This window comes from Nematostella vectensis, chromosome 14, assembly GCF_932526225.1.
Source record: "Nematostella vectensis chromosome 14, jaNemVect1.1, whole genome shotgun sequence".
NCBI classification, from domain to species: Eukaryota; Metazoa; Cnidaria; class Anthozoa; order Actiniaria; family Edwardsiidae; genus Nematostella; species Nematostella vectensis.
Genome location: NC_064047.1, coordinates 1,213,867 through 1,350,396, shown reverse-complemented (window position 1 = coordinate 1,350,396; position 136,530 = coordinate 1,213,867). Strand labels below are relative to the sequence as shown.

At 41.5% G+C, this 136,530-nt stretch overlaps 16 protein-coding genes and 1 long non-coding RNA gene across 22 annotated transcripts; 10 read left to right on the top strand and 7 right to left on the bottom strand.

Moving 5' to 3' along the window:
• Nucleotides 1-621: 621 nt before the first annotated feature.
• Nucleotides 622-11,128, top strand: LOC5512818. The gene is made up of 7 exons (XM_032382268.2): nt 622-746; nt 914-1,152; nt 1,788-1,887; nt 2,620-2,721; nt 2,858-3,036; nt 3,843-4,196; nt 9,825-11,128. Exons 1-7 carry the CDS (start codon nt 657-659, stop codon nt 9,997-9,999), a joined length of 1,239 nt encoding a protein of 412 aa, XP_032238159.2. The 5' UTR covers nt 622-656; the 3' UTR covers nt 10,000-11,128.
• LOC125559868 lies at nt 6,629-9,102 on the bottom strand. The gene is made up of 2 exons (XM_048721964.1): nt 7,691-9,102; nt 6,629-6,665 (listed from the first exon to the last, which is right to left on the bottom strand). Exons 1-2 carry the CDS (start codon nt 8,918-8,920, stop codon nt 6,651-6,653), a joined length of 1,245 nt encoding a protein of 414 aa, XP_048577921.1. The 5' UTR covers nt 8,921-9,102; the 3' UTR covers nt 6,629-6,650.
• Nucleotides 10,701-13,335, bottom strand: LOC125559869. The gene is made up of 2 exons (XR_007306563.1): nt 12,415-13,335; nt 10,701-12,152 (listed from the first exon to the last, which is right to left on the bottom strand). It is a non-coding gene; the product is annotated as an uncharacterized LOC125559869 (long non-coding RNA).
• A 1,726-nt stretch (nt 13,336-15,061) lies between these two features.
• Nucleotides 15,062-21,138, bottom strand: LOC5512798 (coiled-coil domain-containing protein 91). Its single transcript, XM_001633099.3, has 12 exons — nt 20,980-21,138; nt 20,686-20,733; nt 20,057-20,587; nt 19,827-19,928; nt 19,369-19,446; nt 19,115-19,222; nt 18,851-18,943; nt 18,690-18,758; nt 18,256-18,342; nt 17,965-18,033; nt 15,827-15,940; nt 15,062-15,570 (listed from the first exon to the last, which is right to left on the bottom strand). Exons 1-12 carry the CDS (start codon nt 21,025-21,027, stop codon nt 15,397-15,399), a joined length of 1,521 nt encoding a protein of 506 aa, XP_001633149.1. The 5' UTR covers nt 21,028-21,138; the 3' UTR covers nt 15,062-15,396.
• Nucleotides 21,139-21,857: 719 nt separating this feature from the next.
• Nucleotides 21,858-46,065, top strand: LOC5512813 (lysine-specific histone demethylase 1A). Of its 5 annotated transcripts, none has more exons than XM_048721821.1 (19): nt 21,858-22,203; nt 30,682-30,844; nt 31,051-31,184; nt 31,638-31,716; nt 32,763-32,858; nt 33,671-33,777; nt 34,092-34,173; nt 34,581-34,675; nt 35,525-35,548; nt 37,042-37,098; nt 37,776-37,918; nt 38,459-38,549; nt 39,204-39,277; nt 39,356-39,416; nt 39,987-40,060; nt 40,373-40,617; nt 43,406-43,599; nt 44,238-44,480; nt 44,888-46,065. In XM_048721821.1, exons 1-19 carry the CDS (start codon nt 21,937-21,939, stop codon nt 45,218-45,220), a joined length of 2,562 nt encoding a protein of 853 aa, XP_048577778.1. In that variant the 5' UTR covers nt 21,858-21,936; the 3' UTR covers nt 45,221-46,065. The 5 variants fall into 5 exon arrangements, with proteins under 5 accessions (XP_048577778.1, XP_048577779.1, XP_048577781.1 ...); XM_048721824.1 differs by lacking the exon at nt 21,858-22,203 and adding an exon at nt 24,616-24,768; XM_048721823.1 differs by lacking the exon at nt 21,858-22,203 and adding an exon at nt 27,874-28,223.
• Nucleotides 46,066-49,786: 3,721 nt separating this feature from the next.
• LOC5512800 (neuropeptide Y receptor type 2) lies at nt 49,787-59,711 on the top strand. Its single transcript, XM_032382306.2, has 2 exons — nt 49,787-51,568; nt 58,853-59,711. Exons 1-2 carry the CDS (start codon nt 50,828-50,830, stop codon nt 59,318-59,320), a joined length of 1,209 nt encoding a protein of 402 aa, XP_032238197.1. The 5' UTR covers nt 49,787-50,827; the 3' UTR covers nt 59,321-59,711.
• An 8,006-nt stretch (nt 59,712-67,717) lies between these two features.
• LOC5512802 lies at nt 67,718-70,650 on the top strand. The gene is made up of 3 exons (XM_001633067.3): nt 67,718-67,968; nt 68,336-69,233; nt 70,066-70,650. Exons 2-3 carry the CDS (start codon nt 68,369-68,371, stop codon nt 70,389-70,391), a joined length of 1,191 nt encoding a protein of 396 aa, XP_001633117.1. The 5' UTR covers nt 67,718-67,968; nt 68,336-68,368; the 3' UTR covers nt 70,392-70,650.
• A 2,855-nt stretch (nt 70,651-73,505) lies between these two features.
• LOC5512805 (L-cysteine desulfhydrase) lies at nt 73,506-76,500 on the top strand. The gene is made up of 5 exons (XM_001633068.3): nt 73,506-74,065; nt 74,804-75,093; nt 75,199-75,304; nt 75,715-75,753; nt 76,082-76,500. Exons 1-5 carry the CDS (start codon nt 73,519-73,521, stop codon nt 76,471-76,473), a joined length of 1,374 nt encoding a protein of 457 aa, XP_001633118.1. The 5' UTR covers nt 73,506-73,518; the 3' UTR covers nt 76,474-76,500.
• Nucleotides 76,501-76,555: 55 nt separating this feature from the next.
• On the bottom strand, nt 76,556-78,679 carry LOC5512809. Its single transcript, XM_001633100.3, has 2 exons — nt 78,356-78,679; nt 76,556-77,756 (listed from the first exon to the last, which is right to left on the bottom strand). The coding sequence occupies exons 1-2, from the start codon at nt 78,493-78,495 to the stop codon at nt 76,949-76,951; spliced, it is 948 nt and encodes a 315-aa protein (XP_001633150.1). The 5' UTR covers nt 78,496-78,679; the 3' UTR covers nt 76,556-76,948.
• Nucleotides 78,680-78,695: 16 nt separating this feature from the next.
• LOC5512817 (biotin--protein ligase) lies at nt 78,696-84,995 on the top strand. Its single transcript, XM_001633069.3, has 8 exons — nt 78,696-79,521; nt 79,965-80,212; nt 81,289-81,563; nt 81,936-82,012; nt 82,079-82,239; nt 82,944-83,058; nt 83,544-83,757; nt 84,705-84,995. The coding sequence occupies exons 1-8, from the start codon at nt 78,948-78,950 to the stop codon at nt 84,871-84,873; spliced, it is 1,833 nt and encodes a 610-aa protein (XP_001633119.3). The 5' UTR covers nt 78,696-78,947; the 3' UTR covers nt 84,874-84,995.
• Nucleotides 84,996-85,806: 811 nt separating this feature from the next.
• On the bottom strand, nt 85,807-100,909 carry LOC5512803 (protein ripply2). Its single transcript, XM_032382247.2, has 6 exons — nt 100,806-100,909; nt 92,439-92,478; nt 92,261-92,328; nt 91,770-91,839; nt 88,423-88,499; nt 85,807-87,066 (listed from the first exon to the last, which is right to left on the bottom strand). Exons 1-6 carry the CDS (start codon nt 100,823-100,825, stop codon nt 86,877-86,879), a joined length of 465 nt encoding a protein of 154 aa, XP_032238138.2. The 5' UTR covers nt 100,826-100,909; the 3' UTR covers nt 85,807-86,876.
• On the top strand, nt 97,719-104,606 carry LOC5512808 (calcineurin subunit B). The gene is made up of 5 exons (XM_032382246.2): nt 97,719-97,847; nt 100,813-100,876; nt 102,836-103,072; nt 103,689-103,870; nt 104,144-104,606. Exons 1-5 carry the CDS (start codon nt 97,845-97,847, stop codon nt 104,201-104,203), a joined length of 546 nt encoding a protein of 181 aa, XP_032238137.1. The 5' UTR covers nt 97,719-97,844; the 3' UTR covers nt 104,204-104,606.
• A 3,274-nt stretch (nt 104,607-107,880) lies between these two features.
• LOC5512816 (putative ZDHHC-type palmitoyltransferase 8) lies at nt 107,881-109,186 on the bottom strand. The gene has a single exon (XM_001633102.3). It carries the CDS (start codon nt 109,184-109,186, stop codon nt 108,161-108,163), a length of 1,026 nt encoding a protein of 341 aa, XP_001633152.1. The 3' UTR covers nt 107,881-108,160.
• A 69-nt stretch (nt 109,187-109,255) lies between these two features.
• LOC116618496 (probable protein S-acyltransferase 12) lies at nt 109,256-111,292 on the top strand. The gene has a single exon (XM_032382244.2). The coding sequence runs from the start codon at nt 109,501-109,503 to the stop codon at nt 110,446-110,448; it is 948 nt and encodes a 315-aa protein (XP_032238135.1). The 5' UTR covers nt 109,256-109,500; the 3' UTR covers nt 110,449-111,292.
• Nucleotides 111,235-128,128, top strand: LOC5512810 (SWI/SNF-related matrix-associated actin-dependent regulator of chromatin subfamily A containing DEAD/H box 1B). 2 transcript variants are annotated; one of them, XM_032382243.2, is made up of 22 exons: nt 111,235-111,719; nt 112,405-112,716; nt 113,490-113,600; nt 114,238-114,440; nt 114,906-114,944; nt 115,899-116,024; nt 116,508-116,569; nt 117,129-117,219; nt 117,600-117,699; nt 118,019-118,078; nt 118,272-118,347; nt 118,799-118,934; nt 119,366-119,506; nt 119,800-119,892; nt 120,747-120,864; nt 121,251-121,372; nt 121,711-121,806; nt 123,682-123,774; nt 124,104-124,290; nt 125,464-125,610; nt 125,863-125,946; nt 127,619-128,128. In XM_032382243.2, exons 1-22 carry the CDS (start codon nt 111,236-111,238, stop codon nt 127,690-127,692), a joined length of 2,955 nt encoding a protein of 984 aa, XP_032238134.2. In that variant the 5' UTR covers nt 111,235; the 3' UTR covers nt 127,693-128,128. The 2 variants fall into 2 exon arrangements, with proteins under 2 accessions (XP_032238134.2, XP_032238133.2); XM_032382242.2 differs by having other exon boundaries at nt 113,490-113,648.
• A 209-nt stretch (nt 128,129-128,337) lies between these two features.
• Nucleotides 128,338-130,952, bottom strand: LOC116618497. Its single transcript, XM_032382245.2, has 6 exons — nt 130,824-130,952; nt 130,014-130,240; nt 129,521-129,673; nt 129,060-129,165; nt 128,853-128,885; nt 128,338-128,564 (listed from the first exon to the last, which is right to left on the bottom strand). The coding sequence occupies exons 1-6, from the start codon at nt 130,867-130,869 to the stop codon at nt 128,464-128,466; spliced, it is 666 nt and encodes a 221-aa protein (XP_032238136.2). The 5' UTR covers nt 130,870-130,952; the 3' UTR covers nt 128,338-128,463.
• A 2,939-nt stretch (nt 130,953-133,891) lies between these two features.
• Nucleotides 133,892-136,269, top strand: LOC116618514. The gene is made up of 5 exons (XM_032382271.2): nt 133,892-133,988; nt 134,096-134,322; nt 134,398-134,550; nt 134,817-134,922; nt 136,171-136,269. Exons 1-5 carry the CDS (start codon nt 133,943-133,945, stop codon nt 136,176-136,178), a joined length of 540 nt encoding a protein of 179 aa, XP_032238162.1. The 5' UTR covers nt 133,892-133,942; the 3' UTR covers nt 136,179-136,269.
• Nucleotides 136,270-136,530: the final 261 nt, after the last annotated feature.

Below are 136,530 nucleotides of genomic sequence, written 5' to 3'. Positions count from 1 at the left end.
CCTAGATCCGCTCCTGATTCAAACGTTGTGTGTTATTGACAGTTTTAATTTTAGTGACTCAAACGCATCCCCACTGTTTTATTGACAATTTTCCGCCCCCTTTGTTTGTTTTAATTCAATTAATATGGCAAACAGATGTTGAAATAAGCAGATTTTGTTTGATGTTTTGATGATTGCTAAAAAGCCCCCTCGCATTAGATTCTAGAGGGAAGGGAATATTACGGGTATTTTTTTCAAGCAAATAGGAACAATTGCTTTATATAATTGTTCTCTCATGTTTCCTGTTGATGATAAACGGAGATTGAAAACACAGATTATTAGACGCAAAGGATGGTCGCACCTGAAAATGTGGCGCGCGCTTCGCGTCTGACCACCAGCCTCGGTAGACGTTATCTTTGAATCGCTTTTTTTCTTTCTTTTTTCTTTTTTTTTTACACTGGCGATTCGAAGAAGCCGCAACAGATGCACCAAAGATTGCATAAAAATCGTGTAAACCGACCTCTAGTCTGTGGAGAAAGAGGTGGGTCGGAGCGTGGTTTTCGCGGCCGGTTTTTTTGCTAGAGTACCAGGATGCAATGGGTGATTTGCTGCAACTAGTACTTAGTCTCCCTACAACTTGTAAAACGGTCAGGCGTTACTGGTTGTTATGTTTCACAATGGCTGACGCTACGGAGGTTTTTGACGACAATTTGTTTCGGAAAATTGTCGAATCAAAAGGAAAACTTGTCTCCTTTAGAGCTCGAGAGGTAATATTTCTTAGCCAACCAACTAACGTGTTTTTAAAGTGATTTATAACTTACGAGAAGCAAAAGCGTACAACCTTGCGGCTGCATAGCCGCAAAAAACGGTGTTGCTCGTATACTCGGCAAACCAACTTTTGTCGAAACAAACTTCTTTTTGGTTATTCTCTTAGATTGACAACAAGTCCGGTCGGCTTTCTAATCTCTGCAAACATAATGTTTACCCAGTTGGACACTTTCTATATGATGTTACCTACACAACCCCCCATGGGAACGAAAAGACAATGCTTATAGTGCTAAAGGCCAAGGCCGCTGGCAGAGTCACTGTGGATGCTATTAATGGTCTGGCCCAGAAATGTGGGAACCCTGTTTCCACTGTGTTTGAAAAGTACAAAAACCAGCTTGGCTATTGGTAAGTCCTCCTGGAATATGTGGAAAGACTACAGGCAAGCTGTAGAAAAACTAGATGGTTTGCAAAGGCATGGTTTAGACAAGGTATGAATCAACACAAGGTTGAAAAGGTATTTTAAATGTCTCTGTTAAACAAAGTGGTTGCGCTGATGTTTCGAGCGTTAACCCTTCGTCGGAGTGAATTAGCCCTTCGGCGGAGCAAATGGCTAACGCTCAAAAAGTCAGCGCAACCCCCCTTTTTAACAGAGGCATTTAAAATACCTTTTCAACCTTGTGTTGATTCATACCTCCTGGAATATGAACCAAGTACATACCTAGGGGTATGGTCCAAGGCGTGGCAACCCCCCTTGGACCCCCAAAACTGGGTATTTCTTATTAAAGGGTTATTGTCAAATACTTTCTTTTACATGTGATGCATATGACGGTGCACTCCATATATCCTGAGTACGCAGCTGTGAACTTCCACAACCAGTTGGATTGTTTGCTCGTATTAAATACCATTGTAGCAGTTTAAATACTTTGGTGGTGTACATGTTGCCCTTCCCCTAGCCATGTGCCTGACTTGATCTCTTAACTTCATGAGCCATCTCTTCCAAAATACCCAACCAACTGATAAAGAAATGCCTGGGCATTAAGCTTTACAGATATCCGGGAACTAGAAGTCTACAAAATAACGGATCAGAGGTTTACAAGGATAACCCCTGAAGTATACTATATCAACAGCAACCCAGAAAAGGTAATTATTGCCTTTTATTTCTTCATACTGCTCAGAGAAAGATAGAAATAACTAATTACTGTTTAATTAAGGAATGGACCATTTAATTTTTGAGGAGGGGAATGGCTAATTTTTCTTTCTCAATTTTTTCCCCTGACAAGTCACTGCTAAATATTTTTTTCTGTAGGATGTTACAAATTTTTCTGTCAGTCTCTGCTTGCTTGCTCTATTATTTTTTTTTGGGGGGGGGGGGGGTGGGGGGTGGGGAAGAATCAACAACTCCCATGTCAAATGGGTAGAACTTGATTTTTAATATAAGTCATTATAAATTGACTTTGGCACAATAGGGAAACCCTTGACTTTATGATGAAATATTGATTGATTTTGAGCTGATGGGACAGACCATACCCCTTCTGGGTGTATAGCTAGTGGTCGGCCCAGTCCCCTTGACCAAGATAGAGTTGGTATTTTACTATGGATGAGGATGTACACAGGCTCACACTGGGTCACTTGTATGTCAAAGATTATTAAAATTGTAGGACTTTAAGGGGGCGGGGGACTAAGAATGTCAATGCAAGCTAAATAAAATGAAGATTTATAGCATTCAAGTAGTGCTTTTATTTTATTAAAAAAATATTTTTTTAGGGGGAGTGGAGGGGCCCATATTGAGGAGGGGAGGTATATTGAAAAGGGGGTTCTTATTTAAAGAAGTCAATTAGTCTAATTATGGTATTTCTTTGTTTGTTTGTTTAGGAAATGTTTATAATAGCCATGGAGTATTTGGGAACACCCTGTGTTACCCTCATGAACAGAATGGATGATGCTCCTGATGTTTGGACCAAAAAGTACATAGAGGTACTGGATAACAACTACAAAAAAGCGCATTCACTTAGTTTTGGATATCACATGGAAAAGATCATATGTAAGAATCCCCTTTGCTATAGAAATTTTGAATAAAACATCAATGACTTTCCCTCTGCCTTGGTATCAGATTGCACTGCGTGACATTGCTGGGTTCCACAGTATTCATCTGGATGGAGTGGATTCCTTACTGAAGAAGCCTTACATTGAAGCCTTCACAAGGAAGAAGATGGTGGAGCTGACGGACCTGTGGCAAGCCCTTGCCGATAATGCTCGATTGAAGGCCCCTGATGTTGTTACAGAAAAACGGTAAGCCGACAGGAGGAAGTACATTTGTTTCTCCCACCAAATTATACAGATGTGTATACATCTATGTGTATAGCTGATGTGTATAGCGGGAGAGCGAATGGCACATGTAAGCACACCCACTACCCCTTGGCCACCCTACAGAGTGTTTTCTTATTGACGAATTGCCAAATCTTTTACGTACTATGCCCCCCCTTGTGCAACCTTGGCACATAATCTGGATGACATGCATGTTATGAGTTGTATGTACATAAGATGATTTACAACATCAAGGAATATGTAGGTTGAACCCTGGTAACTCAAGCTCAGATAACCTGAAAAACAAGTTTTCTTATGGTACTTATGTTAGAATAATTTCTACGCAGATAACTCAATGTCCTTTCTGAAAGCCAGCATACACTTACAATTTTTTTATGTAATTTTTGTTGCATCTGTCGCAGCAATTTTTCTTGTTGCACGCTGCAACTCCAAATCGCCAAAGTAAAGTGTTGCAACTTCACGATTTTTGTTTGAGTAATCAGTCGCACGGATAATAAAACATTAGATTGCAACAGACTTGATGCATACACCTTTTGAGCTGATGTTCTTCTAAACTTTTTTTTAGCAAGCATACCCATGTGTTCATTGTTTATATCTCAAAAAGACTGCTTATTTGCAAATCTTTGTTGGTCATTGTCTTGCGACCATTTATGTGTACCAAGGCATTTATGTATTTATATGCCTTGGTACACTTATAACTCTGTACAAATGTAGCCCTCTGACACCCCAAAATTTGCTCATTTATAATGATTTAAGTTTCTTCCTCTCAGATACAAAATCTGGAAACACATCATCCACATCATTGACCATATATGGAAAGAACTTGAGTCATCGCCTCGGACATTGATCCATAACGACTTCAACGCACGCAATGCTTGCATTCGACTCTCAATCCAGTCCACTGCTCCACGCCCTGAGTATGTGGAGAGGCCTGATTACGCTTGTGATCATTTGAGTTTATATGACTGGGAGTGCAGTACTGTCCACGTGCCACAATCAGACATAGCAGAGTTCTTGGCTTTTACGTTGGCTGAGGACACAGAGCCTTCTGTTGGAGAGCAGTGGTTGGAGTTTTACCGGGTAGAGCTGCAAAGACATTCTGGGAATGATTTTAATTGTGAGAGGTAATTGTTACAATAATATCGTATCTGCTATGTCACCTAGGCTTACATAATTCTGATAGAGTTCTGGTGGCCATTCATCGTGGAGAAACTTTAGCTATTTTAGAAGTGATGTTGATGATGGTGGTGATGGTGATAATAATGATGGTGGTGGTGGTGGTGGCGGCAGCGGCGACTGCGGTGGTGGTGATGGATATGTTTTTATGGTAATGCTGGTGGTGTGGTGGTGGTGGTGGTGGTTTTGATGATGGAGGTGATGGTTTTGATGGTGATGGTGTTGATGATGGTGGTGTGGTAGTTCTGGTGATGATGATGGTGGTGATATTGGTGATGATGTTAATTACGGTTGTGTGACAGTGGCGATGACGGTTGTGGTGATGGTGGTGATATTGGTGATGGTGTCAATTACAGTTGTGGTGTGGGTGACGACGACAGTTGTGGTGATGGAGGCGATGGTTGTGATGGTGATGATAAAGGTGATGATAGTGGTGGTGATAATAGTGATGGGGTTGGTAGGTGAGGATGGTTATTGTAATGTTTTCGGGACTAAAACATCACGAAGAAATAGACAGCTCGTTGAACACAACAACTGAACTCCATTTATTTCTGAACAACCCCCGACATGCCCACGAGGCATTCCAAATATGGTGTACAACACAGGGAGCCCATCCGAATATATTACATCTCCCCGTTCCTGGAATGAACTAGCTACAAACATGTAACAATGTCAATGACTAGAGAGCTAAATACGTCTAATAGTCTCTTTACAAGTCCAGACGTACTACAGGTTTAGGGGTACGCCTTGGGTAATGCCTCACAGGTGTAGATGCCACGTCAGGTGGTGACTCAGTTGTACATGTAGGAACAACAGTCTCTGAAGATTTAGGTGAGACTTCAGGTAGAGGGGTAACCTCAGGCTCAGGAAGAATGGGTTTAGAGGACACTACTGGAGTAGAGGGCAAAACAAAGCCACTCCCAGTCATAGCTGTAGCTGTAGTTGGTGGGGATGTGTGCTCCGCATCACCAGCTGCTAGAAGGTGATCAACATGTACATGACACATTCGTCCTCCAATACGTATCTGGTATGCTAGGGGACCGATTCTCAAGATCACTGTTCCTTTATCCCACTTGTGTTTTCCTCTGAAGTTACGAACTAAAACAATGTCTCCTGGAAGAAACTCACGAGTTTTTGTTCGGCCACCATCATGCTGTTGCTTTTCCTTCATCTGACGCTCCTCAACATGCTGGGCCAGATTGGGCTGAAGCAATGCCAAACGTGTGCGAGGCTTACGCTTCAAGAACAACTCAGCAGGTGTCTGCCCAGTAACCGTATGAGGCGTGTTCCTGTACGAAAACAGAAAACTTGACAGCCGTTGCTGTAGCGATTTCCCCTGATCAAACTTGCTGGTAAGTAACGCCTGCTTGAGAGTTTGAACATATCTCTCCGCCTCCCCGTTAGAAGCGGGATGATAGCGAGGGACCCGTGTATGCCGTATTCCATTACTTTTCATAAACATGTCCAGCTCACTAGAAATGAACGGTGGACCGTTATCGGAGACCATCTCCTCTGGTAATCCATGTGATGCAAATAGACCAGCCAGCATTTCAATGGTCTTGGGTGCAGTAGTGGAAGATGTAGCAATAATCTCAGGCCACTTTGAGTGTGCATCGACAACAACAAAAAAGTTCACTCCGTCTTTAACAGCATAATCCATGTGCACTCGTTGCCAAACTCTAACAGGCCATTTCCATGGGATCAAAGGTGCTGTGGCAGGCTGCTTACGAACAGACTGGCAGGCCTCACAATGGTGCACCATGTTCTCGATAGCCTGATCGAGCCTTGGCCACCACAGGTAGCTGCGTGCGAGAGACTTCATGCGACACATACCTGGGTGATCTGCGTGAAGATCATGCAGGATTTTCTCCTGAAATGCCTCTGGGATAATGACCCGCAGACCCCAGAGAACACAGTCTTGTTCCACAGACAGTTCCAATCGACGATTGAAATAAGGACGTAATTCCTCCTCCTGTGCCTGCTGTGGCCAGCCACTTTTCACATAATGAAGTACCTTGCTTAACACAGAATCCTTTCTTGTTTCCATAGCAATGTCCCTTGCCGTTACAGGTAGGTCATCCACATAACTGAAATGATAAATTTCAGTTTCCTCTGAAACTCTAGGCTTATCAACAGGAAGTCTGGACAGCCCATCCGCATTGCTGTGATCGACACCTTTACGGTAAACGACATCATATTGGTGGGATGCTAAAATTAAAGCCCACCTCTGAAGACGAGCCGCAGCTAGTGTGGGAATTGCCGACTTTGGCCCTAAGATTGTTAGGAGTGGTTTATGGTCGGTCTCCAGAATAAATCGTCGCCCATATAAAAACTGGTGGAACTTTTTAACTCCGTAAATAATGGACAGGGCTTCCTTCTCTAGCTGGGCATAATTCTTTTCACTACCAGTGAGGGTTCTTGAGGCAAAAGCAATGGGGCGCTCCTCGCCTCCTGGCATAACGTGTGAAATAACGGCTCCAATGCCATAGGGTGATGCATCACAAGCCAATTTAATTGGAAGATTGACGTCATAATGAGTTAGGACTTTCGCTGATTGCAGGAGCTCTTTTGCAGAGGTGAAGGCTTGCTCGCATTCTGGCAGCCATGACCACTCAACCCCGTCCCGCAGGAGGTTGTTTAACGGGTGCAGCAATGTTGACAAGTTCGGGAGAAATTTTCCGTAGTACTGTAACATACCCAGAAAAGATCTCAACTCGGTAACATTAGTTGGCGCAGGAGCATCCACAACAGCCCGAACTTTCTCTGGTGAAGGGTGGACACCCTCGGCATCAATGACATGACCGAGAAAACCGACCCTGTCCTCCAGGAAACTGCATTTCGACAACTTGAGAGAAATTCCGTATTTCTCAAGTCTTTCCAGCACCGCCTCTAATCTTGCTTTGTGTTCCTGGTCATTCCTTCCAGTGATCAAAATATCGTCGATATAGCAAACAACACCATCAATGCCCTTGAGAATGGTGTCAATAGTAGATTGAAATACAGCAGGTGCGCTTGCGACACCAAAAGGCAACCGATTATACTGATAGAGCCCTTTACAGGTGTTGACAGTGAGGAACTTCTTGGACTCCTCACCAAGAGGCAGTTGCTGATATGCATGCTTGAGGTCAAGTTTAGAAAACTTGGTACCACCTGCCAGAGCACTGAGCAAATCTTGAGGGTTAGGCAGAGGGTATTGGTCGACGTCCAAAACTGGATTCACCGTAACTTTGTAGTCTCCACACAAACGAACACCACCATCTGCCTTAGGGACAACCACTAACGGAGCAGCCCACTCACTATGGGACACTTTTGTCACGATCCCCTCCTTTTCCATGCGATCCAACTCTGCTTCAACTGCTGGCTTTAGGGCATACGGCACGGGGCGAGCCTTATGAAACCTAGGCGTGGCCTCAGGTTGCACATTGATTCTCGCTTGAAACTCCTTGATTTTGCCCAGGCCCGTACCGAAAACACCCTTGAACCGTGCAGTCAGTTCATGAACTAAATCAGAAGAAGAAACACTAAAAAGGTGCTCCCAGTTCAGCTTAACAACACTGAGCCAATTACGACCCAGAATAGCTGGTTTGCTCTCAACTTTTGCCACAATCAGAGGCAACTTGGCACTTTGACCCTCGTACTCAACTAGAACTTCGGTTTCACCAATTAAAGGTAACACTGTTCCAGAATAAGTCTTTAATGAGGTACTTGCATTCTTGAGTTTCAAATGTCCAAAATTCTCTTTGAACAACTTTTCAGGGATGACTGTGCGTGCAGCTCCCGTATCAACTTCCATTGGAATTTCCTTTCCGTTAACAGTGATAGTTACTGTCACTGCTTTGCTGCTGGGTTCACGAGTTGAAAAGAACCCCAATGACTCATCTTCTTGGTCATTGTCCACTGAAACTTCAACATACTTGGTTTCCTTGCACTCCTTGGACTGACAGACTCTCTTTAGGTGACCCATTTTGCCACAATTATCACACTTATACTTCTTGTATTTACAGGATTTACCATCATGTTCAGCACTGCCACAACGATGACATGCTGTTTTGGGCTTTCCTCCCTTGTTCTGTGTGAATTTCTTGTGTTTCTGTGGCTTTTTTCCAAGCTGATGAACTTCTTCAACGCAGCCCGATCCGGACGATCCAGAGCCCTTCAATTCCGACGACTTCGATTCCGCCATTTCCATCGACTGAGCGATCTCCAAAGCCTTCGCAAACGTCAAGGTTTTCTCGGTTAAAAGTTTCCGTTGAATCGCTTCCTGGCGTAGACCACATACAAAACGGTCTCTCAAAGCTTCATCTTGGAAAGTTCCGAACTCACAGTGAGTTGAAAGCTTCTTTAGTTGGGCGCCAAAGTCCGCAACTGTTTCGGAGTCGTGACGAAACCGGTTATGAAAATTGAATCGGTCGGCAATAACCAAGGGTTTCGGATGCAAATGGCCACTCAAAATATCCACAAGATCTTTATATGTCTTGGTGTCAGGTTTTTCCGGAGTCAAAAGATTCCTCAACAGTCCGTACGTTTCAGGACCTATTGCAGTGAGCAAGACAGCTACCTCGTTCTCCTTTCGCACGCCATTCGCCTTCATGAAGTTTTCAAGCCGCTCAATGTAAGCTTCAAACGACTCTTTTTGCCGGTCGAACTCTCTTAGTTGACCGATGACACTCATGGTGTTCCACAGATCCGGTCCTCGTCGCCAGATGTAATGTTTTCGGGACTAAAACATCACGAAGAAATAGACAGCTCGTTGAACACAACAACTGAACTCCATTTATTTCTGAACAACCCCCGACATGCCCACGAGGCATTCCAAATATGGTGTACAACACAGGGAGCCCATCCGAATATATTACAGTTATAATGTTTATAATGAGAGTGCCCTGATTATAATGATGATAGTGATAAAATGTTGGTCATATCAATGATGGTAATGGTGATGGCGATGATGATGACAATGAGCTTTGGTGATGGTGATGATTGTGGTTTGATATAATGATTATGATGTCTATGTGATGGCAGTGACAAAAATAATAATGAGGGCTAGCCCTTTGCCTCTTGGAACCACCTAATTCTAGTCCCTTAGCCTCTTGGAACCACCTTATTCTAGTCCCCTTGCCTCTTGGAACCACCTAATTCTAGTCCCCTTGCCTCTTGGAACCACCTAATTCTATTCCCCTTGCCTTTTGGAACCACCTAATTCTAGTCCCCTTGCCTCTTGGAACCACCTAATTCTAGTCCCCTTGCCTCTTGGAACCACCTAATTCTAGTCCCCTTGCCTCTTGGAACCACCTAATTCTAGTCCCCTTGCCTTTTGGAACCACCTTATTCTAGTCCCCTTGCCTCTTGGAACCACCTAATTCTAGTCCCCTTGCCTCTTGGAACCACCTAATTCTAGTCCCCTTGCCTCTTGGAACCACCTAATTCTAGTCCCCTTGCCTCTTGGAACCACCTAATTCTATTCCCCTTGCCTCTTGGAACCACCTAATTCTAGTCCCCTTGCCTCTTGGAACCACCTTATTCTAGTCCCCTTAGCCTCTTGGAACCACCTAATTTTATTCCGCTTGCCCCTTCAGGTTTCTCGCCACCTTTAGGCTTGCATGTTGTGACTTGCTTATCAACAAACTGGCGATCTACATGCTGGTCCCAGAACCATGTAAAAGGTCCTCAATACGCAGGGCCTTAGAGGGCAATCTGACCTACTTGGAGTACTTGTACGATAAAGGGCTATGTCCCTTTGACCTGAAATAATCCACCAAGCAAGTAAGTAGGATGTGGAAATAGAAAGCGAGGACCCCTCAAAATAGGTTAGGCCTTAAAGGGTTACCGGATCACTTAGACGCGAGATAATCAACAAGAAAGTCAGTAAGGTAGTCGTAGAATGTGGACTTTCCACGGTATGGAGCAGCTGGAGTTTGATGTGAAGGAATGTAGACTCGAATTCGATTTATCCCCAAAAAGATTTCCTACAATGAAACGCGAGGTTATCCTATTATGTATAGATAAAGCGTTTTGTGACTCCACAACATTGAAATGTCTTTTTTTGCAAATTCTCGGGGGCGGGCCTACCATAAAAACAGACGGATGGGGGATAATACATTTGGCGTTACAGATAAGGGGGTTAATGGACACTGAAATCTAGCGTTCGCAAATCACACTTAAACGGCCCTTAACTCGAAAATAATCACTTCACAGATGTTCATTTAGTATCTAAGCATCTTTATTGAGATATTTCAACATTAGAAAGTTAAAAAAATATAGTTTAGAAGCGATATTTTGAATACATGAAAAGCCGTTAAAACCTCACCACAGGAAGCCCATCCAGCCGTTCACCCGTACTCGCTCAGAGCCTGGGAGGCCTGGGAGTAAAAGAGTGAACCGACAGTCAGGCGTAGATAGCAGCAAAAATAAGAACGGCCCAGCCCCAACTGAAAACTAGACGATCTTATGGAAAAAAAAAAAAGAATAGAGTTCCTTAGCTTAGATTTACTGTCAGATTTTAAACAGTACGGAAACACTGACAATGGTACGGGATGGAAGTAGAATATAATGTATATACCCTGCAATGTACAGATTTTTAGAAAAATGCGTGACAGTCAGCAAAGTCCCAGGCTTCTCTCCTAAGCTCGGAGATGAGCCGTGAGACAGCTTGGGGGCTGGGACGAACTATTGTCTCCTGTGACGTCACAACTCTTACCATCCACAGGAAACCCAACCACAGGAAACCGGGTAAGAACGCCTTGGACTAGGCTGCGTGACGTCACAGTATATTTTCTCTTTTTAAACCTATAATGTAAAATGCGCTTCTACTTAAAGTAGCTGTCAGTACGATTACAATCTCACTCCAGGATCAAATAAAATGCCCAAAGCTCATCGGAAACAATGTTTTGCTGTACTCGCCTAAACGTGAATACCAGCACACATGTTCCATCGGAGCAGTCCCCTTGCCAGAATACAACGCTCCGCTTTTCGCTTCATCAGTGAAATGACCCTTCCGCAATCTACGGCGGTTATTTTGGCGCCAAGTTACGCCACTTTTTTGCATGGAGTCCTTGTGCTCATGACCATTCACTGCGCTGACGTCACATCCGGTTTCACCGCGCCTCGTTTTCGTTTTCGTTACCCCGACACAAGTCTGTATTGCGCATGTCCCTAATGCCTGGACTGCTGGCATCTTGAATCCGCGCATGCGTCATAGGGTCCACAGTCTTGTGAGAGTCAAGACCATGCCTCGTATCGCCGCTAAGACCATTCCTCGTATCGCCGCTAAGACCATTCCTCGTATCGCCGCTAAGACCATTCCTCGTATAGCCGCTAAGACCATGCCTCGTATCGTCGCTGAGACCATGCCTCGTATCGCCGCTAAGACCATTCCTCGTATCGCCGCTAAAACCATGCCTCGTATCGCCGCTAAGGCCCTCGTATCGCCGCTAAGACCATTCCTCGTATCGCCGCTAAGACCATGCCTCGTATCGCCGCTAAGACCATTCCTCGTATCGCCGCTAAGACCATGTTCGTATCGCCGCTAAGACCATTCCTCGTATCACCGCTAAAACCATGCCTCGTATCGCCGCTGAAACCATGCCTCGTATCGCCGCTAAGACCCTCGTATCGCCGCTAAGACCATGCTTCGTATCGCCGCTAAGACCATGCTTCGTATCGCCGCTAAGACCATGCCTCGTATCGCCGCTAAGACCATGCCTCGTATCACCGCTAAGACCATTCCTCGTATCACCGCTAAAACCATGCCTCGTATCGCCGCTAAGACCCTCGTATCGCCGCTAAGACCATGGCTCGTATCGCCCCTAAGACCGGTGTTTTCTAATGCGTGTTCAAGGTCTTTTTCCTTTCTTATGTCGTCGGTTATCGCTTTGTTATTTGTTCCTATTTCTTGAGTAACGTCCCTATTAGTTTGTGGAGAATGAAGAAATATATATGTGTTGATATAAGGACCTTCCATTTAGCGAGGGAGGGAGGTAGGGATGATAATGATTTTTATCTTGATAATGATATCAACGACAGATGATGATAAGATGATGAAGGTAGTTTTGAAGATGATGGTGATAATAATGTTGAAGATGGTAAACGATGATCCGTGATTGGCCCTAAATTGAAACCGTTATTCGTGGAAAGCCTATAGAAATAATGGTTTTAATTGATACTTACGTCAGCCGCACACTGGCATTTGTTGGAATATATCTGGTGGTGCATGAGGGCGTATTCTAAGAAGGCTACAAACACAAACACGTGAACATGTAGACATCCATAGCGGTAGCGTATGAGGCTTTGGGACCCATACCACCAGAGATGAAGTTACTCATGGCTAATACTGAAACCGAACAAATAAAGTAATCATAAATGCTGATACAAGATCTGTTTGTCTGTTCGTCCATCTGTCTCTGTTTTCGACTGTCCGCCCTTCAGTTTGCATGGACGTCTCTCTGTTCTTCTGTTTATATAACCATCTGACTGCTCTGTTTGTCCGTCTGACCTCCCGTTGGTCCGTCTCTCCGTTTGTCTGTCTTTCCATCCGTCTGACGGACGTCTGTCTGTCCGTCCGTTATTGGTCTGACTGCCCGCCCGTCCGTCCGTTATTGGTCTGTCTATTCGTTATTGGTTCGTCCGTCCGTTATTGTATGTTGGTCTGTCTGTCCGTTATTGGTCTGTCTGTCCATTATTGGTCCGTCCGTCTGTTATTGGTCTGTCTGTCTGTTATTGGTCTGTCTGTCCATTATTGGTCCGTCTGTCTGTTATTGGTCTGTCTGTCCGTTATTGGTCAGTGTGTCCGTTATTGGTCTGTCAGTCCGTTATTGATCTGTCTGTCCGTTATTGGTCTGTCTGTCTGTTATTGGTCTGTCTGTCCGTCCGTCTGTCACGACTCACCTGTAATAACTTCAAGGGCGACTCTCGCCGCTGCGATCCAGAAGGCGAGGCAGCTCAGCGCCCCGCTGGTGGCAGCAGGCGCATACAACTTGAACTCGGCGGACAGAAACGTGAAAGAACCCGCTGATGAGTCATCACCATCATTACGACAACAATAATCTTAAAGAATGTCGCTTACCTACGCGTTTGTTATTGTTTATCATTGAAAATACACATTTTTATTTGCGAGAAATCTTCAAAATAACAGTCTAAGAATGAAGTCTGATATGTTATTGACGATATTTAATTGAAAATATCTTGGTTTCTCGCTTGAATTGGCTTGAATTAGCCGATGGAAATTGGATTCTTTGAGTCACTCGGCATTAAGAGCGAGAGCATAAAATTGCGGTGATTGGCCTTCTTTAATATGTACACTGAGTAGCTACTGCGCCTGGCTTCATGTGTACCACGTGCAAAGAGGTGCTGTTGGTGGCTGGTAGCGCCTGGTATGATTATGATCTGTAAAGAGTGCTAAATGGATAGAAATTGCAGACTTTTCGTGGCTCCTGTCTCTTTATCATCCACTAGACACCTAGGAAGAGGCAGGAGCCTCGAAAAGTCTGTAGTCAGGCGCGTACCCAGGGGGTGTACAGGGGGGTGGGCATGGTGTGCGCACCCCTCCCCCCTGGCCGCCAAAAGGTGGGTCATTTCTTATAAAAAAATCCTCAAATACTCCGTGTTATCCATATGATAGCTATGACTTCGCCCCCCCCCCCCCCCCCCCTCCCTCCAGCCAATCCTGGGTAGTATCATGGGCTTTAGGATATGAAGTCTAATGTCTTGTTTGTGTTGAATAAGCACGTATTCCTACTTTGACTAGATGTATTTGCCTTGGTTGAGATGCTATCTAATAGAAAAAAGATGGATAAGTTGGTCAACTGCTCCTCGGTTCAGCTTACCTCACCACGCCCCACCTCACTGATGTAACACTGATGTGACCTCAACACGCCTCGTCTTAACTAAACCTCACCTTGGACTGTATTCACCTTAACCTCACCTGGACCACGCCTCACCTCACTTTAACCTTATTTCACCACGCCTCGTAACAACTTAACCTCTTCTTGACCTGACCTCACCTCACTTCAACCTTATATAACCACGCCTCGTAACAACTTAACCTCATCTTGGCCACGCCTCACCTCACATTAACTTTATTTTATTCATTCATTCATTCAAAATTAATGTCGAGGTTCCAAACCAGTCACGTAACATAAAATTAAATGAATATTTTGCGAGGTCCCAAACCACGCCATGCATGCAATAAAATTAAAAGAAAATGTGTGGCGAAGTCCCAAACCAGTCGCCCAACGTGAGAATTGCATTGACAAATTTTGTGAGGTCCAAGTCATCACCAAACAAGCAATGAAAACTGCTACGGCAAACAACACATGTACAAAACACTGTAATTTTGAAAATTAACACAACCTTACTTTACTGCCATACAAGACGCCGAAACCAAATAATTTCAACCGAGTAGAGAGCTCTTTCCCGTTCTGACTAATGGTTAGAGTTCCCGTAAGCTGCTATAACATCAGCGAAATCTACGGCTTTTGGACGACACGCAGGGTAATAGAATTTTCATTGTGGTTTCGGACCTAGCCCATAAGGGAAGGAATTGGGATTTGTTCAGTGCTGGCCAATGAAAACGCTCCAAGGATTTTGATTGACGGAATCCAGAAAATGATTAACTGTTGCAAATCGTATATTGAAAACCGCAGTAAATTTGCTCATGTCTCAATATGATCCGCGTGGATTGCGCACTACATTTTTTAGTGTGTACTACGAGGCCGGGGAGGAGACGGGGTGGGGGGACTCTTAGGGGTAATAATTTATGTTGACCACACCCGAAGTGCTATCCCTTAGGGTTTAAATTGATTTTACCGACGATCACTCCTGTCTGCATTTATTTATTGGAGTCCGCCCCCCCTCCACCCCCGGGATGTTGAGACTATGGGTGGAATGTGGATGGATCTTGTAACTTTTTCTAATATAACTGTTTAACTAAAATTGCCTAATGAACTGGTCTCTTATAAAAGTTAAAAAAGCTATTTGATAAGGTTCTTGTTAATACTTGAGGACATTGTTTATATTACCTCTTGCAAAACAATCAATAAAAAACACAAAAATACATCAAAGTACTCCTGTCAAAGTTGATTTATCTGTCGTCTCTTGTTGGTTCCGAAAGTTGTGGCTTCTTATGTTAATTAAAATTTTCTTTTATGACTTTTACATCGCTCTCAAGTTTTTTTGGTTTGTCTCGGTTCCATCAGCTTCCTGAGCTGTATCATTCTTGTGATCGTTGGTCTGTGTAGACTCCATCAGGTTCTTAAGCTGAGCTCGAGTACCTTCAAGAAACAAATCCATGGCGGCAAACTGACGTAGTCTAACTTGTGCATCCATCTGCGCAAGACAGAGAAAACATTATATAGGGGAGTGTTCATTAAATACCCTGAGGTGGGAGTGGTATGGTCGCAGTATGTTTGCGATATGCCGTAATATACTCGCGATATGGTCGCGGTATACTCGCAATATAATCGCGGCATGTTCGCGGTATGCTGTAGTATGGTCGCGAATTGACAGCAGTATGGTCGTTATAAAGACAAAATGGTAGAGGTATGATCCTGACACAATCGCCGTGTTGGTCGGTGAGTCTTACCTCTTGTTTATGATGTAAGTACTCAGTCATCTTGTTTCTCGTGGTGTTGATCGCCTCCTCTACAGCCTCTCTTCCTTGAGCCCGCTCACTGTCAACAACAGTCTGGATGGATTTCTTTAAGAAAAACGGAATCACAAAAATAAATATAACAAATTACAATAGGGCCTGAAATCATATTTTCGCAGATAAAAATACAGTGCGACCTGTTAAACAGAGAACATCAAAAATAATAAGTGAGATATGAAAAAAAGTGAGAGTTAAAGAGATAAGACTGGCGAGTTCCTTGTTATCTATTTGAAAAACTCCCTAGTGCTTGGTCAAAACAATTATTTCATACAGCTGTCCACTGGGTTTCAAGGAGGGGGGGGGGGGTCGGATGCATTGTTTTTTACGGATTTTCTTATATTTTTTATTAATTTTAAGCCAAATATCTGAAAATAGGGGGGTGGGTTGGGCCTGCTTGGTCCACCCATAATTCTACCCCTGATAAAATAGGGGGGTGGGTGGGGCCTGCTTGGTCCACCCATAGTTTTACCCCTGATAAAATGGGGGGTGGGTGGGGGCTGCTTGGTCCACCCATAGTTTTACCCCTGATAAAATAGGGGGGTGGGTGGGGCCTGCTTGGTCCACCCATAGTTTTACCCCTAATAAAATAGGGGGTGGGTGGGGGCTGCTTAGTCCACCCATAGTTTTACCCCAGATAAAATAGGGGGTGGGTGGGGACTGCTTGGTCCACCCATAGTTCTACCCCTGATAAAATAGGGGGTGGGTGGGGGCTGCTTAGTCCACCCATAGTTTTACCCCTGATAAAATAGGGGGTGGGTGGGGACTGCTTGGTCCACCCATAGTTCTACCCCTGATAAAATAGGGGGGTGGGTGGGGCCTGCTTGGTCCACCCATAGTTTTACCCCTGATAAAATAGGGGGTGGGTGGGGCCTGCTTGGTCCACCCATAGTTTTACCCCTAATAAAATAGGGGGTGAGTGGGGGCTGCTTAGTCCACCCATAGTTTTACCCCAGATAAAATAGGGGGTGGGTGGGGACTGCTTGGTCCACCCATAGTTCTACCCCTGATAAAATAGGGGGTGGGTGGGGGCTGCTTAGTCCACCCATAGTTTTACCCCTGATAAAATAGGGGGTGGGTGGGGACTGCTTGGTCCACCCATAGTTCTACCCCTGATAAAATAGGGGGTGGGTGGGGGCTGCTTAGTCCACCCATAGTTTTACCCCTGATAAAATAGGGGGTGGGTGGGGCCTGCTTGGTCCACCCATAGTTTTACCCCTGATAAAATAGGGGGTGGGTGGGGCCTGCTTGGTCCACCCATAGTTCTACCCCTGATAAAATAGGGGGGTGGGTGGGGGCTGCTTGGTCCACCCATAGTTCTACCCCTGATAAAATAGGGGGTGGGTGGGGCCTGCTTGGTCCACCCATAGTTCTACCCCTGATAAAATAGGGGGGTGGGTGGGGGCTGCTTGGTCCACCCATAGTTCTACCCCTGATAAAATAGAGGGGTGGGTGGGGCCTGCTTGGTCCACCCATAATTCTCTCCCTGATAAAATAGGGGGTGGGTGGGGCCTGCTTGGTCCACCCATAGTTCTACCCCTGATAAAATAGGGGGGTGGGTGGGGGCTGCTTGGTCCACCCATAGTTTTACCCCTGATAAAATAGGGGGTGGGTGGGGCCTGCTTGGTCCACCCATAGTTCTACCCCTGATAAAATAGGGGGGTGGGTGGGGGCTGCTTGGTCCACCCATAGTTCTACCCCTGATAAAATAGAGGGGTGGGTGGGGCCTGCTTGGTCCACCCATAATTCTCTCCCTGATAAAATAGGGGGTGGGTGGGGCCTGCTTGGTCCACCCATAGTTTTACCCCTGATAAAATAGGGGGGTGGGTGGGGGCTGCTTGGTCCACCCATAGTTCTACCCCTGATAAAATAGGGGGCGGGTGGGGTCTGCTTGGTGCACCCATAGTTCTACTCCTGATAAAATAGGGGGATAGTTGGGGCCTGCTTGGTGCACCCATAGTTCTACCCCTGATAAAATAGGGGGGTGGGTGGGGACTGCTTGGTCCACCCATAGTTCTACCCCTGTTAAAATAGGGGGGTGGGAGGGGCCTGCTTGGCCACTGATACTTACTCACCTTATTTTTTTCCCGCTCTTCCTGCAATGCATTCTGAATCCTTTCTTGTAACATTCTTTCTGTCGATTCCTGCATTCGGTAACAATATATAATCTGTAACATGTTTAGGGGAGGCACATCTTCCTCTTAGGCAAGGCACTTATTAGGAAGAGGTACTTCTTTGAGGGAAGTGCTTGTTCAAGCAATTGCAGTAGTTAAAAAATGGGTACCACAACCCCCCCTTTCCCTGTATTGTATTCCCCCTATTGAAAAAATATTATGCAAAGAATTGCCTGTTTGAACAATACAAACCATCAAGTCTTTCATGGCTTCAGCATGTTTTGCTCTTTCTTCCACTAACGTCTTCTCTAAGTTTCTTTTACCATCTGCTAGACTTTCCTGCAAACACAGACAAATGGTTTTCATGATGCCTTTTTAACATTTTGAGTTTCTGTACCCTGAACAAAAGCAAAAGAAATGTACTGTTCTTTAATCTAGGATTTTGGGTTATATGTAGCCTGCGTAGCGGCTCAAGAGAAGGGATGGGGGACCCCCAGTCCCCCTCAGCCACTTGCTTTTTCATCTCTCACCCGCTCTCCCCCCGTCCCTCTCCCTTGAGCCACTACCCAGGCTAGGTTATATGTGCCATATAAAACTATATTCTATTATTCTAGATTTTAATTCCTAGATGATAATTTCTATTATTTCTAGATTACTGTAGTTCTAAAAAAATATTGAAAGCTTACCTGTACAGCTTTTTCAATGGCCTGTTTGCTTCTCTCTTTCTCCCCTGCTAAAGCGTCTTTTAAATTGTTCTACAAAAGGGAAAATCAATATCAATTTTAGATACTGGATACATAAGCAGAAACAATCCTTTCTATGGGAAGAAAGAATAAAATATTAGGACCTCATGCTTTGCAGCCTCAGCTTCCAAAGTCATTCTCATGGACTCGGCACTCTTCACTCTTTCCTCTTCGACCACCTTGACTGTATTTTCTTCCTGAATGGAGAAATAACAAAAAGGTTAGAAAACAACCTTCAGAGAGGCTGGGTGGAACCTGGGATGGGTCAACCATATTACAAGACTCTACACTATTGTTGAATAAATGACCTCTCCTAATGATGACACTGTTATTTGTACCTAATTATATCAACATATTAGGGTAAGCACCTGATTCTTGAGTGTATCCCTCAGTTTTTCCCTCTCACTCTCCAGCAAATCTTTTATCTCCAACTGACACTCTTTCTGCTGCTGTAGAACAGCCTGCCTTGATAACTCCTGAGAAATAGGTAGCAAATGACCAAGTGTTTCCATTAAAAAACATTTTTATTTTTTTGTTAGTTGGTATAACGCTTATTTTTTGTACTGGGTTTTACATTCTGTCAGGTGTGTTTAAAAACTATAAAAAAAATTTGAAAGCCAACCTTGTATTCTTCAACAATGATTGCCAATGCATCATGACCCGCTTGCCTTAAGTCCTGCAATTGCTTGGCATGCTCATCCTAACATAAAAAATAAATAAAAAAAGAAGGCAATGACCATTTTCTTTTCTGCTTATTTTGATTTCCATACAGGCATAGCTTGTCTTTATTCCTTTACTAAAGAATAGCAGACATCAATATTTTCAAACAAATAGGAATAAAGACCATTAATTTTCAAGGTTTCTTTTAGGTAAGTAACTAAGAGGAGCACTTCCATTACTTGACTTTACAGAATCTCCATTTCTTGAAAAATCTCTTGTTTACTTTTTTGCACACCTTAATGGTTTCCAACCAAGCAATCTTACTGAAATGCGTTGACCAATCAGAGGGTACAAAACGTGTTCTGTTACAAAGGTCTCAGAATACTCAAAATAACAGTAAATAATTAGACATCCACCCACCTGCATCTGAGAATACTTCATTTCCTGGAATTCCAACTGTTCCTGCAATGACTTGGACTCTTCTTCAAGAGCACTGCTCTTATTGTCAAGCAACTCAATTTCCTAAGTATAAAAGAAGGTAAATTTAAACTTTTTAAAAAACCTTTTAGTGAAATTCCTTTATATCTTTGAAAAAAACACTTGAAAAAGTGAAGTGCATAAAATTTATTAGGTATAGAGAAGGGTCTTACTTTGCTCATTCTTAACCTCTCTTTATCGGCTAAAGACAACTTCTCCTGTAAAGCACTAATATCTTTTTCTAAGGACTTTCTCGATTCCTCTTCTTGTTTATGCTCCTTTAAAAGTTCATTGTCTGGGGAAATCTGTACAGCCATCAATTCCAATACATCACTTGAAATAGCTTTTGATGATGGCTCTGCCATAAGCCTAGGCTCAGCAACAGTACTGAACTTTTCCTCAAGACAAACAGTAGGAAACTGTGAGCTCTGATTGGCTACCATTGCTGAACTCTGATTGGATGATCCAGTTTCTAAAGCAATCGGATTGGCCAGAATAGCCTGACTGGTATTTTGGTTGGTCAAGGACCCTTGATTTCCCCAGTCTTGAGTGCTGGACACGATGGGTGGGGCCACAGGCTGTGTCGCAGGTGAAACCCATGGTATCATTTCCCTTGGGGGGGCAGGGCTAGTGGCAGGGAAAGCAGCCCATGAGATTAGTCCAGATGTTGTACTAGCTTGGGGATTGGTAGCTGGAACTGCAGACTGAAAAGGTAAAGAATAAATAAATACAAAAAATCACTGAACTATGCACAATCTTAACGTGCACTTGTATGCAACCTGAATACTTGTTTGTTACTTACTTCAAATCCACCAAAGTCAGCCCAATCATCTGTATCTCCCATTCTGGTCTACAAAGAATTGAATTTGATGATCGATGATCATTTATGATTTGCTACACAAGAGCACAGCCTTTTTTTCATCAAAATTGTTATTAAACGCAACAAAATAAAACTGTAGAAATCGCTTGTGCTTTACTCTATTTTCAAACATGAAAGCCATGAAACTTTGAAACATATCCAGCGTTTTACACAAAACAAAAGCAGACCGAATCAGAATTCATACACACAACATCAGATTGCACAGAAAATACTGACTTGGTTTTTCGTAGGTGTTTGAAATGCAGCCCAGTTTCCATCAGTCATAATCACATTTTAAGTCAAAATAATTTTTAACAAAACAAATAAAACTTCTGAAAAAGTTTCACCTCGTCGCAATTTTGGTTCGATTTGGAATCCCATGTGGCAGTGCGGCCTTTTAAAAAAACAACTTCCACAGGGTACCCGTCTATATTGAAAGAATCGTGTTTGGTGAACAGGAGGAACATACGGACCCGAAACAATTCCCAAAGGTCCCCCAATCAACTATCCGCAACGATCCCCATATTTTTTCAATGTTTAACCGTATGCACAGGTTAGTTCTATAGTTCCATATTCACATTTGCGATCTACATAGAAAAATCTCTCGGATATAGCCAAAATATTCTTGTGGATATGTGTAACAATGCCAGCGCGTTTTCCTCTTTACAGGAATTTTCTAAGAAAATTAAGTATGTATGTATGGAATGACAGAAGCTTAAAAACAAAAACAATACAAAAAAAAGAGACCTAAGGCGTTAACCGAGGATCGAACTCTGACTGACTAAATCCAATTAAAAACAAAAAAAGAATATATAGCGCATTGAGCGGTTGGTGCGTTTAAAACAATTCTTATGATGCATTGACAAAACAAAGTATTTTGCATTATAATGATGCATTCACTTACACACCAACGTAGAACAATTCGATTTCGAAAATAGTAGCACAAAAGAAGCTTATTCCCAGGAGAACGCCCACAATACCTCGTTAGTTTACCTTTATGTTAAAAAACGGCGAAACCATTCTTCATCAAACAAGTACGCAAATAACAGTATGGGTGCGCATATAAAAGGTTCTATCTAACGGAAAGAACTTAGGTAACGAAGCACTCACTTACTTGCTGGATTATCGAGAGAATTAGCTTTGTCAATTTGTCACTTACTGGGAAGAAGAGAAATAGTGAGGACTCTGGACACGATGGAGCTAAACGCGTTGACTGAATTTGGTGCGCAGGAGTCAAGAGTCTTCACAAATGTCGAAACTTTGACACCAGGGCAAAAATTATTCCAGTGTACTGTGTGCGGGAAAGTTTTTAACCGAAAATACACCATGCAACGGCACATGAGATCTCATTCCGACAATCCTGCGAGACACAAGTGCACTGAATGCGATAAGACCTACATGCATCACTATCATCTAAAGCGACACTTCTTGAGTGTACATTCACGGCGCAAACGAGGAGAGGTAATGAAAGTATCAACAGTGACATGGAAAACCTCCATATTATAGACAATTTCGGGACCACCACATGTGAAACATTACATTAGACTGGCAGAACCTCCATTAACCGGACAACCTCCGCACCAAACGAGCTAGGCCGTCCGTTATACAGAGGAACCTCGATTTTACGAACCCCTATATAACGGACATTCGCGGGACCATCACTCAATCATACAGTGCAACCTCCATATAACGGACACCTTCAGGACCACTACATAACAAACATACAGTAGAACCTCCATATAACGGACACCCTCGGGACCACCACATAACAGACATACAGTAGAACCTCCATATAACGGACACCCTCGGGACCACTACATAACAAACATACAGTAGAACCTCCATATAACGGACACCCTCGGGACCACCACATAACAGACATACAGTAGAACCTCCAAATAACGGACACCCTCGGGACCACCACATAACAAACATACAGTACATAATCTCCATATAACGGACACCCTCGGGACCACCACATAACAAACATACAGTAGAACCTTCATATAACGGACACCCTCGGGACCACTACATAACAAACATACAGTGGAACCCACATATAACGGACATTCGCGGGACCACCACATAACAAACATACAGTAGAACCTCCATATAACGGACACCCTCGGGACCACCACATAACAAACATACAGTAGAACCTCCATATAACGGACACCCTCAGGACCACTACATAACAAACATACAGTAGAACCTCCATATAACGGACACCCTCGGGACCACTACATAACAAACATACAGTAGAACCTCCATATAACGGACAACCTCGGCACCACTACATAACAAACACACAGTAGAACCTCCATATAACGGACACCCTCGGGACCACCACATAACAAACATACAGTACATAATCTCCATATAACGGACACCCTCGGGACCACCACATAACAAACATACAGTACATAATCTCCATATAACGGACACCCTCGGGACCACCACATAACAAACATACAGTACATAATCTCCATATAACGGACACCCTCGGGACCACCACATAACAAACATACAGTACATAATCTCCATATAACGGACACCCTCGGGACCACCACATAACAAACATACAGTACATAATCTCCATATAACGGACACCCTCGGGACCACTACATAACAACCATACAGTAGAACCTTCATTTAACGGACACCCTCGGGACCACCACAAAACAGACATACAGTAGAACCTCCATATAACGGACACCCTCGGGACCACCACATAACAGACATACAGTAGAACCTCCATATAACGGACACCCTCGGGACCACCACATAACAGACATACAGTAGAACCTCCATATAACGGAAACCCTCGGGACCACCACATAACAGACATACAGTAGAACCTCCATATAACGGAAACCCTCGGGACCACCACATAACAAACATACAGTAGAACCTCCATATAACGGACACCCTCGGGACCACCACATAACAAACATACAATAGAACCTCCATATAACGGACACCCTCGGGACCACCACATAACAAACATACAGTAGAACCCCCATATAACGGACACCCTCGGGACCACCACATAACAAACATACAGTAGAACCTTTATATAACGGACACCCTCGGAAATAAACGAGAGTCTGTTATATGTACCCTACAAGTGCTTGATTGATGAGCTTTTACCTTGAACTTTGGAAAGTGAACTTTGTATAGGGTGCTATCACGTTTGCTTAGTTGGTGCCATTGGCATAGACCAAGCATAAATAATAAGAGAGGTTGGGAACTATGATTTCTTTTTTGTTATATACGAAATTCCTCAAGCGAGGGAGGTAATTTAGGAATTATAGGAGTATGTGAGTCCCGTTTATTATTTTGAAGGTAAGGTGAGTCTATAGGCAAAAGTATAGAAGACGAAGAGGCGAGAAGTATTCAGATATTTGGGGAGGGGATTTAGTCCAAATGACCATTAGGGGGCATTTTATTCAAACGTCCCACAAAAAAGGGGCATTCACTAACCTGGGTATTTAGGAGGGTAAAAAATGAAAATCATAATTTCACAACAATACTAGCCTGTGTGCATCCGGTTTAAAAATTCTTATTTTGCATGTATGTACGATAAGAATTTCGAAACCGGATGCACACAGGCTATACAAGACCTTAAAATGCTGCATTGTTTGTTGTCATTGTAAGAGGTGGCGATGGGTCTGTGTTACTGTTTTTAAAAGACAACAACACAGTGAATTTATATTTGAGCTGACTTGAGAGTTCCGCTTTGTTTTTTAATGAAACAGCTACCCGCTGTGAAACAGGTAAAACCAGCCGTCACGTGACAGTCACATGACATGCAAATTTCCAGCACTTTCAGACTGCCTGTGCTTAATGCATAATTAGCCGGTAAAAACCTGTTTCCGTTTAAAACAGACACAGTGCTTGAGAAAAATTGAAATTTTTTAAGACAAATTTAAAATGCCAAGAAACAAGTCGAAAACGCGAGGGAAGGTAGCGATTAAGCCAGCAACGATCAGACGGGGAGAAAGACGAACTCGTGATCTCGCAAAGGTATAGTTTATGACGTGATCCTTTCGCTTTTACGAACCATGAAAAAGTTGAGAATTTAACATAGATGATAATAACTGCATTAGAGATAGAGGAGATAAGCCGAAAAATGTTACAAAATACACGTTTCGCAATAATTGAGTCCCAAACATTTAAGTTTATGAATTTTGTTAGGACTGTTAGGAATTGGTTTGATTGGTGCTTGAATAGTTCCTCCTCTGGCGTTAAAGCTATTTTGGCGAATTCTGTCAATATTTCTTCGTTTCAAAAGTCTTGATTTTTGTTACAATCAGCCCAGGTTTGTATGCCATTCTCAGTCAAAACAAATGCTAGACCAACGATTAAATCCTTACTTTCCCTCCTGACTTGAATCGTTAATGATGTCTATAAGAATATAACCATGGGTGTTCGGAGAAAAAGCGTTTATCAAATGAACTTCTAAGAAATGGCTTGTCAGGTGAAACCGATTCCTAAACTTAAAATTGCAGACAAAGCGTCGTAAGAACTTGAATAATTGCCATGCCAAGGTCACGATGAAAAGCCCATGCTATAATCATTCATAAAAAGCTCGGTCAACAGGTGGCGAAAGCGAAATACAATCCCTGTCACATGCTAATAACCATGATGCTTTGCTCAGGGTGGTAAAGGGTGTCTTGTGAAACGAGATTTGGACATTTTTCACTGCCGAGAAACGTGAAATCTTCAATGTCGACGTCCGTGAAACGTTATCCAACTCTCCCCGTGAAGCGAGATTTAGCACTTTTGAGTCTCCGTGAACCGAGATTTTGCTTATTCCCGTTATTCTAGTCCAGTTTTGGTAAATCTCTTGACGCCGTTTATTCCAGCCCGCGATGAGTGAAAAAAGTCATACTTCGGTCCGTGAAAACGTGACCCCTACCCCCCTTTACCGCCCTGTTTGCTCCAAGGACTGAAGCGGTAGTGCGAAGGAAACCAACATATTGTCGCCGCTGTTTGTATTACTGAATGTTTGTGGGTTCTCCGAAGTAATATTCGCAGAGATTTTGTCTTATTTTTGGGTGTCGGCAGACACCCAAATGTTGGTTTTGTTTGTTCGCCGTTCCCAATTCCTCGCGTGAACTAAACTTTCTAAGTCCCATTTAAAAGTTAGTGGTTTGTGAAGCCGCAAGAGAATAGCGAAACTTTTTTTACAATCTATTCCTTTCAATCTCAATTCTAGCTTCTTAAAGCAGAGTTTCCACAAAGACCTCTCGACTTTAGAAATGAGCACCCTGCGCCAAATTTTTTTAATGATTGAGATTATAATTAGGTCAACAATAGCGGAGTAACTCAGAACTGTTAAAATGGCTCGCAAAAATCACAAAAGTGCAAAAGTGCTTAACGAATGAGTGCCGACGAGAAGTGCTTCGACTAATGAATGCCGGAATGCCGACTAGAAGGCGAGAGCATGCTCGGAGACCCTTCTTTGCGAGTGCTCTAAAAGGTCTCAAAAGACGCATTTTATGGATGCATTTGGATAGAAAAAGTTTCTAGATGGATCTAGTGACCTATAACCAGAGCTTAAGATGTCGATTTTTGAAATAAATTGATTTCTGGTAATAGAATTACTACTCTGGCCCCACCCTGCATTTTTCCCTGGACACGTCCCTGAGGCGAAACGAGAAATCGTCAGTTCCTTCAGCATGAAACCTGGGTATCTAAAGTGTGAAAATAAGCAGCTGTGAGCAGCGCAAAAGTGTTTGAAGTTCTCGCAAGGCTCTTCGAAATGTGTTCAAACAATTTATCTTCCGATTCGGGGAGCATGCCAAACGAGACCCGAGAGAAGCGTTATGGGTGCTGGCAACGGGGCTTTATTCCCTAATGCATGCTCACCTCTGCTCATCGGGGCTCTGAGCTTTCATAAAGATCGAGCTCTCTTCTTTATTCGGTGGCAAAATAGGATATCGCAGATGTTTAAAAACTATTCATTGTACGCTAGCTACCACAAATTCAAATCCTTACTAGTGTTTACGACCCATAAATCCGCCTTCAAAGTGGAATCCTATGCAATCTTTAGTGACTTAAAACTTGGATGAATTTTAACTCGACTTTTGCTTTCCTTGAAATGTTCTACATTACTTTCAAACCGATAACCCCAACTTTCTTAGATTGAATCTAGGCAGACCGGTTTAATTCATTCGTATCTTTTTTGAATGTTTTTTTGCCCTATATGGCTTCATGACTTCCGAACACATTTGATATTTTCCTAAGTACTATCGGAATATTAATATGATCCTTTATAGAGCTGTGATTCATGATTACTCTACTATGTACCTAGGGGAGTAACGAGTCATAAGAGATCAGCGATCAATAATATTTTGGTGGGATCGAAATCATTTTCAAAATATTGGGATCAAGACGATTGTGACAATGACAATGATGGAACCGCGTAGAGCCCAAAAGAGCTCAGGTACCGGAGACTAGAGCACACTCGGGTAAAACATGGACTCATTGTGACCAGCGGCGGAGGGCTCGATCTTATCGCGTCGTTCTGCCCTTTGATGTTGCGATAACCACAAAAAAGTGAAAGCGGTACGGTTTTCTCCTTATTCTGTTGGTTATTCTATTGCTATGCTTTTCCACTCATAAAACAACAGTAATTGCTTATGTCAGCGGTCGACCTGAGTTACCGCTTAATAGTAACGCTATCCAATAAAAACATTACCAGTTGGTTTATGCTAATGTTCAAGGAAATAACATTTGAGCGATAAATGATTGAAATTTGTATAAGCCCTCCCTTTGAAATAACTACAGGGGTAACAGTGTTCTCATAAAATCCGAAAATTGTAATTGAATGTGATGTTTAGTGAACGCGAATTGATCAACCATGACCGAATAACTCGCAAAAAAAATAGCATAATGCAACAGATCAAACGCAACGATTGCACGAAGACACAAGACAGGAGCACCATTAGTCTCTATTTTTTACTAAAATGAACACATATCTCAACATTTGTAGGAAGGCAACAACCGTAGTCATAGCAACATGACGTCAGTGACTCATGACCATAGCCCTACCAATCTGCGCGTGCGTGCGTGTTGGGATATGATTGGTTTTCATAGGTCACGTGTGTTGATTGGCAGTTTCTTTACCACCTGGATTATTGTCACATTTCTCCTCGCAGCCTTCACGCTCAGTTTTGCTCATATTTATTTTCAAACTTTTGAAAACCGACTCTAGCGAATTTAGAGTTGGTTACGTCAGTGGATAAATCTGAGGACATATAATGTCGATTCCACCATATCAAACTCCAATTCTACCCAAACCAGTTGGGAATTTTAACGTGCCTCAAACCTCAGGCCAAAATTCAGAAAACCAACTGTACTTAGCTGATCCAAAACATGGGAGTCACCCATCACACAAAAGGCTGATTGACCAGAAATATCTTAATGAAGATGCGGCCGGACAGAGACGGACTAGTCAACGCAAGAGGGCCAAAGTATGCTTTCTCCTTTCTTATTTGCATACCAATAATTATGCAATAACATTCTGTTTTATCCATAGCAGTGATTGTTATAAGGTATCTACTGTTGTCAAGTCTACACCAACGAATGATCGCGACCAGGAATTTGGGTTTTAATCTAACAGACAGCAAAGTGCAAATTTTTTTCAGCCGCATTTTTATGACCTCCGGGTAATTATTCTCTTTCAGCTGTCAAGAGTTCTGACTGGTTAGCTGCATCGAGTCACATGTCTTGGTTCTAATTCCATCCAAATGATTACATTCTAACAAATTTTCTATATCCTAGGGTTAAACATGAGTAAAATCCGATGGTTTAATTACCGGCGCGGATTCCATTTTTTCGATCGAGCGAAATGTATACATGGTCTCTTGGTCATCTATATTTATTCTAACAAAAGCTCATTGTTTTATCTACGCGTGCTGTTAGAATCTCACCATTTTCGTTATAAAATTCGGAAAATATTAACCATCAGAGCTTTATCAGTGATTCTATAAGTAACTTTGATCTATTGGGTGATTTTGAAGGGATTCTGCAGGTTTATATTTTTGTCAAATTTTCATCGCTTCACGTGTTTACATTTCACGGCACCGAGGCTTCAGACCACGACTCGAGCAAGGGGGGACACTGAAGGCTACCGTAACCTCGGATTCGGACAAGACTTCGTCATAAAACTGTCAAGATAACCTTGTTTGGCCATTGAGGATCTTTTAGGGCGATAGTTATCAAGTGAAAGAGTTTTTTTCAAGTCGAAAGGGATCGGATTTGGTTTCAATATGGAGGTAATAACAGTTGAATGATCTCAATGAACAAACATGGCGTCCATTTCTTGTCTCCTGGGATCCATCAAAAACTCGTGCAAATCTTGCTTTTGTTTAAAAACACCAATACAAAACACAACTAGGATAACATTTTGTGGTTTTTGGTGTATATCTAGCGGCCTATTTTGCCCAGAATTCGTGAAAATTTTGTGACAAGCGCGACGTCTTTGTGCCATCGCGATCTCGCTCGACAATTTATCGAACATGCAATTTTCTATTTGCGACAGGATTTCTCCTGGATAGAGTTATGAGGTATATCCAAACTCAATGGCTGTTGTTTTACCTTCGGAAGACTTTTTAAATTGTATTTTATTTATTTTTACGGAATTTTCCTACAGTTCTTGCTATATTTCAGAACACAAGCTCCCTATGATCAGAATGACAATTTTCTTCGTGGTTTTCCTTTCTAAATTTGTGAATAAATCCTCAAATAGATATCCATAGCTAACCGAATGATTTCTGTCCTGTTCTGCGTTTTAAATGCGAATATATATTGATTTTAAGCTCAAACATTTATTCAAATTGAAAACGCGAATTGAAAATAATGGCCTTTGCACTGAAATGGTTTCTCTTGTTTATTTACAACTCGTTCAGTCATCCCTCTAACAATAATATCCTTACGTTTTGTGAAAGGTCATTCACTAAATTAACTTTGCCGGGCATTTTTTGGGTTTTGCAATGGACTTGTACTATTTTAGTTGTGTTTTTTTGTAATATATGTGCAAACCACGTGTGTCAAGGCAAACCACCTGCTCAATGTCTCATTTAGATCAGAGTAAAACCTTTATGCATCTTTCGTTACATGACAACAGTCGAGCTCAAACCAACTCCACAAGGCACACTTTTTAAGTACCATGTTGATTGAATTTCTCTGCAAAATATTAGTAACAAGTTTTGCTCTTAGCAACTTTATAAAGTTGTTTCTCTTCACTTATACTAATAAGGAAGTAAATATTTTTCTAATAAAATTATTTCAATAACTCATAGTATCAGTGATATTTTATGATGCTCAGATTCTGTTTGAAATTGAATTATTTTAAGAAAAGTTAAATAAATCTGTCACTTGTGTGCATGGGTACAAAGGGGTTGAATGTGCTATTGAATAAGGCTTGGTGAGACACAAGACTCTTGCTGTCTAATAGGCTTGGCAGGAACCAGACTGCTAATCAGTGAGGTAGTCTACTCTAGTTGCATTGAAATTATGGGTGCTTTGTCCACTTCTCTGTAATTTGCACCTAGTTACACAGGCTGATTAGACATGAACACACACTATAGAACGGTCTTGCTTTAGGCAAGCTGTCATTCATCATTTGACTTGATTCTGTGCAGAATTTCCTTTTGCAATCCAAATAAGCATGCATTGTGTTAGATTTCTCAATGATAATTTTTGTTCTTGTTTTTGTAGAAAATTGACTTCAAACACTTTCCTAGTAGTTCTTTAACATTCCCTTGTACTTTAAAGTTGTCACAGTTTGTCTTCTTCTGGCAGTTTCAGAGGATCCCACTTAATGAAGTCTAGCTGTGAATGACAACAACTTGCACGAGAGCTTCCGAAAAAGGGGGTTGAAGCCAACCCTTTTATAGCCAGTAAAAATATATAATTCTCTTCCTGCAGGTTGAGTACACAGAGGTTGATGAGAAGCTTGCGACGCTGACAGATGATGAGCTGAGTGATGATGACATCCCCAAGGAGATTATGGAGGCAGAAGAACAGCAGGTTGAGAACAAGTTTCCTGAACCAGAGGAAGAGGATGAGGAGGAGGATGATACCCCCCAAGGTTTGCTGAGAACATACGATTGCTTACATACGTCATACTTCCATGCAACTAGCACTGCACTAGCTTAACCACCTTTGAATTTTGTATAGAAATCCAATAAGCAAGAAACATTTTATCTGTTCCACATGGTCTAACAATCCAGTCACAATTCTTATCCTGCTTGCTCCTTGACGTACTCTCATCTGTATTATAACTTTCCATTATAGGTCTTGAAGGAGCTGCTTTTCAGAGCCGACTTCCATTTGACAAGATGACCTCGCAGGAATCTTCATGTTTCCCTGATATATCTCAAGGACCGCCCCACCTACAGAAACAATTCTTGTACATAAGGAATCGAGTGGTAAGTAAATTATTTCGTCTTTCTTTCAACAATTATTGTACATAAGGGATCAAGTGCTAAGTAAATTATTTCGTCTTTTTTTTCTCCAAAAGATTATTACTTCTGTCCGTCAAAAACCTTGAACAGTTTTTACTGGCCTACACTTAGATGTGACTTTCAATCACACTGCAATATTCAATCAATCAGAGGGTAAAAAAATGGGTTCCGTTACAAATTCAAACCTTGATTGGTAGAGGTGAGAAGTCGTTTTAGCATTTAGAAAATCATTTTGGTGAGAGTTCTCAAAATACTCAAAATCAATTGTATTTCCAAGGGTGTTCTTATTTAAAGCTAGACATTCAGCAGTAACAATATTTGAGGTGTGTTTCATTCAGCTTGTGTGCTAATAACCCCTCTAAGTAATAAGATAGCTAGACATAGTCACAATATTCAAGGTGTCTTTGTTTGATGCAGCTTCAGCTTTGGCTGGAGAATCCTCAGCAGCAGTTGACGCTAGAAGCAGCAATCCCACAGATTGAACCACCAAACAACAGTAAGTACTCCCCTGCAGCAGCGACATACTGTATCCAGGGGGTGATCTCCCCCACCATCAACATCAGATGGGATTTTAAGAAAAATGTATGGGGAGCTAAATCCCACAAAAAACTTCTCTCCATGTAACCCCTCCCTCTGCCATGGAATGAAATTTTTTTATAAACAGCTCAAATCAACAAACACCTCTTGCCATATGTTTTATATAATATATTGTTGCCCCTTCCCTTCCACCTGTGGAATTTAAAAAGAGATATAAAGAGCTAAATTCAACAAACGTACTTCCTGTGATATGCTCAGTATACAGTACAGACTGAATGTATTTCAACATTTACCAACGTGGATTTGGCGTGAATTCTGGTTGCGATCCACACACTTTTACTGCGTGGAAAACTAGTTAGTGGAGTCCACTCACTGCGTGGAATTTTCCTTTGTCATGCAGTTTATTGTGTGAATAGTAATTGAAGTGTACAGTGGTGTGACCAGAATGCATAATAACGAAACTCAACCCAACACTTGATTTCGTAGATATTTACAGAAAACTAGCATCGACCGAAAGCTCTGAAAAGATCTGAAAAAAAAGAACTAGACAAATTCTACCTTTTTGTTAAACTTTAACATATAGATATCGTCTTACTCGCTGCCCATAAAAGCAGATATTATTAAAGAAGAGCGTAACCCGTGTTCAAACTAAAACAACAACATTTTGCCGAGAACCCAGTCAAGTGCTGGAATGATCAGAACATTGCCGAATCGCCAAACCTAGTGCAAGTAAATAAACGGCTGTATATTGTTGTCCCCTTCCCCTCTCCCATTGGAATGAACTTTTTTAATGTATGGGAACTAAATTCTGCAAATCTATATTTATTGTTGCCTCTTCCTTCACGCTTACTTTCACAAATCCCTCCCCCTCTGTCATTGTACTAAACGTGGCCAAACTTTGTGAGGCCTGAGCCTTTTTGGCCTGTGAAAGTGACATGACATTTAACCCCTTTCATATTCTTGTTCAAGCAAGATACAATGTTTTTATATTTGAATGATTGGCAGGTGATCTCAAGCTGGTTCAGCGAGTACATGCTTTCCTTGAGAGGTATGGCTCCATCAACTTTGGCGTCTACAAAATGGCCAAGATGCCACCAACATGTGAGTACATGGCTAGAAAAAGGCCAACCATGCCATTTTATGCTCCGTCACAATACAAAGCCATCCAAAGAAACCTTTTTCACTTGCCTACTACTGTATGTTCGGGCAAGTAACTAATACCGCATTCACACCAGCACTTAAACAAGTTTAAAGGTGGTTTTATTAATTAAACAGGTTCAAATCTTAATCTCCTGAGAGTGGAAAGAACCAAGAACAAAACTGAATAAACTGTCATGTACATGTTACTAAGTGATTATTTAGCTAGTAAGAAGTCAACACAATGAGAAACTTGGCAAGTTATCAGACAAAGGAAAACCTTGTTTAACTCAACGTGGTTTTGGTGTGAATGCAGCATAAGATTTAAATGAAATAGCTTAATATAGTATCCTATGGATGGTTATTTTGAAGTTTTCTTGCAAATAAACTGTGGTATATGAAGATGTAAACAATAACAAAGGTAACTTAACATCCTTTACTTATTCAGAAGAATTTTGAAAATTTAATGAAATCCAATAAGATCACTCAAAAATAGAGATTTCTTTAGATGGTTTAAAATTTCAAGATTGTACATCCTGTATCGAAAACTAAAATTACTATTTTCAGTCAATTTCCAAATATTGTGTTAATATGCGAGATAAACAATAAACTACAATAATTTAGAGTAATTGTCTGGCAGATTAAAGGTCATTTGAAAAGCCTGGATGGTTATTCTGGTCACGCCATATAACTTCAACGATTTTCCAGCTTTCCAATATAATACCATACCATAAGTGTTCAATTGGCCCTGTAAGATTTCTACTGCACTCTTCCAGTGAAGAAAAGCCCAAAGGTAATCATCGTTGGATCTGGTATTGCCGGCCTGATGGCAGCCAGACAGCTGCAGTCCTTTGGCATAGATGTCACCATGGTGGAAGCTAGGGTGAGTTCTATGGTGAACATAATCTTAGCGTGCAAATTGCACACATGTGCAATTTCTCTCCACTTGATTGCCACATTTAATATTTTAGTTGCAAAAGCTGTCAATCTCATGTGCTATGTGATTCTGCAGCAAGGATAATATTTTGATTTATCATCTAATTTTTTTGTAATCTAAGAGATGTCCATTTGCAGGTGTGTGTTTTTATTGTTTTTCTCCTAAGATTGCTGAATTAAAATTATCGATAGGTGGACATCACTTTGTACCTATACAAGTAAACTGTTTAGCTGTTGATCCAAAATTGTTGTTTGTTTTAGGAGAGAGTAGGTGGACGTGTAGCGACATTTCGTAAAGGCCAGTACATAGCAGACCTGGGCGCAATGGTTCTTACTGGGTTAGGTAAGACGTGCATACCTTAGCCAGGTCTATTCTAACCAGGAAACCATTCCATAAAGGAGCTTGCCATTTCTAGCTATTTTCACCTTACTTGTATATAAAATACATGAACCATTATCGCTAAACACATTACTATACAGCCACCCTTAAGCTGTAGTCTCAAAAAGTAAAAAAGTGTTGACATCATTGTGTTATAGAAAGGAGCTAACATAATTATTATAAAGGGTTAAAATGGTTACAAGGATTGATTTACAGTAGGTAATGATTCATGATGGCAAAAGCTTGGTTAAAAAGGTGTCAGGCCTATCGCAGTCAGTTTGTTGTGCTTGAAAATTAGCAGTCTGTGAGTCAGAACGATAGGGTGCATGTTGATGCAAACAAAGGTACTGTAAAAATGATTGTCTTTACAGGTGGTAATCCCCTCACAGTCTTGAATAATCAGATTAGCATGGAGGTGCATAAAATCAGACAGAAATGCCCACTGTATGAGAGCCTTGGAAAGCCGGTAAAGTATCTACATACCTTTAGATGATCATCTGTAGTGGAAATGCATAGGTCCCCAGAAATGGCCAAAAACAAAAATTTAAAATTTTTACAGAAATTGAAATTATGTGGTAGATTGCTAAATTTCAGCTATTGTTCTTGGTCTAGATAGATTATGTTTTTTTTTATTTTTTTTTTACTTTGTCTTGATATTGTAGGTTTTCTAATGGTGGTCAAATATTTATATCTCATGTATTGTTTCTAAAAGAATTCACACCTTCTTACTTTACTTGGTTAACCAGGAATGTCAGTTTGAAAAACTGCCAGTTGTGTAGTTGGATCCATGAAGGTTCTGTAAAAGAAAATGTTGTAGTGATACATTACATAAGTGCAACTGATAGCTGCCAATGTGATTAATTACTGTAGACTTTTAATGAAGTGCACGGAAGTTTAATATTCTAATAAAAAAACACTACTAAAACACTTACTTACTTTACAATAATTAAATAATTTAGTAAGATGCCTTTGATAAAGGACTTAAAATTTTCACATAAACTTATGCATCTTATCAAGTGAAGTCTGCTTCAACGGAGTATTAAAACATGCAAATAAGTAATAAAATGAGAATACACAAACACATTTAAGCCATTATTTTCTGCAACCTACATAATAAAATCTAATTATTATTATAGTCCTAATTTTTACCAGCCATACAGGCATGTTATTTCCTGCATGGTACTGTGTATGTTACACATATACCCCAGTATAACATATTTAGATAACGTTTATGATGGTAGTTTAAATATAGTACCATGATGTTCTAATCAGAAGTTAATGTTTATTTTGTATATGATGATCGTCACATCAACAGATTGGGCGTCGCCATGTGCAACTTGTATGTACTATTATTTCTAAATGATCTTATACTCATTTCAAAAGTACCATCTAGTGATAGTAGCTTCATAACTGTAGCAAGATTTTCTTAGTGATTGTAACATCGAGCTAGGACTCTTCTTTCATAAACTTTCTAATTTTGGTATCCTACCCTTGTTTTTGAAATGGGTATTAAGTATTTTATACATTGCTTGCTTCTTTTAAGATTGTTTTAAAAGTTTTCCGTTGTAAAAATAATGTATGTTTGTTCTTAATAAGATTAATTAAATTCTTAAATGTAATGCAAAAAAAGTCAAAAATAATTTTTGAATTTAATGAAGATAACTGAGAGTACTTAAGTAATTGTTGAAAATAAAGTAAATTATAATGCAAATGTAGATAATTAATCAATGTTTCTTGTGCATTTATTTATTAATCTAAATACACTTATTTTCTTAGATAATTTATTACTCCTTAGAGTTATTGATTGGTTCACATAATTCTTTTGCTTCCATTCATCCAATTTATTAGCTATTATATTGCGTTATTATAAAGAATGATTAGGGAAGAAAGCTCCTGCAAATTAAAAACTGTTGTTGTGTTTTAAAGAAAGTATCCCTTTTCTTACCACATAAGGGATATCTAAAGATGTTGGTTTTAATAAATGCTGTGAGCCTTGTCAATAATCTCAATTTTATAAGCTGTCAAACTAGAAGTTCAGAGACCCCAAGCATTAGAGTAGTACCAGTGTGTCTAAAACAGGGCTTCTTGAATTACGCGCTTGTGCGGAAGCGTGTAATTTTTCTTTCTTCGCATAATCCACAAATTTCCGCGTAATCCGCGTAATTTGGCTAAATTTTTAAAGACAAAACATTTAAGTGCACAGCTGATGTGTTTTTTTAGGTTTCTTGCCTCTATTTCTCGTAAAAAAAAACAGATATTCTTTCAGATATTCAAGAGTGCGATATTTCGAACTGAATTTCAAAAACTAATAAAATGACTAGGCGTTCTTTGCTAAACCGTGAAGGCCTAGGACTAATAATAAAATACCTTTTTTAATTGGCTGGTTGCTAGGAGCCAATGAAAACTGGCCTAAGATATTTTCGCGCAAAAAAATACCTTTTCAAGTTATTTCGTGCTTTCTTTTGGAAAAAAATGTAGTTTGGGCGTAACAGTTGATATTCCGTGTAATTTAGCGCGTAATTCAGTAAAGAATCCAGCAAAATTGTGATTTTTAAAGAATAATGTATTGCAAAATCCCTTGTAATTTAGCGCGTAATGATTGATTTTCCGCGTAATTTAGCAAAGAATCCCGCGTAATTTTGAGTTTTTTTTTCCGCGTAATTCCAGAAGCCCTGCTAAAATAGCACTCTATGTCCCAAATGTTGAGTCACAAGTTTCGGTAATGTGGTTCAACTAAGTCTGATTGCTCTTCTATGTGTAAACTTTGTAGCTAGCAATGCGTCAGTCTTCCCCATCCTGTTTTAATCTATTGTTTTTGATTATTGTTTTTAGACCCCTCGGGATCACCCATGGCCCAGCAAATCACACATTGGAGCGTCTGCTCAAAGGGCAAGTGATTCCTTTCTAACAAAGCCTGACTCACAATCAACAATAGCACTTCTTTGTCACCTTATACCACCATCAAGTTCCTACCTTTCCAATTCTTATCTTGGAGACTTATATTGTCAGTTAGACAATTTGATAGATGGACTGAAACACGTGTTGAGTAATGGACAAACAGACAAAGAAAAAAAAGTAAAAAAGACTGACAACCAAACAAATAAAGATATAAAGCAAAGGCAGTACTGCTCTTGGACTTGTGCACATCTGGAAAGGTTGTTCATGATTTTCATGAGCATTGTGCAGGGGAGCATTGTACAAAACTATAGTGACAGGCGGATAAGATTGACAATGCTTGGATAGTCCATCGGCCTATCATACTCCTGGCACTTTCCTCCTATCCCAACATCCTATGTATCACATGTTACTGATGACATAGATTTGTACAGTGCATCCTATTGGTTGACAAAGGTGCTTGTTTCTTGTGAGTCATGTTTTTTTTATAGATTTTATTTATAATTTATATTTTATTTATAATTTATATTTACAATATCCACCAACATAAAAAGTTACTTATTTGAAAAAAAAATAAATCTAGTATGGTGGATATTGGGAGATAACATCTTTCTGTCATCCTTTTTTTTTTTTCTTGAGTGGAAGAGAACTGACAAGTGAAATCTTTTTAGGTGCCTAAGGACAAAGATGAGATGGTAGAACGGGAATTCAATCGTCTGCTGGAGGCCACTTCATTCTTGTCACATCAACTGGATTTTAACTATATGAATGGGAAACCTGTGTCACTTGGTCATGCCCTGGAACTAGTCATCAAGTAAGAATGGTCGCCCTGTGTTGTTTTTAGTTTCAATCGTCAAGCAGTATTGGCCAGGCTGACGATTTATTTTAGAAAACCAGGTTTAAGGTTCAGAGGTTGTGATTCTTATCCGCATGTGTGTGATCAGCCTTAAAAGTTTAGTTGCACAGTTAGATTTTGGTTGCACAACATTTTAGTCAAAGTGGTATTGTGTACTCCATGTGTTGGTTCCTAACATTGAGTTCTGATGTATAAATTTGGCAGACTTTTCTTTTTTGCTTACTTAAAACTGCAGTCATGTATGTAGCAAGGATTTGTTGAGTTGGGTTGCACAGGTATATACTGAGGGAGGTTCACAGAATTCAACAAATGATACATTTGGTTGCCAAGGGGAGATGTGCACTCCTTGTGTACCCCCCCCCCCCTAGCTACTGGCCTGAACTTCCCAGGTGGTCATGGTAGTATGCATCCCTTCACTGTAAATACAAGGACATTGTATAGTATCACTGTAATTAACTGAAACCACTGTCTGTTGTTGTTCGTGTTTCTTTTTCATAGAATGCAAGAAAAGCAGGTCAAAGAGCAACAAGTAGAACATGCCAAGAAAATACTCAGCCTTCAGGACCACATGAAAGAGAACCTTGCCAAGGTAACCGTACAGCATTTGTTACAAGAAGCTCTCTATGGCCCTTGATATGCACTGTCACTTTCTCACAAATTGGGCAAAACTGGTGAATTTGGAATTTGACCAAAGTGCCTGAAAGCAAAGCACACAATAGGGAAAGAGATTGATGGTGAACAGAAATTATTGGGCATATTAATGTTTATTTAATTTAATAATATTTAATGTCTGGAAATCAGAAAAAGAATCTGCTTATTTGAGCTATTTCTTACTGTCTCGGTGCTTACTCCAGTAAGCTTTCTCTAGTCCCTAAAGCACAAGCTGAATTACTGTGAAGTAAAAAAAAAAATGAAAAAAAAACACTACGACTACAAGTTACTCATGATTCATGAACTTGCTCATCACTCAATACATTCTTTCTTGTATTCATACATGGCACATGTCACCGGATTGCACAACCATTTTAGGCAAAGTATCAAAAGCATCCATTTCCATCAGCAAATTCAACCTTGTAACTGAGATATTTTCAATGAAATATCATCAATAAATTACCAGAAATAATTATATTGGCTAACTATAACTTTTGTGGCATCCCTAGCTTTTGCTATAAAGTTATAGTACAAATAATAGCACAAACTCTGTACACGAACCCAGCTTGACATGCTAAATGTTGTCTTTAAGATGGTCTCCATCCAGGAGAAAGCACGCCAAACTCATCGTGAGTACACTGAGGCTTTAAAAGTCAAAGAACCAAGGTATGCCAGTCAGTCCTTTTATTTCCTGTTGTGGTGGTTTCTACTACTGAGATGTTTCTGTGAATTTTTTTTACTAAGGGATGTTACATCAGAGTTCCTTGTAAAAAGCAAGCAACGTGACCTGAATGCCCTCTGCAGGGTAAGGTGTATTGAGCTGACATAGAGTAAATGCAATATTTAATTTTTAGCCCCCAGATGGCCACTAATTACATCTGCGTATTTGGTATTTTTTGGGGTAATTACTTCTTCTGGGGTATTTTTTATTGTAGCAATTTTTGGTGTACTGGCATCTTTAGGGGTATTTTTCATTTCCTGATGAGCATCCCTATCTGTTTTATCCTGAAGAACCCACACCCCCAGCGGGAGTGCATGTTTTTCTTAAAGAAAAATAGAAACTCTGGTTCCTGGAAGACTTGTTTTGAGGCACCTTTCAAATAGGAACTACTTATAGGCTCTAGTTCTTATTCAGGTTCTTTTTTCAAACATAGAACATGTCAATTTTTATCCCTTCAAATTAAAATTCAACTATTTATTTGCAAAAAAAAATAAATAAATAAAAACTTAATACAATAAATCCGTAATACGCACCATTTTGAAATAAAGCCAGTAGAGGGGCTAGTAAAAAAATATAGGTACTTACACACAGATTCTTGTGTAATGTCACAGCACAGTAAGGCAATATCTCATTGTTTGTATTATCTGATCACAGGAATATGATGAATATAATGAGAAGCAACAGATGCTGGACGAGAGATTAGAAGAGCTGGAAAATAACCCACCAAGGTAGACACACTCTCTGTTCATCCATCTGTGCCTTTTCTGCCCACCTTTCTCTCTTGATGTCTGGCTCATTCTGTGCCTCTCTTGATGTCTGGATCCTTCTGTACTTTTTCTGTCCACCTTTCTTTCTTGATGTTTGGTGTTTCACAATTCAAAAGTATGAGATAAAACACCTGCTTTTGTTGGATTTATCATCCAGTGGCTAGCTATGAAATTTATTTTCTGGTTACAGGCCTGATTTCCTGTCATATCTGTGTCTTTGTCCATTAAAGCATGTCAAAGTACTCTTCTTAACCCCCACTTGTTTACTTGTAGTGATGTTTACTTATCGTCAAGGGACCGTCAGATTCTAGACTGGCATTTTGCCAACCTGGAATTCGCAAATGCGACACCGCTAACTGCCCTATCACTCAAGCACTGGGACCAAGATGACGACTTTGAGTTTAGTGGAAGTCACATGACTGTGCGTAACGGCTATTCATGTCTCCCGGCTGCCCTGGCTGAGGGACTGGACATTCGACTGAACACAGCAGTGAGACATGTGCGCTACAGTAGGGGAGGTGAGGCATGGGAGGGGTGGGTGGGTGGTAAAAGGAGGCATGGGAGGGGTGGGTGGGTGGTAAAATGAGGCATGGGAGGGGTGGGTGGGTGGGGGAGATGAGGCATGGGAGGGGTGGGGGAGATGAGGCATGGGAGGGGTGGGTGGGTGGTAAAAGGAGGCATGGGAGGGGTGGGTGGGTGGTAAAATGAGGCATGGGAGGGGTGAGTTGGTGGGGGAGATGAGGCATGGGAGGGGTGGGTTGGTGGGGGAGATGAGGCATGGGAGGGGTGGGTTGGTGGGGGAGATGAGGCATGGGAGGGGTGGGTTGGTGGGGGAGATGAGGCATGGGAGGGGTGGGTTGGTGGGGGAGATGAGGCATGGGAGATGGGTTGGTGGTGGAGGGGGGGTTTGAAGCAGGGGAGGGGTGGGTGGGGAGGTATAGGTGGGTGTTGTTTAGGAAGGGGGAGGCCCATTACCCAGGGGGTTAAGATCAGCATCACTGAATGGAAAAAACAGCACCATTCCTGTACTTTTGTCTAGCATTGTGTCGATGTGAAAAGTTATTCCTGTACTTTTGTCTATCATTGTGTCGATGTGAAAGCTTATTCCTGTACTTTTGTCTAGCATTGTGTCGATGTGAAAGCTTATTCCTGTACTTTTGTCTACCATTGTGTCGATGTGAAAGGTTATTCCTGTACTTTTGTCTAGCATTGTGTCGATGTGAAAGGTTATTCCTGTACTTTTGTCTAGCATAGTGTCGATGTGAAAGGTTATTCCTGTACTTTTGTCTAACATTGTGTCGATGTGAAAGGTTATTCCTGTACTTTTGTCTAGCATTGTGTCGATGTGAAAGCTTATCCCTGTACTTTTGTCTAGCATTGTGTCGATGTGAAAGCTTATTCCTGCACTTTTGTCTAGCATTGTGTCGATGTGAAAGCTTATCCCTGTACTTTTGTCTAACATTGTGTCGATGTGAAAGGTTATTCCTGTACTTTTGTCTAGCATTGTGTCGATGTGAAAGCTTATTCCTGCACTTTTATCTAGCATTGTGTCGATGTGAAAGCTTATCCCTGTACTTTTGTCTAGCATTGTGTCGATGTGAAAGCTCATCCCTGTACTTTTGTCTAGCATTGTGTCGATGTGAAAGGTTATTCCTGCACTTTTGTCTAGCATTGTGTCGATGTGAAAGGTTATTCCTGTACTTTTGTCTAGCATTGTGTCGATGTGAAAGCTTATCCCTGTACTTTTGTCTAACATTGTGTCGATGTGAAAGGTTATTCCTGTACTTTTGTCTATCATTGTGTCGATGTGAAAGCTTATTCCTGTACTTTTGTCTAGCATTGTGTCGATGTGAAAGCTTATTCCTGTACTTTTGTCTACCATTGTGTCGATGTGAAAGGTTATTCCTGTACTTTTGTCTAGCATTGTGTCGATGTGAAAGGTTATTCCTGTACTTTTGTCTAGCATAGTGTCGATGTGAAAGGTTATTCCTGTACTTTTGTCTAACATTGTGTCGATGTGAAAGGTTATTCCTGTACTTTTGTCTAGCATTGTGTCGATGTGAAAGCTTATCCCTGTACTTTTGTCTAGCATTGTGTCGATGTGAAAGCTTATTCCTGCACTTTTGTCTAGCATTGTGTCGATGTGAAAGGTTATTCCTGTACTTTTGTCTAGCATTGTGTCGATGTGAAAGCTTATCCCTGTACTTTTGTCTAACATTGTGTCGATGTGAAAGGTTATTCCTGTACTTTTGTCTAGCATTGTGTCGATGTGAAAGCTTATTCCTGCACTTTTATCTAGCATTGTGTCGATGTGAAAGCTTATCCCTGTACTTTTGTCTAGCATTGTGTCGATGTGAAAGCTCATCCCTGTACTTTTGTCTAGCATTGTGTCGATGTGAAAGCTTATTCCTGCACTTTTGTCTAGCATTGTGTCGATGTGAAAGGTTATTCCTGTACTTTTGTCTAGCATTGTGTCGATGTGAAAGCTTATCCCTGTACTTTTGTCTAACATTGTGTCGATGTGAAAGGTTATTCCTGTACTTTTGTCTAGCATTGTGTCGATGTGAAAGCTTATTCCTGCACTTTTATCTAGCATTGTGTCGATGTGAAAGCTTATCCCTGTACTTTTGTCTAGCATTGTGTCGATGTGAAAGCTCATCCCTGTACTTTTGTCTAGCATTGTGTCGATGTGAAAGCTTATTCCTGTACTTTTGTCTACTATTGTGTCGATGTGAAAGCTTATCCCTGTACTTTTGTCTAGCATTGTGTCGATGTGAAAGCTTATTCCTGTACTTTGTCTACTATTGTGTCGATGTGAAAGCTTATTCCTGTACTTTTGTCTAGCATTGTGTCGATGTAAAAGCTTATCCCTGTACTTTTGTCTACTATTGTGTCGATGTGAAAGCTTATCCCTGTACTTTTGTCTAGCATTGTGTCAATGAAAGCTTATTCCTGTACTTTTATCTACTATTGTGTCGATGTGAAAGCTTATTCCTGTACTTTTGTCTAGCATTGTGTCAATGTGAAAGCTTATTCCTGCACTTTTGTCTAGCATTGTGTCGATGTGAAAGCTTATTCCTGTACTTTTGTCTAGCATTGTGTCGATGTGAAAGCTTATTCCTGGACTTTTGTCTAGCATTGTGTCGATGTGAAAGCTTATTCCTGGACTTTTGTCTAGCATTTTGTCGATGTGAAAGCTTATTCCTGCACTTTTGTCTAGCATTGTGTCGATGTGAAAGCTTATCCCCGTTCTTTTGTCTAGCATTGTGTCGATGTGAAAGCTTATTCCTATACTTTTTTCTCCAGGCGTTGAGGTCGTTACCCAAAGCACCAACAAGTCGTCCATCACCACCACCCAGACATTCAAAGCCGACGCCGTACTCATCACCCTCCCCCTGGGGGTGCTCAAGGCCAACCCTGCCGCTGTGCAGTTCCACCCTCCCCTCCCTGAGTGGAAAATGGCAGCTGTTCACCGCATGGGTTTTGGCAACCTTAATAAGGTGAAGTGCCGTGCGCCAATTTTACCGCCAGCATACAGTATTTCTGCCAAAGTCTGCCATCACTGCTGGCAAGAACAGCCGTGCACCAGAGTTACTGCCAAAACCAGCTCGTACATTATAGGCTCGCTTATATGCTAATGTGCAAACCAAATTCTTAAATAGTAATGTGATATTTCGATCCGATTCCTACAGCCAACATTTCTGCAAAACACGGCCCACAGTACAGCCAACATTTCTGCAAAACACGGCCCACAGTACAGCCAACATTTCTGCCAAAGTCTGCCATCACTGTAGGCGATATTGTTATTGGTTGTTTTTAAAAATAAAACGGCAAATTTGCTAAAAAAAAAAAAAGGAAAATACTGTATTGACGCCATTCTGTTGAAAATACGGTAAAGATCCTCGATATAACGCCGATATAACAAAGGACCGGGAAAATTGCATTGTTATATCGAGAATATCGTTAAATCGAGATGATTTCTTGCCTATTTTCCTGCTAGCTGGAGCGTGAAGACCGACTAAGACCTTACGCGAAGCGTCTACGACACGTGGTCAACCGAGCGTAGAGTGCAAGTAAACGGATGGTGGTGCTGGTCTCATTTCCGTTTCATAACCCTACTTCCCCCTCCCCCCTACAGGTCGTTCTCTGCTTTGACCGCATCTTCTGGGACCCGAACACGAACCTCTTCGGCCACGTGAACGGCACGACGCACACACGTGGGGAGTTGTTTCTATTCTGGAACTTGTACAAGGCCCCAGTCCTCATCTCCCTCGTGGCTGGCGAGGCGGCCGACAACCTGGAGAATGTTCCAGATGATATCATCGTTAGTCGAGCTGTGGGCGTACTGAGGGGGATCTTCGGCGCTAGCAACGTCCCCAACGTAAGTAAAAATTAAATAATAGATTAAAGGCCTTGCTAAGCTAGGCGACATGTCGAGCCCGACTACCAAAAGCATGTAGCGCGCGACAAATTTTGTAGAGCGCGACACGAAAATGATTGTCAACTATCCAAGAAACTTTCTTTGTCGCTGCTACAAGATTTTGCGCGCGCTACAATGTTTTTCGAGGTGGCTTAACTAGGAAAAATGTCGCACGCTACGTGTCGCCTAGTGGAGTCAGGCCTTGACGGTTAATTCAATCCAAACCTGTTCAATTATATTTCTAAAGTACCAAACAGTGAAAGAAAAACGATATTTTCTAAGTTTACAATAATCCAATAAAATCATTTCAACAGTGTCACGCAATTTAAAGAACATGACGTAACCCTCATCGCTTTCTTGTTCAATAGCCCAAGGAGTCTGTCGTGACGCGGTGGAAATCGGACGAGTGGTCACGTGGTTCGTACTCCTACGTCGCCGCCGGGTCTTCTGGCAACGACTACGATCTAATGGCGTCCCCCGTGGCTCCCCTCCCTACGGCTAACGTGGCACCAGGCACGCCCCAGCCACTTAACCCCCCAAGGGTATTTTTCGCCGGGGAGCACACGATCCGCAACTACCCCGCGACAGTGCACGGCGCACTGCTCAGCGGTCTCAGGGAGGCGGGGCGAATTGCGGATCAGTTCTTGGGACTACCTTACGAAGTCGGGCGAGTGAGCCCACCCATGCCCCAACCTCGCTAGATATATGCTGCACCGACCCTGCGTATCACGGACGAACGATCGGGGCGCGTATTTCCAGATGGATTGGGACCTTATTTATTATGAGCTTCCATCTAGCTTTGGCGAAATTTGAGCCTACGAAATAGTTGTCTTGTTAAAAAGCTCTTATCGGCCACACCTTTGTTATCGTTTTTAACCAATATCCGAAGAGAAATTATTTGGAGAAACCACAAAATAACAACCTGAAAATAAAATTGTATGCTTTATTTGCCAAATTCAATCGAAAATATCGCTACATCTTTTCCTAATCAGCCGATTAAAATGGATGCGTTCTTACTCTTGGACCTTTGGTTGATCGACAAAATGGCGGCTGTCAGAGTCTTTTTAAGGGGCGACATTACAAGTTTGGGCCACGATGGGCCACGATGTACTAACGTTCCGCCATTAGAAGGGAGATGTAAGCCAGCCTGGAGAAACCACAATGAGTCTTTTTGGGTCTCTTTGTCATGCGCGTGATTTATTGAAAGAGTCATGGAAGAATATCGTGGCTAATATCATGGCCCCTAGAAAACTTCAAACTCAATGCGCAAACTATTGCGCAGCCCCTTTCAAAAGGACATAAAGACGTGTAAATAGAACTATTAAATACTATTTAAAACCAATGTAGTTTCTGTTAAACATTTTGTTTAACTAATAACTCTCTCTCTATCGAGCACTAGAGAGACTCAAAACCTCACGCTCTCAAGTACCAAGTAATCTATACTAAGTTTCCTGAACTAACTTATCTTTGTAAATAGTGTGCAATGAAAACCTTTCAACTTGTAATCTCTGAAACTGATAAAAAAATAAAGTGTTAAAATCGGTAAGGATTTAGTCATCAGTCTAAAATTACCCATGATTTCCAGTATCTTCAAACCCTTCCCCGCTCATTCTCGTTCTTACCCTTCCCATAATCCCTGGTTTCACATCCCTTCCCACAACTCCTTGGCATCTTCTTGCCCTTCCCATTAACACCGGTTTCACTTCCCACAACTCCCTGGCATCTTACCCTTCCCATAATCCCTAGTTTTACATCCCACAACTCCTTGGCATCTTACCCTTCCCATAATCCCTGGTTTTATATCCCTTCCCACAACTCCCTGGCATCTTACCCTTCCCATAATCCCTAGTTTTACATCCCACAACTCCTTGGCATCTTACCCTTCCCATAATCCCTGTTTTTACATCCCCACAGCTCCCTGGCATCTTTTTACCCTTCCCATAACCCCTGGTTTCACATCCTACAGCTCCCTGGCATCTTTTTACCCTTCCCATAATCCTTGGTTTCACATCCCTTCCCACAACTCCCTGGCATTTTCTTACCCTTCCCATAATCCTTGGCTTTACATCCCTTCCCACAACTCCTTGGCATATTCTTACCCTTCCCATAATCCCTGGTTTCACATCCCTTCCAACAACTCCTTGGCATCTTCTTACCCTTCCCATAATCCTTGGATTTACATCCCTTCCCACAACTCCCTGGCATCTTACCCTTCCCATAATCCCTGTTTTTACATCCCCACAGCTCCCTGGCATCTTTTTACCCTTCCCATAATCCCTGGTTTCACAACCTACAGCTCCCTGGCATCTTTTTACCCTTCCCATAATCCCTGGTTTCACATCCCTTCCCACAACTCCCTGGCATTTTCTTACCCTTCCCATAATCCTTGGCTTTACATCCCTTCCCACAACTCCTTGGCATCTTCTTACCCTTCCCAAAATACCAAAATAGACCTTATCGCCAGAAGAGGTTAAAAACACAATACTTGGGAGGCCTGTGGTTTTATAGAGGATGGCGGGAATGCTATGAAGTATTAAATACATTTTGCGAAATGTTGCTTTTGGCGGGAACCCCGTTTGAGCCTCTGTTTGGTGTAAAACCACAGGCCTCCCAATTCTTGTAATTCTAACCGCAAAAAGGAATTCGACCCTTCCTAACCTTCCCATAATCCTCACTTTCTCCAGACCGTCTGGTTGATGTTATATGAGACTAAAGGTATGATATTATAGCCGATTTTGTTGTCGCGCGACCGCCGAGAATTCAAATCCATTTTTCGTCTTGGAATAGCGCGTGACCAATCAATTCCCTTGCTCCCTGCAATCAAATAGATTATGATGCAACTGTGAAAACATGAAAGCCATCGATTGGTTTAGACGGTTGATTGACTACGCGCAATTTCCCAACAAGAAAGGATTTTGGATTCGCCGAGGCCGCGCAACAACTAATTTGGCTGTAAAGTAGTGGCAATCTGACAATCGCAGTATGATACGACAAGAGGGATTTTTATCGATTCTACAACTGAACCATCATTTGTTCATGAACACAGATGTTTTTAGCCAACACTCACCGACTCATTCGTGAAGAGCTAATTACTTATATGATTTTACATATATACACTTTTAAATATCAAACTTCATTAAAGAACTTTTATCGTATATTACTGTTTTCTATGAGCGACCGTTATATCCAATCGTTGTTTGCTTTACATTTGTGGTGAAATCATTCGTAAAAGCCAATTTAAAGAAAAACAAGAGAAAAAACACGATAAAGGTTAATTTGAATTTGAGGCAAAGGAATCATGCAACGAATCTATCTGTCTTCTGATTATTAACTAAGGAAACCACTTAGAAACAAATAAAGGATTAAAGGAATATATCCGAACACGAAGCGAACTTGACATTGAAAAACTATTCGCATTCACTCGATGATTATTATCCGAGATTTTCCGCGAATATTTCCTTCACCCTTTTTAGCAGGATAGGTTTTACTCCGTTACACCCAAGAACACGTCATATCTCCCGCACAAGGTCGAGAGAATATTTCATTTATCCTTGAGAGCCTTTATAGGGTGTAAACGACAAGCGTGGGCCCAACCGCGGCTAAGCCAAGATGGGTGAAGTCATCGACCGAAATGTGCCTAAGTGGAAACAACGTTATTTTTTTCAACGGGTTTAAAATAATCTAGGTGCGCGGGAAGCCTGTGATGTTATATTATGCCAGGGTCTGGGCCAAATTTTCAGAATGCCAGCCTTCAAAATGGTAGTAAACATATTCCAAGTTAGCGTGGAATATCTCGATTCAAACTGAGGCTATATGACTAAAGCACAGTGCATCCGCGAGTTGAGTCAGCGGTGTGAGATCGCAGAGAGACTGGTAATGGCTTGCATCGCTCGCGCAAGAAAAAAAAAACTCCCCGAAAATTTTATCTTTACGTAACTATACGAACTCACAAAAGAAATATAAACTGGTACAAGTCAGCAGGAGTTTAAGTAAGCGGGAGCCCGAGCTGGCAGGAGTCAACTGTCAACTTTGACAGGCTGAAACAATTATGATAAAATCACTTTTTGAAAGTAAATCATGGTTCCCTTTTAATTACTTTGAAGCAGGTTTTGTGGACGCCATGTGGCTTTTGCTTGTAATTGTTCTTTTGGTGTTAATTATATTGAGTCTACACGTAGGCATGGGGTGGAAATATTGAATCTCGCACAGCAATTCGCCTAGAAGCGGATCTATGATTTCTTGGAGATGGGGGGGGGGGGGGGAGGGACACAGTTGAAACTCCCGTACATCTTTTTTACAATTTTTGTTTGAGGGGGAGGGGGTGGGGGGAAGGGTGAGCCCTCTATGGAACCTCCGCTGTTTGTTTGTACTTACCGCGAATTGCGTCCTGCGAAAGCACTCGGCACGATATCTTATTAAGTGTTATCAGTAGAGTTCTCGGCCGTGATTACACGCTCCCAGGAATGATTGGCTTTTGATGATTACATCTGTGTGAAATCTAGAAATTTACCGAACTTATCGGCTGAAGTCAGTCTCGAGACTGACGCATTAACGAAAGAGTGATGGTCAACTTTCCTTAGAAAACAGTTTGTAGTTTATTATACCGCACTGGCCGAGAAATTATTTTGTTTATTTTTCTTGTTTTTTTTATGCATTCATCATATATTTATCCTTCGTTCGAGTGTTAGTTTCTTCGTTTAATATTCAATGAATCGTCCTCAGCTTAAAAAGAAATCGCACTTTAATTTTAAAGTTGAGTTCAAAAAATACCAGAGTTCAATAAAAGACTATTTTCAAAGAATAAATGTTTTCTTATGAATTAAAAAAAAGACAAATTTTGGACGACTGATATATTGCAACAATATTCTGCCAAACGCATAATAAAAATTACAGTCAAAGTTTGCTTTAATTTTTCGTAATTTCGTAAAGACATAAATAGACGTCTATAAGCGAGTGGTGGAGGTATTTGACCTAGTTCTGCTTTCAGACTTAGAAACTCTAATCACTTGAAACCGTTGAGACCAGACAAGGGTTACTAAAGCTCGACCCCGATTTATTTCGTTTTAATGAAAAGCAAATCAAGGTTTCATACAGTTGTTGTGAAAATCCCTCTTTATTCTGCGGTCAGACAAAATCAGTTTTAATGTAACCTCCCCGTGTGCACTAATGAAGTCATTATCTATCGCATAGCAAATCTCTTTTGTCAAATCCTCTCTCTAAGTTCCCCTTCAGGGGTTACAATCGGATGCGCGCTCCCATAAAAGCATACTAATATTTCCCTGTATTCTTCCGGATAAGCTCCCTTGCAACCCACTCGGTTCAAACGAAGTTTTCTTCAAACCCAAGCAGATTAATGCAAGTACATCACTTTTATTGAATATTACCCGACCGTTTGGTGCTTTTATAAACCCCTTTTTTTTTTTAATACATCTTACAGATGTATATTTGCGGTATTCTCAATATTTAATCAAATTTCCCTTTCCACTTTAGACCCTATTTTTCTTAAACGCACTAAGACCACGTGCGGTCAAGTGAGCCCGTGTGTGCGGTTAAAAAATAACCGCGAGAGGCTGGCCGCCGTGGAGCTGGATATTTTGGGCCCTGACATTTACTAAGCCATGATTTCCACAAAGGAAATTTGACGTTTTTGTCAAATATTGCTTCGTGAGTCTAAGTTGGAGGTGCGAACTTCCTTTTTTTTGGTCTTTATTACGCACGAGTAGGCGGTCCCTACTTGAGATATTGCACCTTTTCTCGGCTTTTCCATAGGAGTGCAGCCAAGATGAAAATTACGAATTTAGAAGCCCTTTTCCGTCCGCCTAGCGTCATTGCAACTTATTTTGGAGAGGCCTCCTTGGTTTTGGCGATGCAGACACGTTCCCGTGTTGTTTACGCGACACGCGTGCGTTGTGACTCATTATTGGAATTTCAGTCGAAATCTGTTTTTTATTCCACTTGACCAGTGGCTTGGCCTTATGTAAATCCGCGAGGTATCACTTACTCCGTGAGACAGTTGTAATCCACTCAAGCGAACACATTCCACGGATCAAACTCGAACTATTGCTTAAGAGACGCACTTTACTCTAAAAGCTCTCCGAGTTGGACCGTTTTACTAACAAGGACTTCACTTTGAGAACAATCCAAGAAATAGGTTGCAACTTGGTACGTCAGCGCGCTATCAATAAAGCGATCATTTCAACCAATCAACAGTCTACGCAAGCTTATTGTTCCGTTTGAAAGATCTCGATATATACTACACCACGGTTCGTGTTAGACTTGCATCACGAGACTCGACACAAGCACACGCGATGGATGGCATCAACACGACAAATGGAGTCTATCAAGACGCCTTCGAGAACTCATCAAGTGCTGCTACTAACTCCTCTTTGAGCGTCGAGAGTCTACCACTAAAAGTCTCCAAACTTATTTGCTACAGTCTTGTGTTCTTGATCGGTGTCATAGGAAACACTTTGGTTTTCAGAATCGTACTCAGACGGCGAAAACTTCAAACTGTTAGCAACTTTTTCATATGCAACCTAGCCGCGGCAGACGTGGCTGTCTTGACAGTGAACCTTCCATTTAGACTCGCGTACCAGGAGAACTCCTACGTATGGCCATTTGGTGCGTTTCTCTGCAAGATTATACCCATGTTGACGTATTTATTCATTACTGCGTCTTCAGCTACTCTGCTTTTAATGAGCTTGGATCAACGGCGCGCGGTCGTGTATCCCTTTAAGAAGCGCCTGACAATAACCCAGACCAAAATCTGCATGGTTCTTGTATGGTTATTCTCTATAATTATTACTCTTCCATTGAACTTCGCACTGAGGATTATTTACGTAGATGGGAACCCAGTCTGCACGGATGTGTGGCCGAGTGAGAAGTTTGAGCAAACGTACTTCGTGTTTTTATTTTTCATCCAGTTTGTGTTACCGATGGGGATTATCACTTCAGCTTATACTCATGTGTGTATGAGGCTGAATACCCCCCTACCCATCACCGCCCTACCGCCCGACCTCACGGAGCAGCGCGCACGAAGGAACCGAAAGGTGAGGGAGATATCATCAGATATTCACCCGATAATATCATCAGTTATTTACGCAAAAAAACCATCAGTCATTTACCAAATAATTTCCTCAGTTATTTACCCAAGAATATCATCAATTATAATGCTTTTTCTTTTGAGTAATACACTATTGTCTGTTTATGCATACTACTCATGGAGATAATGTCGCTATATATCTGTCAGTAGAACACGTTCGCTTTTCTAAAAATACGCTTTTTATTGATTTTTCATCTGATCATATTTCATGGGCGCATCTTTAGTTTAAAAGTGTGATATCAACGAACGTTTTTATATTGCTTTATGTTAACTTACAAGAGCTACTTGCTAATGTACCTTTGCTATATTTTAATCAATTTTCAGTTGACTAGAATTATCATTACATATCAACGGATGGTATTATATTGCTTTTATATTTTACGCATTTGCTTTTGTGGTAATTTAATATTTTTACTAGATGCCTGAAAATATACATTTAAGATATCAACGGACGATATTTTATTGCTTTTATATAAACGTGTACTTACTACAATTATTTTCTTATTTGCTTTCCTGATTTATTCTATCTCTCTCAAATACCTGCACAATATACGAATACTCGTAGGAGCGATTGTTGTTACTTCATGGTTGATGTCACCTGTTGTCCATTTAGTTTATTGACCGCGCTTTTGACAAACATCCCACAATACAAAAATAAATGGTATAAGTAACTGGCCGGTCAATGGCAGAAGGATATATTGGGTAGTTAACGGCTGCTCCATCTTATTGCCATTTTATGCAAAACAACACCGAATGACTTGACTATAGAGACAACAGAAAGTCAATTTTAGCATGATGTCTCCCCTTGAATGAGGAAAATTTGCAACGCTTCGCCATTTTTTTTATTCTAGAAAATAATAAGGGGAGATAGCATTCAAGGCCATCGACTGCTTGCGGAGGTTTTGCGATATTTTCTATTAAATCTGGTAAAAAAAGTAAAGAAATTTGTGCCTAGAGTGACTATTTCAAGATCTTTTCACACAATTTTTTTGCGATATTAAAATATAACAAAGGAGTGGCTAACTAGGGCGCAAGTGAGGCAAATCTAAACAGCAGCTTTGAAATAGTGTAATGGTCAGAACATAATACAGAAGAAATAATGTTTGATGGTTTTTGCTCGGTTTTATCATCTTGTGAATTGTATTGAAATTTATTTTTTCTTAAAGAACTTAACGAAATAGACCACTATTTGCCTAAGTTCCATTTATACTGAAATATTACATTGTGATGGTTATTTTAAAATACCATATTTTCAAGATCAAAGATTCGCAATTCACTGGTTAAATGGGTTTGCCGTTTATCACAAGTGTTCCAGCCAATATTTCATTTTTAATATCAAAAACCAGTCTTGCAATCTCTATATTTTTTTCACCAATTTTAAATATTGTCATAAAGCTTTGTACGTCAACGAACTTCAATTGCTTTATGCATGTCTTATGCATACGTCTTTATGATATTAATCTTTAAGGCGATTTCATTTTTATCATTTTATCATTTGTCATTTTCACCTTTTTTGGTAACCTCTAAACCTATCGAAATGTCTGAAATCCTATTTATCAAATATAGGTGATTTTAGATCTCACTAAAATGTTACTGCCTTAACCTTTTGTGAGTTCGCTGCCACGAAGACGCCAAACAAACATTCACGCTGTTAGCAAAACTTTTTATAATCACAGTCGGTGTTATGTTATTTTAAGTTACCACTTTTCAGTGGAACAATAATAGCCGTCAGGCAGATAAATATCTCAGTAGCCGTGGACTGCACAACCTCAAGAGCAATCTTATAATATTCGGGCCAAGGAACAGCCGCTAAAAAAAAAGAATCTTTTATAACAAATTCACTTAATGAGCATTCAGCACTTTTTACTTTGGAGTTTTCTCACATGATTTGATAGAAACATTTCAATAGATTTTATAAAGCAATTTAGTATTTTAATGCTAGTATTCAAGGGGTTTTCATATCAAATTCACTCAATGAGCTTTCAGCACTTTTTTCCTTTTGGAGTTTTCTCACATTTGATTTGATAGAAACATTTGAATAGTTTTTATAAACGCATTTAGTAATCTAATGTTAGTATTTAAGGGTTTAACAGACTCAATTGTCTGGCATCTTTCAGCTTCGCAGGCGGGTAATAAGGCTTTCAATGGATTTTGCGTAAGTGAAAAGCGAACCTTTAATTATAGTGGTCATTTAATTTATCACCTCATAAAAGGTTTCGTATTTAGCGAAAGCAATTTTCAAGTATTTATCAACGTATTATTTTCTTTCGGCTTTTTATCAACGTCGCAACCTGCCGAGCAGGATCATAAGAAGATGTAAAAAATGTCAAGGCAGAAAAATGACATTCTCAGCGGTGTTTCCCTTGCGGGCTCTAAGTAGCCCGATAAGCAAAAAAAAAAAAAAAAAAACTAATAAGTGCTGGCTTGTTGTAATCATAGGTTTTTTCCGGTTCCACCGTTCTAGAACCACAATATGTTCCTTTATCAGACAGAAATCTCTCGCTCAAACGCTTACGGGGAAAGCTAGCCGACCAATTCGGAAAACACTCGTTGTTTTCTTCCTGTGTTTCCCGTTTTGCGAAAATGCGTTTAAGATTTAGTTGATCTCTCTGGCAAAATTATATGGGGCGTATTTCGTACAATGATCTGTATCTTAGATGGGGAAGTAGGAAAGGCAAGGAAGCAACTTGAAAACCAGTTTCTATGAGTTGAGTATAGCAGTATATAGCCGGATTATATTTCAATTATAGTACCAAATCATTTCCGAGTATTTGCCGAGCCTCTCTCGAGCAGGGCCGGCTAGGTAGCGAAGGGCACCAAATTGCTCGATTAACACCGAGTCACTCTCGAGGTTTAGCACTAAGTTATACTCGTTTAGTAGCGAGTAGTATAAGAATCACTGCCGAGAAGAATTACTAGAAGAGAATACACTTCCATCCTCAGGGACCCAGTGCGTCGCGGAGATCGGGTACACAGGGAGCACGCGAGAAAGAAAATGGAGTAAAAGACGTCTTCCACTCCTTTTTTTTTTGTCGCGCCGTGCTCCCTGTGTGCCCGATCTCCGCGACGCCCTGGGTCCCCGAGGATGATACACTTGCTGAACAAGGAAACTAAACATAAAAAAATTCATGCATTTTATGCTTTCACGGTACAAGCAATGCAGATTAGTTCGCAGACGCAGACCGCTACGGACTCCTCAGTCCACACTCCGATGATCCTGCTTTTACCGACAGGACCGACAGTCTAAAGGGCAGATTTTCTAGTTCTACTGTTAGCACTACTTGATTGGATTAGCCGAAGTCTTTGTGTAATCCATTGAACACGACGAGTGAGCCGGCATTGTTAGAAGCGAGCGATACAGCGCGTTTCGTGTCTTTGGCCTCGGGCTGTGAATCGCCTTGGGCCAAAATCTTTTAATCGACTGTATTCACTTGATTAAATAGAGCTCATTGTCTTTGTAGTTGCAAAGTGATATCCTTTCGCTGGAGGCAATATCGTCAAACGAGACATTTTTGTGGTTCAACTTTGTAACTCGCAGTAAAAGGGGTTACAAAAAGACAATAAAGATTATAGTAGCTGCGTCACCAGTTTCCAATTCAGCAACAGTATACCTTAAAATTCAAAATCTCGACTGGAGAATCCTAGTGATACTATTATATGGACACTAGGTCATCAGCTAATGAATAGAAAAAAGCGTCTTTTAGTGTGGCCCATAGAAAAGTTCAAACTAGTTGCGCGAACTGGATGCGCCGCAACACATGTGACACAGCCCCTGTAAGCTAGGCCAAGTTTGCGCTAGCCGACAGAGCACAAAATGGCAAGTTTTCCCAAAATAAGGTCTGGTTAACTTCGTTAAGCTTGAATTTTTGCATAGAGTTTCCTTATGTTTTGTAAACCAACATATCAAAAAGTTTTTTTTTTTTTCTAATGGTTTCGTCTTTGAGATATGAAGCTTGAAGTGCAATTTTCAAATGTTCAAGGTATGAATTCTCCTCGTTTTTCGGGAGAAGTTGGGCTCTGATCAGAAATTAAGCCAACTTTGCTCGCTTATATCTAAATTTCATATCTTCAAAATTTCTTTAAAATTTGGAATTAAGATTTTGGTCAGAGGAACTCCTTGTATGCGGAATGTTGAAGTTATATCTTGAGAATTGGAAAATTTAATGCCATTTTTTTGCTCTGTCGCATGAACCAGAACGCGACAGAAAATACTATTTAAAACAATAGTTTCAGAATGCCTCCCGCAGCCAGTTTCTTATTTGTTCGCGAATTGTATGGGAACGAGATCAAATGCTTCCATATTTGGTAATGATACTTTTTATAACGAAATTGGATACCAACTAGCTAAATATGACCCTAAAGCTATACACAGATCTTCAAATCTAAAGTAACAGAAATTTTAATCTCAAGCTTTTGTGTCTATTGCAACACTAATCGTCTCATCAATCGCTCAATGAAAGCTTCCTTTTTATCAGAAATTGTTAAAAGTTTTTTTCAGCCGTCTGCACGGAGTTTGCCTTATAAGGACTTTAGAAGAATAATAAGCTATTTGTCGTTAGCAATTTACACCTAGTAAAACGCTTTTCATGGATTAATGTGGATGAACGTTCGAGGAAGTTTTAATTTTTTAGGGAATGATTATCGATATCAAACGCGCTCCCAGAATTCTCTTGCTCAGTACGGGTGCGGAGGTGTCAAATGGAGAAATGGAGGTGTATTTGCATTTGCCACATTTTGACGCCATAGAAGGGGGGAGGGCGGATGGATGCGCGCGCACCCCCTGTTTACCCGCCTAGATATAGAGTTAGGGTTGAGCAGACATAAGCCCGCCGCACACGGTAAGGAAAAGTTCACGTGGGCATTTCCAGACTGACTTGCAAGGCCAGAAACTCTCAGTGTGCGGACCTCGATCGAACAAAATAACGTTTCGCGACCAACTGGCCTTGCGAGGCAGTGAGCCAAATGCACGCCTATCAGGCGCGTACCCAGTATTGGCTAAAGGGGGGGGTGCAGTCATAGGCATCATATGGAAAAAGCGTAGTATTTGAAGATTCCTTATTAAGAAATGACACACTTTTTGGACGCCAAGGGGGGTGCGCTCCCCTGTGTACCCCCCTGCGTGTAATTTTCCTCTCCATGTGCTATAAGTTTCATATGGAAAGACGGACTACTAGATTACTACTGAATTAACAGTACTTGAATGTTTTTACTTTTCCGGGAGTTATTGAACTGATCTAAAAATAATTAATTAAGAGAAGAACATTTTTACACCAAGGTCTTAGTTATTGTGTCCCAGATTTAAAAACTCTAGATAAAAGAAATCGAGCGGGCAGGGAAAAACAGATGACTCCCTGTTTGATATCAGATGATCGGTTCCTGAGGTAACCACTTTTTATTTCGCTCTTAGACATATGAACATAAATAGTGTAATATATGTTCCTGATATCGTGTGTCTGTATCTAAATGCTGGGTCATGGATTTATCAATTTTTTTTCTTCTGATAGGTGGTAAGTGTTTAAGTGACGCCTGTTAATCGCAGTCAATTCGTTTAAAAGCTTTGATGACAGAGCCTTTTGAGTGTTTAATCGAAACGGACGAAAACGAACTCCTACATGCTAACTAAATAAGTCTAATGTAGAATTGAAAAGATTCTTTTCACCTTGCTTGGGTGATAAGAAAATACAAGTCTAGTTTAAAGTAATAATAATATAAAAAAGGGACAAATAGAAAAAAAAAAAAAAAAAAACTACATCAGCCGGGAATTCAATGCTGCTAGCTGTTATCTGATTATGACTGAATGCGATTTGGCCGAAACGTGCTAAAATACAACAGCCTGCCAGACACCATTTCCTCTTCCTAGCGAAATACCAAGCGTGAGCATGCTACTCCATTGGCTGATTTGTGAAAACGATTGCAATATTTTCTATTTATTTTCGTAAATAAAACCACGTTTTAGAATTTTATTACAAAAAGGACACAAATTTGACTTCCAATATTATAATAAACAAAGGTATTGCTGACGACTTGGACTCCAAGATAAATTACGAATGCCCTCTGGCAATTCAAGGCATTGCTATTTTTTCAAGTTCTTAGCAGAGACTGATTTCAGTAAACAAGCACTAAAAAGTCACAAATTTGCTCCAGATTCCACTTCAAGATGAGAGCTTTCGGCGTCGTCTTGGGTGATCTCCTTCGAATTAAAAAGCGCCGCCTTTTTAAGTTAGTTGCATATTTGACGTTCTCGTTAAGGGGATTAAGGACGGACTCTTATAATTTTTAGTAGGTAGCCTTGACGAAAAAGCGTGAACTTTATACCGAGATGCATTTCATATTTACAGTGCGAAAATGGTTAGACTTATTGGTAAATTGAAAGTAGCCCATTATGAAGTTTTTACTTCAAATAACTTAGTCCCATCATCTTCATTTGTCATGATAATCGTTATCACCAGTACCAACACACCAATCACACCACGATTATCAACACCGTCATCACGACTGTCACCATTATCACTAACACCACCATAACCATCACCACCACTATTATCAAAAACAACCCAACCACCATCATCACCATCATCATCACCATCACCATCACCATCACCATCACCATCACCATCACCATCACCATCACCATCACCATCACCATCACCATCACCATCACCATCACCATCACCATCACCATCACTATCACCATCATTATCACCATCACCATCACCATCACCATCATCATCATTATCGCCATCACCATCACCATCACCATCACCATCACCATCACCATCACCATCACCATCACCATCACCATCACCATCACCATCACCATCACCATCACCATCACCATCACCATCACCATCACCATCACCATCACCATCACCATCACCATCACCATCACCATCACCATCACCATCACCATCACCATCACCATCATCATCATCATCATCATCATCATCATCATCATCAACATCATTAACTCCACTATCACCACCACCACCACCATCATCACCGTAATTAGCATCATCATCATCATCAACATTATCAACATCATTATTCCACAATCACCACCACTTCTAACCACCAACACTATCAACATCACCATTATCACCAACATCATCATTATCGTCACCACCACCCACCACTGTCGCATTGTGTCTCACCAATCTTCCGTTCCTCCCCAGATCATCAACCCCACCACCACTGTCGCATTGTGTCTCACCTCTCTCCCGTTCCTCCCCAGATCATCAAGATGCTTATCGTGATAGTCGTCGTCAATTTTAGCTTCACGCTCCCCTACCACATCACCTGGTTACTCAGCCTTTTTGGCCACCCCAACTCCGTCGCTAAGAAGTTCTGCGTACTGCTTGTCATAGCAACCAGCGCTGCGCATCCCATAATCCTTGGCACACTAAGCAAAGACTTTGCAAACGGCTTTCGGAGTTACGGTCTTCTTCTTCGGTGCATTAAAAGAGAACTATTGACTACTGGGAGCACGAGGCGAGGAACCAAAGAACCCTTCAAGCGTTCGGGATTTAGAACGTTATCAAACATGTCGAGAAAGTCCTTCGAGGTGAACCAAAGAAACAATGTGCATCTAAGTAAGGATAGTATGAAGAGAGAACTGGGGCGGAACGGGTCACCCCACCCGGGATATAGAAATGTGCATGCGCACGAGAAGCCAGTGGTAGAGCAGGAGACCGTTTTGTAGGGTTATCCGCAGGGCGCGCCAATCCGGGAAAAAGGGTAGAGAACATGGTGGAGGGTGTAGTTATTGTAAATACATTGGAACCTATGTATAACGGACACATCCTAACAAAATATGTCCGTTATATTTCCGCTTAATAGAGGGTAATTTATTGAGTTTGATTTAATTTAAAATCGGGACTTGTCCGTTATATAGAGTGTCCGCTTATTGTGGTTACGTCATATGGAAGCTATACTGTTATTTTTTTTTTTTTACTGACGCAACCCTGGACCACCTTGCATGTGTTACGTATTGTACAATACTCATAATATTTCGGGAAAGAACTCTTTTTTTCTATCACCAACATCCAATACACAAAAAGAAAAGTTACTCACTTAAAAATGCCACAGAAAAATTCGAAATACATTTTATACGAAAACTCGGGGCTCCAGATCCATCCCTTAGAATCGAGCTACGCCTTGAACACAACAGGGCTGTTGCAGGGAGTGGAAAACTGGGGCACCACCCCCCCCCCCCCCCCCCCCCCTCTCAATAGTTTTTAAAATTATCATATCAAGAAAATTTAGCCAAAAATTGACGATTTTACCAAACGCGGTCACTTCCATATAAGGAAACTAATATATTCCTTATTTGGAAAAACTGCATGATTCTTATCATTTTTAAGGTTACCGTACCCCAGGGGCTTCGTAAAATTTATGACTTGTAATCAGAAGAGAACAACAGTGACTGTGACCATCATTGAAAGTATCTGAAAGAATCCAAGATTCCTCAGTACCAGTCTCGCAAAACGACAACGTTTTCTTCACATAAAGGGAATGACCAGTAGTGGCTGTGCGCCCAATATTTTCTTAAGGTTCATGTATCGTACCCCCCCCCCCCCCCAAAAAAAAAAGATGCTAAAGTTGGAATTTTCACAACATGAGTGACCACGCCTCAAGTACCAAGCGAGCGTTGAACGTCTCTGACCTACAGAGAAGAATTTAGCGCTTTCAAATTAAAATTAATATTTCAATGCTCTCTTGGCGCTTAACCATCTTACAGTGCAGCATGCGCTAACGTTTTGAGCTAAACCAATTACAATCAAGATTAAAATCAAGAAAAAATTACTATTTGGTTGACATGAATTTTACTAGTGAGGAAACGAAATACCAAGTGCGCATCAGAGCAAGATGGAATCCTCAAAATTATCTTTAAAAAACAGTCATTATATATTTTCCTTAGACTTTGGGCATTGGTGGTCACGGTAGCGCGCGTCGCATTGTACTTGTTATAGGTGCATAAGTGTACACGTGAGCCATCATATAATAGTCATACAACCTAGCTGTATAGAGGTTGTAGAGGACTAGCCGGTCTGACCGATGTTATGTTAAAATGAAAAAAAAAATACAAATAAGTACAGGGGATAGTAGAAAATAACATTTTGATTTGTTCAAGTAAGCTCCAAAGCTCACACTGTCACATCGAATTTATCGGCAAATCTAAACACCCAACGACCATTTTCGGTCAAAAATCTGTTCGGTAGCAAGGTCACCTACGGATTTCGGGGTCGGTCTAGAAATGTCTGCTTTTTTCGGAATTTGTATTTCTAGATCACCTATGTTTCTCGGGAAGAGAGCTGGATCACTTATGTTCTTCGGAGTTACTTTTGTTACCACCATCACCATTTTCGGGAGATTTTTATGTCCGACATGCTTTAAAAAAAGGAACCCTAGTATTTTCGGGAGCGAGTATACAAGGGACATTACCTAGAAATTTCGCTTAAGGATCTTAGAATAGCTAGGAGTTTCGGATGCCTCGGGATGAGTAACTAGATTTTTCGGATGGCTGTAATTTCGCCTAGCAAATCCGAACAGATAAAACTATCTAGGGAAGCTTTATATTGTATAAAAATGACTGCAAACGAATAAAAACGGTATCTTAACTCATTTTAGGCCGGTTGTGAAATTTTCGTCGTTGGTTGCCCTTGGCTTAAGCGCCTATGTGATTGGCGATTCGGCGTTGGTTCGCGCGGGTGTGTTGTTTTTGAGAAGTGTCTACAGTCTACGTGACTTTCATTACAAATGAAAGTATTAAAAGGCTTTAAAAGAATTGAAAAGCTTTTGAATATCACTTGAGCTCGCTTGCCGACAAAAGCATCTCGAAGCGAGCCACATGCAAACGCCTTGCCTATATTTGGCATGAAACATGTCTTGTAAAAGTTCCTAGAAAAATATGCTGGAAGCGAAGTGTCCAGTTGAACCTGTAATCATAACAAACCTGAATTCACAGAAAACTTTGTTGCTTGTGTAATGAAAAAATTATTGATTATTTGGCCTGGACAATAGGGATAATCCACTTTAAGATGATTGCACGGATCACACTAACTCAAGATGACATTTTCCTAAAGTGAATTCTGGGCGAACATTGAATTCGGTTCCATAGCTAGAATAAAAGGATAATGGCTGGAAATGTGAAAATTCTCATACTTTAGAGATAACGTTAAGTCATAATGCTAAGTCGATTTAATTTTGTGACCTGTTGTACTCATAACTTCAATTAAAATGTTCCTGCACTTTTTGTTATTTTGTTTCATCCCAAGGGATTTACATAATAACTAGGCATTTTCAAACACAAGCACTTGACTGTTATACGCGTTTAACATGATATGGATAAGCAATACAAGTTTCAGACGTTTAAGTTTATCAGAATAAAGAGTGCCACAGACTTGGCGAAGAGAAGAAACCGAATCGAGGACAACTTGCTTAACAAGAAACTCGGATTCTTCACGAAGGAGCAAAAACTGGTCAAGAAAGAATTGATTGAGTTAAGAAAAGAGAAGTACTCGCGAAAATTATACGCTTCTTCGCGTCATGTTAACGATGAAACACTTACACCGCACACGAAATACGTAGACGTTGAGGTCTCAACGGCTGAGAAAAACAGCACTGAAGAAACAGGGAAAGACAAAGATCCGAAAACAAACGAGTCCAGTAAAGCATGTAGCAACAAAGTTGACCAAAGTCAAATCAAAGTCAAATCAAAGTCAAATCAAGACCAAAGTCATCCAACAGACCGGAGAACAAAACTTTACTAAGTGCGTCTGGGATCCAAAGAACGAAGACTTCGCTGCAAAGAGAATCGATTACATTGGAGACGAGTTTTACGCCGGGGAAGGTGGCAATATTAAGCTGTTCTGAGGAGCTAGAGAAAAAGGTGAGTGCCGGTAACCCTGTGGAAAACCTGAATGACCCCGCAGAAGAACTAAAACTGAAAAAATATTTAGCGAGTAGACGGCAAACCGTTGCACTAGGCGTTGGAATATTTGGTTCAGCATTCAGGAATCAAGGGAAAATTGACACTGGAGAGAACTCCGTTAAGAAGTTAGAAGTTAAATTTGGAGTTCAAAAGAGAAGAGGGTCTATTGGGGAAAGGACTTTGAGTTTGAAGTGCGGTTGTGTGGTAGAGAAAAGAAATACGGAGGAAAAAAGGAATATTCATGTCATACAGTTGAATGGGATAGAGGCGTTTGACCTCAACATTCAGGACCCGAAGTTGAAAAGATATTTGGGAAGAAGGCGCCACACGCTAGGAGCTGGCCTTGCTGAGAGAGATAAATTACCTTGTAAAAATAGCTATGATGACTCAGTAATTCGAGCAAGTGGCCGTAGAGGTTGGTTGAAGGAATCTATGCTCGGGAAACAATTCTTTATGACGATTAAAGAGGGAATGGGCAATGAAGTGGAAGGAATAGAGTTACAAGAAGAAAAAGAGGAGGAAGAAGGGGTTAAAGATGATACACAAGGAAAAGAGGAAACCCAATTGGAGAGCACAAATATAATCGTACCTGGTATAGAACTTGAGCTTCCAGATGAGAGGTTGAAATGCTATCTAGCGAAAAAAAGACACTCGGTTTCTATTGGCAGGGGTGTCTGCAGTGTAAGCAGCCTGAAAGATGAACATCCCACTTACCATGATTCCAATGACAAGGGGGACACTGAAAACCTGAGCGCATTTGTGGGGGAAATTATGCAAAGCAACAGTTCTTCTGCCAAAACACAAATAAGAACAACGCCTGGGAAGCGAGATCAAAGCGCAGCAATACGCTATTTGACTAGCAACAGCAAGGAAGGGACTACTGTAGAAGAATGCGACGGCACAAAACGCCGAATGTCAAAGCCAGGACTGAGGGTCTCATTTGACGATTTGACTGTGATTGGTGTTGGGAAGGATAAAGGGGCTGCCCGAACTCAAATTTCAACGCAGTCTTTTTCAAACTTTTCATGTCTGGTGTCGAATTCGAGCAAAACTAAATCCATAGATTTAGGGGTGTGTGTGTGTGTGTTTCAAATAAGGATCCTTTGTGGGTGAGGCCATCAACAGCCTTAGAAGTTCGTAAAAAGAAGCCCGAATGTAACGTGATCGTGCCTCGTAGAGATGTTAAGGACTGTTCTGCGCATGGCAACAAATCACCCGCTGACCAATGTATGTCGTATCACGAGAAGATGAATTACTCGCCGAGGCTGCTCCAAAGACGAAAAACAGCACCAAACGTAATCAGGCCAAACTCTACGATGGCCTTGGAAACAGGCCGCAAGGCATCGGAGGAGAAAGACTTAGTTCTAAAGCAAGCCATGCTACGGCGGATAGAAATCCAGGATAAAGTCACTAAAGCTAAAAAATTATCACAAAATCATTTCGGCGATACACGACACAGGGAGTGCAGTAGAAAGCTGAGTATATCGTTATCTAAAATAGATAAGAATGAAAGGAAACTTTTAGTTCAGATGGCCGAGGCTTCCGGGGTCACTGAAAGAACTTGGAAATCTTGAAAGAAAGTAAAGGGAGAATCGGAACTTGATAGTCTTACAGATGGGTTAACTAACGTACAAAGTTCCAGATATCTACGTAGAAAAATCCATTAATAGCAACACACAGTTCTTTTCTTTTCGCCCCTAAACATCTTGATAGCTTTAACTTCTAAGCGAGTTACAGCAGGTTGTGTAAGAATCCGTAAATTAACTTTGTTCCCAGTAAAAATGTTTTACTTCGATTAGTCCTGTACCGCCCCAAACCGTCGTGACATAATAAGTATTTCGTCATTTAAGTGTAAGACTATTGCGATGGTCTTATTCCAGCATCAGTGTGAATAAACAAGAATAAAGGGCACATGGTTGTGTAGCAAATCAAGCAGCTGAGGAATTATTTCAATAGATACAGCCCCAGATACACTGGAATGGTCCCAAAAGTGGGGGAAGAAGGCTTTCAATGTAGTGTGTGTCTGTGTTGTGGCGGTGGAGGAGTTTTGGGGGCGAAGCGCTGCCCCCTCCCCATAAGTTTCTCAAGCGAGGGCGGGGTGTGTGTAAGAGTGGCGGGGGCGGGGTGTGTGTGAGAGTGGCGGGGGAAGGGGTGTGTGTGAGAGGGGCGGGGGAAAGGGTGTGTGAGAGAGGGGCGGGGGAAGGGGTGTGTGTGAGAGGGGCGGGGGAAGGGGTGTGTGAGAGAGGGGCGGGGGAAGGGGTGTGTGTGAGAGGGGTGGGGGAAGGGGTGTGTGTGAGAGGGGCGGGGGAAGGGGTGTGTGAGAGAGTGGCGGGGGAAAGGGTGTGTGTGAGAGGGGCGGGGAAAGGGATGTGTGTGAGAGGGGCGGGGGAAGGGGTGTGTGTGAGAGGGGCGGGGGAAGGGGTGTGTGTGGGAGGGGCGGGGAAAGGGATGTGTGTGAGAGGGGCGGGGGTAGGGGTGTGTGAGAGAGTGGCGGGGGAAAGGGTGTGTGTGAGAGGGGCGGGGGAAGGGGTGTGTGTGTGAGAGGGGCGGGGGAAGGGGTGTGTGTGTGAGAGGGGCGGGGAAGAGGTGTGTGTGAGAGAGGGGAGGGGGAAGGGGTGTGTGTGAGAGGGGTGGGGGAAGGGGTGTGTGTGAGAGGGGCGGGGGAAGGGGTGTGTGTGTGAGAGGGGCGGGGGAAGGGGTGTGTGTGAGATGGGCGGGGGAAGGGGTGTGTGAGAGAGGGGCGGGGGAAGGGGTGTGTGTGAGAGGGGTGGGGGAAGGGGTGTGTGTGAGAGGGGCGGGGGAAGGGGTGTGTGAGAGAGTGGCGGGGGAAAGGGTGTGTGTGAGAGGGGCGGGGAAAGGGATGTGTGTGAGAGGGGCGGGGGAAGGGGTGTGTGTGAGAGGGGCGGGGGAAGGGGTGTGTGTGGGAGGGGCGGGGAAAGGGATGTGTGTGAGAGGGGCGGGGGTAGGGGTGTGTGAGAGAGTGGCGGGGGAAAGGGTGTGTGTGAGAGGGGCGGGGGAAGGGGTGTGTGTGTGAGAGGGGCGGGGGGAAGGAGTGTGTGTGAGAGAGGGGCGGGGGAAGGGGTGTGTGTGAGAGTGGCGGGGAAAGGGGTGTGTGTGAGAGAGGGGCGGGGGAAGGGGTGTATGTGAGAGAGGGGCGGGGGGAAGGAGTGTGTGTGAGAGAGGGGCGGGGGAAGGGGTGTGTGTGTGAGAGGGGCGGGGGAAGGGGTGTGTGAGAGAGTGGCGGGGGAAGGGGTGTGTGTGAGAGTGGCGGAGGAAGGGGTGTGTGTGAGAGAGGGGCGGGGGAAGGGGTGTGTGTGAGAGAGGGGCGGGGGAAGGAGTGTGTGTGAGAGAGGGGCGGGGGAAGGGTTGTGTGCGTGAGAGGGGCGGGGGAAGGGGTGTGTGCGTGAGAGGGGCGGGGGAAGGGGTGTGTGCGTGAGAGGGGCGGGGGAAGGGGTGTGTGCGTGAGAGGGGCGGGGGAAAGGGGTGTGTGTGAGAGAGGGGCGGTGAAAGGGGTGTGTGTGTGAGAGGGGCGGGGGAAGGGGTGTGTGTGTGTGTGTGAGAGGGGCGGGGGAAAGGGGTGTGTGTGAGAGAGGGGCGGGGAAAGGGGTGTGTGTGTGAGAGGGGCGGGGGAAGGGGTGTGTGTGTGAGAGGGGCGGGGGAAGGGGTGTGTGCGTGAGAGGGGCGGGGGAAGGGGTGTGTGCGTGAGAGGGGCGGGGGAAGGGGTGTGTGTGTGAGAGGGGCGGGGGAAGGGGTGTGTGCGTGAGAGGGGCGGGGGAAGGGGTGTGTGTGTGAGAGGGGCGGGGGAAGGGGTGTGTGTGTGAGAGGGGCGGGGGAAGGGGTGTGTGCGTGAGAGGGGCGGGGGAAGGGGTGTGTGTGAGAGGGGCGGGGGAAGGGGTGTGTGCGTGAGAGGGGCGGGGAAAGGAGTGTGTGTGAGAGAGAGGGGCGGAGGAAGGGGTGTGTGTGTGAGAGGGGCGGGGAAAGGGGTGTGTGTGTGAGAGGGGCGGAGAAAGGGGTGTGTGCGTGAGAGGGGCGGGGGAAGGGGAGTGTGCGTGAGAGGAGCGGGGGAAGGGGTGTGTGCGTGAGAGGGGCGGGGGAAGGGGTGTGTGCGTGAGAGGGGTGGGGTAAGGGGTGTGTGTGAGAGAGGGGCGGGGAAAGGGGTGTGTGTGTGAGAGGGGCGGGGGAAGGGGTGTGTGTGTGAGAGGGGCGGGGGAAGGGGTGTGTGCGTGAGAGGGGCGGGGGAAGGGGTGTGTGTGTGACAGGGGCGGGGGAAGGGGTGTGTGCGTGAGAGGGGCGGGGTAAGGAGTGTGTGCGTGAGAGGGGCGGGGGAAGGCGTGTGTGTGTGAGAGGGGCGGGGAAAGGGGTGTGTGCGTGAGAGGGGCGGGGGAAGGCGTGTGTGCGTGAGAGGGGCGGGGGAAGGCGTGTGTGCGTGAGAGGGGCGGGGGAAGGCGTGTGTGCGTGAGAGGGGGGGACAAGTGACTTCTGCTCCCCCCCCTCCCCAACTACCGCCCCTGAGCATCATGTGTAATTTTTTTGTGTCCAATTCCAATAGACCTCAAAATAGCTGAGTAAGAAACATGTTTTCTTTTTATCTGGACCAAAGATAATTTGTTTTAAAAAAACGCGTTTTTAGTCTAGGAACTTGCTATTTTGTTTTTCTAATTCGGCTTTCTTATGAAATTAAAGGAAACGTTTACAGCGCTCCCTTCAAGGGCATACAACGAGCCCCCTCCCGAAACACGTTAAAATGGCATTCCCTCGTGTGAATATGTTCCGATACCGAAAATATCCATTTTAAAAGTTGCTGGTGAAAAAAAACTGTCTGTTCCCTTTCCAAGGAGGACCATTCCCTTTTTTCCAGCCAGCATTGGTTGGGATGTTTTCCCAGCCATAGCAGTGATTGGGCATTTAAGCACATGAATAATTGCCCATATTACCGATCGGGACGATTTTTCCCAAGCATCCGCTCCAGCGTCCCTCAAAATATTCCCAACACAACTATTCGACTCTACCAAATTCGGCAGCAGAACCATTAGGGCCATTTTTCCCCAGCAACCGAGGGGTCTAACATCTTCCCAGCCAGCAAAAAAAAAATGCGGAAGAGATATTTTGCGGAATAGATCCGTTTTGTGGCCTTGTACATTTTGTTTAATCTCTCGTTTCCAGTAACCAGGCGCTGTTTTCTGGAACCGGGGACTCCTGTTTGTGCATCATTTTTTTAGGCTCTAGTAGCCATAGGGCACGTATCACTTCAGTTATGACAACAGGGTTGTATTGTTATTGAGGCTTTGTGTTGGCTTTTTATTGTTGGTGCTTCTAGGTTAGGGATTACGAGATTAAATTGTCCACTAAAAGAAACGCCTTTGCTTCACGCTGGACCCAGCTGGCACATTCACAAATCACAAGAAATTTATTACAAGGTATGTGAAAACTTTTGGAAACTTTTAATGTCGTAGATAATGCTTTGCAAGATCAAGAAGGTTAAAAACAGTGATATTTTCAAATGATTATGCCAAAGTTCAATTAGCACTTCCCTCTAAGTGATAGTTTTGTTTTATATAACCCGGCAATTGCAGGAGCTAAAAGGTTTTTTTTTAGTCAAAGATATGGTTTCAGCGAATGCAAGGTATTTTGAAAATTTGTGATATTATTGCATACGTTAAACGTTAAAGTAAAGTCATCTCATCATCTAATAACAAGTCGACTTGAAGTGATAAATGTTTAGCCTAATCCAATAGCCCAAGCCAACCAGTCAGACAATACCTATCTACACATTTATTGAATTAGGATGGTAAGAAGTTGAGCAGTTAAACAAGCGACATGTCATCGACAAGCTTCACAGACATAAAATACAAGCGGGCGACGCAAACAAACCGTCGAGAGAAACTCTTCCTCACTGACAAGCTTAGTAATCTGGACAAGAAACGCAGTCAAGCAGAGAAAGAGCTCAAAGACATCCGTAACGCACGCAGACTCGTACAGGGGGTAACCGCTTGCCGGAAATCATCACTATCGTCGCCGAACTTATTACCCGAGATTCCCTGCAGGCGAAAATTCCTGCCCTCGCTTGATTTGAATGGCAACTACTTGATGCCACCTTCACAAGGGATGCGGCACTCGAAATCATGGGACGACATTCGGTGCCAGAGTGCTGATGGACCACAACGAAAATGTGCCTCATATTTGGACCTACCAGATTTGGCACCTAGTCCTCCACCGGGGAAGCTTAGGGACCAAAGGCATGTAAGCAGTTCAGAGTCCTTGGTTAGTGGCGCAGCTTTTTCCACACAAAGACCGCCTTATAAGCAGAAATCCCTCAATGCTTTGAATAGCAATGATCACGGGTGGGTGATGGAGAAGCCCAGACATACGCGACGAGAAAGCCTATGTTCTAGCACTTCAGACATAGGTAACACCAACCTAGACATCGGTAGCAACACCTTAAACATCGGCAGCAACACCCAAAACATCGAAAGCAACACCCAAAACTTCGGTAGCAACACCCAAAACATCGGAAGCAACACCCAAAACATCGGAAGCAACACCCAAAACATCGGTAGCAACACCCAAAACATCGGTAGCAACACTTCACACGTCAGCAAGACCACCCCAGACATTGCTTCCACAAGTAACGCCCGAAAGATTGGCGCTGTCCCAGAGATTGTCATGTCGGACTATGATTTTGGTAAGTAATTCCAGTGAAAAAGGGAGCTAAAGTGGCTTGAACCTTAGGCCTACGACATATTAAGCGATTTTGCACCCAGAATCGGACGTATCAGACGTCTGCAATCATGGTAAAAATCATTGGGACATTATCGGAATTTGTCCAAAACAATAATCCATGCGGAAAAACACACAACTTGTAAAATAATATTTACACCCCCCCCCCCCCCTTCAGTGTTGCGTCATGTGTTTTGGCGTTGGCACCATCCAACATTGAAGAGGGGGGGGGGGGGGGAGAGACGGAGGGGGAGGGGGTAAATGGAGCGTTCCATAAAGTATGTAAAAGCAGCACTCAATCCCTTATAAATTGGACGTTAAAACTCTTTTCGTGAAGACCATAAACACTAAGCTAATAGTCAATAGAATTAACTTTATCATAAAACAATACTGATTTGCGTTATTTTGACATTATAGGTTCTATAGGGGCATTCAACTCAAAACAAAAATAGATTAAGCGCGCACGCTTTTTTAATCGCACCGGAACCCTGTGTCACAAGGCAATGTGACCACGATTGTAGATATTGTGGCCACGATTGTGGTCACAATATCTTGGCGTACAAAATCGCCAAGTGTGTCAAAGGTTTTAGAAGTTGAACATCCGTTAACTTTCAGGTATTTTCTTTCCCTCTAATTTATTCTTCAATGCTTCTTTCTTCTCTATTTCGTGATTTCTGCAAATCTGTTGTCTCTGCGTTGGATATACCTCAAAATTTATTTTAATGTGTGGAGTTTAAAAAAGATCTATAAGAAAACGAGAAAACACGGCCCCTACAATTTTTCTTTTTCTTGTTTAGAAAGAAGGAGAACGGAATCAAGTCTAGATGCGCATGTGCGACTAGTGGCAGTATCGCGCAGGCGCAAGAGCCTCGCTTCCACACTAGAGCTTGGCCGCATGGTGCGTAATGAGAAAGGCTGGATGTCACAAGAGACTACAAGCAAGCTCAAACGAATCGGTCAAATCGACATTACGAAATTCAAAGCTGCCACCACACACCGCGTCACACGTCACGCCAAGAATCTTCAAGATGACGTGACTGATTGTAGCAGCACGACTGGAAATGTTGGCGCCAGGACCCCGCCAATGAAAAGGGCGACGCAGTTCCTTTTCAACACTGCTTGATAAAGTAGTACTGCGTGACAGGACAAACAGAGCTTTTGTAGCAGCATCAGTAACAGATTGCAGAAGCATTTGTAATATATTGCGTCATATGTCACGCTGAATGACGAATGCACCTCTCGGGCTACCCTTGCAAGAGAGTAATTGGCTCTCTCAACGCCGGAGATTTGGAAGCGCCGAAAGAGTTCCAAGTGGTAGCGTTTTTGTCCTAATAGCATGATGGTATATCACCAATACGATGATTGCCCGTAGAGTGATTTAATTTCTGAGTGTGCCACGGGTAACCCTTCAGCACAGGAAACCTGCTGTAAAGACCGACAACCTGGGCTCGGCGATTCATCCAGAGGCAGACTAATGAAAAATGGTCAGAAACATTCAGTGTATCAATGCGATGATCTCCCTTAGAGTGATGTATATGAGTTTGCCCCATCACACTCTAGACGGCGGCTAGTTTTCTCGTAATCCTTTAGAAGGTCTCTCATCCAAGATCTCATATGGTCCATCACCATACTTAGATTATCGATATGCCTAGCGTTCCTAGTAACAAGCTCCTCCACGTCACCCTACAGATAAAGCATATTGATGATGGTTATGATAATACGATACATGGTAGTAATGGCTTTTATTATATAAAGGGAAATTTTATTTAAGAAATAGTTCGTGTATTAATTGCTGTAGCACACTGAGAAAAGATTGGGAGAACAACCAAGGCTTCGATAAGCGAAAGCTGTTGTCAAAAGACTAGAGCATTTTTGCTATTATGCCTAGTGCACACTAGCAACATAACGACATGGGCGCGCGCGCTATGTTTAGCCCGACATAACGACATGGACATAATGACATAAAAGAGAAAACATAAGAGTGCGCGCGCCCACGTCGTTATGTCGATATGTCGCTAGTGTGCACTAGGCATTATGTCGTTATGTCCATGTCGTTATGTCGAAGATAAGAGTGCGCGCGCCCATGTCGTTATGTTGTTATGTCGCTAGTGTGCACTAGGCATTATATACAAAAAAAAAACACTTCCAACAACTAAACGCATATTAACGTTGTACTAGAGACCATGATGGTCTCTTGCGTTGTACTGATATCGATACAGTAAACACGCCTGAACTCTCACTCAAAATTCCTGATGCGTAGACAGGCCATTTGACGTGGTTGGTATTTTATTTTCCTGCCCTTTATTATTTTTATCATCTTTTTATCTTTTTTTATCATTTCAAGACGAAAGAAAGAGGAAGAAATGTCTGATTAATCCCTTTTTCTTTCGTCTTCTCGCCAAAGCTCCGAAAGATGTTACTTGTCCCTACACTCGTCCATTTCAAAACAGCGCAAAAAGTGATCTTTTCCTCTTATCAATCCAATCTCTCGCTTTACGGAATTTCTCAATAATGAGTACAAGTTGTGGACGAAGAAAAGGGAACTCGGATAACATCTTGTTTTGGCTAATAGAAAGCCTAAGATAAGTCCAGAATATCTATACATGGTGTTAACAGCCAATCACAGGCAAGCTTTTTGTCGCTGATTCAATAGAAATAGAAAACAACGATTTGTTTTTTTTGATGAGCAATAAAAGATAACACAAGCAAATAAAATAATATGGGGAAAAATTTTTATCGCCTCCTAGCAAACATTTTGTTATCAGCGTTATAACTATTAAACAATCAATTGGATTATCGCGTGTTTTTCTATCGATTTTTTGCCGTTTCAGAGAAAAAAGAAAAAGCCTCTTGAAATAAGTCATATTTTTGATTTTGTAAAAGAAAAAGTACTGTATTCTATCTTATTTCTAATTCAAATTCTTTATGTTTGAGATCTATATTTGAAAAAAAAAACAAAATGTTACACAAGTCATAAATTAATCAATTGCAATTAATTTGTAATGGAAAGCGGTGTCGAGCAGTTATGATAAAAGGCTGAAAATGGAAGTAAAGGTAACATCTCAAACGCGACTTACCAACTCTGCTTTAAATACAGCAATGCCTTCCTTTGTCTTTTTGATAGCTTCCTCCATGTCTACTTTTTTTTAATCCCCACAGTTGGGAAACTTGAAATGGTAGCCAGTGACTGATGAGAAGATGTTAAAAAGCGTTCACCTTTGCAAGTAGTCAGTTGAATGAGATATGACGTCACATAACAAAGTAGTGACGCGACAGTAGCGCGCGCACTACCCATGATTGTCGGCAATGAAGACTTTAAAAGTTATAATGCCTAGTGCACACTAGGAACATAACATTTTTAGGCCGTAAAATATTGCGCGAGCATAAGAGCACGGCGGACAAAAAATTGCGCGAGTATGCACAGGCAGCCCAAGCTCATTATATGTAATTTGACGGTCAAAATTCAAAATCTTCAAAATTGTGTATTTATGAATAAAATGACTTTCTCCCCACGGGGAGAAAACTCAGCAACCCGGTGAAACCCCTGTCGAATGGCTTTGAATTCGGTCGAGTAATAAACGACACAACAAGTTACTCATTGCGAGTCATTTTATTCATAAATACACAATAGTCCAGTTTCGAATCTGAAAATGACCGCTAGACAGATTAATTGAGGGCGCATTTTACAGTGTTAGCCTCGGCGTGAAGAAAATTAGTCATAAATTTTCACAAGAAAACGTATTCACGTATTCACAAGTACAATCATTGTATGATTTTCAGGATCGGTAGTTTCTCGTTGGAATTTGTGTATAATTAACTTCAGGCCGAGACTAACAATGCGCCCTCAATTAATCTGTCTAGCGGTCATTTTCGAATTCGAAACTAGACTATTCTGAAGATTTTAAATTTTGACCGTCAAATTACATATAATGAGCTTGGGCTGCCTGTGGAGTATGCGAGCACATCGAAATTTCGGGGGACCATTCGGGGGCCCTAAATTTGTTCGCTTTGGATACTGCTGCGGATAGGTCAGATATTGTGGCGATTACACGCATAAAAAAAACTTTAAATCTAGACTTTGTCTAGGAAAGCCTAAAAACTAATTTCAAACCCTTCTACCCTTACCCTCCTCCCCCCCCCCCCCCCCCCCCCCCCCCCCTTCTACTGAAAACCGTCGACACTTTTGGGTCAAACTAACAGTATCGCAGGCTCAAATATAGTATGTGTATGCACAGGGATACCATAACAAAATGGCGGCGTGCGGGGATGTTGTCGCTTGTCGACAGAATATTTTTGCAAAGAAACCCGTGGGCACAGAAGGAGTGATGGAATATGACAATGCAAACTACATCATAGGACTGAAAAATGACGAATACGTGCCTCCCAAAATACCTATAGCTCTGCCACACTTTGATGAGAAGACATTCACTTTTGGCGCCGAAGCGAAGAAGCATTTTTTAATAGATTTCAAAAACTGGACATTTTTAAACCACGGAGCATTCGGTGGAGTACTTAAAGAATCTTTAGATATCGCTCGTGATTGGCAAATTTACATTGAAAAGCAACCTTTGCGTTTTGTTGATCGTGAATTACTGACTCACATGGTATATATCACTCGCAGACTTGCGGGCTTCCTGTGTTGTGACCCGCGGGATTTAGTGCTAGTCCCGAACGCTACTGAAGGTATCAATACAGTTATTCGATCCCTTAAACTGTGTAAGGGTGACAAAGTGTTTTATCTGAATACATGCTATTATGCCGTCAAGAAGTTGTTGCGTCACCTCAGTGCTGAAGATGGTATGTATTTTGATGGTTGGTACTAGACATAATAACCAGGGTCATGAGTAGGTGGCAATCATCTGTATTATATCAGTGTCACAGCGGTTTTGTGGATCAGGCTATTTTTTGTTATGCCTGCACGGGCAGGCCAAACAGCTGGGTTGATGTTGGGTGCTTGCATGGGTTGATGTTGGGTGCTTGCATAGGTTGATGTTGGGTGCTTGCATGGGTTGATGTTGGGTGCTTGCATGGGTTGATGTTGGGTGCTTGCATGGGTTGATGTTGGGTGCTTGCATGGGTTGATGTTGGGTGCTTGCATGGGTTGATGTTGGGTGCTTGCATGGGTTGATGTTGGGTGCTTGCATGGGTTGATGTTGGGTGCTTGCATGGGTTGATGTTGGGTGCTTGCATGGGTTGATGTTGGGTGCTTGCATGGGTTGATGTTGGGTGCTTGCATGGGTTGATGTTGGGTGCTTGCATGGGTTGATGTTGGGTGCTTGCATGGGTTGATGTTGGGTGCTTGCATGGGTTGATATTGGGTGCTTGCATGGGTTGATGTTGGGTGCTTGCAAGTGAGATGAGACATGCGAGCACCAAGTATAGTTAGAAGATAATTTTTCTACCTATCACTGAGAATCAATCATTGAATTGAAAGGTACAGGTGCTACAATGCAACACTCTTCAAGTCTAGATAATCCAGACAAAGTGGAAACTCTTGGTACTTGTTATTCTCTGATACTGTTTTGTGCTTTTTAGGTGTAGAGATACAAGAGGCAACTATTCCTTTCCCATCCTATGAAGATGACATTTTGTCACTCGTAGAGACCACACTACAACCAGGCACCAAACTAGCTGTATTCAGTCACATCCCTAGTGTTATCCCAATCATCATGCCAATCAGTAGGTTAATTGGCATCTGCCACAAAAGGGATGTGCCAGTATTGGTGGATGGGGCCCATGCGCTTGGTGCATTGCCGCTGAGGATTGCTGAGCTAGGGGCTGATTACTATGTTGCTAATGCTCACAAATGGCTTTGTGCGCCTAAGGTAGGGGAGGTTATTTCTAAAGGCAACAGGGAGGGGGGGTACCCGTAACATATTCACTATTTCTTCTTTCCAGTTAACAGTACAAAAAGTCTTAAATGTGTTTAGGGATGTGCTGCCCTCTACGTTGCTGACAAGCACAAGGGATCAGTGAGGTGTCTGACTGTCTCTGGTGGATTTGGCCGTGGGTTTACCACAGAGTTTTTGTTCAGAGGTATGTTACATCCCTGCCCAGGTCCATTGACTCTATTCTCCAGCGTTATTTGGTAGCCTTTTTACTTTGTGTCTAGGATAACCCATAAGCTCCACCCTGTTAGTCATGGCTGTTGTTTGGGGGGAGCAGATAATTCCTGGGATTTGCTGAGGGGGGTGTGCAGTCTCAGGTTTCTTATGAAAAAGGATAGTATTTCAAAATTATTCAAGGAATTAAACATATGGTGGCCAAAGAGGGTGCCTTCAGGGGCGATCCCGATGAGAGCAATCCTAAGGATAATAACTTAAGTAGGGAGATCAGGAGTGAAGTCAGAATTTGCTGAGAGGGAGGGAGCACATAGTGTAGATCACATGGGAAAAGTATGTTTGACCATCTTTATTTTCACCGCTACTTGCTTTATCTTGTGATAGGTCTAAGGGATTACAGCCCATATCTTGCTCTTCACACTGGTAAGCCCTCACATTAAAAGCAAATTGCAAAAATATCACGGGGTAAGCATTAAGTTGCCAATCTTTTATCACGGAGGTAGAGGAAATTTGTGTTTTCACTTGATTGCCAAGCAAAGCCAGGATAATCCCTTCCTAATCAGGAGGGTTGGACAGTCTAAGCTTATTTTTGTATGTTTTGTGAAATTAAAAAGTTGTTTAACTGAGTCACCTGAGGTATTTGTATTAATTGTTTACAGTAACTATGTTAGTATTAGGTGTTTTTTTTTTCTTTTTATAGGGGGGGGGGGGTTAGTGAACAATTTTGATAGTTTTTTTTGCTTTCTTTCAGTTCTTGACTTTTGGGAAACAGTGAGCCCAGACAGAATCTACAATCACAACACCAGTCTGGCCCACAAAGCTGCTACTTTACTAGCAAAGTGCTGGGACACAGACACACTTTTCCCTCTCTACATGTTTGGCCCAATGGTATTAGTACGACTTCCTGACCTTCTCTGGCAGTGCCAGGTGGCAAATGGTAACGATGAGGTGGACAAACCCAAAGCTGAGGCTGTGCAGGAGAGATTGCATTGCGAGTCAGCTTTAGAAGTTCCTGTGAAAGCTGTTAATGGGAAGTTGTATGTGCGAATTTCAGCGCATGTTTATAATGAGCTAAATGAGTATAAATTGCTGGCTGATGCTGTGTTAAGGCTTGTTGAATTGTGCAAAGATAATTCATCTTAAGTCAAATAAAATATTTAAAAGTTTGGAGTGAGGTGTTGAACTCTTTTTCTTTTTCATTTTTAGGTTAGTCATTTGCCCTATCTCACAGTGGTACTCAATTTCTTTATTATAAGATGATCTTTCTTTATGTGTGACAACTATTTAAAATCACAAAACCTCATCTCTATTGGTCCACATTACTAGGCTACTTTTTTAAAGCATGACAGGCACATACACAGGGAGGGCACACAGGGTGGGTAATTACTTAATAAGGAGTCTTCAAATCCTGTTTTTGTCATATGATACCCATGACTGTGCACCATCAGCCTGCATAACAGGATTTGCTTGGGCGAGGGGGTACACACTCATAGGTATCATATGGAAAAGGATAGTATCTGACAATCCTACAATAAGAAATTACCCACTTTTTGTCCGCAAAAGGGTGCATGTGCACCCCCTGTGTACATGCCTGCATAATACTGTAGTTCACGAAATGTTAAATTGTCTGGTTATGAGCTTTAGTGTGGTAGTACTTGTGAATAAGATCCATCTCTGATGCTCTTGGAGCTTTCTCTTCTCCTAGAGCATCTAACAGTGTGTTTCTATATTGCATAATCTCATCATAATGGCCACTTTGTGATAACAAGTCATTATTTTTCCTGGCTTCTCTGTGGAAGTCTGGGCCTTTAAGCTCATACCATCTCGGTTTAGGACCTCTAATTCTTTCCAGCTCATCTAAACATTTCTTCTTCAGTAATCTCTCCTCCTGGAGTTTTAGGCCCTTGACTTTGAGTTGGGCGAGCTCGCCTCTGTATGGCGTTGATAACCCACTGAGTGTTCTAGATGATAACATGTGCTCCTCTGCGTCACGGAAAACAGACATGTCAAATTCGTCTACAGGAGTTTGTCGTACATCATCTGTTCTACTAATGATATTTCCTTGAGCTGTTGATTTTAACACTGATGCTTTCAAAGGTTCTGACTGTGCCAGTCGGTCTAGATTTACAGGTGGGTCTTTCGAGCGATGAACTGGGTTGATAAACCAATCAGATTGTACGCTACTGTTCAGGAAAGAATTTGTTGCGTAATTGATATCTCTGAGTCGCATCAACTCTTCATCCGGTGAGTCGTCAAACTCTGAAAGATCAAGAGAGAGATCTCTAGGATCAAATTCCTCTGCAGTAGTTTCGTAACCCTTGAACATAACACATGGTGCTGATGCTGTTCTTGATCGTAGACTACTCCGGCTTCCCATAGGAGAGATAGTCCTTTGTGTGTTTGTCTGATAATCACTGGACTTAACCCTACAATATATAAAAAAAAGCACAGTCATCGAATTAATAGGGAGTCATTGGATGGGTTTTTAGAAAGGACATATAAGAAATAATTCTCCATCAGTTAATCTCCTTTGGGGAGTATGCATGGCTCTGATGCGAGCAGCTGTAAGGGAGCCTACAACAGCATTTTGTAGCTACGTCCATTGCATAGTAGAATGGTTTTCAAAAACCCATGAAATACTTTTTCGTTTATTTAGTACTATTACATTGTAATGTCTTTGTTTTCTTTTGTTCTGGCTTGACTATTACACTTTAACAATAACATTGTTTCACAGGATTTTGAAAACAACCTAAAGGTAGTAGGATAGTAATCACCATTAATAATGGCTACTTCTTGTTTATTGATTATAACTAACAAATGCATTTAAAGATTTCCCATGTAGCATTTTTCTTACTTTAGTTCTCACTAATTTTATTCTTTATTATTATACTTTTGCATGACTGAAAATGAACAACAGTTTTTCATAGAGGCACTACCACCAACATAAATCTGCCACACACAAAAAGGAATCTAGCAAATAAGGCTAGACATTACACTCTACATAAAGCAGTATCCATTTACGAACCTCATAGACGGTCTCTGGCCTCGAAGGATAAAATCTTCGTCTGGGTTGCGTTTCTTGGTTCCTTTGCTCGGTAGAGGTCGCCAACTAAACGGAGTCTCGCGCTCATAGGGGCGCTTTATACTCATACTACTAGTAAACATTGCCTTTTACAGCCCTTAAGCAACAAGTTGAGAGCTTATTCGGTTCAATCGGTTAAAAATCAAGAGAGAAGTCGGAGGTTTTCGGAAAGTTGTTTACAGAATGCTTGCCCTAGAAACAGCTCAATGGCTGAAATTATGCTACTATCACCAATAACGGCGACTCGTCCCAGGCTTTCTCGTGGTTGGTGTTTCAATGGCGGATAAATATTGCGGAATGTAAACTATCTTTCCCGTAAATTCAAGATTTTCTTCGCACCCTATTCTCTGATTACGACCTAAATATAACAATAGGGAGAATTCAAGTCAAACTTTCAGACTTCCTAGCTATGAGGGTTTTTCCTGCAATGAATTTTGTGTAAAAGCAGGTTTTCTGTTCATTCATGACGTCACAATATTCCAGAGCTGTCAATTTAATCCAAGTTTTCCCGCCGTGAAAACCTCGCACTCTTTGGATGGCTTTCCTTGGCGCTGCCTGGATTTCAGGATTCTATCTCACGAGTCTGTCCCGGCGTAGCCTTACGAAGTATTTGCATCGACCGGTAGCACATACGATTTCTACCCAAACACGTCGTGTTGAATCGAACACGAGTAATGTCAGAATTAAGAATGTTTCTATCAAGCCTCCAAACATTTTGGTCTACACTGGTACAAAGGATAGCAATGGACTTAAATTTCACATGATCAGAGACAATTTACAGGATACTTTAAATCGAGACAGCTATGTGATATATAAACTAGAAGATAATCATATTGAAGAACAACCTTGGTCAGAGAACTCTGAACTTCTTGTTATTGATTCACACGAAGAGATGAGGACACCAGTTTTTCAAGCTATTTATCAGTATTTGATGAACGGCGGAAAGGTGCTTAGTCTGTCTATGACACCTCAGCTTTGTAGCGCGATTGCAGGGTTGACGTTAAAGCCACACCCAGAGCATAGCCATGTGTGGCGTATCAAAGTGGGGACTAGCGGCATGTCATCAGATGACAGTGTAGAAATGCAATGTGAACCTTTTTATTTTGAAGGTAGGCAAATTTCCTAGGTAGACAGTTTCTTCAATCTGAGTTTAACCACTTACCACTTAAAATATATCATAACTTTATTTATATTATTTATTCATTTATATCTTGAACCTACAAGTACTTTTCACAATTTTAAGGCAAACATTGCATTTAGAAGCCTCCATTTTAATTCTGATTTTGTTATAAGCATACCGTCGCACCAGCAAACAGCTATAATTACAACAACCAGTTTGCATCAGCTGGTGAGAGGTACTGTATTTCTTGTAGAAAGACATTTTTAGTAACAATAACCCATTTCTGCTTAGAATAGAGTTCACTAGACCTTTTAGGGTCTGACAAACATAAATTTTGAGAAAGACATAAAATTTAGCATCTATACAAAATATAGCATTCACGTATTGTATCTGCTTTAAAGTGATGCAATGTTAAACATGTTTTTTTTTTAGTTTCAAAGCATACCAGCATTGACTCAGTGGCCATTGATCCTCATTCTGGTCACCCTGTGCTTGTGAAGTCCTGTGAGGGTCTAGGGATAGCTGTACTGAGCGTGCTTCATCTGTTGCCTGGTTACCTGTCTCCGCAGCATCCACCCAAAAATCAACTGTTTATTTCTGTTCTGAAAAAATTGGGGATGAAATGCCAACACCAGGAACCACCAAAACTAACACCAGCTTTCATGTTCACAGAAGAAAAGGTAATGTACTGTAATGATTTGAATAAGTGCCCTCCTTTAAATAAGTCCCCCCCCCCCCCCCGAATAAGGGCCTCCCTGTGACCTTGAATTTTGAAGAAGCGCCATCCTTCCCCCTAAAAGTATCCAAACATAAGCTCCAATTAAATGGTGTAAATATTCATCTTATTTAGCTCGCATTGACATTCTCACATTGCAATGATATTAACATAGATTTATAAACAATCAAACAGCATTTTTACTGTAGTTTCAGTTAATCACAAATAAAGTTTGGTTCTCAATCGACAGAAGCTGGTATTTTCCACCAAAATGGAATAACCCCCCCTCCCCGATAAATGCCCCCTTAAACACCCCTGGGGAAAAATAAGCACCCTGGGTGCTTATTCGAATCATTACACTAGCTTTTACACAGATGACAGCTCATAATGATCATTCTCCATTCATCCCATTGAAATTTCAAGGGAGAGATGAAAGAGCCCTTGCTAGCCAAGCCTTCGTCATTGTTTTCATACAATATTGGTGGAGAAACAATGTGAAGAAATCTTGAAATAACCTTCTAAAAGAAGCCAATAGAGATTGATGCTTTCTCACACTTGGCATTTGGCTAGGATGAGAAAATTGTAGCTGACATAGAACCTTAAAGTGAGGACATACAGTCATAGAAGTGTACATAAAGAGTTTGCACCTAAGGCAATGATTCAGAAAAGCAATAAATTAACATTTTGCATTGAAAAATTATGTTGAACATCTCTGTGAGGCAGAGTAGTTGCGCTGACGTTTCAAAGGTTAGCCCTTGCTGGAGCAAAAGGACGAATGGCTAATGCTCTAAGCGTCATCATAACTGTTTCTCGGAGGTGTTTAACATACTTTTCCAACCCTGTGTTGATTTAAAGCTTGTCTACACCACATCCATGCAGACCATCTATTTTTTTACAGCTTGTCTGTAGTCTTTCGAGCTACTGTATACCAGTGTCTCAGAAAGGTGGATTGATAGGTGAACGTCTGACAGAAGAATTGAAGTACAGACAGATGAGCAAACTGACTGATTTTGAAATGTTGTCTTCCATTTTTTTTTGCAGAACAGGACTATGCTGATGCAATCTCTAAAGCCTAAGCTAAAAGATGGTCTTTGTAGAGGGCAGGATATCTCTCTTTTATTTTGCCCAAGCAGCGATGACAGTGATTTCAACATACCACCTACCACAGCTGACACCCTCCCTGTTGTCATATCAAAAGATGGAGATGGGTGTAGCTTTGACTGGGAGACCTATCGAAGACACCTCAAAACGCGCATCCTTGGTCAGATAGTTATATACACCGATGTGGTTCAGTCTACTCATTCAATATTTGAGGGGTTTGTATAACTGTTATATGGGAATGTTAAAGACCTTGAGGCAGGATATAGGTGGGGGGGGGGGGGGGTCCAAACATTTTTATCCATACAAAGGAGGAGGCTTGGGCTCTTTTTTTAAAGAGTTCTACTGTGGGGAAATGGGGGGGGGGGGGACCAAACACTATTTTTGCATGAGGGAACTTGTGAATTTTAAGGCATCCTGAGTCAAACTCTTTCCTCCCATCTCATCCCCCCTCCCTTCCTCCATATAGGGTATATAATGAACAGGCTCTGCTGAACTTTTCGGCCCAGAGCCAAGGGGGTTCTAGGGTTTGAAAAAAATACTTTACTTGAATAAAAAAAAATAAGAATATAATTTTGCTTTCTTAACAGCAATCAAAGCTTTATTCACTCAATCCCAGATGAGGCTGGTGTAATAGTTGTTGCTAAGCAGCAGATAAGTGGGAAAGGTATGCAATGAATCAGATAACCTGGTGAGCAAAGAACAAAATTTAAATGTCTTTTTTTTCTGTTAGGGCGTGGTGGGAATGCTTGGTTGTCTCCAGTTGGCTGTATGATGTTCTCATTGGAAGTTAAAATCCGTTTTAGCACGGAGCTTGGCTCACGTCTCCCATTCCTGCAGCACATTGCATCCTTGTCTTTTGTGGAGGCTGTCAGAACAATTCCTGGCTATGAGGTGGGTTAGTGTCTCTGCCAGCCGCCATTTTGTCATCCTAGCAAAGTACCAAGTGTGAGGAAACATCCATTGATGTTGGCTGATGTATTTGCAGTTGTAATTTGGTAAAGGAAGGATGTTACTTTTTTTTTAACGGTCATTTTTTTTTTTTGGGGGGGGGGATGGGGTGAACAGTTTCTGGGGAGTTGAAAACTTCATTTGTTTGGGGTTCAATATTTTCCCTTTTTTTCTCATATATGAAATTTTGTGCTTTGTCAAACCCTTGTTTTCCTACCCCTGTTATGTTGAATTTATAGCTGAAATCCCCTTTGTACGTACTGTAATATTGAAATAGAACCACAAAAGATTCCACTAGAGAATCAATGGGCATGCCCATCATAGAGCCCTTGAAAACAATTACTTACAAAGGTGTGGCTGACAAGGGTTATTTTAGTTGTGCTATCAAATCTGAATCATGGAGTACAACAAACAGGAATTTCAATTGGATAGTTTTAGTCTTTTAAAAGTGGGGTTAAAGATCTATGAATCCACTATTTTTTTAAGTGGAAAAAATATATTGGTAGCAAAGGGAAGAGGAGGTATCTACACCAAACTAAAGTCATGGCCCTGTGAATAATAACTGAGGATGCAGTCTTGGTAGTACCCCCCTCATGAAATTACAATTAGAACCACAGAAAGACGTTGTTTGTACTGTAATATTTCAGGAAATCAATGTACGACTCAAATGGCCTAATGACATTTACTACGGCAAGGAGTCAAAGTTAGGTGGGGTACTGGTGACATCATCTATTACTGGAAACACTCTTCATGCCGTTGTTGGTAGGTCTGACCTCGTGGGGCAAGAGAACAACAAAATTTTCACATCCCCCTCCCCACCCCTGAATCTAATTACCAGCATATAATTTTCAACCTATAAAATATGATTACTCAATTCTATAACCATAAATATAAAGATTTGGTAAACACTTTTTCCAACTACTTGTTTGTAATATTTATCCCAAGCTCATACATAGTGTAATAATATGAAAGTCGTCCTGATCATTCACCAACCTTCCTTCTGTTTCACACACATTTATTAAAAAGTCTTTGTCATTAGGTCTCTTACATTTTAATTTAAGAGGAAAACTGTCTGAAGCATAAGTATTGTGAAATGCAGAAAAAGAGGATTTTAACAACTATAACTGGAAATTTAGGGGCCAATTCAACAACTGAATACTGCAACAGAAAGACACTGTGCCTTGTGCCTTCAGTATTGAAATAGACTTGTTTAAAAAATATCATTCATCACATTTTCTTATTTCCAGGGATGGGTATCAATATTTCAAACAGCGAACCAACTACTTGCATCAATGATATAATCAGAGAATACAATACCAGTCACAACACCATCTTGTCACCAATCTGCCTGGAAATGGTGTTGGCCAGGACAGTGAACTGTATGGCGAAGCTGATCAGTGAGTTCCAGGAACATGGAAAAGGTCCCTTCCTGGAAAAGTATTACAAGAGATGGCTTCACAGGTATGGGGCAAGCTGACCAAAGAAAATTAATCAAATCTTGAACTAGTAATGCAACATACAGTATTGAAGAAAGCTGACCCCCTGGAATGTGATTGTTTTTAGTTAGATATATAGGTGGGCAGAGAATTATCAAAGTCTGGACCAACTATATACTGCATAGTGGAATAGAGAATAAGGGTAATAAGGCCGACTTCCAGAGAGTCTCTCCCCCCCCCCCCCCCAAAAAAAAAAAAAAAAGAAAAAAAAAAATATGAGACTGGACGAAAGAAGTCTGGAGGCTCTGGTACCCAGGGTAGAGAAACAAATCATGAAAAGAAAAAAAAAAGGTTTACATATATACAATAGCTCATAAGCAAAACCTACTTACCCACAACATCCAATAAGCTAAGAGCTAAATGAGATATATTTTGAAGCCAAATCTTCAAGATTGGCATAATATGCAAGCATTTATGCAGTATCTAGTCTCCATTCTCCAACACAGCTGCCCTGAAACGGACAGCAATAACACTCAAGCTGTGACTGTGAAGAAGATATTTAGCCCTAGAAAGGGTTAATAAGTAGCCATAAAAAGCCAGTCAGCTAATTATTGTCCTCAACATTGGAAGACAAACTATCTGATGAATTTGGAATTAATCAAAATACCCAAATAAGCCGTGTTTGTTAACCAGAGTAAAAGGGTTCACCAAAAGCTGGTTGTTGACTCTGACAAATTTGGTCAGACTGAAGAAGGTAATTCGTTACAAGCTTATTTACATCAAATAAGTGGCATGAGAAGCAAAAATTTTGAGAAATAAACTATTTAAAAGCAAGGCTTTACTCATTTATCTACCAAATGTAATAGAAAATATTGCAATAGCCTCCTAAATCAGCTTGAATGGATGGTTTCTAAATCATATTGAATGATGGCAGAATGGTGGCATGACACAGTTTCAATGTTTATCTTTCAGTGGATCAAAAGTGAGTATCAATTTTGGAAAGCCTGAGAGTGGTACCATCATCGGACTGGATGAGTTTGGGTTCCTCTCAGTGGAGAAGGACTCAGGGGAGGTGTGCTCTGTGCAGCCAGACGGAAACACTTTTGACATGTTGAAAAATCTGATTCAAGTCAAGGGATGAACTCATATTCAAGAATATGGAATACATATTATGTCCTAAGATTGCGTTGGGAAAACTCATTATTTATTCAGGATCTGGGCATAGATGATCCTTAACTGATTAAATCAATCATTTGTTTTGCATTTTCTTATTTAAGAGGTGTATTTCCTAAGATATTGTGCCAGCTTTTAGGTTGCTATGACACGTTGTATCCCATCTCAGTAAGTGATAATTATCAAGAGTGATCTGTCTGCTCATCCAACTTCTTGTCTGTCTGTCCACCCCTTCCTGTCTGTGCATTGAGTGCCTGTACATCACTCCCCTTGTCTGTTACTGTGTGCCCGTCTCTCCCTGTTGCAAGCCCAATCATAAGTCTTTCTTTCCCTGCCCCTCTGTGTGTATGTCTGTCTTTCCCTGTCTCTCTGTGCATATGTCTGTCTTTCCCTGTCCCCCTGTGTGCATGTCTGTCTGTCTTTCTCTGTCTACCTGTGCGTATGTCTGTCTTTCCCTGTCTGCCTGTCCCCCTGTGCGTATGTCTGTCTTTTCCTGTCCCTCTGTGCGTATGTCTGTCTTTCCCTGTCCCTCTGTGCGTATGTCTCTTTCCCTGTCCCCCTGTGCGTATGTCTGTCTTTCCCTGTCCCTCTGTGCATATGTCTGTCTTTCCCTGTCTGCCTGTCCCTCTGTGCGTATGTATGTCTTTCCCTGTCCCTTTGTGCGTATGTCTGTCTTTCCCTGTCTCCCTGTGCGCATGTCTGTCTTTTCCTGTCCCTCTGTGCGTATATCTGTCTTTCCCTGTCTCCCTGTCCCTCTGTGCGTATGTCTGTCTTTCCCTGTCCCCCTGTGCGTATGTCTGTCTTTCTGTGTCCCTCTGTGCTTATGTCTGTCTTTTCCTGTCTGCCTGCTCCCAGCCTGTCCTCCCTGTCTGTTTTTTCCTATCCATCTGTTGAATTTTAGTAGAGAGTGACTTACTCAATTTTATTCAAACATATACAATATCTTTTAAAACATTGTACAGACATCATAATATACTTATTGAAATGATTAAAATCACATACACTGTTAAATCAACTGTAAAAATCATAGTTTGATTCAAAACAAACGGAACAACAAAAATGCCAAAAAGATTAAGATGTTTTGGTTGATTATTTTAAAGTGTTCACAGGATAATCAGATTTGTAACAAATATTTGAGTTCTCTGTTACAAATTGCTACCCTGGTGTTATTCGGACCACTGTCATGTGCAATTTTTTATACAACTTAATTGTCATTCCAAGTTTGCGAATAATATCTTTTAACATTTATAAGATATAAAATACCTTTTGAATACAATATATGTACAAATATAGAGCTATATTTCATGTTCAATGTATAGATGTTTTTAAGAGAGACTGGTGAATTTTTCCAAACCTTATAAAAAGGTATTCAACAAGCAGTAAAAAGTGTGGTGGAATTCCTATTCAAGTTATTTGTACATCCTGTTTTGATAAATGATTTAGACTGTTCTTTTTTATAGCCCCTTTGTCTCTTAAACTGGCTCTTGACATTTTTTTATAGACCTTCTTTAAGGGCCTTTAGAGAGCTGTAATTACTCTAGAAATTTTTGCTATCAACAAACAAATAACTGATTATAGTGTATGAACCTTATCAACACTTTTAAAAAAGTACCATAACACTAGGCTAGGTAGTCACTGCAAAAACAAGACAGTCTTGTTTTTGCCATGGTCATAGCCAAGGTTTCCTAGTGATAAACTACCTATCATTTACAGATAAGTAAGGGATGGTGATGGCGGCCCCGTGTGAAGGTTTGCCATAGCAGAACTGTAGCAGAACTCAAAATATTGGCGGACACGATACAGAAACTTTTTGAAAACATTTAGGGAGGAAGGGGGGGGGGGGGGAGGGACGCGTGCCCCTAGCGCCCCACCCTCTGCTACAGCCCAGAATAGCGATTTCTTTTGGTAGCTGCCGACAGCTATATATAAAGCTTTAAAATCAACTGATAAAAGCTCCATTGTTATAAAACCCTATGTACTTTTAACATCATTTTTCCGATGTGGCTGTTGCTGACTTGAGCTTTCCTCCTCTTCTTCCTCTTCCTCGTCTTCGCTGTCGCTTTCTTCAGCGATTTGTATGGTTGCTTGCACAGGGAAGTTCCTAAGTAAACTCTCTCCGGCCTCGTACATATAGTCATACGCCGCTTTAGTCCAGTACAGTCTGGAAGAAAAGACGAAAGATTATATGGTACAAGAATGCACAAGTCGGCTCGGAAATTAACAGCATCGCACGTCTAAATCCTCATAATTATGATTCGTGCCAGTCAAAGCTCTTGCATGCTTTACTTTTTCAGGGGCGGATACAGGGGTGGATTGGGTGGATATCCACCACCCCCCCCCCCCCTTTTTGAGTAAAAAATTTGAAAAGTTACTTTTTTTGAAGAAAATAAATGTCTGAGGGACGGGAGGTACTGTCCATTCTTCTTCGCCAGCTCGACTTTGCTGACGCGACAAATCCAATTCAGCGTGAAGAATTGTAAGATCTATGTAGCGATCTATCAAGAACCACTGGATCAGTTATAGGCCGTCTAGCCGGCCATTATCCACCCCCAATTTTGAAATCCTGGATCTGTCCCTGTTTTTATTGGTAGCCACAAAGTAAAAGTCTCCTAATAAGGAATGCTTATTGAAACACTAATAGTGTCACGCACGCCTTCCCCACAAGTTAAAGGGGCTGCTAAAAAGCAGACTAGAAAATTGGGAACGTGACCAGAAACTTATTTTCTTATGTCTTTTAACAATTCAGATTCTGCTAGAAATAAAGTTTCTATATCCATTATTGTTGCAGAATTGAAATAGATAAACGTCACTCATTCATTTTTCAATAGCAATGTTTTTTTCTTTGCTGGATTTTTGTTTTGTTTTCAGTTTTCTATAGGGTTCGGTCAAAACGAAATAAAGGAGGAAACAGTAGCATGTTATGACTGTGACTAGTAGTAATAGACGCTATAAAATGACCGAGAGTAAAAAAAAATTGAATGAATACTTAAAAATGCTAAACGCGCTTCACGGAGCTTCGAAATTTCGGCCTTCGGAATCTTGCAAGGTCGCCACATCATACCCCTCTTCTGTTAGTACTTCTAAGTGAATGGGGTATACAGATTTTACTTTTATCCCTTACTCACTTCACTTGTCAACTTTTATCATCCCTTCCATCATGGAAATAGAAAACCAACGCAACGCTCCAGGAGATAATTCGCAACCACTAAGGAACCAAGTTCACTCCACAAATGAATTAATACTTTAATCAGTGGGAGAGCTATTGTTTATTCGAGCCCAACTCTGAGGTCTATTATTTTCACTAGGGAAGCAAACAGAGACGGAAAATAAGATGCTATAACAACAGCGCGTAAAAAAAGTCGGTGCAAAGTCGATGCAAGTGGCAAAGTGAAACATAAATTGTCCCTTTTCTTTCTAACGCTACGTGTACTACCCCTTCGCCCTGTAAAGCTCTTCTACTACTTTTTTCTGCGTTTCCTTTGCTAGCAGTGAGAAGCCGGTTAATTTGTAGACTTACCTGACAGGATGCTTAAAAGTATTGAGGTACTGTCGCAATGGTTGAGACGGGGCTGTTCGTTCATTTCCTCTGTAAGGCTATACACGAAGATAAAAAAAAGATTTAAAAAATAATATTAGATTGGCAAACGTTTTTTTTCTTCTAGCTAACAGAAATTTAAACAGGAATGATTTAAAAATCACCAATTTGTCATCAAAGGAGATAATGAATTATGGAAATCCACTTTATGGGGGAAGTTTCTTTTCATCGCAACCTTAAGTGCGGAAACGAATATGACTACTATTTATTATCTAATAAAATAGCTTATGAGTATTGAAAGGCGAAAACTGGGTTGTTTAGCAGATTGTTGAAACTTTAGTCACCGACTCCGTGCAAAATTCAATTTGGCGTTTTATCGAACAACTTTGGTAAAAAATACTATATACCAAGACATTTTTTCATTCAAATGCATCCCAAAGATGCATCCCAAAGATGCATCCCAAAGATGCAAGTATTATTTTCTTCGGATTATACTAGGCGGCCAACTGAACAGTAATTACAAAAGAGGGATATTTTTCCTTTATTCCTTGACTCGCCCTAAAAAACAAATAAACTTTAAAGCGGCTAAATATTGCTATTGAGACTGCTTTATTCCTTGACTCGCCCTAAAAACAAATAAACTTTAAAGCGGCTAAATATTGCTATTGAGACTCCTTTATTCCTTGACTCACTCGCCCTAAAAACAAATAAACTTTAAAGCGGCTAAATATTGCTATTGAGACTCCTGTCATTGGGAACAGTGTTTAATAAAATGCGGCAGAATTGGTATTTTAAAGGGAGGAACCTAAAATAATTGTGAAACGATGAAAATATCTCTACGCCTTAGATCATAAATAACTTAAGTTTTTGTCCTGAAATTCCAGTAAAAACAGATAAAATCTCCCCCGTTTACTGGCAAGGCATCTAGGCGCCCCATTAAATGATTAGAAATTTTAAATGAAGAGTGAAGAACAAAGAGTTTTTCACAACAGAGAAATCGATATTGGCACAGATAATGAAAATGACTCCTCATGTTGACCTTCGAGATATCTTTGAAAATTGCCGGTGCCCATTAATTTACCGCCAGATATTTGACACTGGCACTATCGTAAAAACTGCCAAAAAGTGATGAATTGGGAAACGTTCTTCATCTTTTACCCCAATGGTTAATGGTTCTGAACCAAGCAAAATATTATCAGCTGTTGACTTGTCCTTTAAAAGTGCTTGAACGGAACGCAATTTCATCGAAACTTTGCAATCCCTAGTTCAACCAGATTCGACTGTTCGAGATTTGAAAATTTGAACAAAAGTGACAATGAAATTACTGGTAATTCTAGATGCATGTATCAATCTATTGAAACGTGAGAACAGTTTTATTGGACATATCAAATTAGCCGTAAATTTGACTTAGTAATATTGGCCCTCTTTTGAGGACAAAGGACGCTCGTTTTCCCCTCGTGGCCTGAACAGAAAAATGAAAATGTCTAAATAAAATGCGTATTCTCTCTACAATTAAAAAGGGTACTATAAACTTCTTTGTAACATTTTTTTGTCAATTTTCGTGTGAAAGCATGTGTTTTACATCAATCTGTTGCTTCATAGTGTATTAAGCGTTCTCACAATTGAAACTAACGACATTAGTTGTCAGGATAAAATAAAAATCCCGTGAATTATACTTGCGACTCGGCAAAAGCAGAGATCCTTAGAGGTCTCTCTTAGAATTGTGAAGATGTGTCAATTAACCTGCGATTCGATACCACAAGAAGCCTCTCTGGCATTTCCCGCCCTTTTTCCTGGTAGACCTGGTACACACACAAGTATAAACAACACGGCACGGAAACTGATTTTAGAAACATAGGTTAAGGTCTGTGTATGAAGAGTTTTAGGTAACACAACAACTTATTGGAGACAACAACTTATCGTTTCTTGCACGAGGACAAACTAAACCAGAGGAGCTAAAGCAAAAGTAAAAGGAATGTAAAAACACGGTACTCAATCAATTTTCGATCACAATTTTATGTTATATTTAAGCCCTCTTTCTTTTTTAACGTTTCTATGCCTTTTATAGATTTTTATGTGCTGGTTTTCAAAAGTGTTTGGCCAAAGGAAGAGCATGGACATAGAGAAATGACTTGAACACAGGGAAAAAATCAAACTATAACGAAAATAATACGCTCGAAGCTTTTTTTTATTCTTTAACTATTTATGGAAAAGTAATTCTCTTGTCCATTTGTTATGCGTCGTAAACCTAATAAAAGCCAGACATTCCCGCCCTTTTTTGGGGGTACAACAAGAAAACAACAGAAGAACATAGACACGAAAAAAACTGATTTTAAAAGACATCTAAGTAAAATAGAATGGCTCAGAAAAGAAGTGATTAAATGCTATTTATAATACCTCGCAGGGCATAAAACTACGAGAGTAAAATGGGATTATAAAGAACAACAACTCCAAAAAAGATCAAAGCAAGAAAAAAAAACACGGTTTCTAGACCTACCTCTAACTGTTTTTTATTCTTAAATAAAAGAAAGGTTACAAAGCGAAAATGAAAATTTTGGTTAGGATTTTAGATGATGAAAAAGTATCTTTTTGTGGGGGGGGGGATTTCAGATCGCTGCTCTCCTTACAATCTACGACAATCTTTCTAAATGCATACGCGAGAAAAGTGAAACTACATCTTTCCAAAAGAACAGATAAAAACAAGCTTTTTTTTAGCAATAAAAGTCGTTCAAATGACAATAGGAAAATAGTGTGATATGACAGAAAAGGAAAAGCCAGCAAACTAGACTTTTTATTCCGATTTTTCACTATATTTACGCGAAAGACTAAGTTCGTAAGCGATTAACAAAAGATGACGGGTAATATTAAGAATTATAGAGCAAAATATTACAAGCAAAGCGACACTTTAGGTGCTGAAATTTTGCCCGCGTGCCTCAACACAAAGAAAGGCGGAATCGACACCTTTCGCACGCAACCGAAAAAGGAAAAAATTGCTTTGAACGCAAAATTCTCACGCTTCAAACTCGATACCTTTTCAATTTTTCAACCGGTTACAATAAAGCGGTTCAGTTGGTAACTTTTTAGGTGAGGACGAAAGCGTGTTTCTGAAGAGGTTCTTCCCTTTTGAAATTATAAATTATTCAGGTAATAATTTGGTACTAGTGTCATTTTCTGAAGAGAACGACTAAAATACTGTATTTTTGGTAGTAAACTTGCCATATCGTTTTTCAAGGAGTAATTATTATATATTTTTCTTTTTTCTGCTGACAACTATTAGAATATTTAATAAGAACTGGGAACTTGTATGGCGGGCTAGCCCCCAAAGTTACCTGATATCTTGTTGATTTCCTAATAACATTTTCACTCGGTTCCATATCCCACGGGCGCCAAATTTTTGTACTGTGAATAAAAGAAATGTACATAAATCATGAATTAGAAAGCAAAGGAAGACCTTGTAAATTCAAAGTTCAACAAAACTCAATCGTACCAGAGCTGTGGCGAGCACATTTTGACCACTAATTTTTGCCGTAAATGAGGCAGCTGACGGCGGTGTTCTACTACGTGCGTGCCCCGAGTATGACTTTATATATTGCAACCATAATGAAATAAAAAGACGTGCTTCCAACTGTCTCGTGCTCTGAATAAATTATTGAAGAGTGTTCAATGCACGCTACGGTTGGGTAAAGAGAAGACAATGTTGACTCAGTCGAACAAATAGATTTATCAATGTCATATGCTAGGCACAAGCGCGCTTAGAAAACCCATTTAAGTGCATTGAATGTAGGTAGCACTGAATGGGGTTCCTGGTCAGATAAATTACCTCATTCTAGTTTGCAATCCCTTGCATAAGGTGCTCCTTTGGCTGCTTGATTTCACCGACGTCAGGCTCTGAAATTAAAGTCATAAATGGTATCTTCATTACTGCATTACTAATGAAATAACAGCCGTCACGGAATTACAAAAGCCATGAATTTTCGCCCGATGTCGACTCAACTCACCCCGGCTAGCTTAGAGCTCTCATACTCCGTAACTTTGTCCCTAAAACAACAGCAAAATCTCGCATCAGCTCTGAAAATGGCGACTTGTCGGGGTTGTAAATTATTCTGTCTCCCAGAGGTGCGAACAAAAAAAATACAAAACAAGGTCCAAGGCGTTAATCAAAACGATGTGATTTCAGCGCAGCCTTTGCGTGGGTCCTGAAGTTTTACGAGACCAGGTCACGCTGTCCCGGGATCACTTACCGTGGTACTAGTCCCAAACGCGGATAAACAACTCTGCACGGAACCTTTTTTTTACTAGAAAATTGTTTGTACACCGGTCAAGTTGTCTAGACATGCAGTGTTGAATTGACAAGTCAAGATTAGCATTTTTTCACCCCGGATCCACCCATAACCAATCACAAACTCGTAAAGTTTTCACACTAGGGGTTTGTGAAAACTGTATTGTTCACATATTCTTTGATAAAATACCCGCCTATCTAAATTTCGAGGTGCGGAAAACGATCAAATTCTCTGGCCAATTTAGATTTAACCAACGGATTGTATGCATATCCCGGTGTGGGCCATATGCTCCCTTTATTCGAGACTTTACACAATTAAGGAATTAAAGCAGAAACACCGGTTTGTCAAACAAAGTCTCCGAGAAAACTCGACAATGGTAGAGATTGTCACGCCAAGCACGCAACGAGAAACTACATTTTTCAAACTTCAATTCTAGATATATAACCTCAAGAGCAGCTTCCACAAAGATACATTTTTCTCGAGCGAGAACGTATATCCCACATATCCCCTCGTTTTTCGCCGTAATTTTAGGTGCTGAAACGTAGCGCCCGTATAACAGGTGTTCTGTGTTTTTCATCACTCCTCTACTCCAGTGATTGCTAAACCTATGAATAAGACGGTCCCTTATTGGCTGTAACGTGTGTTTGCCAAATTTTAGGATCATAATGATTGGTTAGAATTTCATTACTTTATTTAAGATTTTAAGACCAGCGGTCTGAGTTCGTCGAGATTTCTCGGAAAAATGAAGTTTGGGTGCCCTAGCTCAAAATTAAACTGGTAATAGGCATGGGTGACCATGATATCCTGTGAAAGTTTGAAGCAATTTGGATAAATATTTTTGGCGATAGAAGCCGAAAAGTAATTTTTCGTCTCCCGCACCCGGATTTGAGACAATTTCGTGGTTGTTAGAAAAAGACTAAAAACCGGTTCGCAACGCGTGATAAAACAACTACAGCTTATATAAACCTAAAGAATAGATAATAAGGAACTCCCAGGCTGAAAGATAAGCTGTTCTGTCAGCACCTTATTATTTTACGCGATTTTATTTTATTTTATGTTTTAAGATGACTTTGAAAAGCCTTGAAATAATCGTGTAATATCGCCGATGAGATGTGGATTTGGCAAAAATGATTGCATTCATCGAAAAGAGCATCATTTCTACTTTTGATATGTGAAATAAAATTTAGGGGCAAATAAAATCCGACTTTTTTACAAGCCGAAATATGACCCCCACTTGACCCTAAACAAATGCCGACACTCACTTTTTAATGCCTCGCTACCAAAAACTTATAAATAACAATTAAAACTCCCCAAAAAAAGGATGCAATATTATTCTTGAAAATACTGGTATTTGATCAAATATTCTTGTCTCTCTGATGTTTATATGCTTTTCAAGATTATATTTTCATAACATTTTAAAGTACAATCCGCATGCATGATAATTATTATCGGCACTAAAAACTTCCGGTTCTTTATTCTTCCGCTTCATGAGCATCTCAAAACTTTTTCCCACGAAAGTTATTCTTAAATCGTCCTATATTTATTTCTATCCATCCCTCGTTCTATAAGCATTATATTATTTTCTTTCGTTCCCTACTTCCGTGGACTAGAAACGCGTACCATCTTCTGCTGTCGTGTTGTTATGCAAATTCGATGAGTTAATTTATTCAACAAGCGTTCATACAAAGAAATCAAGAAAAAATAACAGTTGAAGCTTTTCTACTATTGTTTATAATATAACCAACCAATTTCCATTCCCCAGGTAAATTGAGTTATAAAAAGAAAGTAAGAAAAAATAACAGTTGATGCTTTTTACTATTGTTTTCAATACTACCAAAAAAATTCCATTCTTGTCAGGGAGCATATGTCCAAAAAAAGCTCCCTAGGTAAATGTTGAGGTTACTTTTCTGTTTTCATTTTTTCGCGCGTTAACTTAGGGCCTAATCGCACTAGGAGGACAAAATTTGTCTGGCCGGGATAAACAGCCGTCCAAATTTTGTCCTGGCCAATCAATTGGCTTGCTAACCAGTAAAAAAATCGCGTTCACTATTCACTTTACCGGCATACTACAAGCAAGACAACGCAGGATTCTATCATTGCGCGTAAGGTGCAGTAAACGCTTATTGCAAGCAGGTAATTACTCTCTATAAGCACTTCTTTACTTTGACAAAGTCTCAGGCAGGAGATCATAGGACCAGAGGACTGAGGAGGGGGGAAGGTGTGGCTTGCTCAACCATAGGTACCATTTGGAAAAAGAATGATATTTGAAAAGCCTGCAATAAGGGGGGGGGGGGGGGGGGGGGGGCGTTTACCCGGTGTATTATAGCCACCATCTTGGATTTGAGCAAAAATGAAAAACGAGGGGAGTGCATATCAATATTTGGGAGATCTTCAAACCCGCTCGGTCAATCTCTGGGAGGCCTGGGTATAAGGGCTTTTCAATATTAATGAGATAAAAATTGGCCAAGCTGTCAGGTTTTTTTTTTTGACAAATTCTTGCCACGAGTCTCAAATTGACAACAATCAGCATTTTTCACCATATTTTCTGGAGATCAGGGAGCGGGAAAACTTTAGCTCTTCTAAATATAGGCATCAATGACCATATAAGGCAATGCAAAGGAAGGACACTATCCTTGGGGAATATGTTTGATATGGGAGGGGAAGAGGAGAGAGAGCCTTCAAGCCGCATCCTGACCAATCGATTTCAACGTTTCCTGGCTCGTTCAGTGACGGTGAATTCGATGACATCAAGCGTGCTGTCGAGCGCAAGGCGAACGCCGCTGAGCCAGAACCCGCAGTCAGCAACGAGGAAGAGCCTACCACAAAGCTATTCAGCTGTCCAGTGCGTGAAAGGCTATACACGCTTGGCTTGGTTAGACCGGCACACACTATACGGCAAATGCGAGTTTGCCAAAGAAGGGGAATGCATATCTTTGCCCGGGGGGGGGGGGACTCTCTAAAAATGTAGACGGGGGGTAATCGTCATATCTTTTAGGGTATAAAATTTCTACCAACTGCCATCTCTTAGGGGGTGTTGGAGGATTTTTCAGATTTTGCTATCTCTTAGGGTGTAAAATTCGACCAACTGCTATTCCTAAGTGGGTGTTAAACGTTTTTTTTTTTCTATTCTGTTATCTCTTAGGGTATAAAATTCGATTAATTGCTATTCCTAAGGGGGTGTTAAACGTTTTTTTTTTTCGATTCTGCTATCCCTTAGGGGCAAAAATTCCTTCGACCTCACCCAATTTTCCATCTCTTAGAGGAAATAATTTCTGTTAACCACGCCTAAAGTGCCATCCCTAACGGGTTACAATCAATTTTGCCGACGGTCACCCCCGTCTGTTTTTATCGGAGTCCCCCTTCCCGGCAAGCTTGGCTACAACCAAAAAGTAGTCGGGGGGAGGAGGGGGGCGTACCATTAATTGGGAATGAAGTGATAGAATCAACAAGCTGCATCTCTATACAGGGGAACGCCGATTAAATCAGCGAGTTCCTATTACCGGGCCATGTACAGGTGTACATGGCCCGGTAATAACACAGGGTGCGGAGGCAGTAGAGACTGCGGAGGAGGCAGCCGCCTACTTCCGTACGAGAGCTGCCATCCTAGATGAATGCCAACTAAATCACCCAATAGAAGCGAACGGCATCGACTTGTGCCACTTGTACTCCAGGTCCAGGCTCACCTTTCTTTCAGTGGCCACCCTTCCCACTATCTGCAAAGAGCTGGAGCTTCAAGTGCCCGGAGCAGCCCGACGCAAAGCTTCTTTTGTAGCCACGCTCGTGGATGTTATTCAAAGATGTAGTTGCGCAAAATAAATCCACGATTTCTTGGGTCCCGATTATATTTTTTTCATGGTTACATGAAATAGATTTCTGAGTCGGTAATCCTGTGTTCTGTTGTGAAGATCAGAGTAAATTTTTACACTTCAATACTCTCTTTTACTAAAAAGGAAAACAGCTTACGGTGAGAGGCCTCAATATCGCAAATGTCTCAGCGTTCTTGCATAATTTGTATTTTTATTTGATCAAATTTGTAGTTGAACAAAGGCTTTGAAAATAAGCGAATTTTGACAATTTGATCGAACTGTACAAAATTATGTCAGTATCGCTTGTTAATTAAATAAAAACATGCAAAACTCTCATTTTCTTCTTTTGGACGTTTTTCTTTTTAATAAGTAATTATCAGAAAAGTCTTATTGCAGTCATGGTGAGGTATTTTATGCTTGTCGCTTTGTTTGTCACGCTATGCATGGCAGCAAACAAAATAGTATCACGCGAGCCTAAAAATCGCAATTTAATGCAATAAATGCTATGAAATTATTACCATTAAATTTTAGTATTGCCGACAGTATATTTCTTTTGATTTGAGCGCTCTTTCTTGTTTTTCTGGAGATTTGAAGGCGTTGTTTGAATGCGGAAAACCCGATACAGTAGTCGGCATTTGTTTAAAATTAGGGTCAAGTGGGGGTCATATTTCGGCTTGTAAAAAAGTCGGATTTTATTTGCCCCTAAATTTTATTTCACATATCAAAAGTAGAAATGATGCTCTTTTCGATGAATGCAATCATTTTTGCCAAATCCACATCTCATCGGCGATATTACACGATTATTTCAAGGCTTTTCAAAGTCATCTTAAAACATAAAATAAAATAAAATCGCGTAAAATAATAAGGTGCTGACAGAACAGCTTATCTTTCAGCCTGGGAGTTCCTTATTATCTATTCTTTAGGTTTATATAAGCTGTAGTTGTTTTATCACGCGTTGCGAACCGGTTTTTAGTCTTTTTCTAACAACCACGAAATTGTCTCAAATCCGGGTGCGGGAGACGAAAAATTACTTTTCGGCTTCTATCGCCAAAAATATTTATCCAAATTGCTTCAAACTTTCACAGGATACCATGGTCACCCATACCTATTGCCAGTTTAATTTTGAGCTAGGGCACCCAAACTTCATTTTTCCGAGAAATCTCGACGAACTCAGACCGCTGGTCTTAATATGACGATGCCTGTGATTGGTTGAATGTAGGGCGACCATTTTGTTTTGGTCTTCTTGTCAAAGGGAGATGCTGTGTAAGATGTGTAAAATGGTCGTCGTATAATTCCCGTCTTCTAGTGTTTTTGTCTGATGGTAAGAACTATACATATGCAGTGGATTATAATCAAATCCATCGTTTTATACTTGGCGAATTATTTAGGGTTTTAAAAATGTTTGGACAAAATCTGATGAATCGCTGCATGGCTACTAAAATACAGTATAAAAGTAATGAATTATTTTATTAATTGGGAAAATATTGTGGTTTAAGAGAAACCGAAACTGTCGCCATTTTCTGAACTATATAAAATTATACAAACTACAGATATTTAGCTTAATTGTAGAATTCCTTGAATGGCTTCCACCATGGGCCCACAGCTTAAAACTAGGAATATTATATAAACTAACTTATAAAAGGAATGGAAACGTAGCAAAATGCAAGCAACTAGGAAATAAAAAATACCATATTGGTTGCCAAGCACACATATGAGTATCTGGCAACTACATGCCCTATTCGTAATGTGCTGCTGGTAGGTAAAATGTGTGCGCTTGCAATCCAACATGCATGGGCCAGTGGCCTTTTGCTGGTGTCGTAGATCTAAAACACCCTATTATTTTAACTTGGGAGGGTGCTGGTTAAGAAATGACCTATTAGTAACACAATAAGTTAACTTTAAAAATGAAAGTCTCCCCTTTTGAACATCAAACTATTCAGGCCTCTATTTCTAACCAAGCTTATCCCCTCTTTATAATAATAACGAACAGTTCCTTATATAGCTTATGGTCCTGTAATTGTTGGATTCCTTTATCAATTATTATTAATTTAATTTCTTAATACATGATTCTGATTTGGTGAACATTTGAAAGCAAGCAAATAGAGCTTGTCGGAGGTTCCAGAACAGCCTTTTTTCAGGATCCAGCATACTTTGTGATCAGGATAGAATATCGAATTTGAGGAAAGATCAAACATGCTTAGGGATATAAATTTCACACTGATTTGGATATAAGGAAAAGTGATGAGATGACAGGATTTTATAGTAAAGGTATTTTTTTGCATAATCGGATTGTGGGAGGGGGGAGTATTATTCAGATTATTTCATGGCATATGAAACTCTTGAAATTTAACAAATCTTCCGGAGTTTTCAGCAAAAGAAAAAAAAGGGTTGAAAATTCCAAACTCAACCCTTAGCCCTTTTCATATTGTGTACCCCTCTAGGGTTCAAATCCATGCTCAAATCCACATTGTACTGCCCTCTAAGAGAATTACCAATTTTTCTATTAATAATGCATCCTGTCCATGAATCAACCTGTGTAATATACAATGGTGTAAATGTCAAATTCCAAGTGGCATAATAAATTGGTATTAGACATTCATGAATTTAAGGAGGTCACAGGATCAAAAAGGGCTTTATTTGGAATCATTTCCTGGACGTTCAGTTGGCAAGGAAACATGAGCTATTTTATCAAACGGATATATTTACTGTTCATCCTTTCATTTTGTCATTTTCTTTTACTATTCCCTTTCTTTATTGTAAAACCCATTTAGCTGTACAATCTGAGCCCATTGTTTAAACACGGCATGGTAAAAATGGATATTTTGGAGTAAATTTCTTTGAGTAACCCACCAGTGCAAGATTTATTATGGAAAAGGTGTATGATACTAACAGTCATCAACAAGCAATATCAGGGATTCTTCTGGTTAGAAATTAAAAAAAAGTTAACTTTTTTTTGGTGTTGAAGTATTGAGCAATTTTTGACATCAAATGGAAAAAATTAGTATATCTATTAAAACCCACAAAACAATAGTATAAGAATTTATTGATTTGAGCTAAATTTCTAAACTTACCCCCATTCATGCTTGTAAGAAATTTTAACTAGAGAAATTCAATTTGTGGCATCAAATTGAAAAATTAGTATATCCATAAAAACCCACAAAACAAGATATTGAACCAAGATTTCTTGATTTAAGCCAAATTTCATAACAAACGCCCATTTATGCTTGAAAGAAATTTTAACCAGAGAAAAAGATGTTGTAATTTTAAGAATTGTAAAATGACCACAAATCGAAAAATTAGTATCCATTAGGGGATCCACTTTTGCTAGTAACCAGTAAACTGCTTCTAATGGTTTCCTAAAAGACCTCCAACGTAATAGAAGTCCACCATCTGATTTTAACAAAGGTGTATCAGAGTTTTCACACATTAAGATCTTAAAAGCATACTCTTTCACATATGAGTGTTTTTACTCACTATGGCTTAGCACCTGGCCTTTAAATAATTATTAAAGTTGTTCTGGCTCATAATAGAGCTGTTAAGGTAAAAGGCCTATATACATTATAGGTTTCTGGTTGTCATGGCGTCTAAAATAGGAATTAATTAAGTGCTCAAATGGGACATCTTAGCGATTTTTACCTTTTGATGGGAAATTTTGCTGCCCACAGAAATGCTAATTCGTTATTCTCGACATTTGGTTTTTTTTTATACATCTGGTACAATTGTTCTTTCTAGAAAAATTAGAGCCCTTTGATTGTTAAAATGTGTAAGTTTATATTAAGATTGTACACTTATTTTTCGCGAAAAAGCTCAGATAGAGCATGAATTATTATATATTTAGAGATAAGAATTTCCATTTGTCCTATTAGGGTTTATTAAAAATAATTCCAGAAACCAAAGAAATGGTTGATAGTATTTTGATTAAAAAAAATAAATAAAAGGACCCAAGAGCGGTTTAGGATTCCTGAAAAAGGGAAAATATTTATATTTTCTAGATGTCCGAGGAATCAAAATTGAAGTGTATGACATTAACTTTCTCATTTCTTAAAAGCCTTTGGAAAAAAACTGGCTAACTAAATAGCTAGTTAAAATATAAGACAGCTTTTGATGTATTTTCATTTTGTTAAAAAATACATATAAAATATGCGTTATTTTTATTATTCGAAAAAAATCCGTACTTAAGTATAAAGCAAACAATTGTTTTATTTAAAAAAAGCTTACATAAAGTATGGAGTACATGTTAAAAAATACTATTGAAAAAAAAAATATATTTTTAACTTACATTTTAGGGTACCGGTGCATCTGTATCAATACCTGACGAAACCTTAGAAGATCTGGAACGCTCCAGCGTATGTAAGTCAAGGCGAACGCTTCTGTATCTTAAGGCTGTGTGATGCACCAATGCCTTTAAAGTTCATAACACCGAAAGACAATGTTCATTTTATTGGAAATGAACCTGAAAGAAGCGCGAACCGCACCTGCGTGGTATTGTTAAAGGCTTGGGATTAAGAGGTGCCGATAAATATTCTGAAATTGTTTCTCTCTATTCTGTTTGGGGTCACTTATCGACTTCTATTTACATTGAGGTTAATTGATAATTTTTGTTTTTCGGGTATTTGTTCGAGAGGTTATTTAGCATGCAAATGACTTCGTAGAGAATTTTGTTTATCTTTGCTTTAACACCGAGACGTCTGAGAAAATACATATAGACAAGATAAAGTTTTCATTCAAAGATAAATTGTGTGAATACACGCAAAAAGATGGGGGAAATTCTAAGAAGTTTGCTTTTAGCACGAAGTTTTTTTACCATTGCTATTCGCTCGGATCTACAGTATTTATTCTGCATAAACAGACTTTGTGACTATTCCCTATTAGAGCCTTTTCCGGCTGCGGTTCTCATCGCATTATTAAAGTCTATAACGCCTTTGATTTTAAGCATTAAAAGGAAATAGAAAGTTTGACTTTCCATGAAATCCGATCTTTTACAGAGCTTTCAAAAACTACCTTCACACTCGAGGCCGCGCTAAAAAGAGCCTCCCATCCAAAGTTATCTGCTACAGCGCGGCAACACCTTGGTAACACGAACTTTGCTTCAGGTCAGCTGGGACTTTGGGGTTCAAAAACCTGGCTCTCTCATTGGGGATTCTCAATCCCTCTTCTTCCTGGATAAGGGCGTGAAGCCGGAGGTCCTATCACAAGAAACCTACATATAGCACCTTTTCCTTAGGTGCCGTCCTCAGTCACAAAGAGAAAAAACCTGATATCGACTTTCCTTTATAAAGCACCGTGAAAACAGCGCTAAATTGCTGGTCAAAACACTCAGTATGGCTGTGTTTGCACACTTTGTTTGGAGGTGTTTCAAAGTATTTTGCCAACGCTCTTTTGAAGTCAATCGACAGGCCCGTACCCAGGGTTTTTCTTGGGGTCGGGGGGGGGGGGGGGGGAGGGGGGTGCAGAAAGAACAGAGGGATTTTTTATGCCTTTGCAGCATCTCCACAGGACGTTTATTTTGTCGGATTTGGTTACATACCAGAGTGATTTACCATAAGCTTTATAGTTTTTTCCACAAATATCAAGTCTATCCAGGACCGAAAGTGGACCTTTGAACGTTGGGGGAAGGGGGGGGGGGGTGCGTTCGAACCCCCTGCACCCCCCTCCCCCTGGGTACGGGCCTGATCGGGTCAAAATGGTAGCAGTGCCGGCGCTGTATGTCCAGGGCATAAAAAAAGTTGCTTCAAAGACGTGCAACCTCATGGCGTCGTCGATCGTATACGACTTTGCGGTGCTACATATTTTACATCTTTTTTGTCCATGGCCAGGCTGCTGCTGCTATCAACCTCGTATTTTGCATGTTTTGATTAAGGGGACCACACTGTAATTGGCGTAGTCTGAAGTTGCTGCCCGGCCACTGTTACGTTTTTCTAAGTGTTTTTGGGCTGTGTATGGGTAAGTTAAATAAAAATAAACAAAAGCAACCGTGGATGGCTCATCCTTGCCTCTCCCTAGCGCGCAAGCCTTATCTCTTCTTTCCCAACCCTTATTACACAGGCTATTTGGTCCATTATTACTTGCACAAAGGATTTGCATAAAGAGTGGCTCGCAATTTCGCAGTGGTATGCCGATCCAGGGTGGGGGGGGGGGGGGGGGGGGGGCGAAGGAGGAATTTTCGCGCATCTAAATTTTCTTCTTATTTTGTGGAATCACTATTTTTAAAATTGAACTTGTTGAATTAAAGTGGTTAAAGTGATGCTACAATTGGGATAAAAAGGTATATTTTCCAAAGCTCACATTTTATGTTTTTTTTATCTTCAGTCAACTCAAAGGAAATTCAGAAACTCTTGAAGCGCTTTTGTCGTTATGATCCTGACGTTACACATGGAATAACCCTAAAGGATTTCTTAACAATACCCGAAGTCTCCACGCAGCCAATCATGGTGAAGATAGCCAGGTTCTTTCTGGACTCCGAGACCAGATTATTGACGTTCAGGGACTTTATTGGGCTTCTCTCAGTCCTAAGCACACGTGAGACCTTGGACAATAAGAAAGAATGTGAGTAGATAAACTGAGGTTGTGATGGTAAAGATATAACCATAACCAGGTGACAATTGGTGAAATATATCCAGGTAACTTTCTGGCTTTTGAAACCAGAAGACTGAACTATGGGGACTTCATTAGGTAACTGTCAACCCTGAGTGCAAATAAGACTCTCATAAGAAAGAATGTTAGTAAATGATGTTAGGTGTGATGACCAGGTAATTCCTGGACTCTGGTACCAGAGTACTGATATTTGGGGATTTCATTGGGTTACCGTTAGCTCTGTGCACATAAATAGTTGAAGATTGAATAAAGATACATGTAAAGCAGGTTTAATGTAATATGAAAGGTAAGCAAGGTGATTAGTTGGGGGGAGGAGTCAGGGGATGCGGGGAGGGGTGGTGGTTTTAGAGTACAGGGGGTGAGGGCATAGGTATAGAAATACTATTTATTAGGGTTAGGGTTAAAAGGAACACCATTATTCTAACCAAAGAAGGGGAGTGTGCATATACATTCTCCTTCCACCCCTAACTATGTGCTTGTACATATTATACTCAAGGGGTGCACTGCAAGCTCTGCACTTATTTGCTAAAGCTCATTTCTTTAATATTGACGAGTTCCACCCTGCCAGTTGCATTCAAGGTTCTAGACATGGATAGCAATGGAATCCTAACCCCTGATGAGATGTTCAGCTTTTATCGCACCCTGCTTGGCCCCTCCCCATCAGATGACGAAGTGATGCGTGTTGCCATGGCTGCCATGTCCCATGGGGCTGACCACAGGGAACAACTCTCATATGACGATTTCTGCCAGGTAAGTTATCTTTCCTGTTCATGCACGGATCTGTGGCGGGGTGGGGGTATATGCATATGAAGGTAAAGATTGACTTCACATTTCTTCTTTAAGTATCTCAATTGCTTCATTTTTTTTTCACTTTGCTTTTTAGTTGTTTTTTGGGGTGGGAGTAGGGGCTCCACTCCTTTACCTCACAATTAATATTTAAGGGCTCTTCCCTCTTTTTTTGGAGTACCAGTGCTTGTTTCTGCCCGTCCAGAACCGACTTGGTGTTTCTTTGGCTTTCTACAGCTGATCTCCGATGAGGAGTTGATGGCACTCTTCACAATGGAGCTGCAACTTCCAAAATAGTCAGTCAGTGACGGTTCTGAGATTTCAAGCAGCAGATGAAGGTCCTATTTGGGCAAAGCCTCAGTTTCAAAACCAAGCAATTACTTTGGGTCAGGTTTATGGTCAAGCAATGTAGATAATGGAATGCATTGCTATGAAATAGTAATGTGAGGTGAAGCTAGGGGTGAGCATAAGGGATGTGTGCGTCCCAAGCAGTCTCTTTGCTTTTGTATAAAAATAATAATAAAATAATAATAATAGTTTCTTCGCAGTGTATCCACTAGGTGGCTATTCATCTGCGAAGAAACTATCCTAAGCTTATTAAGTAACAATAGATATATATATATACAAATATATACATTATGTACAAATATATACATAGTTTATAGCTGCGTGGTGCAATTATAAATTTTATATTTATGAATACTTGCACTCTCTGTCAGCTTGCCCTGGTTATGTATTTATCTGCAGGGGCAGCAAACGGGTAGGGTCAGCTTGCCCTGGTTATGTATTTATCTGCAGGGGCAGCAAACGGGTAGGGTCAGCTTGCCCTGGTTATGTATTTATCTGCAGGGGCAGCAAACGGGTAGGGTCAGCTTGCCCTGGTTATGTATTTATCTGCAGGGGCAGCAAACGGGTAGGGTCAGCTTGCCCTGGTTATGTATTTATCTGCAGGGGCAGCAAACGGGTAGGGTCAGCTTGCCCTGGTTATGTATTTATCTGCAGGGGCAGCAAACGGGTAGGGTCAGCTTGCCCTGGTTATGTATTTATCTGCAGGGGCAGCAAACGGGTAGGGTCAGCTTGCCCTGGTTATGTATTTATCTGCAGGGGCAGCAAATGGGTAGGGTCAGCTTGCCCTGGTTATGTATTTATCTGCAGGGGCAGCAAACGGGTAGGGTCAGCTTGCCCTGGTTATGTATTTATCTGCAGGGGCAGCAAACGGGTAGGGTCAGCTTGCCCTGGTTATGTATTTATCTGCAGGGGCAGCAAACGGGTAGGGTCAGCTTGCCCTGGTTATGTATTTATCTGCAGGGGCAGCAAACGGGTAGGGTCAGCTTGCCCTGGTTATGTATTTATCTGCAGGGGCAGCGAACGAGTAGGGTCAGCTTGCCCTGGTTATGTATTTATCTGCAGGGGCAGCAAACGGGTAGGGTCAGCTTGCCCTGGTTATGTATTTATCTGCAGGGGCAGCAAACGGGTAGGGTCAGCTTGCCCTGGTTATGTATTTATCTGCAGGGGCAGCAAACGGGTAGGGTCAGCTTGCCCTGGTTATGTATTTATCTGCAGGGGCAGCAAACGGGTAGGGTCAGCTTGCCCTGGTTATGTATTTATCTGCAGGGGCAGCGAACGAGTAGGGTCAGCTTGCCCTGGTTATGTATTTATCTGCAGGGGCAGCAAACGGGTAGGGTCAGCTTGCCCTGGTTATGTATTTATCTGCAGAGGCAGCAAACGGGTAGGGTCAGCTTGCCCTGGTTATGTATTTATCTGCAGAGGCAGCAGACGGGTAGGGTCAGCTTGCCCTGGTTATGTATTTATCTGCAGGGGCAGCAAACGGGTAGGGTCAGCTTGCCCTGGTTATGTATTTATCTGCAGGGGCAGCAAACGGGTAGGGTCAGCTTGCCCTGGTTATGTATTTATCTGCAGGGGCAGCAAACGGGTAGGGTCAGCTTGCCCTGGTTATGTATTTATCTGCAGGGGCAGCAAACGGGTAGGGTCAGCTTGCCCTGGTTATGTATTTATCTGCAGGGGCAGCAAACGGGTAGGGTCAGCTTGCCCTGGTTATGTATTTATCTGCAGGGGCAGCAAACGGGTAGGGTCAGCTTGCCCTGGTTATGTATTTATCTGCAGGGGCAGCAAACGGGTAGGGTCAGCTTGCCCTGGTTATGTATTTATCTGCAGGGGCAGCGAACGAGTAGGGTCAGCTTGCCCTGGTTATGTATTTATCTGCAGGGGCAGCAAACGGGTAGGGTCAGCTTGCCCTGGTTATGTATTTATCTGCAGGGGCAGCAAACGGGTAGGGTCAGCTTGCCCTGGTTATGTATTTATCTGCAGGGGCAGCAAACGGGTAGGGTCAGCTTGCCCTGGTTATGTATTTATCTGCAGGGGCAGCAAACGGGTAGGGTCAGCTTGCCCTGGTTATGTATTTATCTGCAGGGGCAGCGAACGAGTAGGGTCAGCTTGCCCTGGTTATGTATTTATCTGCAGGGGCAGCAAACGGGTAGGGTCAGCTTGCCCTGGTTATGTATTTATCTGCAGAGGCAGCAAACGGGTAGGGTCAGCTTGCCCTGGTTATGTATTTATCTGCAGAGGCAGCAGACGGGTAGGGTCAGCTTGCCCTGGTTATGTATTTATCTGCAGGGGCAGCAAACGGGTAGGGTCAGCTTGCCCTGGTTATGTATTTATCTGCAGGGGCAGCAAACGGGTAGGGTCAGCTTGCCCTGGTTATGTATTTATCTGCAGGGGCAGCAAACGGGTAGGGTCAGCTTGCCCTGGTTATGTATTTATCTGCAGGGGCAGCAAACGGGTAGGGTCAGCTTGCCCTGGTTATGTATTTATCTGCAGGGGCAGCGAACGAGTAGGGTCAGCTTGCCCTGGTTATGTATTTATCTGCAGGGGCAGCAAACGGGTAGGGTCAGCTTGCCCTGGTTATGTATTTATCTGCAGGGGCAGCAAACGGGTAGGGTCAGCTTGCCCTGGTTATGTATTTATCTGCAGGGGCAGCAAACGGGTAGGGTCAGCTTGCCCTGGTTATGTATTTATCTGCAGGGGCAGCAAACGGGTAGGGTCAGCTTGCCCTGGTTATGTATTTATCTGCAGGGGCAGCGAACGAGTAGGGTCAGCTTGCCCTGGTTATGTATTTATCTGCAGGGGCAGCGAACGAGTAGGGTCAGCTTGCCCTGGTTATGTATTTATCTGCAGAGGCAGCAGACGGGTAGGGTCAGCTTGCCCTGGTTATGTATTTATCTGCAGGGGCAGCGAACGAGTAGGGTCAGCTTGCCCTGGTTATGTATTTATCTGCAGAGGCAGCAGACGGGTAGGGTCAGCTTGCCCTGGTTATGTATTTATCTGCAGAGGCAGCAGACGGGTAGGGTCAGCTTGCCCTGGTTATGTATTTATCTGCAGAGGCAGCAAACGGGTAGGGTCAGCTTGCCCTGGTTATGTATTTATCTGCAGGGGCAGCAAACGGGTAGGGTCAGCTTGCCCTGGTTATGTATTTATCTGCAGGGGCAGCAAACGGGTAGGGTCAGGGGATTCTTGCCCTCCACTCTTTCAAAAGTTTTTACATTCACCTAATGTATCAAGTGCTGCAATGTATAAATGAATGAATTGTTTGATAAAAAATGACATTCTACTTTTTTTGACTGGTTGCATTAATTTTTAGCAGTATTCTTTATCTTTTATCTTCTATATTCTTTCAAACTTAGGTATCCCCCCTCCTAGCTCTGATTCCCCATATAAGGGTTTGCGGTGATGCGGTTTTACCTTAAACTGGCACGGTTTTTCTGTTTTCCAGATTTTATTCCCCGTTATTGCGGTTTCTCTAGAAGTTTTTTTTTTTACTTTTTTTCTGTGTGTTTTCCTGTGCGGTTTCCAAACCCTCCTTCCCCCCCTCCCCTGCTACTGATTCTTCAGTTAATGAAAACAACGCCAAGGTGGTTGCGCTTGCTGACATTGAAATCTTTTTGGAAGTAAAGTTGTTAAAGAAAATTGACAAATATTTTATTGATGAAATTATATGCAGTTACATTCAAATTGAATAAATACATGACATTCACAGCAAGGATGTCTACATTCACCATTAGTACAATGCATGTTACTATCTGTAGCCACCAATAAATATTTTTAGAATGTGTAACACAATTTTGATTGCAAAGCAACTAAATCACTACAATGGTGTCAATCAAATCTCTCTTCTGATTGGCTGGTTTCCTTAAACTGTTGTGGCCATGGATAGATGCGAACCACACTGTAAAATAATTACATGTCTTTGAGTGACCCATCCACATTTACATCTGTAAAATTTGGGAGGAAGAACCGCCACCAACTGGAACGCTGATTATAGATGAGTAGCAAGAACCTGGACTTCTTTTTCTTGGTAATGCTTAACTTGAGAGACGAGAAGAAATCGCAGACTGAGCTAGACCTCCCAAACACCTCGTAGAAATCTACAATTGACATATCGGCCAATAGGAGAAGGGTTTGGAATGTGAAGAGGAGAAACATGAAAAACCAGATGACGACGCAGGGTGCAAGGAGAATGCTGTATTGGCCAGTCTCCTCACATTCCGCAGGGTGGTTCTTGGTAAGTTCTGCGAACAAGAAGTGGTCTTCTGTCTTTCCGTAGGTGTACATTGAGCGTCCGGCATGGGTGTACTTGAGCAGATCTTTGATAGTCTTAATGCCATAGTGATACATGCATTTTTGAAAGGGGAAGATAGCGAGATAACAAGCATAACCAAGCCCAACAACTGCTTGGAGAAGGAATGAATAGTAATAGATATAGTTCCTGAGCCCAATGCAGTTGTTAGTGAAAGGGCAATGGTGACACATCATTTCAACACATGTATGGCACCAGCTACAATGATGAGTCCCAGAGCTGCGAATTCGTGAACACTTGCTGCACATTTCATACCGCTTGACGAAATTCCGGTTCTTCAAAAACTCGTCTTGATGTTGTGGATATCCTGGTACTACCATAACTGTCGCTAAATAGTTGAAAATGACGTTACTGAATATGTAGACTAGCCATATAATGTGTAGCCACCCTTGCACGGTGTAATAAGCATCGTTGCCAACGTGCATTTGGAGGTAGGTCGCGAAGAACAGCCATATAAGAGCAGCGAAGATGAAGAGAATTGGAATCACTTGGAAATAAGTGATTGTGCTCTGAGCTGGAAGTATTTCACGGGCCCTAGGAAAGATTCTTGGTAAAAGTTGGAAAACTACAGTTCCCACGATCACTACGAAAACAAAGATTACAAATATGGAGCCGGCGAGATCCATAATTGAGAGTTTGTTTGGAGTTCTGTGTTCCACGGTTGTTGCTCGGTGCGTTTATAAATATTCATTAGCGTCGTTCTGGGTTTTCTGTGGACGGATTCAAAGATAAAACTAATTAGTAATCTACATTAGAAAGAATACTTTATTATTTTGCAAAGAAATTGCCCCGAATTGTGTTATTAGGAGTTTGGATTTCATAGTTTCTGAGCTTTTTTAATACTTTTTTTCACCGGACTTTATATATAGGGTCCTGGGATCATTCGGAAGAGTATCGACGTCATCGCGAACACTTATCGATCTCCTTGCTGATTGTCAACATGGCGGTTGTTGCACTAATAATTCTGACCGTCGGCCTTTTACAAGGCTCTTTTATTCTAAGCACATTTCAATCAATGTTTCCAAAAGGAGCGAGGAAAACAAGACTACAAAAATGTTTCAACGCCTTCCAAGTAGCTCCAGTCATCATTATGGAAATTGCAGAAATCTGGTTATTTTTTATGGTGTTTTTGCCAGCTGATATTGAAACCCCTTGGACATCTATTAAAGGCTGGATCCTTACAGCTATTGCTCTGTACTTGTGGATTAATATGGTGTTTAATTATATGGCGGCAATGCTAGTAAACCCTGGATACCCCAAGACAAAAGACGAGCTAGAAGATTACGGCGGAATTGATTTCGGTGTCCAAGTCTTCTGCTCCAAATGTAATCGCATTCGAGATAATGGAACTCACCATTGTTCCACATGTGGAACTTGCGTTCTACTCATGTCTCATCACTGCCCCTTTACAAACAACTGCATAGGGCTAAATAACTTCTTATACTTCTATTTATTTCAAGTATACTGTACTTTGGGTCTTGTATTCTCTGTATATTGCACCCATAATGCCTTTGTGGCTTGCTTTATGTATCCCTCTTCTGCCAGGGAGATCTTCTACCCGAGGTACAAAGCACAGTGCGCTAACCTCGGGGACTATCCAGTTTTATTCATCGTGGCTATTCTTCTACTGATATTTATGATGGGTGTCCTGTTTTACCACTCAATGTTACTTGTAATAGATGCCTCTATGATTGAATTTCTAAGACTTTTCCAGAGAAGCTCAACTATGAGGGAGTTTGTGGGAACCCTGTGGGGCAGGATGATTGGACGACGCAAGGTTTTTCTAAGAAGATTGGTTTTGGACAGGAGAGGCAGATTCTGGAAGTTCTTGGTTCCCTCATTAAATGATGTGGAGGAAATTTTTTCTTCCGATGAATTGCCTGTATAGCATGATCCTTTGTGTCTTTCTAAACCTGAGATTTTCTAAAAGTTAGGGTCTCGGCTGGTTTTTCAAGCAGAGAAAGTGGTCATCAAAATTTTAGCAAATATGAATCCTTTCCTCCAGAGAGAGGAAAAACTAAAAACAAATATTGTTTGTAATGTCCTATTAAGGAATTGGATTGTCCTCAAAACTAAATATGATCAAATAAAAAAAAATAATTATGAATTTTTTTATTATTATTTGTATATTGATTAAGTTAATGCCGTAGTATTGTTGTGTGGTTTGTATGTGAGAGACTTCTGTTTTCAGCCTGCTAATTTTGTGAGCTTAAGTGAGGATATAATAAATAAATAAAAAACAATCAAAATATCAAATTTCACGGTGGTCTGTGTCATAATAAGCGACAGCCACATATAAAACAAAGACGAAGCAAGCTGTAGAAAGCTGAAAATAAAAAAGAAATGAATAAGAAAATATTTGTATAAGGATACCTGTGGCAATGGGACAATTCGTTTCCAGTGTCCAAATTGGCGCCAAATTCAAATTAGTACTCACGTGTTCAAAAATGGCGCCCTCTACAAAAACCTCACAAGCTACGAAAACGCCGCCAAAAGAACCGATTTTTTTTGAGCTAGCATACTGATTACAGCTTTATTCGCAACTTTATCGACCCAAGATATAGTTTGTGTCATCACTTTGAGGAGTGCTAGACCTGTCTTAGACTTATTTTTGTGTAGAATTTTGGAAAAAAAATTTTGAGGAACAAACAGAGTAACAATCGAATCGGAATAAAATGTTTGAACGATTTTCTTACCAAAAACGAACGCCCCCAAAGGTGAATACATCAAAATCAAGAATTGAAGAGAAAGAAGAGGGATGTCGTGACGATTCTAGCCCAAAGCTGAGCCTTGATTCATGGATTAATTCAGTCGCGAGTTCTGGTGAAGAAAATGACGACAAATACGACAGCGATTCAATGGATAGCTCAACACGCGGAGAAACGGACCATCAAAGAGGGAATCGAACAAGTAAAACATGTCATTGGTTTAAATCAAAATCAAAAGGACTTGCAATCGAGATATCAGACTCAAATTCGTCATGTAGCGCTCAGTCTGAGAATTCAACTCCCGGGGATTTGGACGAGGTAAATTCACATGGTAGTGTCGAACTATTTCCAGATGGAAGCAGTGAAGACGCTGAAAATTCAAATGTCAGTCTTACGGACGCGTTTCACTCCGTATTGAATGGGTTCAAGGAGTCAATGCCAAAGGATGATGGTAAGAAATGGACGGGCTTTGGCTTGTGTTCAGTAAGTTATACCCAAATTTTGTTGCCATTAGGGACTGTATAATCTGGGGGGGGGGGGGGGGGGGGCTCTTTATGTTTCATGATCAGAGCCACATTTGCTATGAGTTTAATGTCAACATATGTCTTTATGTCCATTAAAAAACTAATTTATCTTTAATTAAATGTGACATTAAATGTGGCATCTGGTCTAAATACTTTTTTAAATGATAGTTGTTTGGTACTTTATTTCTTGATTTCATGTTCTTCCTATTTTTTTTATTGGTGTGGCCATTTTCCCACATATTGATTTGTGAAATTCCAAAAAATGGTTTGTCAATTCAGATTGCTACTGGCCTTTATCTAGTCATAACGATTTCTGCTCTGCTATTTCCACCTTTTCACTCTAGGAGCCAGAGTTTGATTACCTCTCTCCGTGTGACTAAGCACAGCATTGTCTTATTTGACATAGAGGTCATAAAACTCCCCCCAAAAATTTTCTGCAAGCCAAAGTCTCTAGAAAGCATTTTTTTAAACTAGCATTTCTTGGCTTGATAACAGAACAAAAACATGAGAGAATGATCATTCAAAGCAGCTACAAAAAAAAAGATAAACCTGTTAAATTCCCATCAGATAACTATAGCAAATGCTTATTATATTATATGTTTCCAATTTCAGAATATGAAAGTCCATTAGTAGCCAAAAAAGCAAGGAGAAAAAGAGTGATTTCTTTAGACAGTGATTCAGACATGGTGGACACACCAAAGAAAAAACACAAGAGTAGTACATTAGAAGAACCTGACTTCCTCTGTAACGATGGTCTTAGTAGTAAAAGCAGTAGCGTAATAAGTGTTCACTCCAAGAATGAGAAAATCGACCTTGCTAAACTGAGAGAGTTGTTCCCTGATCAAAGTGAGGAGCAGATTCTACAAATTTACCAAGATGCTGGATCTCTAGATCATGCGGTGGACCTCTTGGTAGCCTCTGCAGGTAAAAAGAGTATAAGGGATAAGGGTTTAAAGGGACAGTATTCTTCATTCTATCCCAGGTTGGGAGACTTTCCAGGAAAGTAGACAAGGGTGATCGTCCTATCTTTATGGATGTGAAATTTCGACCAATTGCTATCCCAACCCCTAGGGGTTGTTGAAGGATTTTTCCGATTCTGCTATCTCTATTGCTTACTGGGTGTTTAACAGATTTCTTTCTGTGGGGGGGGGGGGGGGGGTATGCTATCTCTTAGGGTAAGAAATTCCTTCTGCCACACCCAAATTTGCTATCTCTTAGGGATAAGAATTTCTGTTCATTCTATGCTGCCCTTGGAAACTATAAACTCAAACTGTGAACAGGGACTATCCCTAGAAACTCCCAAGATTTGTACCAAAAAAGAAAGAAATATTGTGGGTTTTTTTTGTTAAATTCTTTAGGTGTAAGCACATTATTTGATTATATTCTACGTGTTGTAAAAGTAAAGTTGTTGTTAATAATTTATTTTATAGGACATCTCACTTTGTTGTTATTTTGTGTATAACATAAATATACGACATGCCAGTGACTGCTAGTGAGATGGCTAGATGAGACTGCAATAAAAAAACTATTTAAATAGCATTAGGGTAATTTTAACATAATGTACTGTCTGCATAATTGTTGCACAATTCATGATTTTTATTGCATTATTTGGAGAAAAAATGTGCATAATTTGGCTGAAGGAATTAAATCCTGCATAATTTCAGAAAGCCTGACTTAAATCATCATATATTTTTTAGCAAGTTCTGGGCCATCATCACATCATAGTGGTCCAAGTATTAAAGCTAGCAGTGCCATAAGCTCCAAAGTGTCGAATAGCAGAGGATCTCGAGCAAGCAAAGCCAAAAAAGGTGGAGCTGAAAGCATGATTGAGATCTCAGATAGTGACAGTTGTGCTGGTATGAATAATTTTACAACAAACACTCATAAATCACACGCTCTGATTGGTCATGGGTACATTGTGCTCTTGGAGGACACATGCACACTCGGCGTCAGCATGCGCGCATGCTTCCCAAAACTAGATTGCAACAAAGAGAACATTTTATTGTGCATCTGTCCTCATAGATGCACAGAAGATGTCAAAGCGTGTCATGAACAACAGTCATGCAACTCGACTGTGTCTTGTTGTATACTTTTTAGTTCATAACACGCTGTGAGGTCATCTGTGCATCTTTTAAAGAACAGATGCACGCAAATTAATGATATCTATTTTTTAAGTATCTTATTAATGTAATTTTAAGAATTGTTATATTTTCATAATACTGCGAAGTTAAGGTGGTCCACATCTATTCAAAAATACTGTTTTACAAAAAAAAATATTTATGTTTAGAGCATTCACATATCCTTACTAGCTTCACCAAAATTAGGCTTTCTTTTAATGTCAGTGTTTTGTAATGAGGGTCATAGCTTGATTGAGCGTCCTAGATTTATCAAGTTACCTTGACAACCATTATAATATGAGATTATTTTTACTGTTCTGACTCATAGGACCAGAGACCTGTCTTGGCACATATCCGGGTGACGCCGATTCTGCTGTTGATGATGACAATTTGCCGGCGGACAGGAAGGCTGCCATTCTCTCTTTCTTCCAAACTTGTTCTTTATCAGAGCTATCTACAATACCAGAGTGCTCACGAAAAAAGGCACAAAAGATCCTGTCACTGAAACCCTTCAAATCATGGCATAACATGGTAATATTTTACATTTATTTCATTTTAATTGGGGATATTTCATGGTGGTGTGCCAATAAAAATTTTATCTTCAAGTGTTGATAAGTGCAGGAAACAAGTGATAATATCAGCGCGAGAAGACAAAATTGTATCCACTAGCGGCCATGTAACGTTTACTATATTATATAAATTTTGTATGAAATCTTTCAGATGTCTGCAAAAAATTGAAAGCTCATTGGTTAAAAACTTGTTATCACCATGTGTTGATAATTTATTATATCAGCACCGGTGACAATGGCGATATCCACAGGTCCTTTCTTTTGCTCAAATGTAAAGGGCTTTATGGTACAATCAAAGACATTCAACATAAAACTGTGTTGACTTTAGCACTGTTTTCACAACACCACAGAGATTACCTGTGTGTTTTTTTTTTGCAGCTTGGCTATATTCCCTTTATGTAGTTACACCATTTAAATTTTTTTGCAGGTTAACAAATTGGAATCAACAAAGGGGCTAACATCTCAGGTTTGTGGGCTTCAAGTTACACATTGTAAGGGTGTAGCTAGGGGAACAATGAAGGAAGTTCTTGGATGTGGCATGCAGTTTGAAAGCTGGGAGTGGGTGGTGAGGGCAGATGTGGGCGTCAGATATCAGACTCAAGTTGCATAGCTTGGATTCGGTGATAAGTGCGTGCATGGGCTACAGATGTAAGGCTTGTAGTTGTGTAGATGGGGTAGACACAGTAAGTTCATGGGCTTCTAAGACTTGCCGTTGCATAGCTTGGGTTTGGTGATAAGTGCGTGCATGGGCTACACATGTAAGGCTTGTAGTTGTGTAGATGGGGTAGACACAGTAAGTTCATGGGCTTCTAAGACTTGCAGTTGCATAGCTTGGGTTTGGTGATAAGTGCGTGCATGGGCTACACATGTAAGGCTTGTAGTTGTGTAGATGGGGTAGACACAGTAAGTTCATGGGCTTCTAAGACTTGCCATTGCATAGCTTGGGTTTGGTGATAAGTGCGTGCATGGGCTACACATGTAAGGCTTGTAGTTGTGTAGATGGGGTAGACACAGTAAGTTCATGGGCTTCTAAGACTTGCAGTTGCATAGCTTGGGTTTGGTGATAAGTGCGTGCATGGGCTACACATGTAAGGCTTGTAGTTGTGTAGATGGGGTAGACACAGTAAGTTCATGGGCTTGTAAGACTTGCCGTTGCATAGCTTGGGTTTGGTGATAAGTGCGTGCATGGGCTACAGATGTAAGGCTTTCAGTTGTGTAGTTGGGGGTAGGTTATTTTGCCGAAACTGATATTTTAGTGCCCCCAAATAATCCAGAGCAAAAAGATGACCCAACGCCCTAACGTATTGGACAAAAACGTCACAAAACCCAGGTACACTATGTTGGGAGAGAAGGTCTTGAATATTATACAGTATCTTAAGCACATCATCTGAGTTTTTTTATATTAAATCTTACTTTTTAGATTTTGTGGAACTGTGACCTCCTGCTAAAGGAGAGAACATCAGTGGATAAGCTCATGCAAAATTGTAATAAAATCTCCCTGAAAATCCAAGAACTGCTGTTAGAACGTATGGATAACAATAGGGATGTGAGTAAAAACTAAGAATTGTACAATTTAGTGAAAGTTTTATTGGAAAGTAAAGGCGTGATTAGCCTGCGAGCCGGCTCTCCTGTGTGTTTTCGTTGTTTAGGATCCCCGTGGCGCAAAAAAAAAAAAGAGTGGAAGGAGGGGGAAAGTCTTTTTTGGTCGCTACAGGAATCCCGACAGCCAAAAACAGAAATTTCTGAATTAACCCACTGGAGAGCCGGCTAGCAGGCTAAGGTGTGATCAATCATTTTGACAGCAGTGCAAAACCTCAGCTAAAATCGTACAAAACAGCTAACAGGATTGCTTCGCACAAAGCAAACTGGCCGTAGTTAAATTGTGAAGGACTAGTCTTTGAAATGCATGTTTCACATTATGTTCGGGAGTGCCTGCAACTAGAACTGGCAGTGGAAATGGTTATCAGATACAAACTCTGCTCAGTCCTGAAGATTGCCATTTTTTAAAAATTATTCTTTACCCTTGTAGCCAAATGACAGTCATGCAACCATCTCTGGACTTGTGACACAACCAGACATTCTTAATCCAAGGTACAGTATCTCGACTTGGAGGGAAGAGGAGAGATGGGACAATTCCCCGTTTGATAGGATAGGGGGGTGTTGGGAAGAAGCATTTTCTCTGGAATAAACAAACTAGAGAAGGATCAAGGGTGGGCTAAAACTCTTTCCTTTTTGGAGAAAATGTAACAAAAATAATCTGACCTCAATTGTAGTATTGGGCTACCTGTAGTAGCAGTGGGACTAGGGGGACGTCTTACTACATCAATACCTATGGCAATCTTTATTAGGGCTAAGAGTGTGTTGCAAGGAATGATTGCCCTGATGTGACTGGGATTGGGTATTTGCCAATGGAGATACTCACTTCCTTTTGTAATTTGTTCTTTAAATACCAGTGCATCCCAATCCTTTAACAAATCCTTGGGCCTTCTGTCCTTTTTTTAGCTAAGCAGAAGATTCTGCTTTTATTTATTTATTTTTTTATTGAAAGGTGGAAATTCAGAAAATAGTAATTTCCAAATAAAACCACCGCCGAGCCGACTTGCAGGCTGGTGGTTGTTGTATTATCTTACTAATCTTCACACCTTTTCAGTCGCCAGTTGAAGCCATACCAGCTGACCGGACTGAACTGGCTCATCCTGATGCATGAGCAGGGGGTCAATGGAATCCTTGCCGATGAGATGGTACTGTATTGGGGAGTAATGCGTGCTATTTCCCATTGAGAATGGCCAATTAAGCCAACATTTTACACCATAATAAATTGCACAAATTTTTGTAATCTCTTGACTTGGATAAGAAACAGTGAGTTTAAATTTTGGCCTATTTGTCTATTTCATACAGCATGCGACTAACAGAGAGAAGTGATTCCATTGGAAAATTTGAATAGGTATTCGTTTCAAGAATGGAAACTTCTTGGCAAATAACCAAATAGAAGTTCAAAAAATGAACTCAATAATCGGCTCTAGGGGGGGGGGGGCACGCTTGACCTGGTTTGACTGTAACTTGAACCATAGTTAATTAATTATGCTTGAACTGACCTCACATCTTAAATGCTTTGCTGCAGGGTCTAGGTAAGACTGTCCAGGCGATATCGTTCATTGCCCATTTGATTGAAAAAGGAGACGACGGACCTCATCTGATTATTGTTCCCTCGTCCACCCTCAGTAAGTCATATATATATATAATTTATTGGGCAGAACTTACCCTCCAATAAAAGCATTTTCTTTTTTTGTATAATTAGAACGTTCTACAATTTAAAGTAAAATTAACAGAATATTTTCACTGCCAATTTACTGCCAAGTCACTGTAATGACTGTGCGCTGGCCCTTTAACAGGCACTTAAACTTGTTTTAAACATTTTCTGAAGAAAGATTGAAAGTCTTTGAAGATTGTATGAAAAATTTTCAAAGATTTTTAATTGTCTTCAGAAAGATGATGGTGATGATGACGATGATAAATGTCCATATGTTACCTGTCTCACAGATAACTGGGTCAAAGAGTTCAAGCAATGGTGTCCGACCATCAGGTTTACCCTGTACTATGGTAAGATACACACAAACCTTTAAACGATAGAATGGGGCCCTTTTAGGCGTGAGCTATTGTTTTCCTTTTCAGAACTATTAGATCGTTATTTTTTTATGGTCATTAGTTTACGATGCATGTTTCTGACACAATATTTTTACTATTTTCCAAGCTCAAAATAAGGTAGCTTCGTGGTAAAACCTATCTTTTGTAGGCTCTCAGGAAGAGAGGACGTATTTACGCGAAGAGATTCTTGATGAACACTCTGATTTCAAGGTCATTATTACCACGTAAGTCCCATTGTTCACAAAGCATGCCCATCCTTTTCGTGCTCACTTATCTCATGTTAATGTTGTTGTTGTTTTAGTCCTTGGCGCAATTTCAGAATACCGTATACTGATTCCACCTTGTTTTCTATAGAATAAGACAGTTATTACAAGGAAAATGCCAATACTTTGACTTCTGTAGTTGAACCTATTTTTTTTCATTTTTTGACATTTTTAAATATTCTTATTTTATTATTTCTTACAATATATTATCAGTTTTCTTTTGTTATTCTTGCTGCTTCTGCTACTGTTGACGTTGTTTCTGTTTTTGTTTTTTGCTATTGCTTTTTTATGCTTGATGATGATAGTTCTTTTGGTGATGATGATAATAATGATGGCTGACGATTTTGTTTTTTGGGATTAGTGTTGATAAATGATTGTAGTTTTGAACTTATTGGTAATATTGCAATTTCAGGTACAACATGGCGACCGGCGGCTTTGAAGACACGTCATTCTTGCGCCAACTCAGACCTCACTATGTTGTGTTCGATGAAGGTCACATGTTGAAAAATATGCAGTCGCAACGCTACCTCAAACTGACCAGAATAAGGGTAAGAAAGGAATGATTTTATATAACATCTCATTTTTGCGCATGACTTTTATTCGAGACAAGCTGTTATCCTTGGATTATAAAGTCCCGTAAAAGCCACACAAGCCACCGTAAAACAGATTAGACTTGTAAAAACCTTGCTCTCTACATTGTGATTTCGAAGTCTTCTTGGATAAGGCGTTTGGTCCGGAGGCCCCGTCTCTCACCACACAATTAACCTGTATTGTGGGACGTAATAGAAACGCTGAGGACACAGGTCCGTCATAACAGCACTCACATATTATCTAACACCCATTATCGTAGACTGCATGTTGCAGTCAGTATCTAGAGACTGAGGCTTATGGCGAGGTCATGTTTTGCGATGCTCATTTGTGCCATACAAATACTATTTGAAGTTAAAATTAATTCCATCCTTAATATTCACATTTTAAGGCCAAAAGACGCCTGCTGTTAACAGGGACCCCCATGCAAAACGATCTTCTCGAGTTGATGTCTTTACTCAGCTTCGTTATGCCGACCATATTTGACGGCAGAACTGATGGACTTAAGCTTCTATTCGGGAACAAGAAACTGGTATGTGCAGGGATCGTGTCTCCTAGCTTAACTCGTGAGAGGGAATTGTGTTTGCTGAAGCGTGTATGAAAACGCAGCCATTTCCATCGGCTGATTTCGGAAACTAATGATATTTTCGATAGAACTTAGTAAATGAAGTATAAGCTTTGACTATTTTCAGATTGAATCAAATAATGTGTATTTTAATATATTGAATGAAAACATAACAAATGTGTGGCTGACAAAGGTTCTTTAAATTTTGAAAAAAGACATCAAACGGCGTCATACTATGAGTAAGTTTATTTGTCTTCCAGGATAGAGACGCAGACAGTGGCTACATCAAGGAACGGGCAGAACAGGCGAAGAAAATCATGAAACCCTTCGTGCTAAGAAGACTCAAGAAAGACGTATGTAGAGTGGTCATTACCTTTTAACCCCATCTTATGGAAGCGTGGGGTACGCGGCAACCTCTCACCGCTGTGGCCCGCCAGTGCTAAAAAACGCAAGACTAGTTCCAGTACCGCGCGGTTAAACCAGCCTTTTTGTTTTAAAATGGCGGCTTTTTACCGGCGAACTGTCACATTTTGGCGAATGCTAAGAAAACTAGACCAAACATAAGGCTATGTTCTTTATGACTCCCTCATTATCACACAAATCTGTCATCTTTTGTACAGTATGGTTTTAATGCTGTACAGTTAGTCAAAACAGCAACTGAAGTCAGCCTTTCGTACCTTTACTCGAACGATTCAACACTACGATTGTGCTTGTTTTCGCCAGAGCACGCGCATGCGCATACGTTATTCAGCACTGTCCTGTCGCCCAGGTTCGAATCCTGGCCCAAACTGGGGATTTTTTATTTGAATTTGTGTTACAAGTGAGTTGAAGTTATTCTCCCGTGTTTCCAGTCTTCTCGGATAAGGACACTAAACCGGAGGTCCCGTCTCTTCAAGCTGCACTACACTAACCTGAACCGAAAGGACTTGAAAGAACCACTGGGGACGCAATAAACCCTCTGGCAGTGACCACCCCCAGTGACAGTGCTTACTAACAAAACAGATTTGGAGCCTGGCTCTGTTGTGCATTTACCAATATAACTGGTGGAAATTCAATTAATAAAAAAAATTATTATTACAGAAAAAAACATAACCCCTCCCTCCTTCAAAGTAGGGAATGTTCTCAGAGATACGCCCACGAATTGTGTCGATGATGCTGATAGTTCTACTAATAGAACTGATAGCAGTATTGGTCATTACTTCGCTAGGTACTACAGGAGTTGCCGCAGAAACACGAGCATGTGATCCATTGCGAACTGTCCACCAGTCAGAAGGACTTGCATAGTAAACTGATGCTCAAGTGCTATAACGAGTATCGAGACGCTAGTAAGTCACGCGATGTCATATAAGAATGAGGTGATGATGATAGTGGTGATAATGATGAAGATGGCGATCATAAATATTGGTGAGGATGATAGTGGTTATAATGATAGTGGTGATGATATTGGTGATGATAGCGTTGATGACAGTGTAGATGATGATAATGGTGATGATGATAGTTTTGATGATGATGGTGGTTAATATGGTGGTGATGATGATAATGGTGATAAAACATGATAATGTTATGATTGCGGTGGTGCTGGTGTTGTAAATGATGGCAATGCATTTAAGTGTTGTTGACTACTTAGGGTGGTAATGGAGGTGGACACAATGACAATAACGGTGGAAATCATGATTATACTTACTTCTCTTTTCCCCGAACCCTTAAACAGAAGGATCCAATCAGTACAAGAACATCTTAATGGCACTACGCATGATGTCCAACCACCCTTTGTTGCTGCGAAACTACTACAAGGACGAAACCCTGCGAGAGATGGCCGTCAAATACTGCAGGGTAAATAGCAAAGGGAGTAAGCCCAGCGTAATGTGCTCCTCGTTTAGGAAGTGTATAGAAATTCCAGGGGTGGGGAGGGCAGGGGGGGGGGGAGTACTCCAATAAGGTGCAATATATCAAGCAGCACCATTTCAATGCTGCACTTGCTCTGTTGTTCTAAAATTCTAATACATATTGAGAATGACCCATTGAGAACACAAGCATCTAGTGAGCTTGCACACGTCGAGCAAGGGAACAGCAGGGTTGAGATGCCCCAATCCGCCCACACGCAAACACACTGGCCCACCTGTGTCTCTCTATCACGGTTATGAGGATAGTGAGGTCATTTCTCTTTTCAGGACATTGAAAACCGAGGGTCTGAAGTAGACCTTGTTTGTGAAGACATGACAGTGATGTCCGACTTCGAGCTCCATCGTCTATGTCTAGAACAAAGGGTACTTTATAGTAAGACACGCGACGTACGATACCGTGGCCATCCATACAAAGATAACCACGCGACGTATGATACCGTGGCCATCCATACAAAGATAACCACGCGACGTACGATACCGTGGCCATCCATACAAAGATAACCACGCGACGTACGATACCGTGGCCATCCATACAAAGATAACCACGCGACGTACGATACCGTGGCCATCCATACAAAGATAACCACGCGACGTACGATACCGTGGCCATCCATACAAAGATAACCACGCGACGTACGATACCGTGGCCATCCATACAAAGATAACCACGCGACGTACGATACCGTGGCCATCCATACAAAGATAACCACGCGACGTACGATACCGTGGCCATCCATACAAAGATGACCACGCGACGTACGATACCGTGGCCATCCATACAAAGATAACCACGCGACGTACGATACCGTGGCCATCCATACAAAGATAACCACGCGACGTACGATACCGTGGCCATCCATACAAAGATAACCACGCGACGTACGATACCGTGGCCATCCATACAAAGATAACCACGCGACGTACGATACCGTGGCAACCAATACAAATTTGACCACGCGACACCGCTACCGTGGCCACCGATACAAAGTGTTACAGTGCGACACGCGCTACCGTGGCCACCAATACAAAGTGTTATAGTGTGAAACGCGCTACCGTGGCCACCAACACAAAGTGTTACAGTGTGACGCGCGCTACCGTGGCCACCAATACAAAGTATTACAGTGTGACGCGCGCTACCGTGGCCACCAATACAAAGTGTTATAGTGTGACTCGCGCTACCGTGGCCACCAATACAAAGTGTTATAGAGTGACGCGCGCTACCGTGACCACCAATACAAATTGTTACAGTACGATTCGCGGTACCGTGGCCACCAATACAAAGTGTTATAGTGCGACACGCGCTACCGTGGCCACCAATACAAAATGTTACAGTGCGACACGCACAACCGTGGCCACCAATACAAAGTATACCATGCGACGCGCGCTACCGTGACCACCAATACAAAGTATACCATGCGACACGCGCTACCGTGACCACCAATACAAAGTATACCATGCGACGCGCGCGCTACCGTGGCCACCAATACAAAGTGTAGCATGCGACACGCGCTACCGTGGCCACCAATACAAAGTATACCATGCGATACGCGCTACCGTGACCACCAATACAAAGTATACCATGCGACGCGCGCGCTACCGTGGCCACCAATACAAAGAGTTAACCATGCGACGCGCGCTAACGTGCCAACCAAGACCAAGTAATTTAGCCATTAGAATATTTTGATTGACAATTTTGAGTGACACAAACTTCTTAACTAGGAGAATCAAGACGTATTATGATGTGCACTCAAGTATTTCTCATCCAACGCCTCGGGTTGGATGGGTGTTTGCTATGTCAATCATGATAATATATTCTCGCACCCTTATTGACTTCACAAAACTGTCAAGGTGGCCACGGTAGCGCGCGTCCTTTCAGATAGCACGTTTCTCACATCCTTATTGACTTACTTAAAAGAACTGTCAAAGTGGCCACGGTAGCGCGCGTCGTATCAGATAGCACGTTTCTCGCATCATTATTGTTTATCCTCACAAAACTGTCAAGGTTGCCACGCTAGCGCACGTCGTATTGTAAAACAAAATCATATGTCACGAAATGAGTCATGTCACGAGATCATCACTCCTACTCCCAGCCTCAAACACTTCTATAACCTCCCCCAAACTGGCACCTCCATATCGCCGACGTAAATTTTGGTTCAAATGGTGTCCTTTGAGTGGAGGTTCCATTACAATGTAAACATTGTCGCTTCACCCATAATGCCGCATGTGTCTGTCTTCCAGAGTCTGTCATCTTATGTACTGGGCGAAGAGTTATTGTACGATTCTGGCAAGTTTGAGCGACTGAATGCAATGCTACCCGAGATGAAAGATAACGTAAGGACCACAAAAATAGGACACAGCCAAAATTTGTCCGTTATAAAAATTATTTGCTTTGCTGTGCAACGCGGCCAGTGTTTGCTCATAGAAGTCACTTCCTCCATAAAGGATGGCGATCAGCCACTGCTTTGTTATTTATTGGAAGTTTGCAAGCCAACTTTAATTAACCATCTTCGTTAACGAAATTAAATTGAATCTCTGGTACTCACTTGAATTAGCAAAGGAAATTTTGCTGATGGTGATGATAATGATAGCTGCTGTTTCTGATAATGATGAATATTGTAAATGTTAATGAATGTTGCTCACTATCATTTTTCCTGCCACAGGGTGACCGCGTCTTACTGTTCAGTCAGTTCACTCTCGTCATGGACATCATCGAGGTTTATCTACAACACTGTGGCTATCGCTACTTCCGGCTTGACGGACAGACGCCCGTGGTAGAGCGACAGCCCATGATTGATAATTTCAACTCGGACCCTGATATTTTCCTCTTCCTACTCTCCACAAAAGCCGGTGGGTGGATAAGGCTACCTGTAACCAATAAGTTCCCTCGGATCCTTAAAGTTCTTAAAACCTTTCACTTATATCAATCTAGCCAAAACAAATGCACAATGCAAAAATAATTCAAAGACTAAAAAATATCTGCTAAATTTTGCAGATTTGTTTGCTGAAGTTAAATAATCATTTGACCACCAGGTTAAGATATAAAGATGACGATAAAAGTTGTAACGACACAACGTTCTCCAGCAATAACTAAGAAGACATGAAGACGGGAACCGGTTTAGCGCGCGCATATGTTTTCTCATGTAATTTGGTTGACATCTCGATCTACGTCACAAATGACTGTACCTTTCAGTTTACGGCCTTTTTTCCGAAGGTTGACCAAAATGCCTCAATATTACAGATTTAAGTTATTCACGCGAACGCGTGTTTTAAAGGGTCCATACGGACCACATACCATTTGGAAGATGAAAATATAAAGAATTGACAAAGTCTTTCAACTCTGAAAGGTTATATGGACTTTAACAAATTCCTGGAATTTAAATAGAAACCCACCATAGTCATGAAAATTCATGGAAAATATCATTCGGAAGAAAATTTTACGAGACGTTGAGTGTATGTTTGAGTTGAAATGTAGGATTCCTTCAGACTTTACATGTTTATATGATAGGGTATGATAGAGAAATAATGGCACCCCTGATCAACCGCACAATTACAAACCGCCGAAGTTTGCCGTCCATTACCCAAAATCCGTTATTAGGACACCGTTTGGGCCAACCTATCGCGTATCTGCCGTCAAGACGATTAGCCCGAATATACAGAAATGTTTTATTAAGGCATATAAAAGAATAACGAAATACACCCAAATAAGTTGCCTGAGTATTTGGGGATTTTATTGTTTTTAATTATTGAAGAAAAAAAGCTGCACTCGGCACAAATACTAGACTCAGTTTAGACGCCGTCCTTTTCATTTGCAAATGTGTGCAAATGAATGAAGTAAAGTCGATTGTTTCATCTTCATTTCCATGCATTTGCATTTGAAACGACTAGGCCTCGGGCTCCCTGTGGCCTCGGGCTCCCTGTGGCTTAGAGCTGAAAACTGAAAACGGATGTGAATATATAAGGCGATATTTTTTATGATCAAGTGATCAATATAAATATTTCTCTTCTTATTTTTGTTTTTAGGTGGCCTTGGGATCAATTTGACATCAGCGAACGTGGTGATCCTGCACGACATCGACTTCAACCCATACAACGACAAGCAAGCAGAAGACAGGTGTCACCGCGTGGGGCAGACACGTGACGTGCACGTGTACAGACTCATCGCTAAAGGTAACGACAGATAGGCGATGATGGTAAAGGCACGTGATGTACACGTGTACAGACTCATCGCTAAAGGTGACGACAGATAGGCGATGATGGTAAAGGCACGTGATGTACACGTGTACAGACTCATCGCTATCTGTCGTTACAGATAGGCGATGATGGTAAAGGCACGTGATGTACACGTGTACAGACTCATCGCTAAAGGTAACGACAGGTGCGTGGTATTCTTGTCTTATTTCTTAATGTGTCTCCCAACAGATACAGTCGAGGATAACATGTTGAAATGTGCCAACAGCAAGTTGAAGCTTGAGAAGGATGTGGTGTCTGCAGACAACGACGAAGGTGAGGTGTAAACGTGTGTTACCTTTGTACGACAGGGCAGGGTCAACGTAGGGTGGGGAAACGTAGGGTGTGGCAACGTAGGGTAGGGCAACGTAGGGTGGGGAAACGTAGGGTGTGGCAACGTAGGGTGGGGCAACGTAGGGTGGGGCAACGTAGGGTAGGGTAACGTAGGGTGTGGCAACGTAGGGTAGGGCAACGTAGGGTGGGGAAACGTAGGGTGTGGCAACGTAGGGTAGGGCAACGTAGGGTGTGGCAACGTAGGGTGGGGTAACGTAGGGTGGGGCAACGTAGGGTAGGGCAACGTAGGGTAGGGTAACGTAGGGTGTGGCAACGTAGGGTGTGGCAACGTAGGGTAGGGTGTGGCAACGTAGGGTGGGGCAACGTAGGGTAGGGTAACGTAGGGTGTGGCAACGTAGGGAAGGGTAACGTAGGGTAGGGCAACGTAGGGTGGGGTAACGTAGGGTGTGGCAACGTAGGGTAGGGCAACGCAGGGTGTGGCAACGTAGGGTGGGGCAACGCAGGGTGGGGCAACGTAGGGTGGGGTAACGTAGGGTGGGGCAACGTAGGATGGGGCAACGTAGGGTGGGGCAACGTAGGGTTGGGCAATGTAGGGTAAGGTTAAGTAGGGTGGGGCAACGTAGGGTAGGATAACGTGGGGTAGGGTAACCTAGGGTAGGGTAACGTAGGGTGGAGCAACGTAGGGAAGGGCAACGTAGGATGGGGCAACGTAGGGTGGGGCAACGTAGGATGGGGCAACGTAGGGTGGGGTAACGTAGGGTGGGGCAACGAAGGTTGGGGCAACGTAGGGTAGGGCAAGGTAGGATAGGGCAACGTAGGGTAGGGCAACATGGTGTGGGGCAACGTAGGGTAGGGTGGGGCAACGTAGGGTGGGGCAACGTAGGGTGGGGTAACGTAGGGTGTGGCAACGTAAAGTAGGGTTAAGTAGGGTAGGGTGACGTAGGGTAGGGTAACGTAGGGTGGGGAAACGTAGGGTGGGGAAACGTAGGGTGGGGAAACGTAGGGTGGGGAAACGTAGGGTGGGGAAACGTAGGGTGGGGCAACGTAGAGTTGGACAACGTAGGGTTGGGCAACGTAGGATGGGGCAACGTAGAGTGGGGCAACGTAGGGTGGGGCGACGTAGGATGGGGCGACGTAGGTTGGGGCAACGTAGGATGGGGCAACGTAGGGTGGGGTAACGTAGGGTGGAGCAACGAAGGTTGGGGCAACGTAGGGTGGGGCAACGAAGGTTGGGGCAACGTAGGGTGGGGCAACGTAGGGTGGGGCAACGTAGGATGGGGAAACGTAGGGTGGGGTAACGTAGGGTGGGGTAACGTAGGGTGGGGCAACGAAGGTTGGGGTAATATAGGGTAGGGCAACGTAGGTTGGTGCAGCTTAGCGTAGAAGCAAAGTAGGGTAGTGGTTGGCAACGTAACGTAGGGAGATTTGCCAAGTAGGATAGGGGCAAAAGACGTCTTTTGGCCGCGTACGGTAGGGGCAGGGCAAGGTAGGGGTTGGCAAAGAAGGGTTGACATGGCAAGGTGGGGCAAGGGAGGGTTGACATGGCAAGGGAGGGTTGACATGGCAAGGGAGTGCAAGGGTAGGGTTACTTGGATTAGGTTGGGTAAAGTGGGGTAACAACGAAGCTACATTCACATTTTTGTTTTTGCTGTAGATTCGGGAGACTCGAGTGAAGACGTCGCCAGTGTGCTCACGAATGTGTTCAAAAGGCTGAGGGATAGCAGCTGACAAAAAAGGACAAACGCCATTGCTACCAAAGAATAGAAGTTGTACGCGGCACAGTCAGTTGTACACAGTTGTAAAGGACCATTGTAGCATATATATTTATCGCTTTCCTCTTGATTTTAGGCGTTTTGTCATAGCGTTTGTTTTACAACATTCTTGTGTTCTGGAGGGGTTTGGGGAGGGGATCCTATACAAAAATGCATACCGAAATGCACTATTTACACAGTTTAAATTTTTCGTCCATTCTGATTAACATGATATTTATCAATATCACATTGATTACAAGTCAAAAGGTGTACTTTTGGCTGGTATTTCTAGCCAAATTCGACTCTGTGGTTTTTTAAAATTTTTAGTTTTTGTAATCACTGTATATAATAGTTTATTTTGGAATTGAGATACGTCAATAAAGTATTTTATTAATAAATATTTATACGCTTCAGATTCTATCAGTTGTATGTTAGAACTAGCTCAAGACAACCTCAGAGCTAAATGTATAATATTTTAGTAAAATTGGGTAATTCAACAAACACTCGACAATCAAAATAATACAGAGTTATCATTAAATACCTATAATAAATCGCTTATATATTTGCGCTACAGAAAAGCACCTCGTTTAATTTTGACATTCTACCAAACAAAATAACCAAAAACATATTCATCGTTTATTTCAGTTTTCCACAGAATGTAACACACATTATTTCTTTATTTTATTACAGTATGTAGTTACTAAAGTGTGATTTTTTGTCAAACTTGGTAGTGTTTTTGCGTCGATATTTAGCATTGCTTGCATGTCAGCATACACTTGCTAGCCACCTCGGGGTTGCTACACTGGCTCCCCATGAACTTGCAGAAGTCATTCGAGTCGCTGCAAGCACCTTTCAGAGATAAAAAAAGACATTTCAGACCAGGCGTATCCTAGACTTTGACCTCCCCCCCCCCCCCCCCCCCCCCCTACGACCGGCACTAGTCTCCTCTACACTGTAGCAACTCTACTATGTAGTGGCCATTATTCAGATTCGGGTTTCCTGTGTTTCGCCACAGGAATTCCACATCGAAAAAGCGCTTTTTCTTTACGATGAGAAGAGATGCCTGCGCAAAAGGCTAGACCGTCACCAATTTCAACAATTTCAAGAAAGTTTATGTTACTTTGAAATTGTACTTACCACCAGGGGGTGGGGGAGGTAGACCACCGCCGCCTGAAAAGGCAGAAATCAGACTAACAGAATTAGTACTGATGAAGTTGGCGTAAAATTAAAGCTGAGCCCTCGCCCACAGTGGTTTTCAAATTTACTGACAAAGTTGTGATTTTCAGATATATAATTATATCAAGTAAAATTAGAATTGTATTTTTTTTTTACGTTAGTGCGTACCTTCGTTACAATCGCTGGTGCTGATTGGCAGGTTTCCATTGAATAAGTCGAACTTGATAGGGAACATGGGTTTGTTGTTGATCGCAATGCCAGCCTGAAGTTCTACCTATCAGTTCGAAAGTAAAAACGACACATCAATTGTTCCTTCTAAATAAAAGAGCCTGAGGCAAGCGCGCGGGAGACCTGTGATATTCTAAAACGTTAGGGCCGGGGCCTATTTTTCAAAAGGAAGGCCAGCAAAATTGCAGTAAACACGATGAATTTCTGTAAGTTCTTGTGGGAATTCTCGACGGTCACAGGGGAAAATAAAGCGGAAAAAAAATAATAAGACGAGGACATATGGTATGTAATGTCCTGATAAGGAAATGATCGAGCGAACTTAAACAACGACTATTTTAAAAACAAGATTGATTGGAAGTGTGCGAGGAAGGCTGCCGGATACACAGGAATCCCATACATACCTGGAGGTTGAGGTTGGAGCCGCTATTGTGCATCTTGACCATGACAAACACAGCGCCGAATTGGAGAGGTCCGAGACTGGGGATAAGGTTGGGGATTGGGACTAGCTGATCCGTGGGAAAGTCGTGACCGAAGTTGATGCCTAAGTTGGGGACCTGGGAACGAGAAAATTTCGTTGGCATGTAAGTGATCATGGGGGGAGGGGAGGGTGAATCAGTGAATCCATGTTAGATGCTACACGCTTCCCCTCACCACCCCTCTCAGTCAATCCATGCTACGTGCTGCACGCTTCCCCTCCCCACCCCCTCTCAGTCAATCCATGCTACGTGCTACACGCTTCCCCTCACCATCCCTCTCAGTCAATCCATGCTACGTGCTATACGCTTCCCCTCCCCACCCCTTCTCAGTCAATCCATGCTACGTGCTACACGCTTCCCCTCACCATCCCTCTCAGTCAATCCATACTACGCGTCTGCATTTATGGTGCTTACTTACCCCGACGCTGACCCCAACTGTCAGGGGGCTCTCGCACTTGTTGATTTTAATACTGAACTTAAAGTTCAGACCGGCGAAACCAATTTCGCAAGTCTTCGCGGAGCAGTCGTCGGCAATTTTGCATCCGAGTGGCAGCTTGATGTGTCCGCAGTTGAGCCGAGCACTTCGCGAAGATGTCACGACCTCGTATTGACCCACATCGATTGGTTCTTGGATTGGGGCGAAATCTGTAATTGTCACAGTACACGATGACTCGAGGACACAATGTTAATATATCTTCACGCGCACATACTTTATGTTTAGATACCCGATGGAGAACAAAAATATTCCTAAACCTAGCAGAACATGCAAGTGCATGTGACATTGTTTCCTCGTGTAGACACGCCCTTGTACGCCGCACTTTTGTTACTGTTTTCAAAGTGCGAACAACAACTTATGCGAAAAAATGTTCCTTATCAATTGTTGATGAAAAATATCGCTATACCATGCATCATCAAGTAGACCGACTGAAATAGATACTTTCTAAACTTTCCATTTTTGTCGGGTCGAGATTATGTTTTCTAGAAGTAGCGTACCCTTCGTAAATACTCATTCTTACAAGAACCAACCGAGAAGCTAATGAAAGCAAACACATTTTCCTTCACCGCAATAAACTATAATTGTTTTCATTTCATTTTATTTGTTTCAACACCTTATATGTTTTTATACACCTTCCAGTTTCCACACCTTTTATCTTTGCACATCTGCCCCCTTAAATCCCGACCGTGAAGAAAGGTAAAAGAAAATGTTTTTAAATTGAACTAAACTCACCGGCATGCGCCGCAGCGATGAATAAAACGAGCGTTAGAATGTACATCTTTGCTGCTCTTCTTGCGGTCAATCTGTTTTGTGCCTTATTCAATAAAAATGACGTGTTTTTATAACGCAACCAGTCTCCTCAGCTGCAAGCCTGCCCTTTTCCAATAAAACTCCATAAAGGGGATGAACAATGCACTGCAAATAACACGCGCATTGATAAATAAATCAAATAAAGATGTCAATAAAAGTGATATTAAAGACAAATAAGGTGTGCACGAAATTATTGGTCGGGCGAGTTGTCTAAGGGGGAGAGAGGGAGGGATGCGCAGGTATAGAAAAACTTCAACAACATTCTTAAGAGTTGGAAATGCTTTAATAAAACCTTGATGTTTGTGCGATTGACCCAACCCCCTAGTCCAGACCTGGGACTCTCGTTGCGCTCGACATTTTGGCTCGCAAAGTACTCGCAAAGAGAGTCCTAGGTCTGGACTACCTACATCCTAGTTTGGTGGTGAGCGTGAATTATTGACAGAGATTTGATGGGTAACTCAAAGACAGTGGCAAAGATTTCAGATGACCAGTTGCAAAGTCTGTTCAAACATCGTGTTTGAGCAAAAAGACACATAATGTCATATTGACCTGTGTTTTTAAAGACGTTGTTTATTAAATCGCCAATTCGGTCATCAAAGTTAAATGATCTGATGAAGCAACTGAAGACAAAAAAGACCTATAAATAAAGAAGGTTCTCTTATTCCAAAATGGCGATAAAGCTTTTTTTTCTCGTGTATTTTTGTTTGTCGTTGAAGATAATAAATGCCATATATATAGAACTTTTGAAATGCATTTGGACTTAGATCTTCTACGTCTCGGACACCCGTATTCCGTGCAAGAATGCTGAAGACATTTCTTATTTCTTACTTCACAAAAATGTGTAGTTCCAGAAAATATCCATACCCCCCCCCCCCCCCATTTAGGGGATTGGAAATTCCGGGGTTTTCGGGGGTTCAAACGCCCAGGAATTTCCAGAGGGTAGTAAAATGCACATTTTCCTTAACAGTTACTGCATTTTTTTCCAGGGGGTTGGAAATTCCAGAGAGGTGGGGGGTCATACCTCCGACCCTCTGAATGTGGGGGGTATGGGTATAGAGTTCTCTGGTACTACACAATCATAAAAATAAACATCAAAAACGCTACGAAAGAATGGGACCGAATGGTGCCATAGACGCTACGAACTAATGCCGAGGGTTAGTAGGTTAGTAGGTTAGTAGGCTCGTATTGCCTTCCGGGCAGATAAATCCTTATCCACTCAACAAACTCCAAAAGAATGTGATCAAGAATAAATCGTCGGTCTCAGATTTTCATATTGTGTTTGGGCGGCGCCTACTAGGATGTCCGTGATAAAAAGTTTTATGTATCTTTTCTTGATTGACACCCAAGTTCGGGCACGTCAAATCACGGCACTTTGTGATCTAGCAGCGGCAAAATAGCCGCCCGCTCCGACAGTGAAACATTTGCGCAGCTGCTTGAAAGACAGAGGCATAAACGGAGGAAAAAGGCTGCGTTTGTCTACACAGCGGGTCAACAAGGAGGAGATGTCTAGCCATGCTGTGAGATTATTCGGCTACATCTACAGTAAATACCAATCGAATACCAGTATCTGTTGAATCATACGTTAAATCATTTATTCTTAACTTTGATGATACTTGTTTTCGAGCGAACTTTAAAAAAAGTGAAATGAAAATTGAAGCTCACTCCCGAGCACAAAGGGGTATTTGCGTTATTTTCCTTCGGCGGCTTTCTGTAAAAAGGAGTGATAACTACACAGAAATGAGGTCTATAGCGTGTTTTCTAGCTTATACTCCTATTTACAAAAAAAAAAATAGCGATTTGCAAATGGCAGTTCTATGATCGATAGGAACCATTGGTCTCATTAGAATATTTGCGAAATTTGGAGAATATGAATATATCAATTGCGAAGATTTTTTGGCTCTGACATTCGATAACCTTTATTTTTGCATGCCATTTGCAGTTGAAACAACCTTTTTTGAATTGATGCATCTGGCTGACGCACAATGCCGAATGCTGAAGAGGGATCATATATGAAGGATAGTATTTGACGATCTTTCAATAAGAAATGGCTCACTTCTTAGTAGCAAGTGGGATGGGGGGAGGGGGGGTACACCCTGCGCCTGTCTTTTTTGATACGCTATATACTCGCCTCTTTCAAGTACTGATCTTCTTTCGCTCATAAATACATTTAATAAAGTTTGAAACCTTTACGTGAATAGTTATAGTTACTTCAAGTTCCTTTCGGAAAAACCTTTATATTTTCAGATCGGTATAGCATTCGCCCCTGTTTTGTGTGTCCAGACGATTTGCTGGGGCCCAAAATAGAGACCCTTGCTTCGCAGGTTTTTACTTGCCACAGCTTTTTACCAGCACAAATAGTTAAGCATTAGGAAAAGACATGAGGTTAAAGAGTGTCGATCAACCACTTCTTAATTATCGTTTACAATTAAAAATATCTAGGTTTATTTGCAGGGAAACATCACTGAAGTTTGATACTAAAAAAAGATATTGTATATCAATCACTTGCTATATATTTCTCTTTATTTTTACTTTGTATAAATGTTAAAATTTGTATAAGGTCTGCCTGCCCGCTTGTGTGTATTGTTGTTGAAGGGTCAACTCCATGTATCATTGATGGGGGAAAAAATAAAAAAATAAAATAAAATAAAGTGAGAGCATAACAAAGCAGCGTGATTGGCCTTCTTTAAATTGCGTTGGTATGTTTCCTAGTCATCGAGTCATTCCTTTTCTATTGTCAGTGTATCAAAAAACCTCCAAAGATCAAAAAACACGACGCACCGCACCCCCGCAGTCACCTCCTCGAGCCGCCATCTTTGCTCACCTTTATTAACCTTCTCACCTTCGCCACCTCTGACTTGACCGCTTATTTGATTCTTGGCAACCTGTTGTTTGCAGTTTCTCGTTTCTCGTTTTGTTGCGGCGTTCTTGCTAAAGTGCAGGCTTAAAGCTGAGTGCACTAGGAATGATATAAAAGCACAGATCTTCATCCAAGAAGTCACACACTGAGGAAGATACCAGTTCGACTTTAAGTGAACGACAAGATGTACTTCTTAGCTTTATTTCTTCGCATCGCGGCGGCACAAGCCAGTAAGTAATTTTCAAACTCATTGACCCTCTATTACTCTACCTGCTAACTCAAAATTCGGTATCTTTAAATATTACACTTTATGGCGATCTTAAATTTGCTTCAATAGATGTAGCCCCAATCCAAGAACCAATCGATGGGGGTCTATACGAAGTCGTGACATCTTCGCGAAGTGCTCGGCTCAATTGCGGACACATCCAGCTGCCATTCGGATGCCGAATCAGCGATGACTGCTCTGCGAAGACTTGTAAAATCGGATTAATGGGTCTCACCTTTGTTTTCAGCGTCAAAATCAACAAATGCGCGAGCCCACTGACAGTTAGGGTCAGCGTCGGGGTAAGTTTCCGAAACTCAAAAGCATCAGTGTCATGTGACGTGATAAAATTCCTTACGACATTTTCTCGTTCCCAGGTCCCCAACTTAGGCATCAACTTCGGTCACGACTTTCCCACGGATCAGCTAGTCCCAATCCCCAACCTTATCCCCAGTCTCGGACCTCTCCAATTCGGCGCTGTGTTTGTCATGGTCAAGATGCATAATAGCGGCTCCAACCTCAACCTCCAGGTATGTATGGGATTCCTGTGTATCCGGCAGCCTTTGCGATATGTGAAAAGCCGTGAGCCAAGTTCTTTGCACATATTAAACTAACCAAATCTGTCGTTGTTCTAGCTCGATCGGTCAAATCCTTATTAGGACATTACATTAACCCGGTTTTTGCCGAGATGCTAGGGGTAGCAAATGGTCCCCCGAATTTTCAAAATGCTTGCGGAGTTAAAGCCATTTGCGTTGCGGTCGTCCAGTTTGTTTAAATTCTGTGTTTCCTGTTATAGGTACAACTTCAGGCTGGCATAGTGATCAACAATGCTCCTCTTTTCCCCATCAAGTTCGACTTGTTCAAAGGTCACCTTCACAACAAGACCAACGAATGCAACGGGGGTAGGTACAAAACCAACAATACATATTATCATCACCATCACCTTCACCACCATCACCATCACCATCATCTTCGTATCGTCGTCGTGAATATCATCTTCACGATCATCATCATCATCATCATCATCATCATCATCATCATCATCATCATCATCATCATCATCATCATCATCATCATCTGTTTTTGGACTTGATGATTACTTCTTTTTTTAAAACTGTTAAAAGTGTACTTCCTCCCCCGCCCCCAGGTGGTAAGTTTAACCTTGTTTATTATTACACTAGGAATGATAAACATTTCGAACAAATCTAAAAATACATGTTTTTATTGAATGGAGATGAAACACCATTAAAGTTAGAAGAATGCTGTAAATTATGCCATGAGGATCTTTGAAACGCATTTGGACCTAGATCTACGTCTCAATCGTATTCGGTGCAAGAATGTCTGAAACCCCATTTTTAAAGAAGAAAATCGCTTCCCCCCACCTCTGTAGTCGTTTCACAGAATGGAGCCTGCATTTCAAAGACTGTCACTTAGCAAATTCTGTTTGTTATTGCTTACGACTGATTTGCAAGAAAACTATCCATGATTGGAGTTTGATAGTTTGTGTATTTGATTGTAGTAGATCAAATATTAGTTTGTGTATTTGATTGTAGTAGATCAACTATTAGTTTGTGTATTTGATTGTAGTAGATCAACTATTAGTAGATTAACCGTGGTACTTCCCTCAAGAAAAGTTTGTTTTACTCAATTCTCTCTATCCAGACCCGTAGCCAGGATTTTGAGCTTTTACCCATTTAGCGGCCTATTTTTCTTAAATTGCTTGTCCTAGCTCGCAGTAGTTCTCAATTTTCATTCATCAGAGTGGCCCTTCCAGCCCCTGGCTATTTGTTATTCTGTGAGCTTTCAGAATTCTAACAGATATCATCATCATCATCATCATCATATCATCATCATCATCAACATCATCATCATCATCATCATCATCAACATCATCATCATCATCATCATCATCATCATCATCATCATCATCATCATCATCACCACCATCATCATCATCATCATCATCATCATCATTATCATCACCATCACCATTGTTATTATCACCATTATTATAATGGAATCATCATCATCACCACCATCAGTCAAAAACCATCCAAAATAAAAACAATCGACAAGATTATCAGCATCATCATCATTATCATTATCATTATCTGACTTTGTCTTGATGCTTATTTCTTTCTATATTTCAGGTCGCTAGCCAGTGTTAAATGATTCGCAAGCAATGCTGAGCATCAACGCACAAAATACTTCCACATGTTATGATTGACAATTAAACTCATGATAATCCTCCATCTTTTTAGTATGTTGTCTTTATTAAGATAAGGGGGAGAGGGATGCAGAAATATTTGAGAAAACAAGAAACGAAGGCACATGAAACATCCCTAGGCCCGGTTCATAATCGCACTCCTGTCGTGCCGAATCTAATTGCCTATTTCTATCGGTACAAATACATTGGGTCGCGCTCAATAGATCGCGAGTGGGAAAAGTTGATGAGGAGTTTCTGTTGCACAAAATTTAAAAACTGGTATTTTTGAAACGGTGTGTCGCGA

Excerpts from the sequence above, each read along its gene's own strand:
- LOC5512818 (XM_032382268.2), top strand. The coding sequence starts at position 657 with ATGGCTGACGCTACGGAGGTTTTTGACGACAATTTGTTTCGGAAAATT. Across the intron at positions 1,153-1,787 it reads AAAAACCAGCTTGGCTATTG|CTTTACAGATATCCGGGAAC; the intron begins GTAAGTCCTCCT and ends CTGGGCATTAAG. Across the intron at positions 1,888-2,619 it reads TCAACAGCAACCCAGAAAAG|GAAATGTTTATAATAGCCAT; the intron begins GTAATTATTGCC and ends TTGTTTGTTTAG.
- LOC125559868 (XM_048721964.1), bottom strand. The coding sequence starts at position 8,920 with ATGAGTGTCATCGGTCAACTAAGAGAGTTCGACCGGCAAAAAGAGTCG.
- LOC5512798 (XM_001633099.3), bottom strand. The coding sequence starts at position 21,027 with ATGACTGATGGAAACTGGGCTGCATTTCAAACACCTACGAAAAACCAA. Across the intron at positions 19,929-20,056 it reads AGAGGTTAAGAATGAGCAAA|GAAATTGAGTTGCTTGACAA; the intron begins GTAAGACCCTTC and ends TTTTATACTTAG. Across the intron at positions 19,447-19,826 it reads TGAAGTATTCTCAGATGCAG|GATGAGCATGCCAAGCAATT; the intron begins GTGGGTGGATGT and ends TTTTTATGTTAG.
- LOC5512813 (XM_048721821.1), top strand. The coding sequence starts at position 21,937 with ATGGAGCTAAACGCGTTGACTGAATTTGGTGCGCAGGAGTCAAGAGTC. Across the intron at positions 22,204-30,681 it reads CACGGCGCAAACGAGGAGAG|GTTGAGTACACAGAGGTTGA; the intron begins GTAATGAAAGTA and ends CTCTTCCTGCAG. Across the intron at positions 30,845-31,050 it reads GGAGGATGATACCCCCCAAG|GTCTTGAAGGAGCTGCTTTT; the intron begins GTTTGCTGAGAA and ends TTTCCATTATAG.
- LOC5512800 (XM_032382306.2), top strand. The coding sequence starts at position 50,828 with ATGGATGGCATCAACACGACAAATGGAGTCTATCAAGACGCCTTCGAG. Across the intron at positions 51,569-58,852 it reads GCGCACGAAGGAACCGAAAG|ATCATCAAGATGCTTATCGT; the intron begins GTGAGGGAGATA and ends GTTCCTCCCCAG.
- LOC5512802 (XM_001633067.3), top strand. The coding sequence starts at position 68,369 with ATGTCATCGACAAGCTTCACAGACATAAAATACAAGCGGGCGACGCAA. Across the intron at positions 69,234-70,065 it reads CATGTCGGACTATGATTTTG|AAAGAAGGAGAACGGAATCA; the intron begins GTAAGTAATTCC and ends TTTCTTGTTTAG.
- LOC5512805 (XM_001633068.3), top strand. The coding sequence starts at position 73,519 with ATGGCGGCGTGCGGGGATGTTGTCGCTTGTCGACAGAATATTTTTGCA. Across the intron at positions 75,094-75,198 it reads AATGGCTTTGTGCGCCTAAG|GGATGTGCTGCCCTCTACGT; the intron begins GTAGGGGAGGTT and ends AAATGTGTTTAG. Across the intron at positions 75,305-75,714 it reads CACAGAGTTTTTGTTCAGAG|GTCTAAGGGATTACAGCCCA; the intron begins GTATGTTACATC and ends ATCTTGTGATAG.
- LOC5512809 (XM_001633100.3), bottom strand. The coding sequence starts at position 78,495 with ATGTTTACTAGTAGTATGAGTATAAAGCGCCCCTATGAGCGCGAGACT. Across the intron at positions 77,757-78,355 it reads GGCCAGAGACCGTCTATGAG|GGTTAAGTCCAGTGATTATC; the intron begins GTTCGTAAATGG and ends TATATATTGTAG.
- LOC5512817 (XM_001633069.3), top strand. The coding sequence starts at position 78,948 with ATGGCTTTCCTTGGCGCTGCCTGGATTTCAGGATTCTATCTCACGAGT. Across the intron at positions 82,013-82,078 it reads GCAGCAGATAAGTGGGAAAG|GGCGTGGTGGGAATGCTTGG; the intron begins GTATGCAATGAA and ends TTTTTCTGTTAG. Across the intron at positions 82,240-82,943 it reads GAACAATTCCTGGCTATGAG|GAAATCAATGTACGACTCAA; the intron begins GTGGGTTAGTGT and ends GTAATATTTCAG.
- LOC5512808 (XM_032382246.2), top strand. Across the intron at positions 100,877-102,835 it reads TCTGGAACGCTCCAGCGTAT|TCAACTCAAAGGAAATTCAG; the intron begins GTAAGTCAAGGC and ends TTTTATCTTCAG. Across the intron at positions 103,871-104,143 it reads CATATGACGATTTCTGCCAG|CTGATCTCCGATGAGGAGTT; the intron begins GTAAGTTATCTT and ends GGCTTTCTACAG.
- LOC5512803 (XM_032382247.2), bottom strand. The coding sequence starts at position 100,825 with ATGCACCGGTACCCTAAAAT. Across the intron at positions 88,500-91,769 it reads GGAAATCAACAAGATATCAG|CCTTACAGAGGAAATGAACG; the intron begins GTAACTTTGGGG and ends CTTCGTGTATAG. Across the intron at positions 87,067-88,422 it reads ACTTTTAAGCATCCTGTCAG|ACTGTACTGGACTAAAGCGG; the intron begins GTAAGTCTACAA and ends CTTTTCTTCCAG.
- LOC5512816 (XM_001633102.3), bottom strand. The coding sequence starts at position 109,186 with ATGGATCTCGCCGGCTCCATATTTGTAATCTTTGTTTTCGTAGTGATC.
- LOC116618496 (XM_032382244.2), top strand. The coding sequence starts at position 109,501 with ATGGCGGTTGTTGCACTAATAATTCTGACCGTCGGCCTTTTACAAGGC.
- LOC5512810 (XM_032382242.2), top strand. The coding sequence starts at position 111,236 with ATGTTTGAACGATTTTCTTACCAAAAACGAACGCCCCCAAAGGTGAAT. Across the intron at positions 114,945-115,898 it reads CAAAGGGGCTAACATCTCAG|ATTTTGTGGAACTGTGACCT; the intron begins GTTTGTGGGCTT and ends CTTACTTTTTAG. Across the intron at positions 118,348-118,798 it reads TTCAAGGTCATTATTACCAC|GTACAACATGGCGACCGGCG; the intron begins GTAAGTCCCATT and ends TTGCAATTTCAG.
- LOC116618497 (XM_032382245.2), bottom strand. The coding sequence starts at position 130,869 with ATGTACATTCTAACGCTCGTTTTATTCATCGCTGCGGCGCATGCCG. Across the intron at positions 128,886-129,059 it reads CACCAGCGATTGTAACGAAG|GCGGCGGTGGTCTACCTCCC; the intron begins GTACGCACTAAC and ends CTGCCTTTTCAG. Across the intron at positions 128,565-128,852 it reads ACCTCCCCCACCCCCTGGTG|GTGCTTGCAGCGACTCGAAT; the intron begins GTAAGTACAATT and ends TATCTCTGAAAG.
- LOC116618514 (XM_032382271.2), top strand. The coding sequence starts at position 133,943 with ATGTACTTCTTAGCTTTATTTCTTCGCATCGCGGCGGCACAAGCCA. Across the intron at positions 134,323-134,397 it reads CAGTTAGGGTCAGCGTCGGG|GTCCCCAACTTAGGCATCAA; the intron begins GTAAGTTTCCGA and ends TCTCGTTCCCAG. Across the intron at positions 134,551-134,816 it reads GCTCCAACCTCAACCTCCAG|GTACAACTTCAGGCTGGCAT; the intron begins GTATGTATGGGA and ends TTCCTGTTATAG.